This window comes from Mixophyes fleayi, chromosome 1, assembly GCF_038048845.1.
Source record: "Mixophyes fleayi isolate aMixFle1 chromosome 1, aMixFle1.hap1, whole genome shotgun sequence".
NCBI classification, from domain to species: domain Eukaryota; kingdom Metazoa; phylum Chordata; class Amphibia; order Anura; family Limnodynastidae; genus Mixophyes; species Mixophyes fleayi.
The window spans coordinates 220,470,552-220,592,447 of NC_134402.1; the positions used below are offsets into that span (position 1 = coordinate 220,470,552).

Below are 121,896 nucleotides of genomic sequence, written 5' to 3' on the forward strand. Positions count from 1 at the left end.
AGGTTCAGGTATGTGCTGCATCTGGTGCTGGGTGCCTTGAATGTGGTTCCTTGAACATGGTATCATGATATCTGGAGATAACTAGACCTTTTAAGAACACAATGTTGAACTCAGTGTCAGAAAGCTGCTTTTTTGTCAAAGGTCCAGCAAGTCAATGAACCCAAACACACTTCAAAAAACATAAAGGGAAGGTTCCAGTTAAGACGCTGGACTATTCTGAAGTGACCAACAATGAATCCAAATCAAAATCCCATAGAACACCTGTGGTGAGATCAGAAAAAAAAAGTTGGGAGTAGACACTATTTCTATCTGGGAGAACTAGAGCAGTTTGCAGAGGAAAAGTCTGCAAATAGAGAGGTACTGGGAGCTCATCTATGGCTATAGAAGTGGATGCTTGCAATTATTTTGAGCAAAGGCTGTGTTAACAAATATTAAGTCTAGGATGTCAATAATTCTGCCAATGCCATTTCTTTTTATTCTCTGATATGAAAGGGTATATAGTATTACAATTAGAGAAAAAAGGATCTGTTATAGTAACAGAGGAAGAATTGTGGAGACCAAATACTGTTAATTTTAACTTATATTAAGAGGAAATTTTAAATTATTTTAAAAAAGTGCAAGAATGTCAATATTCGTTGGCCAATACTTAGCAATTTTTCCCTAAAATTGTGTTTCTAAAAAATGTCTTACAATGAGAACTGAATCATGTTATTAATGGAAACTTTGGAAATGAAATGTTAATTACTAATCCATTTGGGAGAAATTTGCAATATAATTTTGACAAGGTTTAGAATAATATGAGGAATTAATATTACTTGGCTGTCACATTAGATCGGAAAGTATAAAAAATGTTGGTCTATTTAAATTATATAGTCGACTTAAAATTTACTAATAATTGTATTTATTGTACAAAATTTCAATTAATTAATATTATATTAATACAATTATTGAGGGCTTATTCATTTCCATTTATTTGAGGAGACAGATAAAATTTATTATGAGGGCTTTACATTGATTAGGAGGTTCATATTATTTTGCATAATAAATAGTCGACAGGAGGGTGTTTTTGGCAAGAAGGAATGGGGTCCATAATGTGACTATTTTAGGTAATATTAATTTTCAACTTTGCTCTGTATAGAGAAAAGAATTCCTGATTCAACTCTTAAATATGCTCTGTCTCACCTTGTATTGCAACTCTATAGCATTATAAGAGTAATAGGCATGCACTGAAGTGCCAAGGAAAGCCCACAGTTTGCAGCCAAACTATGATTAGTGCTAGTGTGCTAATTTTAAATCTTTCACCACACCAGAGACCAGCGATATAAGAAGAGTCATTTTAAATATTTGCACTGTCTGATCCAGGTGCAGGTAGCGTGAGCTGTTTAATTTTGATTTAAATTACTCTTTATTGAAAAAAAAGGTGATTCTTTTAGGATGTGTCATATAGGAATTATAATTCCTAGCTTCATTGTACTAGTCAGTGCTTGAAATTAAGTAATTTTGCTCTCCTGTCTCAAATTTTTATCAAGATGTTCTGAAAATAGCTGATAAGAACATCTTAATCAGCCGAATCTGAAAACTGAAGAATTTCATGAAAAACTCATACTCTGATGTGTACTTTAAAGATAACATTGTTATTGTGTAATACATGTTCATGACATACATAGTCATATTGCTGAGATTACACTTTCATAGTAAGTATTTTATTAACACAGTTGTCATTGAACAAATAGGTCAGATCCAATATTTTTTTTAACCTAAATAAAGGTTATATTGTCCATCATAATTCAGAAGTGTTTTCAATGAATGCTAAAGTAATGTCAAAACGTATTGAGCATTGTTTTCTTGAATAAACATATTGTAGGATTACCATTGTAAAAACCCAAAACATCCATAGAAGTGCAATTTGGTAATTTACCATAGAAATGCCATTATTCATTAGGTTGTATAATTCTAAAATACTTTTCACTGGTTCCCTTACTATGATGTAAAACAGACTGTGCACATAAAACATTGTATCCATAGATACAGGTATTTATATACATTAATGTCACAAGTGTATTACATTGACATACCTTCCAGTCATCATTTTTTTAATCATTTGTTTTCATTCCATTTCAGGGAAGGGACACAGAATTGAAAAAGGAGGGGAAAGCAGGTGCAATAACAAAAACAGTTGCCATTCAAGACTTCATATAATTGTTTCATGAAATACAGGTTTAATCAGTTGTTTCATGTGTTACAGAATGAGAGTCGAGTCTAATCTAGTTGTGCATTTGGTCATTGAAAAGGTTTAATATATTTAAGTACCCAAACTGTGGAATTTCATGTCAGATTGTGCCAGCAGCAAGTCAAAGAGGGACAGGTGCACTAGAGTGTTGAGTAAAATCGGTTAAGTTAGGAGGAAACTGGCCTAAATCAATACATGCATTCAACCAGGAGAGCTTAGGAAAAAGGGAATAGTGGGCATTTAGGAGGAGAGATCCCATTTCCTTAAAGAAATGAAGTCTACCGATTTTGCCAAATGAGGTACAACAGGAAATTTCAAGGCCTGGGCTAATAATACTGTTGTGGACATAAGAATGTTATTTGCTATGTACCGCATGTCTCTACATCAGTGTGAAGGGAAATTGTAATAAGAAAACCAAGAAGGTTTCTGAAGGGACTAAGGTAGGAGTGGTAAAACTCTAGATAAGTTGAAACACAGCACACCATAACAGTTGTACCAATGGGATTTGCCAAAATACATGACTGAGGTCAACTTTCCCATCACACATTCTCCAACAGAGGGTTTAAGGGCTAGATTTACTAAACTGCGGATTTGGAAAAGTGGGGATGTTGCCTATAGCAACCAATCAGATTCTAGCTGTCATTTTGTAGAAAGCACTAAATAAATGAAAGCTAGAATCTGATTGGTTGCTATAGGCAACATCCCCACTTTTTCAAACCCGCAGCTTAGTAAATCTAGCTCTAAGTCTCTGGAAATATTACCAATGAAGTAAAGGCATCAGAAAATGTTTCATATGGATAGAGCAATTGGAGCCCGAGCAAGTCTTAAAGAAGGTATTGAATGAAGTAGCCTCAGATAGAAAGTAACCCAAGTACATTTCCCATGTGGACTGTTTTCACAAATTCTGAGGGTCAGTGAAGATTTTATATGAACCAGTACTTAAATATGCATCACTGCGATTTGCAGCGATGCATATGTACTGGTACCGCAGATTTTTAATGCATAGACCCCTAATTATTTCCCTGGAGTCCTCGTCAGGTAGGGGAACAAGGTCTCATTCTCGCTCATGCCTGCCTTGGGGGCCTAGGTTCAAATTTAGGAGAATCATCCCTCTTCTGAGTAGGGAGTTGAGTCCCTCAAAGTCAGTAAGGTCACAGAGGAGCCCGTCCAGTGGGAGAGAGCCCAAGAAATACCTAATATGGACACAGTTAAAGAACTTCAGAGAAGGTTCAGATTGCTTGGCACATAAGGCATTGAAAGTAAACGAGAAGCCCCTGTTGGTAAAATCAAATGCAAAGTGGATGCCCGTCGTCCTCCTAGACAGGTAGTAAGAACGAGAAAGGCCGAGATGGAAGTCAGGGTTGTCCTATAAAGGCAGAATTTGTAGAGCCTGTGATTGCGAGGTGACCCGAGTCTTACACCTGTCCCATATCATGGCTGAGAAACATAAAGTAGATAGCAGCTTAACAATACTCAATCTATGCGGCTTAGAGAGGCCATAGAGACTGGATAGCGAGCTGAGTCTGAGATAAGCAGTCTCTATATCAAGCCAAGAACAATTTGCAATTTTAAAGAACCAAAGTGAGGTTTAAATTATATGGTTTATAATTTCTTTGGAGATGGCATCATTGAAAGGCTATCTTTACTGGCAACAAAATTTAAAGTGGAAACCCTCTTCATTTACTGTAGTGCTTTTATTAATCCATGACTAATTGGTCAGTGTGATTAAATTATAAAGTACCTGAAATAACTGAACTGTTAATATGTGCACTAACAGCCATTCAAGGGTGATATACATATGGACTCTGTAAATATATTACAATAATATATATTTTATATTATAAGACTGTTGATTTCATATATAGTGTAATAGTATTAAAGTAACAGGTTCTAAAGGAGAATTATTAGTAGCATAACAATCAAACTTGTCATGTGTAAGTTTAGGGTTGACTAGCTATAAATTAGTAAGTTAGGGAGTAATATGATATGATCCAGAAGATTAGATAAATTATATAGATTACATGTTGATTTCTGTATACATTGAATGTATTATATTCTGGGATGTGCTTTATGATATTCACTGCTGTGGTTATTGGATAATCAATAATTTTCATTGCTATATTACTTTAATTTATAATGAGCATGTGCTTACGCTAATGTCCTCTCTGAAAGTTGAGAAATGGGCCTGAATTGAAGCTATCAGCATCTAGGACCTTCAGCGATCTTTTGGAGCATGGCTGGAAAAACTGCTGACCGTTCCCAACTCAATCTGTTTATGCTTCCTTAAATTTTATGCTTCCTTATAGTCACTACAGTGCCAGAGGGAAGCTTTCTGTGTTTGAATGGTATGGCTTGTAAATAACTTGTCTTTTTTGTGTTTATATACAGGAGCAAAATCACTGAATGTCCGTTGTGATCGACTGCAGACTCTGCCCCTCCAATCATCATTTAAACTAGAAGTTGTAACCAGTTAACCACTTATTTCTCTCCTCAAAGCAAGGTGTGACAGGATCACTGATAAATAACTAATTTGTGGCTGGATCATGTAGAAATAATTTATTGTAGAAATGTATTTCAATACGAGGTGCTGGCACCAATGTGTAATTTGAAATGCACTTATTGTGTTACATTGGGATGTGTTTTGTATGCAAATATCATTGTTTGGATTTGTATCTTTGCTAGAGGAAGTTTGTTTGCTGATAGCAGGAAATGTTAAGTAAGTCTTTAGGTGAAGGGACAAAAACCTGTTTAGCCTGCATACCCAGTAGGGGTCCGCTGCCTGGCTATCTGGATCTCAGATAATGCAAGCATCAGGTTTTAGCACATGAAAGAGAAGTGTAAATATTGTTAGCTTTGCATTGCATGTAAATCCATGTTTGGGTAAACAAACTGCATCCTGATTCTAAAAATAGCCCATGAGGCTGTGTTCAAATCGGTGTAAAAAGCCCTGTCTTGTATTGAAAATTGTTCTTTTTTGCTTAATCTGACCTGATCCTGGTACCTTCAACCAGTGTGAGCAAATAAAAATCACTTGCTTCAAAGACCTGCTTGGAAAACTTCTCTATCCCTGTGACCTACAGATTAGACCCAAAATCTAATCCGTTCCCGGCTGTTTCTGAGGTTGGACCCAGCTTTTCTGGTACCACCGCTCTGCCCGCTACCCAGTAGCTCTGGGCAGTGTGATAGGCCAGGGGGGATCCATCCACAGCAACCCTGATCAATCGGAAGAGGTCAGGAGTACCAGCCCAGGTAAACCAGCAAGGGGTACATTGGCAGCATCAGTTACCCAGAAGAAACCCGGTACTGGATGCCCAAAAGGAGTCCAGTGGTGGACACATTTGTAAGCCCCTCCTACTGCGGCAAGGGCACATTTGGGATAACGAAAGGGAACGGTGACAAAGTAAGCCCAGCCGGTTCCCAGCAACAGCAGGCAGTGGCTTAGGCGGTCCATCCTGTCACACAAGGTGTGATCTTTAGGCACTTAATGATAAGACTTGTAGATATGAAAAAAACTATTTCAAGTTAAAGGATATTTTTCCAAAAATAAATGGACTGTCTCAGCATCTACATACATGAATGAATATCAATGACACAGAGCGACTTACTGGAGACTCTGGTATGATTTTATCTAATGTCCTTTTATGATCATGGCTGCCAACAATAGTGATTATCCAGAGACAGACCTTATTTTCAGCATTCAAAATAGGTGTGATTTGATGTATATGGGATCTCCCCTGAGATGTGTGGGTTTTTTTTTTCCTAGCCATGATTAGGAATAATCTGGTAGTGGTTTAGGTGGATCGGGTGTGTGGTCTGTTTACCAATTCAAATTGGTAATGTTAGCAGATATGGTTTCTGTCTTTGTGTAATAACTTTTATTTAATGTTTACTTGAGGCTGAAAGTCAGCCAGGGACAGTGCACTTGCCTTTGACTGTAAATAGATGAAACATGAGAAAAAGAGCATTCATTTACACTAACATTTGTTTTGGTTTTTTCATTCTTTGTAATTTTAGAAACTTAAGCTCACAGTACAATAATGGAAGCAGGTTCTACAATTAAAAATAGATTTTGTATGTAAGCACTGTATTATGAGTTGTGTAACCAGAGCGTAAACAACAAAATGAGGTCAGGCAGAGTATCTGGAAGCTGTGCAATTTTCTGTACTGGGAAAACCAACGCAACTGCTCTTAAATCTCAAAAGGACAAGATCAGAAGACTAAATGGAGATCACTAAATGACTTATGCCTGCCAAGATGTTCATGTGACAGGAACGATTTAATTAATACATATTCAATGAAAATTATCATTAACGTGAGACTAAAGGTATAAGTAGCACAAATATAACACAAACTGTAATGTTTTAATGTGTGAGGTAATTATTCTTGTTTTGTTAAGATTTTGTAAGCTAATGCAAGAGAGAGACAAGTGAATGTTTGAATATAGACAGACAGACAAATAAGTGAATATTTGTAAATTTTTAGGCATATTGTTGTCTTGTACAACTATGGTAAAATCTCCTTTCATTTTTCCTCGTAAGTCTATGGGGTGCAAGGAAAAATCAGCGGCGATTCTGTAAATATCTCACGGCTAATTGAATTCCCCCCACCTATGTGTGTTTATTTTAGTATATATCTACAGGTGTATTAGAGATCCCAGCAGGCCCTAGAGGCCCATAGGGGCTATGCTGGCGCTTGTAGTTCTACAAGCTCCAGCATACCCATGCAGTTTAGGACTGCTAGGGCTTACTGTGACCAGTAGTGCGTCAGCAAAAAAAAAATTATATGATTTTCTCTATTTATTATCCCACACCCACTGACCTGCACTGCAGGTTTTATTTCCTCGCAGGCCGGATTCTTTTAGGGAATTCTGGCCCATGCTGAACGGGTTAGGGCTGGTTGACATTATGACAGGGGGACCCCATGCGATGGGTTTCCCTGTTAGAGTGTCACCAGCCCAGTCTCTCATGGCCTAGTGCTGTTTTTTTTACTATTAAATAATAAATAACTGGCATCGCTACTGCTTAATAAAATGCTTTAAATGTATCTTCAACTAGCAGACACATATAACATAGTATGCGATTTGCAATTATCTAAACTAGGGATAAGCGCGCTCGGATTTCTGAAATCCGAGCCCACCCGAACGTTGCGGATCCGAGTCAGATCCGAGACAGATCCGGGTATTGGCGCCAAATTCAAAAGTGAAACTGAGGCTCTGACTCATAATCCCGTTGTCGGATCTCGCGATACTCGGATCCTATAAATTCCCCGCTAGTCGCCGCCATCTTCACTCGGGCATTGATCAGGGTAGAGGGAGGGTGTGTTAGGTGGTCCTCTGTGCTGTTTAGTTCTGTGCTGTTTAGTTCTGTGCTGTTTAGTTCTGTGCTGTTTAGTGCTGTGCTGTGCTGTGCTGTGCTGTGCTGTGCTGTGCTGTGCTGTGTTCTGCAGTATCAGTCCAGTGGTGCTGTGTGCTGTGCTCTGTCCTTCTGAGGTCAGTGGTGCTGCTGGGTCCTGTGCTGTGTCCTGTTCAGTCCAGTGGTGCTGTGTCCTGTGCTCTGTGCTTCTAAGGGCATAGTTATTTCCCCAATATTCCCCTGTGTTTAAAAAAATAAAAAAAAGTTTTTTTTATAAAATACCAAAAACTACTTTAATATTTTTTAATTACCACAAAATTTTCACAACCAATCCTGCAGTATAAGCCCATTGGTACTGCAATATTACCAAGTTCACACATTCAGCAGTAAAAGTCCAGTGGTACTGCAATATTACAAAGTTTACACATTCTGCAGTATCAGTCCAGTGGTGCTGTGTCCTGTGCTCTGTCCTGCTGAGTTCCGTAGTGCTGCTGGGTCCTGTGCCGTGTCCTGTTCAGTCCAGTGGTGCTGTGTCCTGTGCTCTGTGCTTCTAAGGGCATAGTTATTTCCCCATTATTCCCAAGTTTGTAAAAAATAAAAAAAAAGTAAAAAAAAATAAAAAATTTAAAAAAAAAAAAAATATATAATAATTATAACCAAATTTGCAAAACCAATCCAGCATTATAAGTCCATTGGTACTGCAATATTACCAAGTTCACACATTCAGCAGTAAAAGTCCAGTGGTACTGCAATATTACAAAGTTTACACATTCTGCAGTATCAGTCCAGTGGTGCTGTGTCCTGTGCTCTGTCCTGCTGAGTTCCGTAGTGCTGCTGGGTCCTGTGCCGTGTCCTGTTCAGTCCAGTGGTGCTGTGTCCTGTGCTCTGTGCTTCTAAGGGCATAGTTATTTCCCCATTATTCCCAAGTTTGTAAAAAATAAAAAAAAAGTAAAAAAAAATAAAAAATTTTAAAAAAAAAAAATTATATAATAATTATAACCAAATTTGCAAAACCAATCCAGCATTATAAGTCCATTGGTACTGCAATATTACCAAGTTCACACATTCTGCAGTATCTTGTGCTACATATAATGGAGAGCAAAAATTTGGAGGATAAAGTAGGGAAAGATCAAGACCCACTTCCTCCTAATGCTGAAGCTGCTGCCACTAGTCATGACATAGACGATGAAATGCCATCAACGTCGTCTGGCAAGCACGATGCCCAATCTCCTAGTACAGGGCATGTAAAATCCAAAAAGCCCATGTTCTCAAAAAACAGCAAAAAAAGAAACTTAAAATCATCTGAGGAGAAACGTAAAGTTGGCAATATGCCAATTACGACAAGTAGTGGCAAGGAACGGCTTAGGCCCTGTCCCGTGTTCATGACTAGTGGTCCAACTTCACCCAAGGATCAAAGCCCTCCTCCCCCCCCCTACAAAAAATTTAAGAGAGTTATGCTGTCAGCAACAACAACAAAACAGCAAAGAACTCTGCCTTCTAAACAGATGACATCACAAATCCCCAAGGCGAGTCCAAGGGTGTTGTTGGTTGTGAACCCTGACCTTCCCATCACTGTACGGGAAGAGGTGACTCCATCCAGCATTTGCAGCACGCCCTCTGCATATGCTGGAAGGATCACCCACAGTCCAGTTACAGATTTGGCTAATGAAGGTGTGAATGTTGTGCACTGGGAGGAGGATATTGATGTAGCTGGCGCTGAGGAGGATGTTGATGATTATGATGCAGACAGATACCAAATTGCATTTCTCAATTTCTATTTATATTCTAGATTATATAACGGCTGAAAAGTTTTCTGTTTTACTCCTAGTGGAGAGGGGATCTGATGCAGACAGATACCAAACTGCCTTTGTCCATTTCTTTGTATATTTGAATTGCTAGTTCTACAGTCTATGCAGGCTGCTTTATTTATATTCAACTACAAGTGTAGGGCGGGGGGGGGGGCATAGATAGCCACCAAAGTAACGTGGTCCATTTAATTTCACTTTCTAGCTCCACAGTCTGTGCAGCCTGCTTTTTTTTATCTTCAAAGTATTTATATTTACAAGCCTTGCAATCTAAATTAACTAGAGGTAGTGACGTGGTAGAACTCCAAAAGGCAGTTTGGAAGCCCCTGTACAAACTGGCTCTATTTTTTAACTGAGTTGTCCCCCCTCCAGTGTGTACTCGGAAAGAGTTTTTAGTGCAGCGGGGAACCTGGTCAGTGAGCGGCGAAGGAGGTTGCTTCCTCACAACGTTGAAAAAATGATGTTTATAAAAATGAATAATCAATTCCTCAATGAAGTACAGCACTGCCCTCCAGACAGTACAGAGGGACTGTGGTTGTGGAGTCCAGCGGGGACGAATTGATAATGTGTGAGGAGGAGGAAGTACACACTGTAGGGGGAGAGGAATCAGAGGTTGAGGATAAGGACGACATCTTTCCTCAGTAGAGCCTGTTTAGTTTGTACAGGGAGAGATGAATTGTTTTATTGGTGTGGGGGCCCAAACAAACCAATCATTTCAGCCACAGTTGTTTGGTAGGCCCTGTCGCTGAAATGATTGGTTTGTTAAAGTGTGCATGTCCTATTTCAACAACATAAGGGTGGGTGGGAGGGCCCAAGGACAATTCCATCTTGCACCTTTTTTTTTGGCATTATGTGACCATTCAACAGTCGTTTGCCATGTTCAAAAAGTAAAAGAAAATGCCAACAAATTCAATAAATTTAATCAAAAGTTAAATGCCCTGTCATTATTTAAAACAAGAGGTTTTGACGTGCTAGAATTAGTGTAGTGTTAAGATGTTATAAACACTACACTTGGAAATTGGAGGAGGTAATGTGGCCCCGGTATCAAATTGGGTACCGGGGCCACCCCACTATGCAGTCCAGATACTTGTTTGGTGGAATTCCGACACGTGGAGGGTTTTTAAATTATATTGTGGCCTCGGTACCAAATTGTGTACCGGGGCCACCACACTACGCAGTCAAGATACTTGTTTGGTGGAATTCAGACCAGTTGAGGGTTTTATTATTATATTGTGTGGACCACTCTATCTATACCACACTACAACTCTATACCACTCTATTTCCTACTTTAATTCTATTTAATTCTATTTCCTACTTTAATTCTATTACTAATTAATTACCATAAAGAGGAACAAAAAAAACCAATTTTACCAAAAGTATAATATGACTTAGACTTACAAACACTACACTTGAAAGATCGTGCCTTTAAATGAAAAAGTCAGTCTTCATTGCACGACTATGTGCAAGTGCAACAGGGACATTTTTTTGGGTTTACAAAGTCAAACAATAACACTACGACCCTGTCTGTCTGGGGTCTGTCAATGACGAATTGTCTGGAGCATGTTTTGAGGAGGTATTGTGGCCCCGGTATCAAATTGGGTACCGGGGCCACCCCACTATGCAGTCCAGATACTTGTTTGGTGGAATTCCGACACGTGGAGGGTTTTTTAATTATATTGTGGCCTCGGTACCAAATTGTGTACCGGGGCCACCCCACTACGCAGTCCAGATACTTGTTTGGTGGAATTCTGACACGTGGAGGGTGTATTTATTTTATTGTGGCCCCGGTATCAAGTTGGGTACCGGGGCCACCCCACTACGCAGTCCAGATACTTGTTTGGTGGAATTCTGACACGTGGAGGGTGTATTTATTTTATTGTGGCCCCGGTATCAAGTTGGGTACCGGGGCCACCCCACTACGCAGTCCAGATACTTGTTTGGTGGAATTCTGACACGTGGAGGGTTTTTTAATTATATTGTGGCCTCGGTACCAAATTGTGTACCGGGGCCACCACACTACGCAGTCAAGATAGATAGATGCGTATCATAGATAAAGTACATTCAGTGGTGTGGGGCAAATTGAAAAATATTCAAAATGCACTGACATTATCAAAAACAAGAGGTTGTCACACGCTAAAACTCCAACATGTATATGATGGAGAGGATGGAGGAGCAGCCGTATGTGTAGTGTAATGCAGACCTGTTGAAGGTTTTTTATATATTTTATTGTGGTGCCCAGTGCCCACTCCTCTACGCAGTCCAGGTACATTTATTGGTGCGATTCATAAAAGTTCAGGGTTTTTAATATATTGTGGTGACCCACTCCTCTACGCAGTCCAGGTACATTTATTGGTGCGAATCAAACAAGTTGATGGTTTTCTTATTATATATATTGTGGTGACCCACTCCTCTACGCAGTCCAGGTACATTTATTGGTGCGATTCATAAAAGTTCAGGGTTTTTAAGATATTGTGGTGACCCACTCCTCTACGCAGTCCAGGTACATTTATTGGTGCGATTCATAAAAGTTCAGGGTTTTTAATATATTGTGGTGACCCACTCCTCTACGCAGTCCAGGTACATTTATTGGTGCGATTCATAAAAGTTCAGGGTTTTTAATATATTGTGGTGACCCACTCCTCTACGCAGTCCAGGTACATTTATTGGTGCGATTCATAAAAGTTCAGGGTTTTTAATATATTGTGGTGACCCACTCCTCTACGCAGTCCAGGTACATTTATTGGTGCGATTCATAAAAGTTCAGGGTTTTTAATATATTGTGGTGACCCACTCCTCTACGCAGTCCAGGTACATTTATTGGTGCGAATCAAACAAGTTGATGGTTTTCTTATTATATATATTGTGGTGACCCACTCCTCTACGCAGTCCAGGTACATTTATTGGTGCGATTCATAAAAGTTCAGGGTTTTTAAGATATTGTGGTGACCCACTCCTCTACGCAGTCCAGGTACATTTATTGGTGCGATTCATAAAAGTTCAGGGTTTTTAATATATTGTGGTGACCCACTCCTCTACGCAGTCCAGGTACATTTATTGGTGCGATTCATAAAAGTTCAGGGTTTTTAATATATTGTGGTGACCCACTCCTCTACGCAGTCCAGGTACATTTATTGGTGCGATTCATAAAAGTTCAGGGTTTTTAATATATTGTGGTGACCCACTCCTCTACGCAGTCCAGGTACATTTATTGGTGCGATTCATAAAAGTTCAGGGTTTTTAAGATATTGTGGTGACCCACTCCTCTACGCAGTCCAGGTACAATTATTGGTGCGAATCATAAAAGTTCAGGGTTTTTAATATATATTGTGGTGACCCACTCCTCTACGCAGTCCAGAAAGATACCTTGTTGCAACGTTTTGGACTAATAACTATATTGTGAGGTGTTCAGAATACACTGTAAATTAGTGGAAATGCTTGTTATTGAATGTTATTGAGGTTAATAATAGCCTAGGAGTGAAAATAAGCCCAAAAACTTGATTTTTAAACTTTTTATGTTTTTTTCAAAAAAAATCCGAATCCAATACCTTAAATCCGAACCGAGACCTTTCGTCAAGTGTTTTGCGAGACAAATCCGAACCTCAAAAATAACGAAAATCCGGATCCAAAACACAAAACACGAGACCTCAAAAGTCGCCGGTGCACATCCCTAATCTAAACATATATGCAGCTCAGCATACTCCATACTTACATCTGCGTTTTTCAAGTAAAAAGCATCCAACTCTGCATGAGCCCCAGTGTGTATTATCTATCTAGCAATGAGAATACGGGAGGAAAAGGAAACAAAAAGAAGATAAATGCTGGAAATAGACAGTCATTTACACCAACAACTGCTTAACAGCTTTCTCTTCAAAAGGAAGTGTTAAATAGTAATGTTAACTGAACAAAGACTGCTAAACTTTTCTTGTCCAGTCTCAGATATAGGGATGTCTGTAATTAGGAATATGTTCATATAAACATAAAAAAGCGTATTTCCTCTAGATAAAGAGAAATAGATGCTTAAAAATTATGATAGTGTCAATTTGTAAGTCTATTATGCATCCTACCTTATAGGAAAAAATCAGACTACGTGGTTGCGAGATGCATAATTAAACAACTACAGCACTTTAATGCCACCTAGTGGTGTGAAACTGATTAAATTCTGTAAGATAGAGGTCACTGCGACTGGTTTATTTTCAGAAAAGTATAGACAAAGAAACATTTTAATGTATCAGAAAATGCAACTTGTGCTTTATTAGTTGCATGCAGTTCTCAATGTATTTATGAAGTCTGAGAAAATATATAATTTTCATAGATCATGTTAAAATAGGGAAAACATCTGCACAAAGCTGTTTAAGGTGTCATGTTAAAACACTTACACAAACTTTGATCAAAGAGAAGAGAAGTTATTGTCAACCATCCATTTTACTAGTAAGGTGCAAACAGTAGATACTAATTTATTAGAACTCAATGCTAAAAGATGGTTCTTCATAGGAGCATCAAGAAAAGTTGGGGCCATATTGCAATAACAGTCAGTACTGTTATTGCAATACTCCGCCCCCCCCCCTTCCCGAATACATGGCTATTTAACACAGTCACATGTGGGCAGACACTAGTGCAGTGGTGTGGTGCAGTGCACATGAAATATTGGGTGCCAGGCCATCTTAGTTCAAACAGAAACAACTTTATTTTTCTCCTCTTCTCCAGCACAAAGATCATAACAGTTGCAAATAAAGGTTGTATGACCACTTCAACTAGTCCAGCGCACACTTGCAGCAATTAAATATCTGTGGCAATTCACACATCCCATACCTCAGGGACCCTCTTTTTCAACTTTCAGCCACGCTGCCGCCACACAGTGACCCCCTCTCAAGGAAAGGGGGTACTTTCCAAGGGGGCTCCAACTGCTGTTGTATCGCATACTTCCCCACTATTTGGGGACCACCCATCATCTTTCTCACGGTAGCTGGGAAGAACTGTTAAGAGAAGACTTCCAGGTATTTAACAGTTGTTACTCATCCCATTGGTCGGGGATGCCTGCATCACATACTTGTACACATATATATACACATATAACAAAACATATAATAAGTTAGTGTTTGAATTTATACCACCGAAACAGTGACAATTCAAAGTAAACTCGTGTATAACATACACCATAAACATTTATAATCAACCATACAATTTTATGCAGCAGGCAGCTCCTTAGGTTTAGCACTTATTTGCAAGTGCCCAGGTATTTCTAAAAAAACAAAAATAGAGGCGCCACATATAGTGCATTACACATATAAAAGTAAATTCTCAGTGAGAGCAACATGTGAATTAGCCTCGTACCAAAGAGATAAAAATAAGCAGCTTATCTGTGATCAAATTCCAGACGTCCGTATAGTGGAAATTCTCTAGTGCACAATCCTCTGATATTGAAAAAACTAAAGGGCTCAGAAAGAAACCATTATGGTGCAGTATGCCCAATCAAGATCATATTGAAATTCTCATCATGATAGTGACATGGACTCATAAGCAAAAAGGATCCATATAAAAAGATTTATTAACATGAGTAAAAAATGCGCCCGTACATAAAATATGACATATATAGGCTTATCTGTAGCTTTCCCGGATGGTAGAACAGGATCCCTCCAATCCACCTGGCCACGGAAAATATGATGATCCACAGGAAAAGAACAGAGAACGCCTTATCCCCCTCAACGCGTTTCGTCAATCAACTTTTTCAAGAGGCTCCAGGATATGCAATATATGTTTTTTATATATGTTTTTATATATATATATATATATATATATATATATATATAAATAAGCCCCGATGCACTTTGCCCGGGAGCCCATAATGTTGTTAAGATGGCCCTGCCGGCCACGTCCTCACTGATGACGCAGACGCCCATGGCATCATGTGTGCGTGTCAATGGTGCCATCTTGGAAGAGGCACTAAACTCTTTAACATAGACGTTCCCCCCTAGTGACCTCGCCTGCTGTCACTAGGGACGGGACATAACATGGTAAAGCTCCATTCGTTACACATCATTGAATTGTGTCTAATAGGCATGACGGAGTTGCAGGTATTTAAAGAATGCAGATTTAGGGTTCCATACTTAACTGATCAAAAGATTTTAAGCAGTTTACAGTATAAAGAAATTTCTAATTTTAGTAGTTTAGAAAATTTCCTATTACACCAAAGTGGAAAGTCTTGTAATCATCATGTGGAAGTTGATGCTGTGTGAAAAAGTGTCTTACATTAGTAGGGGTTGTTTTACCTTGCATAAAGCCTATTAGGACTTAAAGCCCCAGTAGGAGGGGCTTAAGATGTTTTCAGCTTTTGGAATGAGTAAAGACATGGACGAAGAAAGCTTTTCTTCATCAAATAGTTCTTTCCAAAAGTTTAGGGACAAAAGAAAAAACAACTATGCTTTTTAAAGAATTCAAATGGTAGATGAACTAAACCTGAAGCGTTTTATGTATCCAATAAATAATCTATCCAAGACTTTTGAGCCAAAAATCCTCACGTGTTTTGTTTTTTGTTTTAATTAAAAATTGTGAATAGGTAAAATTAGGTTTTTCTTTCTACATTACTATTTATAGTATTGACATTCATTTACAGTCTATTTTATGATCTCTTCACAACTGTCAAAAGTTTCACCAATTTTGGCCAAATGCTACACCGAGCTGGCTGGCTAAAATTAATGACAGTGCAGCAGCACAAAAACTTGGCAGTTTAAAAAAAGATTAAATCCCTATGAAATATAGTGGCACAGCAGTGTGCATAATGTATGGCATTCCACCTCGTTACTACCTCTTGACCCCGGTATGTTCTCTGTGAAACCAGCAAAACAAAAAATAGCTTGCCTGTTAATGATCTGCCATTTTGTGCTAGCTCTATTATGCTGAAAGGATGAGGAAGATGATGATTAAGTCATGTGTATATGTTTGTGTATATGGAATGATTATTTGTGCTTAGGTTTACATATTACTGTATTTATAATAAGACTGAAAATATTAGATTTCATTCCCTAATTGAGGTTTGGAATGCTGTAACTTCTTTTGATAGTATGTTATAATAGCGTATCCTAGCGGTATGTCACTTCCGGGTATGACATTTCAGAGATTTCATTCTATTATAATGAATTGGAATGCTGTAGTTCCTTTTGATAGTATGATACAATAGCGTATCCTAGCGATACGTCATATCCGGGTATTGCATTTCAGAGATCTTATCCGATTATAATTACGCTTTTTGTCTCGTGAGAATACTATATTGTGGTGAATGTTTATTATAAAGGATGTGAACTGCAATTATATTTCTTTCCAAAATCTACTGTCAAGTTTTCAATATTATGTTTATGATGTGTTTAACTATATGCAAATACCGGAACTCTGATTGGAGACATCCGGTTTAAATAGGACTTCTTTATGTATCAATCTAATCTCCTTGATAAAGACCGTTTAACGGTTGAAACGCGTCAGGGGTTTTAGATTGATTTACAAACAGACTTGGAATACTTTCCTGCGTTCTATTACATCTTCAAAATAAAACCTATGGACATGAAGTGAGATTGAGATCCCGGGAGCATTTTACAGCTATCAGATCCACGACATGCGCCTTTAGTTTTGATTTCCGGTATGAGCATTCTCATATATTTTTGTTCTTTATCATATCTGCTGGAATATGTCCCTTTTATATGTGTCATATGTTTTCTGAATGGGATGAATTAAACTTTTATATCGTGACTATATTACGCTAGATTTGTTTATTTTTTTGCTTTCATGGTCCTAACGTCAAGTGAGGAAGGAAACAAAGAATCATTTGAATACCTACGATCTTACATCCTCTGATAGGAATCCAATTCTCACTATAACACGGAAGTGATCGTGAGGTGTATGTCACTTACAGAGATCGTATCCGTTTCGCAATCACATATGAAAGCTTGATATAGCTGAACATAAAGAGGACTGCAGAATGATGATCTTTTTCCTTTGCTAGATGTTTTATGCAATTTTGCATTTTTGTTTAATGTTACATGTTTGGTGATATATTTATCTTTGAAGATACATGTTATACCTTCGATTATCAGATATGTTCGTATTGGCCTCATATAATGTTCTTTAGACCTTTGGGTACAATTTAGCGCTGAATATCTTGAATTCTTTTTTATCTGTATTATATGTATTAGGTTTGTATACCCTAATTTTCAAGTAATTTGGCAGCCATTTTGTTCATAGAGCGCTGACAGTTTTTGTGATTCTTTATTACATAGTAATATTAGGCTGACAATTCAAATGTAGACAGTATTATTAGTTTGACAATAATATCCCTCACAGTGTCCCTAGCCCTATACCTAACCCTATCCCTAACTCTATCCCAAACACTAACCATATATGTTGACATTTGAATTGTTGACCTAATAAACCTGGACACCATTTGAATTACTGACCTAATAACACTCTTGACATCAGAATTGTCACCCTAATGTTGTCGACTTTCTGAATGTCGATCAAATGACTGTCTAGCTGTTTACCGCATAGCATTTTACACAAGATGATAGACCAAGGCCATAATGTAAAATAGTCAGGGGCTGGCTGGCAGACTTTAGCCTGGGGGGCAAGCACACAGCAATGACCGAGAAGTTGCAGCCCAACCCTAAAGGGTGGTATTAAAATAATTTTATCGTTTTCCAATAAGCATTGTCTAAGCGATTTGTTTGGTGCCGAACACAAGCAATTTATTTAGCAAAAGCAATTTGTTTAGCAGTAAAATAAATAAGTACAATACAGTACAATATAGCCGATACATGATACCTATTAAAGATGTTACATTAAAGCAGGAAAGTATAAAACACTGAATACATTACATTTTCCTTATAGAGCTTCACCGAGGTCCATGGAACACAGCCATGCTCACATGTAGCAGATTCAGAGAGAGAGAGAGAACAAAAGCCAGCATGCTTGTATATACTTGTCCAGCTAACACTTAGTAAGTGTTATGGTTCTCAGGAGTTTTCTATCAGTCAGTATTAGCGCTGGCTTTCCTAAGGCGCGGAGTCTAACGAAACCCCCCGGTCTTCACCAAGAACCGCCGCAAGGCAGGATGAACTTTGCTGCCGGGGGTCCGCAGGTCGCGGTCCCTAGGTTAGCCCACTGACGTGATAGGAGACAGACGTTTGGTAGGAGGTCTGGCAGGAAAGGGGAATATACTCTGTAGAGGTAGTGTAGCAATGCACGGAGGAGCAGGATCTGTTAGCTGAAGGAACACAGCACATGCAGAAGAATCCTAGCCGGATGCAGTGGAACTCCGGGTCGGATACACAGGGAAGCAGGCAGAAGCGTAGTCGATAAGGATAGCCGGGTCAGATACACAGGTTCACAGGCAGCAGAGTAGTCAAAGGAGAGCCGGGTCGGATACACAGGAAAACACCCAATGCAGCACAGGATACACAGGGAGAGCCAGATGCTAAATGGTAACTTGTTGCTCTGACAAAGCTGCAGTGTCCAGGTGAGCTTAATTTTGTCTGTAGATAGTAAAAGCCGCCTCCCAGCCACGATCATGTGACCACCCAAACCAGGAAGTGCTGCTGTACACAGAGGCAGGAAAATCAGCAGCATGAAAGCAAGTAAGTTTGTGACAGTAAGGTCTTCATTGGTCCTGGCTTAATGGCATTCCAGTTCCTTGCAAGTTATAGGTCAGTTCATTTGATCCTTACAAAGGGTGAGGGGAACATCCCCCACCCTATTGTTCCCATGATTTGACGCTGAATGACCAGTTCAAACTGACCCACACAAGTATTTTTTTAGCATTAATTTCATATTGCTTGTATCTTGCGATCGCTAGATGCGATCGCTATTCCATCCACACCGGGTTAATGCTGGTGAAATAAGCTTTAATATGAGACCAAACTCTTTATCTTTTAAAACACCTGAACCATAAAAACCTTTACTACAGTATTATATATGAATAAATATACAATCTAATACATGTTACGAACAAATGAATGTGGATTGGAACCTTAATAAATATGAAATATATAAATAACTAAATGTTGTAGTGCGAGTGTGTGCTTGCGTATTTTACCGCGTGATAGTGCCATGCCCCGTGTAGTGTGGCATACTGAGTGAAAACGCCGATAAAACAATATTAACCAATATACTTTTGTTCATCCAATTATACGACTTCGACAGTTCCGCCCTTTGATAGTATAATAAACTATCACCTTAAAGATTTTATATGCAGGATCTCAGTACCACGTTTCATTGCTCTGTAATGTAAGTCCCCCTTGGTGTATGACCACGCTTTCTGTAGCTCTAAACAAGTTATCACAATAGAGAGTCTTAATCCTCAAAACATTTTTTTTTCTTTTACTATAGGCCGTATATCTCTGGAGCTTGGAGATAACCTTTTTGTCTGCCCTTCAAGGGTATATTAAAACATGTAATACATTATTTGGAAGGGTACAGAGTACAATAGAACATGTATAAGTTATACAGAATACTCTACTACAGGTCTTCATGTCTAACAGGTTGATTTGTCCAAAGCATGTCTTTTAGCTCAGACAACATTTAGATAGTACATGTTCATCAATAACATCATCCTATGTCTATCAATCATGTTATAAACAATCTCCGTCAGCTTGCGTTAGTATATACACAATAATGTCATCAGTTCTTTTCATCAACACTTGTGGGGCGGGCTATTGTCCGTTCGTTCTTCCCAGTCTCCCGATGCTCAAGTTGCTTTGTACGTGAAACAGTGATCAGCTTGCCAAATATTGGGAGACTCCAGACTAAGGGACCTAGCAGACGTACTTTTCCCCTAGTGACCTCCCACGCATAATTTGGGTACCTCAGGAATATTTAGTGGAAACAGAACTAATCCTACTCGATATAACCACTGAGGCACATGAGAGCACACGCAGCACTTTTTGGTCTACAACCTTACCCACCCAAGAATGATAATCATTCTCAAGGATGCCTGCTCAAGTCCGAATATTACTGGACCGGCATCGCTGGATGTACCTCTCTTCAACTATGGGGTCAACATGCTTACGGACGTAATGCTACTGAGACAATAGCCCCTCGTACTTTCTCCAAGCTCCAAGGTTTCCAAATTTTCCTTTATCCCTGAATTGAATAGAGTAATTGGCTGCACCGATTGTGCTACCAACTTCTCCTTTATCCCCAACTCCTCAATATCACTACCTGAACCAGCCTCTGTCACCTGTCCACACTTAATAGAATCGACTGTACTGAAAAGAGAATGAAATGAGAGAAACACAGAACAGGAAAAACTACAACTTCATGCTGGACAACTGTCTTAATCTTTGGCTCAAGTGCTACTAACTGCATTCGAGGCCTCCCAGAACAGATTCATGAGTGCCCTTGGACCCTTCTCTGAGTGTTGGCTCCTCTGCAGTGGGTGGAATGGGTACCAGTGTCTCTGCTAACCTTGAGGTCGTGATGCTGGTAGCATACACTTGGTACCTGTCTGTCAAATAACCTGTTCCACAACTTACTCTCCCGGTCCAACATCCTGACAGTTAGTGTAACGTTTCAGGAGACAGTGTTTTGAACATTCTCGGTTGCTGTCTCACTGTTTACCTTTCCTCTCCAGGTCTAAACTAGTCTTTCAGTTACAAACTCATCACAAGTGAAGTCAAAACATTTCAAAAGTCAACAGGTTAAGAGGCAGCCTAGGAGTGATCTCGATAGTGAGGAGGACTAGTGCCCATAACTACCAGCCACTTCAATCAAGTTTCAATGCTCATTCTATTCAATTTGTTCTAACTAGTACCATTATTTTATGTTCACACTGGTTTGTGGCTAATCAAAAGTATGCAATTTGTTACCACTACTCATACATTATACATTTATTATCAATAACATGAATCCCCCTATCACCTATTATAACTCTAGGGCTATCACATTGAATAACAAAAGCTTTGAGTATGACACAGTAATACATTAGAAACATTTCAATAAACCTTTACCCAGATATATTTTATCGGTACACCAGTGTATACTTGAGAATCCTGCAAGGTAGTAATTGGATGACGTGGATTTGTTTTACCTGGAGAAAAACCCATCAGCAGGAGGGATATGGGATGACTCTATTGGTATCATCTTCCTGACATTCTCTTAATTAAGACAGGACGTTGCCGTCCTACTGGCTTGAGAAGAAACGTCTGGTGCACCCCAATATACTCTTACCAGCTTGCACATACCTTCTGTACCCAGCTGAGCCAGACCATGTGCTGCCTCCACTAGGTCTGGAAGATACACTCCGGGAGCTACTGGTCTACCTTGTCCATCTCTCCAGGATCCGCCAGATTCCTAGCCACATCTCTTCACCTTCCAGACAGTTTATTTTTCAGGTAACACAAATCTTCATATATTAACTAATATGTGTATGCATGTGCGTGTGTGTGTTCACATTTTAAAACAATACAACGAAAAACAAAACAATACATAAATTTGTCAGCTGTCACATAAAACCCTGCTGTCTATTTGACAGCTATGTTCGCCCTGGTGTGACAGCCATGTATGGTCGTATGTGTAAGTGTGGACTTTACTAGCAGCTACTTCAGTTGGTAACTGTGGCACTGCATAAAGTCCTCTGTGTAGTGTCCTACTCATGTGCTGGTATTGCTATAAAGGATTTCTCAGTCACCTCAACGTCGCCCCCTAGACTAGAAAAATGCTGAAGACCAATGTATATCAATCGATTTTCCCATTCAGCTACTTGGCTAAGTGAGAAGGGCAAAGGGGTCTATCTCTATAACACTTTCTTCAAATATAACAGTATCCAGTACATGTCTGTCTAACAGTGAAAAAAAAATATAAAACATGAACATTTTAAATTTTCTAGGGTTTCACATTATGTCATATCTTGTGGCAAAAATCCTACTCCAATGTTCTACACAGAGATGCATATCTGTATGTCTAACCTCCAGCAATCTCCTAACCACCCTTTGTGCATACATATAAAGGCACATTTTTGTACAGGAGGCACGAAACACAAAAAAAAACTAAAAAACAAAACAGATATGCAATCTATAAAACGTGAATCATATTTCCATAACAAAAACGTTCTGCTTAAAAACCAGCATACACATAACACCAAACCCCTAACTGTTTCTGTGACTTATGTCAATCTAGTGTGTATATCCCTGAGCCCGTCTTATGTCACAAATGTCTTAGCCCAGTGGTTCCCAAACTTTTGCAGTTCGCTGCACCCTTAGAGTCTCCAAATTTTTTCAAGGCACCCCTCCAAAATAATTACTGAGCAGTCCTGTTTTAGAAGTAGTTGGGTCAAAAAATTGTAATAAGTATTTAGGTCACGACAGAAATACTTATTTAGTTGTATGCCAAAATGCCCCTCTGCATCCAGGCACTCTGCCCCCTCTGCAACCAGGCACACTGCCCTCTCTCACGCTGTCCCCCTCCTCTGCCCTCTGTCACGCTGTCACCCTCCTCTGCCCTCTCTCACGCTGTCACCCTCCTCTGCCCTCTCTCACGCTGTCACCCTCCTCTGCCCGTTGTCCCCCTCCTCTGATCTCTGTCACGCTGTCCCCCTCCTCTGCCCTCTGTCCCCCTCCTCTGCCCTCTGTCCCCCTCCTGTGCCCCCCTCCTCTGCTCTCTGTCCCCCTCCTCTGCCATATGTCCCCCTCCTCTGCTCCCTGTCCCCCTCCTCTGCCCTCTGTCCCCCTCCTCTGCCCTCTGTCCCCCTCCTCTGCTACGATCCCTCTCACTCTGCCCTGCGCCAGGCGCCAGCCATAGAAAAAAGAAAGAAAACAGAAACTTTCCAATCCTAGCAGCGCTGGAACCAAGCAGCCTCCTCTCTCCCGCAGCTGTCACTGACGTCATTTAGTGACAGCTGCGTGAGAGAGGAGGCTGCTGGGTCCCGGTGCCGCGCGTATTGGCAAGTTTCTGTTTTCTTTCTTTTTTCTAGGTCTGGTCCGCGGCACCCCAGTGACAGCGCTGCGGCACCCCTGGGAGCCGCGGAGCACACTTTGGGAACCGCCGTCTTAGCCCCATGAATGAGACCATGTATACGTCTTTTTGTACCTCTATACAAGAGAAGAGGGTGAGATACTAACAAAGATGTAAAGAAATGAAGAATAGGAGAGCAATGAATAATAAGAATACAAAGAATTGAATACAAGGATTTGAAAACAAACAGAAATGCAGAAAAGGAGATTTTTACAGTAAACATGACAGCTGGATTGGACACCATGGGAAAATGTCTCTATTTTATTACACTAATCCCCTTAGCTATTCGCTAAACTATGACCCCTCCCCATATTTAACTAGGGGGTCTTACGTCAACCGTGCAATCCAGTGTCGTCCGTCGTTAGCTCATATGGAACTCAGTATGTCATGACTATAATGGAGAAGTGCAAAGTTTACCCATTGTGACACATACTTTATATCTCTCATGCGTGTCCTCCTGAAATACATAAAACAACATTAGAGCGAAGTATGTGCACACTTCATTTTAAATAATGAATCTCAACCAAATAAATTATTGTTATTTTGTCTTTCAAGGGAAAGCTTTGTAATTTTTCTGTAATCCCCATAATAACTAAGTATATATACTTCTTTCTTTGTCCTTACCCACAAAAAGAGAAACAAAATAAAGTCAGTTTCAAATAAAAAGAAAACCAAAACATGATATTTCTTTTTGCATTCAATCCTTATCATCGACCTGTGACAGGAACCTAAACTCAACACCACATAAAACAAACAAACCAAAAAACAAAACTCTGTCTCTTCATTCATTGCAGAATAACTCCTTAGCAACGCTATCTCCAGTCTTTTGTGTATTGTTCTAAGGCTATATAGCCTCATTACAGTCGGGGTTAATTAACTAAGACCATTTGTCTGGAGACAATGGATATCTCTCACCTACATGTGAAACCTGATTTTTTTTTATTTTCTAGGATTCCTGAATCTAAGCCATTTGCATAGACACAACAAATTTCTTTTGTTACACTTCTTTTCCCTGGCTGTACTTTATGCATGGAATAAAAAGAAAAGTTTCTTCAGACTGTTTGAAAAAACCTGGTCTCTTTTTTTCTATTGCAGGATTATTTTCCTAAATTCAATCACACCCACTATACACAAAAAATAAAAAAATAAAAATATACATTTAAGTTACTCAGCTTTTAAACCTGAATAGTTACACAGATTATCAGTTACATTTGCTATTTTTATAAGTTATACATTTTTTTTTTTTAAATTATATTGGATTTTATACCTTCCTGCTTTGCGCTCGCTTCTCTTCGCTTGGCAACGCTTAGGTTCGCTATGCACGCGCTTTTTTTTTCCACGCCTACTTCTGCTGTGTACTTGCTGCTTTGCCACATGTTCCCTTCTTGTTGCCACAATTTTTTTTCTAACATTATTTAATACCTCTGGCTCGAAACTACCTATATGTTTGGGAAAGGTTTCACACACTCCCGGGTCATCATGACCCATTTGTCACAATTCGCCGTTGCGTATGCACCATACTTTTTAAACATAAGGAACCTTGCCAAACCCAGCGGTCCTTCCTTAGGCAGTACAACATCAACCATCTCTAGCGTTTTCTTTGCACTCATTGTGAAAACAACCTATTTCTCAACGCTACGCAAACAGGGCCTTTTTAACTGTTCTCGTTTCAAACAGAGCCTACTAGATATTAACCATGGACGATTTAATCAGGCTACGCCACCCACCTCCTAACCGTGGATGATTTAATAAGGCTACGCCACCCACCTCCTAACACAGAAATATCACTGTGGACAACAGAAATATCAGCTCCTCGATATCCTGGCTCAACACACAAAATCTGTTGAGTATTTTACAACTGGTAGCATCGGAGTTTACCCGCCTTACCAGCGTAATTCCTCCCGCAGATCAACCCAATTCACAATCACGGTTGCACAATAAACCATGCGATCCAATCACACCGCTTAGCGATACTAGCTATCGCTAAACTTTGCGATTACTATTGGGGAGTACGTTTCAAAACCTCGGTTGTTCAGTCCGCCTCGTCAGACAGCAACCGATATCCCTGTATCTTTCAACAGTAAATCAACTTTCACTTCAAAATCATACAATTCACAAACACATACACCTTTTCTACGCAGAAAATAAATTTCCCAAATAATGGCACTATCTTTTCAGAGGTTTTACCAAGTGATTACACTATGCATATATAACAGACTATGAACACGACTGTTTAAACACGTGGGAACAATACCGGAAGTTCACATACGCAATGTAGGAACACATACGCTATGCAAACAAACCACATTTAAATCGCAAAATGACATGAAAAAGAAACAGGGTTTTTTTCTTTCTTGTCCCTAGATTCTCACTAGCACCCCATAGATTGCACAAAGCGGATATTTGATTTAGCAACACTGGATGATATAAAGGCATATGGTCTCATCCCACCCTTTGTTGTTAAACCAAAAACCGTCAGTTTTGTGAATCTGTGAGCAATGTAGTGCCTTTTCGAGCCCCCAAATTATTAAAGTAATTTTATCGTTTTCCAATAAGCATTGTCTAAGCGATTTGTGTGATTCCGAACACAAGCAATCTATTTAGCAAAAGCAATTTGTTTAGCAGTAAAATAAATAAGTACAATATAGGTGATACATGATACCTATTAAAGATGTTACATTAAAGCTGGAAAGTATAAAACACAGAATACATTACATTTTCCTTATAGAGCTTCACCGAGGTCCATGGAACACAGCCATACTCACATGTAGCAGGTTCAGAGAGAACAAAAGCCAGCATGCTTGTATATACTTGTCCAGCTAACACTTAGTAAGGTCTTCATTGGTCCTGGCTTAATGGCATTCCAGTTCCTTGCAAGTTATAGGTCAGTTCATTTGATCCTTACAAAGAGTGAGGGGAACATCCCCCATCATATTGTTCCCATGATTTGACTCTGAATGACCAGTTCAAACTGACCCACACAAGTGTTTTTTTTAGCATTAATCTCATATTGCTTGTATCTTGCGATCGATAGATGCGTTCGCTATTCCGTCCACACCGGGTTAATGCTGGTGAAATAAGCTTTAATATGAGACCAAACTCTTTATCTTTTAAAACACCTGAACCATAAAAACCTTTACTACAGTATTATATATGAATATATAATCTAATACATGTTACTAACTGAAATATATAAATATATAAATAGCTAAATGTTGTAGTGCGAGTTTGTGCATGCGTATTTTACCGCGTGATAGTGCCATGCCCCATGCAGCGTGGCATACTGAGTGCAATCGCACGATAAAACAATATTAACCAATATACTTTTGTTCATCCAATTATACGACTTCGACAGTGGTTTTCGGTACAATATATATTTATCAATATAAAAAGTGCCTATTTTAGTGTTGCTTAATCCAGCAATACTTTATCATTATAAATAATAAATCTTAAATAATAAAATTAAATAATGCAAGAAAAAAACAAAAAAACCTCACTTTATATTTCATTTTATTTTATATGTTCCTTCTACCTACACCACTTTTTTTTTTTTTTTTTTTAAACATACCTGGCTGACTATAATGGGATTTATCAAAATGTAAAAAGCCTGTTTGCTTTGAAAATCTGATGTTTTTACTTCACCCTATACACTAACAGGATTATTTGTTTTCGGGTTGACCTAAACCAAGTAATATTAGGGGTGATATTGGAAGGTATAGTAGAGCACTAGTTGTCAATCTGACACCCTGGCCCAGAGCTGGATTAAGGTGCTGGGGGGGCCCGGGACACTTTAGACAGCCGGCCCCTATGATGTAACATGGTTATCATTTTAGAAAAATACACAGGCAGTACTGTGTGCACTACTGTTAGGTGCACGCAGTTCTGCCTTCATAAGTAGTACACTGTGAAGTGGGGCATACCTCCCAACTGGACAGTCACCCATATTCGGGACTGTCTCACCAGATTCAGGACAGTTGGCAGACTGTCCTGTTCTCTCCTACCTGTTTCTTGTCATTTTCCCCACTTGTGACTGCTGGTTTCTTAACTCATTTGCTGCTTGTCTGGATCCTGGAATGTCGGATGCCCTATTTGGAAATAAAAATGGGTACATAAAATTTAGAAAACAGTCCCGGTGTTAAATTAATAGCACTCACGTTTTATAACATAATTATCCAGCCCCAACATTAAAAGAATATTCACATTTGCTAGATAGATCTATTTCCCTCCAACCAACCCTGACATTAGATAGCAAACACATTTAATATATAAACCTATTTCCCTCCCTCCAAACAGCCACACCAATATATTAAATTTCTTCCAACCACCCCCACAAACAAAACAGCAACCATTAAATACTAAATTAAGACTCCCCCTTCCCTCACACAATATATTGGCATGCTCCACACACATACTATACTGACATCTCACACACACCTTACAGACATCACACACACACTTTACTGACATCACACACACATACACAACACTTACCTTGTTCCATTCTTCCATCCGCGCCAATGATGGATTGTGGCTGGTCGCAGAGGAGGGGCCAGGTACAAAGTAATAGAGACTTGGGCCGATACAGGGACCGGCCCAAAATAGTCTTTCTCGTGTCCAACCCGGGGGTTGTCTGCCCCCCCCCCCCCCCCCGGCCCAGTCCACCTCTGGAAGAGATGAAATAGTCCTTGGGCCCACCACCTACTTACCCACCCATAAAGGTCATGCACATAGTTTAACAAACCAAGCACTTTAGCAACAGGGATTGCCACTTTTGTGGCTGAAGTGCTTAATTTGTTTGGGCCCTCAGAAAACAGAATATTTTGGTTGCTGGTTGATGACTTGGAGAATAGATGAGGATTTTTTGTAAAAAAAAATAATGGGATCTTGTCTGCAAGGCCGGGTAAACCCGAGGTCTAACTAAGCTACAGGCCAGGGGCATCTGGGGGGCCCGCTGGCATTTATCGAGTTGGGAGCCCTGGCTCAGACTGTCAGCTGGAGAATGGCAGGCAGCTAACAGCAAATGTTATGCTGTTAGCTGCCTGCTGTCACTGTAGTCCTTCCGCAGTGCGCAGTAATCTTCTTAGGAGATCTCCTCAGTAAGGAGCTTACTGCTCACTGCGGAAGGACTAGAGTGACGGAAGGAGGTAAGCGCTGGTGGGGGCCTCACTGGGGGGGTGCTCACAGTACCCTTATGATGGGGGCCTGCATTCTATTAATCCAGCCCTGCCTACCTGCCTTGCTGCTGGGCTGCCTGGCTGAAGATCAGATTACACAGGCTTCTCACTGGACAGCTGGACTGGTGAGGCTAACTCCTATTAACACCACAGCTGCTGAGGCTGCTGTCACAAGCTGTGTCAGACCTGCTTTACAGACTGTGAAACCTATTTTAGAGCTGCCTGACAGGTGAGACACTTAACCACCAACAGAATTACCACAGGCTACACTCACAGCACTCAATTTTTCATCAGGGCTGCAATCTACTCATTGGCACTCCTTATCTGTAAAAGCACATTAGTTACCCAGCATTGGAATTCCCATAGATAAATTGTGATCATTGTGCAACCCCCTGTCACCGCACATTTTCATTTTCACTTGCTGGATTGTCCTCAGCACGCATTTTTCACAGCATCATTTCAAGACTGTACATTCTGAACTCACTGCTGTCTGATGTCGAAGACATATACCGTGAGAAATTACCTGTCACAGTCTCATAACACTGCATCCTTTGACCTTATTGGCTCCCTGCCACTCACGAATCCCCCTCTTTTGAACATTTGTTAAGTGCCTCCTGGCACCCAGTGTACCAACTAAACACGAACAGGGGACCCACGATACACTCACAGGACTGTTCTGCCACTGGTTGGCATACAACCCCTGGCAACCCTCAACTGCTCATCATTCCGCATTGAAGTTGCCCAGTAACCACAACGGCCACAGCTAAATATCCAGCACAATAGTGTATCGGCCCACCTACTACCACACTGCGGGCCATAACACTTCATATTTCCAGTGGTGACTGGCATCTTATAGGCATATTAATGGACGTCTTTTGAATTAACTTGTATTAACTCCCACCCGGTGTAGCACCCTAAGCAACAGATTGCTAGACGTAGTCTACCTTCAAACCCTGCAGGTCCGACATATTGGGTAGTCAGTCATGGCTCCTAAAACGATTGAGGCTAATGTCTTGGCTCCTGCAATTAAATTCCAGCCAAAGCTCAAGTCTGCATCAAGCTCACCTTCTACGTCAAGAGGCTCTCTTCCATCGTTCCGGACCCAGGAACCGGAGGTACCCCTCCACATCCTCTCATCCCCGAATTGGGACTTAACGAAGCACTGGACACCCCATTAACAGCACACATTTTACACTCTACTTTACATCAGATGTTAACTGCCCTTCAGGCCGATCTGACTTCTGAGATGAGGGCAGGGATCGGAGGCCTGAAAACTGACATTGTTGAGATTGGAGATCGTACAGACCATCTGGAGAAAAAGATGGGGGAATTGGTTGCCTCCCATAATGACCTTTCGCCCTCACACCACTCTCTTCAGAGTGAAGTTGCATTTCTGAAAGATAAAGTTGCAGATCTAGAGGATCGCTCCCGTAGAAACAACATCAAAATCAGAGGTATTCTGGAATCTGTATCCAATACAGATCTACAAGACTATGCCGTTTCACTGTTCAAGAAACAACTACCTTCTGTGGACGTTAAGGACCTTCTTATTGACTGTATACACCGCCTCCCAAGTCCTCGATCTGCGCCGGGGATTGTCCTGAGAGACACTCATCTGGGTCCATTTCTTCCATATCAAGGAGGCCATACTCCTAGTGACACGTGATCCAAGCAACGCAGCGGTGCTTAGTGGTTTGCAGTTTTTTCAAAACCTCTCACTAAATACCATCAACCAAAGAAGAGCTCTTTATCCAATCACTACAGCCCTGCAAGCAAATGATATCTCTTACCGATGGGGCTTCCCGGTCAAGCTGCTGGTCCGACATGAAGATTCGACGTATGTCATCTTGTCCCTTGAAGCTGGAACTAAACTTCTGGAGGAATGGCACATGCCTCTTCCATCTAGAACCGCTGCTAGCAAGTCTCGGCTTCAACCAGAATAGACTCATGTTTCTAAAGACTGAGATTTACTGCTTTTGCTGAAGTCTTACAGCTTCAACCTCTGACTCGATAAGTATAACTATGAGCAATTTTACTGTCTAATGTTTGAAATGTTACATACTAAGTTTTTGATACACAAGTCATGATGTGTGATAATAGGTTTACTAAAGGGTAGTTTTATAGCCTTGCGGGGCCTGGGATGTCGCGGTGGGGATGTCAGGCGCCATCCCGCAATTTCTCCGGGATAGTCGCCTCTGCAGATTTACAGCTCCACTTCACTTCCGGCCGCCCAGCCTCTGGATACACGCGCGTCCCGTTGCTAGGCAGCGGGACCCTATTATTATTATTCCTGGTGCTAGCAATGACAGCGCCACAGGACTCTGCTCCCATTGGCCCACCATGCTATTTAAATCACTTCCTGGCCCTTCACCTGTGCCAGAGTGTCAGGTCTCTACCTGCCTGCAGCATTCCCAGTGTTCCAGTTCTTGCCTGTTCCTGAAATCTTCCTGCCTGCCTGTGACCCTTGTGACCCGGACCGTTTCACTACCCCTTGTGGATCTCCCTATTGTACTGCGCCTCTAGAACGTTACCAACCTGGGTTGTCTCACCATCCCTCCGGATATTCCTTTTGTACCTTCATTGCCAGCACAGTTACTGACCCGGCTTGTATGACAACTCTTCTCCCGTGCCTCGCTATCTGACTCGTGGAAGGACCGCGACCTGGGTGTCTCCTGCAGCGGAGTCTATACCTCCTTGCGGGGGTCCCTGGTGAATACCAGGGGCACGTTAGATTCCGCACCTTCTTACGAGTAGTGCCAACAGGTACCAACATATAGTCGTGACAGGAGAGCTTTGATGCCCCCGGCTTACGCACATCCCCTCTCGCATTGCTCACTTTGCACTGATATAATACTGTTACCTGCAATATACCAGATGTATCAGTTGATGTTATATTGTTGCTACATTGTGTCTGTCCTCCTTTTCCTTCTGTGGGTGCTACATGGGTGGGATTTATTTAGTTCCACCACCACTCCACATGATACCCAGTTTTCCACACACTTTTCTATGCAGCAAATGCTCTGACCCCATTCCTCGGGTCAGCTCAGTGTTTTTTTCTTTTTTCCCTTGAACCTCTCCCCCCTGGTTTCCCCCCCCCCCCCTCCCGGATCTCTCAAACAACATGTCTCGAGAACAGAACATGCACCTTAGCTAACTCTTTCAGGTTCCATAACTCATGGCTCGGTTTTACTTTCTGAATGTTAAGGGATTTAGCTCCCCAAATAAATGCCGATTGGTGCTTACTACATTCCACGCAAAGCAGATGTTATAGCCCTTCAAGAAACACATTTTTTTTGTCCCATGCACCCCCACCCAACTAAGAGACCCAAGATACCCAATGGGATACTTTGCTAATGGCCCATTCAAAGGGAATGGTGTAGCCATGCTGTTTAGTGCCCGTGTCTATTTCAGCCTACAATTAAAAGTAGAGGACAAACCTGGACGATTTATAATTCTGCTTGGACTTTTAGAAGACAAACCGGCGACTTTAGTCTCCCTATATGCCCCTAACTCCTGTCAAATTCCTTTCCTCAAGTCACTATGCGAAGAGGTACAGAAAGTCCGTAGAGCCCATTTAGTGCTGCTGGGAGTCTTTAACCTGACATTAGACCCCAAAATAGACAAGTCCAGACCATTAAGATCGGCAGGACCTGACCCAACCCTTGGACCTTCTACCGCTTTTCGTAAACTATTAGGGGAGCATGACCAATATGATATTTGGCTGGTTCAGTCTCCAAATGTATAAGAATATACCACTCCGGTGTTCATAACACATACTCCAGAATAGATATGGTCTTGACAGTTAAATGGACACTTCAACACACCAGTACTATTAACATGGTCAGCCCATGCCCCGATAGAGTGGTCCTGGAACCTACAACTTACTAAAAGACCTTGGCGGATGTCCGCCTACCTACCTACCTTTTTGGAACCCAGGGTTGCTCTTTCGGAAGCATTGTCACAATACATTCAGACTAACAGCCCAGATGATACATCTCCTTCCACTCACTGGTGTGCACTGAAAGCAGTCCTGCGAGGCTTAGCCATCCAAATAGACACTTGCTTAAAAAAGCAATACCTTTCTCATCAAAGAATTCTTGAGTCCACTCTAACCACTTTAGAATTACAAAACCAGACGCGCTCCTTCAAAGCTCTCCAAAGAGAAATAAATGATGTTAGTAAAAACAGCTCAATAAATTTTTCATATCCCGCATGAAATCAGCTCTCACTAAATTGTGTCAGAAATTCTACTCCATGGACAACAGAGCCAGCCGGCTCTTGGCCCATAAACTTAGGGGTAAAGAAGCCAGAAATCGAATAAAAACTCTTCATGACTTTAAGGACATTAAGATCTACAACTAAATTCATTCACTCAATATTACACCAGACTATATAACTTGCAGGATGACAAAGACATGGTGCAACCAACAGAACTCTCCATATCTACTTTCCTCCACCACCTTAACCTCCCTTCATCAGATGTAAATAGGTTGGAGCTACTTAATCTCCCTTGGTCCCAGCGGGAGGTTGAAGAGGTCATCAAATGCCTCCCGAAAGACAAAGCCCCTGGTCCAGATAGTTTAGTTAATGCCTTCTACACCACGTTTAGTTCAGAGCTGGCCCTGCTTCTCACCAATCTTTATAACAATGTTATGATGGGCGGTAGCTTCCCAGCTGAGATGTTGAAGGCACAAATAACAACTATCCCCAAACCTGATAAGGACTATTCCGATTGTAAGAACTACAGACCTACTCAACACTGACCTAAAAATTTATGCTAGGTTTATAACTGACCGTCTTAATCCTTTTTTACCACAGTTGACCCATCCATATCGGCTTGGCTTCATATTGGGTCGTCAGCCGTCAGATAATATGCGCCGCATTTTGAACGTGGTGGACCTCCTATCTGGGATCGGAGAGGAGCTTGTTATGCTTTCACTGGATGCAGAGAAAGCTTTTAATAGGCTCCACTTTATATGAAAGAAGTATTACTTAAATTTGGTATACAGGGAAACATACTACACTTCATATTGGCCCTGTATCAGGGAGTTTCTGCGAGGGTATTGTCAAAGTAATAATTAACAAAAACCCTATATTACCAATTAGTTCAATAAAATGAACTAATAAACTTGAATTTTATGTGTATGTGCTTTTAAGAGGGAAAAGTACTGACCTTTCTCTTACATATTGCACAATACAGAGAACAACAAGTTATATAATGGTCACATGTTCTTCCTTTCACAATATAAGACCAAAGGAAATATTTGCTCCAAATAAGGTCAAGAAGATCCTTCCAAAAGGCCCCTCCAAGAACATGTCACTTTAATGAAGATTAATGATAGAGACTTAGGGCTAGATTTACTAAGCTGCAGGTTTGAAAAAGTGGGGATGTTGCCTATAGCTACCAATCAGATTCTAGCTGTCATTTTGTAGAAAGTATTAAATAAATGAAAGCTAGAATATGATTGGTTGCTATAGGCAACATTCCCACTTTTTCAAACCCGCAACTTAGTAAATCTAGCCCATAGAGTGTTAGCAGTGATGTAAGCGGGAAAGGTGTGGTTTTGGCAATGATAAGTAACATTTTCTATAAAAGAATGACTTAATCAAATATAGATTGTCAATTTGCATTTGAGACCCTGGGCGTATGTCTGCTTCTTCCAGTAATGGCTGTATCTATACATAATATATTTTTAATAAAGAATAGAAATATTAAATTTTGGAAACCTACTCATCCCATTTATTATTTAAAGAGAAGCATAGAAAATTCTTATACAGTATTTAGTAACAGTTTCTTATCTTCCCCTTTCCCTATCACCAATGGAACAAGGCAGGGGTGCTCCCTCTCCCCTCTGATGTTTGTTTTGGCCATAGAACCTCTAGCACATACAATTAAACAGGCTTCAAACTTCCCCGGTATTACGGTACTCTTCACTCCAATACACACAAACTGTGTCTGTTCGCAGACGATGTATTCCTAATTCTTACCAGCTCGGAGACCTCCTTGTCAGCCTTGAAACACATCTTGGATGGTTATCGTGCGGCCTCGTCCTACAAATTGAACATCACTAAATCTGAGGCCCTCCCTATCAACATACCGCAATCCTCACTATCGACCCTGCAAAAGCAATTTCCTTTTGTTTGGGTAAGGGACTCCCTGCCTTATCTGGATACACACATTCCCCCTACCCGATCTACTATATTTGAAATTCATTTCTCCCCGATTTTTCTCCAGCTTTCCTCCTTAATAATTGTATTAACTTCAAGGTCTCCTGGCTGGGCACATAGGTGCCTTTAAAATTATTTTGTTACCCAAACTCATGTATATTTTCGTACTCTACCATATATTGTTCCTAAACTATTGGTGGCCTGCTCCCATACAATAATGATGACATACATGTGGAGACAGAAACACCCCCTTCTCAACCACAAATGTATGGTTATATCTAAGCTGTGTGGCGGTCTGATGCTTCCCAACTTAACTCACTACCAAGAAGCCTGTATATTGAGGCACCTGCGGGTTTGGGCACTTCCCCAAGCCTCTAAGCCATGGGTAGACATTGAAAGTGCCCTGTGCACTAGCTATCCTCTATCAGACCTTCTCTGGAGTACTAGGCCTGCCCGACCTTTAGCGGTCTATAGACTACTGTCCATGCAGGGGTGGGACAGGGTTATTGGTTTACATACAGATTTTGCACTTCCATCACGCAATCTTTCCCTACAAGCAGTATACAAACTCTTTCCAGATTTAAATCTCACCGCCTGAAAAGACAGGGGGATTGTCTTCCTATCAGATATTTTTGCCCAGAGCCTCTTTCTTCCTTTCTCTCTGCTCTAAGATCTTTACCTTACCTTCACCGGAGACATATAAGTACTTCCAAGTTAGACACTGGGTGATGACTGTCTCTAAGACCCATTTCTCTCTCTTCGCTCCCACCACCTGTTTTAGATAGACTGAGAAAGGGTGCCAAAGTAGGTGGAATAACGTTCTGGTATCAATACCTCCTCTCCTTGATTCCTTCCACTAAAGCCCCAGCCCAACCTCAGTGAGCTTAAGCTTCACCCTGCAACAATGGGAGAAAATCTATGTAACTTCCCATCGCATATCAAAATGCATCAATCACACAGAGATGCAAGTCAAACTCCTCAGACGGCTAAAAATTCTGCTGGTGCCACTGTGCTCAGGTAGCTGATGTCTTTCACGTCTTCTGGACATGCCCAGTGCTTCAGCCACTCTGGGGCGAGGTATTTGCCCTGATCTCCACTGTTTTAAAAACCACAGTTGCTCCAAACCCCACCTTAGCTCTTCTTCATGTATACCCAACTTGCATTCCTAAACAAGCCTAATATCGTTTGGAGCACATATTGATAGCTGCTTGAGCGACAATAGCCCAAAACTGGAAGTCCCCCGTCTCCCCTACTATTACCCAAATCATTTGCAAGATTCAGTACAGCTTTGAGATGGGAACAATAGACATGCCCTATTCCACATCTGCATGAGCTTTCATTATGAGATGGTTTAGGTTTAACAATGTTTGTTAACAATGTTAACGTTTCAGAGGCTTCAACAAGTGATTACTATATACATATATAACAGACTATCAAACGACTGTTTAAACACGTAGCAACAATACCGGAAGTACACATATGCAATGCAGGGTGTATGTGGTGGTCGAGTACTGATGGGAATCCTTCCCTTACCTTGTCCTCCAGACACGAGTCAGGTTCTTTTCTGTACGGATATCCGGTGGTCAGGAGATAAATACTTCAATGAAAGGGACAAGGATTGGTCAAACACCTTGGTTTTATTGAGAATGCGGTAAGGATAGTTTCGGTAAGACACCGCGCCACTGACCCCTTCAGCTCAATAGTATGACAAAATAATGCGTCTGATCAGCATAGAGCACAATAGCATTTAACATATAACATACACATTGTCTAATAAGGCACACTGGTAATCACAGTTACTACTTTCAAGTTATCAATATCTGACTGGGGATGATGCAAGAACCATCAGTAATAACCCATCAAGACTCTTACGGTCACTACCGCGCCCACTAGAGGGCTCCTTCTTATTCAGGTGTTTGGGGTACCGTGCTATTCCCTATGGGTCAGGCGCCCCACTTTTAGCATCTACTGCTGAGTTAACTTGAATTGCAGCGGTACCACTAACACTGAATGTCACACCTTCAATATTAATAAATCAATTCTTAGGTAAATCACATAACATTAACATCATCTAAAACATTTGGTGCACCAATATTATCCCCGATAACGTTACCATATTTTCCACTCAGTCCTGGGCTGACCTGTGCACAGGAATTTGGTAGTGTTCCAATGTCCTGCAGAGGTTTCCATCAAGGGTTAATTATTATAGTAGAAAGCAGGGCTGTTGCTCATTTCAGCCACAAGATGGCACTGTTCTCTCAACAGTCAATGAATCTCTATCAGCACATGTGCTTTGCAACAGGGTATAGTGTCCAGATATCAGCACACACACAGGATATAGCTGAAACGACCGTCTTAATTGTTCCCTGCAGCCTGTGTAAAGGTATGATCTGGGGGAAAAGCTCTCACAATCCTTCTTTGTACAAGAATGCAATGTCAGTTTTGGATAGATTCTCTCATCACTCTTCCCTCTGACACTGGGGTGTGTGCAGTACACTGCAGGCTAGGGTTTTACCTTGAGACGGTTCTGCAGTTAGTGGAGACTGTCTTTGGCGCCCCGCTGCGGGTCCCCAGCTGTTCTCCGTCCGCTTTGCTGGCAATGTCACAGTTCTGGCAGTAGCTTATCTTCTCTCTGCTCGGCTGCACGTCCTCCCCCTTGTTCCTTCTACCATGCTGCTCTCTCTCTCTCCTCCTTCCTGCACATCCTCTTCCTGTGTTCTCCCCCAGCCAATAAGGGCCTTCATCCTCCTCCTGTCAATCACTCCTGGGCACAAGTTTTCAGGAGCACAATTAACCCCTTGTAGCCCTGCGTTTTAAAAGCGTTTATGCACTCCTCTGTGCTGTTCAACAGGGCTTTGGGGTACCACAAGTACACATAAGCTATGCAATGCATTTAAAACGCAAAATGACAATAAAAATAAACAATTCTCTTTCTTGTCCCTAGATCCAAAGTTAGCGCTCCTTAGATTATGCAAAAACGGACATTCGGTTTCACAACACAGAATGATAAACAGGTTTTAAACACATTGCTTTTTTACCCGTATATGATGCGTCTTCACCCTTTGTTGAGGTACCGAAATCCAGGCTTTGCAAATCGTCTGTTAGCGTAACCTCCGCTGCAAGATCCAAAATTGTTATGCACATCTAGTTGCTATCCAATAACAATTGTCCAATTGCCGTGATGTGGTTCCAAAGCACAATGTGATTTAATAGCCAAAAGTAGCAGAATAACAAGTCAGAATAAAATAAGTACAGCCGTTACTTTTAGCAGGCGCTCTGGATCCAGTGTACAGTCATTCATGTCTGAAGGCTGTGGTCAAGTAGACTGAACACTGGTCCCAGTGCCCCCACTTATTTACAGTTGAAAACAATACAAATGATGTGGCTTGCTTCCATAAGGCAGGTCATTGGCCAGTTCAAACAATGCCATCCAGGGGTGGGGTCAGTTCTCCAGAAGATGCATACTTAATCTTCCCACCAAGAACTGGTTTAAACTGGTCTATTAGCATTACTCAGACAATACCATTCTAATCATTTATTCCCTATCATCCATAACTAGCATACGCAATGCGCGATCCTTTCGGCAAATGAACCGGACGACTGCGGATAAATAGGGGATTAGAATGATACCAGACATTATATGTTTCCTGTGACATAAACCTTAGATCTCATTAACGTGTATATAACATTATAATATTTCACCATAAACTACATTTCAGTACAAATAACTATGTGTTGCAACTACTTTTAATATGAGCTATTTATTAGTGTACGTGTCCATGTAAATGTTTGCAAAAGTGTTTGCCATGTGTTGCAGTTCCTCCACGCCGTAGTGTGCTATACGCATAATTTCAGACAAAGATAAGTTGTTAGACATTAATTGAAATGACCATATCCAATTATTAGACTTCGACACCTCCCTCCTAGAACAGAGTGCGGACCACACATGATTACTCACCAGTATCATCCCCACCTAGTGCACTGTAACCACAGCAACATGTCACATACAAAATATACAGCAATCATTCTGTGTTACAATACATAACATAAGTAAAACATACTGCAGATTATGTGCCTGATTCAGTCTGATAAGTCAGAAACATATCCATTTCCGTTACGTATCTTGCGTGATATTGCACTGTGTATGCCCAGAAATGGACGTTATGCCCATGAGTGCAAAGGCAGGTAATTCATATCCGCAAGCATCTGACACTTGCGACTCTTTACAACTTGAGAAGCAGAACGCAGAGGGAAGGGATGGACTAACGTAGCCCATAGACAGTAAGGGCATGTGAACGCAGATGTGGCTAATTCAAATACTGTGTTTATCATAAGTAACTAGTTTTCATGGGTATTTTTTTGCACCTGCTACAGGGCAGCTGTAAATTCTGGATTATAGTGATGACCAACACGGCATTGTCTTTTCTATATAAAAGTTTATGTATACATCTCAGTAACAATCACAGAACAGCTGTATGCATTGAAGTTTATGTATTTATATTGAAAAAATAATAGTTACCTTTTTTATTTATTATATTGTTTATAGCAATTGTTATTTTAATTAATGATCATATAAAGTTATGTGTGCTCTGATTAGAGATGCTCACTGACCCCCGTGTTTTGGTTTTGGTTTTGGTTTTGGATCTGGATTACCTTCATGTTTTGGTTTTAGTTTTGCCAAATACACCCTTGCATGTTTTGGTTTTGGTTTTGTTTTGCTATTTTTTACAAAATTAATTTTTTTGGGCTAAAATAACATAATTTAGGTATTATTTTGTACCTATATTATTATTATTAACCTCACTAACACTAAATTCCAGTCATTTCCAGTCAATTTATGTTTGCACAGAAAAAAAAGTTCAAATGTCATCAGTGAATCCTGCCATATGTCTTAGAAAGTCTATCCCACATGACTAAACTGGATGAGTAAAAACAGCTATGCTGTGTTAGAATTATTAGCACAACAAACTTTTTTCTTTTCATTTTGTGTAATGCTTATATATCAAATTTAAACAAAAGACGTTAGAGCAAAGTAATGCCGTCTTTGTGCAGTATCCCAATATAAAAAAAAGTCAAGAAAAAAAAAATCAAGATAACTGAGCTCCAAACACTGGGAGCCAAGCCCAAATGGTTGCGAGTCATGCACAATTACCTGCACTTCAAAAACAAATGGTTTAGAGTCCACAACATACCTTGGCAAGCTATTAATTGCAAACACGCTGCAATTTATAGCTGAGGAAATCCAAGTGCGACAAACAGACCTATCTCCACCACACATGATGAACCAGTTTTATATATATATACCGTCTTGCTGATCTAATATGATTGCCTTAGCACTGAGGCTTCTGATCAAAACCCATCTTTTATGGTTTCTGCTTAATAGCTGTATGCTACAATATTACACACGCTCTTTTTTGTATATATAAACATCTGAATAGCTTTGACCTGTGGAAAACATAGAACGATCTGTAGACAAAAGTTGACCATGGATCCTACAGGGAAGAAACATCTTCCAATCCAACCTGAAAATTGCAAAGGCATATCTTTAATCCACTAGTGTGTCACTGTCCTATGAGAAGTGGGAATTTTAAAACGAACACTGTGGGACCTATTTATTGAACATTATTTTCCCAAAAATCATATGTAAATGACTGTTTCTGCACGAATATCTCAAATTTAGGCAACATGGCTATTTAAGAAAGGTTTAACATAGAAGATATTGCAGATATCTTATGTATTAAACAAAGTACAGCTGAATACTACTGTCCTCTATGGGAGCAGTGCTCTGAAGAGGTTAGCTCTTCACTGCTTGTCTCTAATAGTTAATGCCATCTGAGGAGGCGGTTTGCAGCTCTTTCCTATGGAAAGAGCCATCGGAGAGCGTAGCGGGATCTCCTACCCTCTTTACTATTCAGCATTTGCACATGCACTGAATTATGGTTGCTCATGTCCCGCGGAAAGGACACGGAAGTGTAATCTTACAATGTTGTGATCAGCAGAAAAGTAGTTTTTATTATTTGCCAGGACAGCTGCTTATTGGAAAACTAGAAGTGCCAGCATAACTTGAATGAGAGATGAAAGGCAGCAGATGCAGTCTTGGTGTGGTGGAAACCATTACACTTTATGTTATGCTATGTTATGATAATCTCCTACAATAGTCCTACAGTACTTACCCTTCAGCCGGCCGCGCCGGTCCCAACGACGTCACAATGACGTTTTGCCTCGTTTTGAATTCCGAATCGGCGGGACTCGGCTCGGTACTCGGATACCTGAAGTTTGGGAGGGTTCGGTTCTCGGGGAACCGAGCCCGCCCATCTCTAGTTCTGATGTAAATACGCATGTAGTAAACATAGTGCAAATGTTCCTGAATAAGAGCCAGGACATTTCTTCCCCATGTTCATAGAACTTGTGGTGTCAGGCAGTGGAGATCAGCAAAGGAGGAACAGAGATGATATCAGTAATGACAGTTGAACTTTCTGGGTGCATCAGCTGAGTTGAAATGGTATCCAGTAGCTCTTCTAAACAACCCAATCCTTGGAGTGATGACACTCCACTATACCTCCTTTAATTTACCACCACCTTCACAAATGATTACCTGCTTAATATTTGTGAGAAAATAATTATGTTGGCGGAAGGACACAAAGCTGATCTAAAGTGCAGCCATCTCTAACTGCCGTCCGCATGCCACATTACAATACATAGCACCTCAAAGCAGATCCTGGACAACCTCACCCATAGAATCATATAATGTAGCTCCCATATGTACATGACCTGTCCTTATTATGACATCATAAAAAGATAGAGCTGGTATCTATGTTATAGATCTTTCCACCTGTCTAGGATTAGTCATCTCCTTCTGGTGGCAGTGCACTAGCAGAGTCAAAATTAAAAGACGAAACCGCAGGAACAGATGACTGCGGACAGGTAATTATTATGATTGTTATTTACTGATAACTATCAGTGTAAACCCGGGGTTTAACTAAACATTTACAGACCCTATACCAAGATTCCATGTAGCACCCATGGGTGGAAAAAAAAAAAAACACAATGGATTTGGGAGTGGAAGCACTCCTCTAGAAATCCTAGTAAGTGTGGTAATATTTCCCTGATACATGTGGAGATTTATATATTTAGGGCCTGATTTAGAGGTTGAAAGTACACGTAAAAATTTGTTTGCGAAAAATAAGGTGTATTGTCACACCCACGTTCATCTCAAAAACACAGCAGTACAAATGCGCAAATTTACGTTCAGTTATAGTGGAGACATGCAGCTTAACAGTTTAGCACTAAATATGAAAGTGGCATTACCCTATTTGCACACAATGTAAGGTCATGAAGTATACACACAAAAGAGAGTAGAGAATTAACAGTGCTATTAATCAATGTGTTCCATACAAAATGTAATTAAATGCAAACACACACCCATCTGTTGTTTACTCTTTTATAATTACAAAAGGAATCTTTTTCTCAGAAGTAGGCCAAATGGTAAAGACACATAAGAAATCCGAATAGACAGCCACAACTTAATATAATATAGCTGCAATGCTAATTATTGTAGTAATTTCAGCTGTAAGGGTCAATACACAAATCACCAATGAAAAGCAGATACATCATGTTGCTGGTGTTATCATTATGTATCTTTACACCAAGGTACCTGCAAAAGATACACTTCTGGAGATGCATCTCATAAGGTCGCATCTCTAGAGTGCATTGTAGACATAGGTGTATGCGCCCTCATTGTACTCAACTTACGCTTACCTCTCCAGGTGAAAGGCACCACAAGTCTAAGATACGCTTACATTTAAATATGGGCACATTTTGCTAAGGTTGTATAAGGTGATGTATATTTATGCCCCACAGATGTTCGACTCTAAATGTCCATAGATTACATATTACTATGGGTTTGCCTATGTAACGTGGCAATTCTGAGACACAGAGGAAAGTGGTGCAATAAATCCGTTATTCTCTCTGCACAAATAGAATTGCACTCCTCATTCTCTACTATAAATCTTGGGGTTACTCTGTCAGGCTCTTTAGGTGTCCATGTCAAGTGACATGCACACTAAACTTTTAACTCAGGACAACTGTGAAGTCACCTGTACGTCAAACTTTCTTTCAGACTAGTGTGAGGTCACCTAACTGAATGGGAACTTTTACATAAGACCATGGTCAGCTCCACCTCTTGGATCACACAATACTCCCAGCAACTCCTGACCTGTCCCAACTAGGACATTATACAATACATATCCTAGCAACACCCTTGACATCATGAAATGACAAAGCTAGCTCCTATGTCATAGATGAAACACAGGTATCAGCTCAGTCATTTTCCTCTGCTCAAGACCATGAACTCTGTCAGGGGCAACAGATCATCAACATCATCATCAACATTTATTTATATAGCACCAGCAAATTCCGTAGCGCTTTACAATTGGGAACAAACATTGATAAGACAATACTGGGTAATATATACAGACAGAGAGGTAAGAGAACCCTGCTCGCAAGCTTACAATCTAGAGGACAATGGGAGTTAGAGACACAAAGGCATGTGCTACATCATATTGCACAATGAACCAGCTAGAACACAAAGGTAAAAGTATTGAGTGGGCTGTGTGTGTTGCAATGTTGGTCAGAGGGTTGTTGTCTTGCGTTAGCAGTGTAGAGGATGGTAATAGGGTAATCTAGGGAAATTAAGATGGTGGTTGAGGAATATCATAACCTTGTCTGAAAAGCTAGGTTTTCAGTGAACGCTTGAAGGTTTGAAGACTAGAGGAAAGTCTATTGTGCATGGGAGGGAATTCCACAAAATGGGTACAGCCCGGAAAAAATCCTGTAACCGAGAATGGGAGGATGTGATGAGAGTGGAGGAGAGACGTAGATCTTGTGCAGAACGGAGGTGTCAAGTAGGGAGATATTTCGAGACAAGTGAGGAAATGTATGTCGGTGCAATTTTATTGATGGCCTTGTATGTTAGTAGAAGAATTTTATATTGGATTCGTTGATATACAGGCAGCCAATGTAGAGACTGACAGAGTGGCTCAACAGAGGAATAACGGTTAGTAAGGAAAATCAATCTAGCCGCTGCAAAATAGATTGTAGGGGTTCAAGTCTGACTTTGGGAAGACCAGTAAGGAGGGAATTGCAATAGTCGATGCGGGAGATGATGAGTGCATGAATTAATGTTTTTGCGGTGTCTTGTGTCAGATATGTGTGTATTCTGGAAATGTTCTTTAGGTGTATGTAACATGATTTAGATATAGAGTTGATGTGGGGAATAAACGACAGTTGTGAATCAAGGATTACACCAAGGCAACGAGCTTGCGGGATGGGATTTATGGTCATGTTATCAACAGAAATAGAAATGTCAGGCAGGAAGCTTCTGTTTTTGGGTGGGAAAATTATTAATTCAATTTTTGAAAGATTGAGTTTGAGTTTGAGTTGGCGAGAAGACATCCAAGATGAAATGGCAGAAAGACAGTCAGTAACGCGAGACAACACAGATGGTGAAAGATCAGGAGAGGATAGATAAATTTGTGTATCATCCGTATAGAGATGATACTGAAATCCAAAGGAGCTTATTAGTTTTCCAAGAGAAGTGGTGTAGATAGATAATAGCAGATGACCTAGGACTGAGCCTTGTGGTACTACAACTGTTAAAGGAAGCGGGGCAGAGGTGGATCCACAGATGAAGCACAGGACAGGTAATTAATATGAATATTAAATACTGAAAACTGTCAGGATACTCTCATGGTGCTATATATGAATCTAAACTCATATCAGGAACATATTATCACACCTCTGTCTGTTTCTAGCTGGGACATCTTCAAGAAATAAAAGATTCAGGACAGTTGGCAGACTGTCCTGCTCTCTCCCACCTGTTCTTTGTACTTTCACCATCTGCGGCTGCTAGTGCCCTAAGCTCAGTTGCTACTTGTGTAGATTCTGAAATTTTGGTCCCCTATTTGTAAAAAAGACAGGTTCATAAAATTTAGGAGTCCCCGAACAGTCCCAGGATTAAATCAATAACACCCCCTTTAATAATTAGGCCTCCTTCCCTGCAACCAGCCCCAAATATGAAATTAAATAAAATTAATAGTATTCACATTTGATAATATAACTATTTTCCCCAGCCAACCCAACAATAAATTTATAGAGTACACATTTAATAAATAAACGTAATTCTCTCACCACCAAATAGCCCGGCAATATATTAAAATCAGTTATTTGTAATAAATAAACCCATTTCCCAAAACCATTGCTGACATTAAATAATTCATATTCACATTTAATAGCTCTCCTTCTCCCCAAACTCAGCCCCATATTAAATAAAATACCTCACCATCACCCCACAAATAAATGAATAGCACCCATTAAATAATTAGCCCCACCCAAACTCCACCATTAAATTAATAGCCCACCTCCTACCCACATTACATTAAGAATCCTTTCCTGACACAACTGAGTTGTGTTGGGAGAGACAGACTCTTCTGTTGGCATCTCTTGCAGTCTTGAAGCCTGCACCTAGAGAGCTCGTCCTTCTTCATTTCAAGTGACATGTATGATTATCAAATTACCTTAGTATATGTTTGTATATATTGGTTATCGCTAACAGCCTAGTCCAGCTAAACACAAGCAGGCCTGGATTTGTGGCAAGGCAACACAGCAAGCATGGAGACATATTAAAATGATTGTTATGCATTTCCTTATAAAGTAAGTATGTCTAGAGGAGAAGAATTAATGGAACGAGTGGCAGTAATTTTTTTTTTTTTAATTTGTCCCACTTTTTAGAAATGCTATTTCTCTAGTCCACAATAAATAGAAAATCCAGGTCTGAGCATATCATACTTCTCAGTTCTCAATTCATATCCCCACATCCCGCTCCTCAATCCCCTTGTTCATTTTAATCCTCTATGCCCCTTAAACTCATTCTCTATCTTCCCTCCCACTACACAATCCCCACCTACTTAGCATCCTCAACCCCCCTTCTCATCAGCGTGGCTCCCCTTTCTGGGCTGTCACTCTGCAACCATCTTCATGTCCATAATCACCCCTTCCATGCCCATAATCGCCCCCCTCCATGTCCATAATCGCCCCCCTCCATGTCCATAATCGCCCCCCTCCATGTCCATAATCGCCCCTTCCATATCCATAATCACCCCCTCCATGTCCATAATCACCCACTCCTCTGTCTGACACACACTCCAACGCACACTCACATACACACACACACACGATCTTCTCATACCTTATGTCTGGGAGGCGGCGTGGCTCTTCTCTGCTCCTCTTCACACTGGATGGCTCAAAGAAAAATATCTAAAGCATTCACGAGCATATATTGCCCACTAAGTACTTAAACAAGGGACCCCATCTGCCTCCTGTATACCGGCATTCGGGGGAAGCAAAAAGAGCCATACAGAACCTGACTCAATCAGGTGACCTGAGAGAAAGGGGCCCGGGGCACATGCCCCTTGTGCCCCCCCATCCCATTAATCCAGCTCTGCATATGACACCTCTGCCTCCTTATGCCTGGAGTGACAAAACAGGGGATAGGGGAAGGTGGGTAGGTTCTTAATACTTATAAAAGACTACTGTAGTGGGTGCACAAATCGGGAAAGACATAATGGGATGCAGGAATCGGGAAATGCTGAAGAGAATACAATAACTGGGAAATACGAAAGGAAACTGAGGAATAGTGAAAGACAAAAGGGTGGTAAAAAAATCAGTCAGTGAGGGCAAAGCAGTATTTGGGAAAGACAGAAGGGGACCTAGAAACCAGGAAATACAGAAAGAGATGCAGTAATCAGGAAAGACAGGAGGGGACTCAGGAATTGGTAAAGGCAAAAGGGAGCACAGAAATCGGAAAAAAGAGGTACGAGGACACAGAAATTGGGAAAGATATAAGGGGACACAGAAGTCGGAAAATACAGAAAGGGACAGAGAGGGGTAGGTCCTCAACACTATTAACAGACTACAGTAGCAATTGCACAAATCAGGAAAGATATAAGGGGACATAAGGGGATGCAGGAATCGGGAAAGACAGAAAGATGCAGGAATCCGAAAAGAAAGAAGGGTAAGTAGGAATATAGAAAGACATAAGTGGACAGAGAAGCCAAGAAAGACATAAGGGGATACAGAAGTCAAAAAAGACATAAGGGGACACAGCAATCGGAAAAGAGATAAGATGAGGCAGGAAATTGGAAAGACAGAAGGGAATGCAGGAATCCGGAAAGACTGAAAGGGACACATAAATATGGAAAGACAGAAGATTTGGGAAATACAGAAGGCTGAACAATATTCGAGAAACACAGAATAAATCAGACTTTGGGAAAATCAGAAGGATAGGCAGAAATTGTGAATGAGAAAAAGAAATCCGGAGAAAGTGATGAACACACAGTATCGTGAAACACTGAAAGGGTTGCAGGAACTGGGAAAGACAGAGGGGGCACAGTAATCGGGAAAGAGATAAGATGAGGCAAGAAGTTTGAAAGACAGAAAGGGATGCAGGACCTAATAGAGTATCATCATGCTTTACTCATACATACACATTGTCACGGCAATAGGGTTTCTGGGATCTGTCTCGAGAGCCTAGCTGTGGCTGGAGTTGGAGAAACAGGAATAGATTGATGAGAGGAGGATCCACACAGCGTATAACAACTGAAATCTGTACACAAGCAAGTTCATATAACAGCCACAGGATGAAGCTGAATTCACACAAAGGGTTAATGGTAGAAATCCATAGAACAGCAAACAGAGTGAAGCTGAATTCACACAAAGGATGGATGGTTGAGATCTGTATACAGCAGACAGGATAACGCAGCAAACAAACAGCAACTGTGGAAGTTTGGAACCAGGAAGTAGGAACTATGTCTCACCCAAGATGGCAGCCTCCAGTAATACAGACAGAAGTCACGCTTGTCCCAGGATAGAATGCTGCATTCGACCAGGAGGGAGATGTACAGTGATATGGTACCGCTGATGGTGTAAACAGGACTAAGACCCCGATTTGTGGCAGTACTCCCCATCGAAGGGAGGCCACTGGACACCTAAGATGGGGCTTAGCAGGAAATTTCTGATGGAATTTTTTGACTAAGGCGGGAGCATGAACATCGGAAGCTTTGATCCAAGACCTCTCCTCAGGGCCATAGCTCTTCCAATCAACCAGATATTGCAGGTGATTATGTCAAAAGCGAGCGTCTACGACGGTCTTTATTTCTTGTTCAGTCAGAATGGGAGGTGAACCAGCTTTAGGGGAATAAAATCTGTTCAACACCAGTGGTTTTAGAAGGGAAATGTGAAAGGTGTTTAGTACCTTGAGATACTCTTCAGTATAAAAGATACCACTCTAATAAGCGCTAATTATGAAACACATAGAAATATCAAATCTGAAATATGAATAATGTAATGTCCATATAAATAATATTTCAATGAAGAAATGGGTGGGGACCCGAATTTGTGATTTTGACTGCTATATCCTTTGTGGAGTTGTTCTATCTTCCCAGAGGAGATACAGCTTTAAATACTTTATTATATACACAGATCATCAGTCTTTTCTGGTTCCGATGATATGAATATGGATGCTGAATGAGAGCATCCTCATGAGAAAAAAATCTATGAAAGTGTTATAAACTGAATCCAGCTGACATTTCTTCATTGATTATACTATTTATATGGACATTACATTAAAGAGTGGTATCTTTTATACTGAATCGTTACTTTTATGATGTAGTGGGTGACATCCAATTCCACTCGAGACAGCTTATTTAGAGCGCTCTATTAATGCTTTATTTATATTTCACCTTGAGATACTCTGGCATCTGAAGTTTGTAGGAAACAGGGTTGATTACTTTAGAGATTTTAAATGGACCGATGAAGCAAAGAGCGAACTTCATGAAAGGTACTCTGAAGCGGAGATTGCGGGTAGCCAAACTCTGTCTCCAATTTTCAGGTTAGGAATGGCTCTATGTTTTTTATCCGCTCGAATCTTATAGTTGTGAGAGGCTTCAATAAGGATTCACGGACCTGCTGCCAGTTGTCTGCAAATTTTCTCAGGGCTGTTTCACGGGCTAGAACAGAAATTGCAGGTAACGGGGTAAATACTGGCACTAGAGGATGAAGTCCATAAACCGTGAATAAAGGAGTAGAAGAAGATGACTCATGATAGTGAGAGTTGTGAGCAAATTATGTAAGCAGAGTTGACCAATCGTCCAGAGAGGAGGACACAGAGTCTGATAAAGGTTTCTAGATACTGACTGACTCTTTCAGTCTGACCATTGGACTGTGGATGGTATGAGGAAGAGAGGTTCAGTTTAACTTGGAGGGTCTTACACAGAGAATGCCAGAATTTAGCTACAAACTGAACTCTTTGGTCAGACACGATCTCCTCAGGACATCCATGTAAGCGAAGATCTTTTTGATGAAAAGCTGGGCAAGTGTAGGAGCAGCTGGAAGACCTTGGAGTGGGATGAAGTGTGCCATTTTTGAAAATCTATCAACCACTACCGATATAGTGTTAAAGTTGTTAGAACTCGGCAGATCAGAAATGAAATCCATGGATATGTGGGTTCATGGACAAGAAGGAATCGGCAGGGGTAGTAGCAAGCCAGCTGAAGCTTGCCTGGAAATCTTATGTTGGGCACACTTAGATCATGCTGCGATAAACAGTTCAACATCTTTAAGAAGAGTAGGCAACCAATAGCTACTTTGTATAAGAGCATGAGTTTTCCCACTCACCAGTATGTCCTGCAAATTTAGAACAATGCGCCCAGTGAAGAAGTTTCTTGCGTAGAGGTTCTGCCACATAAATTTTGCCATGAGGAGGAATTGGCTCAGGGTTGGTGGCTGCGATGCGCGTAGGACTGATGATAGGTCGTGGTTCAGAATAATTGGGATCCTCATTCTCTACTATTGACTAGAGATGCTCAGGCTTAGTTCTCCCGAGAACCGAATACACTCGATCCGAGTACCGAGTCGGGTCGGTACTTTCGCGCACCCTCGGAATTGAAAACAAGGCAAAACGTTGTCATTTTGTAGTCGGATGTCGAATCTCGCGCGTTTTGGATTCTATCAGTAACTCCTTCCAGATCAATCCAGTCCTATTTCACAGAGGGACAGAGAAAAGAGAAGGGGTAGCACAGTTCTTGGAAGTCTCTAGTGCAGTTGGGCAGCATGAAAGGTAGAAAAGAAAGAGGAGGGGTAGCAGTGTTCTTCAAAGTCTCCAGTGACATTCAGGAGAGCTCCATTGCTCATTGTCAAAGCTGAAATACAAATAATAGGTCTGGCAGGCTTGGTCTTCAAAATCTGCAGTCACATTGTACTGTGTTATATAGGTAAAACAAAGAAGAGAGCTCCATTGCTAATTGTCATTGCTGAAATTGAAATAATAGGGCTGGCAGTATTGTACTTAATCTGCAGTCACATTGTACTGTGTTATCAAAATGGATACACAGCAGTACACAGAAGACCAGGAGCACCAAGCAGTTGCTGGCACCAGTCATGATGATAGCAATCCCTTTACATCATCTGCTAAAGCCTATGTTAATGTGCTTAGTGTTTATTAGTCAGGGAAACAAAAATGTAAAAAAAAAACAAATTTTCCCTTGGTAAAAGAAAAAAAACCTGTAATCCAGACAAAGTTATCTGCAGAAAAAAATAAAATTGCCAACATGTCATTCTACACATGCAGTGGCAAGTAAAGAATGAGGCCTCTCTCTATGAGTGCTAGTTCTGCAAAAGTCACTGAGGCATCTTCTTGTAAGGTCAGTCATGACCAAGCAAGACCTTGTCATTCAGACTTCAAAAGTGGCGTCCAAATACTTTTAAGTGTAAAAGCCGAGCTGGAAGAAAACAGTAAGGCATTAGAGGAAAATGTATGTTTAGATTCAGAAATGACACAAATCCCTGAGGAGAGTCTATCCACGAGTGCTATGTCTTGTTGACTGTAAAATAATTGACTAGAATTAGTGACACCTCTGCTGTAACTCCACCTGATCCTACTATCAACTATCAACATCCAAAGAATGGTGGAGGATTATTTGTAATTTTTTTGAACGGTATAAAGACAACAGTTTTATTAACAAAGAACAACATTGCTTGCAGAAGTAATGTAAGCATGGATGTCTAAACAGACGTGTATATGTATTACCTTCCACTTTGCTTCTGATTCATCAATATTGCACAAAGTGTTTGTAATATGCACTTTACGTCAAAGGTATCTAACTATATTACAATTTTTGTGAATTGGGGCTGATTCGAAGCTCAGTGATGAACTTGCTTTTTGCTATGAATTACAATGGCTCTTTTTAGTGCATTGTCTGGCTTCCTGGATTGGTCTGGGTCTGATAAAAGCCCGCACCCAGGGGGGAAGGGAATCAGCTATCTCCCTATGTGTTAGCTGTAGAATTACCACAGCTATCCAAGGAACAGGTAGAGCAATCAAATGAACCATATCTGATTTCATGAAACAAGGACAATTCCATCTTGCACCACTTTTCTTTACTGACACTGCTGTGTGGCAATGCTCCATAAATGTGCTAGGAACTGCCGTTTGTTTGAGTCATTGCTCTGTCGCTTAGCATCCAGCCAGGTCAATGCAGTCTTTGTTTGAAAGTGTATGAAAATAATATTGTGACCTGTGAGATGGTCCAAATTAACTGCAAATGACTTGAAATTAGTGTTATTGAGGTTAATAATAATGTAGGGCGAAAAAAAAGCTAAATTATGTGATTTTAGCAAGAAAATAGGGATCCAAAACCAAAAAACACACAAGGGTGGTTTTGCCAAAACCAAAACACAAAGTTAATCCAGATCCAAAACTAAAACCAAAACCAGAACACTGGGGTCAGTGAACACCTCTACTATTGACCGTGACAGGGCATCTGCCTTACAGCTCTTAGAGCTCGGACGGTAGACAACATGAAGGTCGAACTGAGAAAATAACAGTGCCCAGCGAGACTGACACTGTGCAGTCTTCAGGTACAACAAGTTCTTATGATGTGTATAAACGGTCACTGGATAACGAGCCCCTTCCATCAAATTTCACCTTTCTTCTAGATCCAACTTCATAGCGAAGAATCCACACAAATGCCATTGTTCAATCAGGAAACTTCGGGGAAAGTACGCCCCCACACCAACTGAGGAAGAATCAACCTCCAGATAGAATGGAGGGCTGTTAAAGTCAGTTTGTGAGAGGATAGGAGCCAAAATAAATGCTTGTTTCAATTGCTGAAAAGATGTATGTACTTCAAGAGACCACTTATTAGGGTTGGAACTTTTTCGGGTTAAAGCGTTAATAGGCGCTACTACCATGGTGTAGCCTCGAATAAACTACCGGTAATAATTAGCGAACCCAAGGAAACTTTGTATTGCTCTCAAGGTGGTATGTTGAGGCCAATTTATAATGGCTTGTACCTTGTCTGGAGCCATGCGTAGACCGGTTCCTGAGATAATATAACCCAGGAAAGGAATGGAGTTAACCTCAAAAGGTGCATTTTTACAGCTTACAGTACAGCTTATTCTTAGGGATATGTTGAGGGACATGGGCTCCATGAGACTTGATATCTGGAGAGAAAATAATAATAACATCCACGTAAACTACTAGGGTGTTGTATAAGCGATCTCGGAAAATTTCATTCATGAAGCCTTGAAAGACCAGAGGAGCATTACTGAGGCTGAAGGACATAACGAGATACTCCTAATGTCCATCCCTGGTGTTAAATGCTGTCTTCCACTCATCACCTTATCTAATCCGGATCAAATTATAGGCGTCACATGGGTCAAGTTTGGTAAAGATGGTAGCTCCCTTGACCCGACCAAAGAGTTCTGTGATGAGAGGCAGCGAATATCTGTTTTATAAAGTGATGTCATTAAGTCACAGATAGTCTATACAGGACCGCCATCCTTGTTTTTAACAAAAATAAAATCCGGCCCCAGCAGGTGAAGAAGATGGGCAAATGAAACCCCTTTCTAAATTCTCCTTGATATATTCAGACATAGCCTGTGTCTCAGGAACAGAGAGAGGGCAAACCCGTCCATGGGGCGGAATCTTTCCTGGTATCAAGTCTTTGGGGTAGTCCCAGATCCGGTTAGATGAAAAAGTCTCTACAGCCTGTTTAGTAAACACATCTATGTAGTCTCGGCAGGGCATAGGAATAACAGGTGTTTCTATGTTGCAGGTATTACGATCAGGCAAAATCTTCTGAAGACAAGTTTTAGTGCATTCCGGGCGCCAGGAGAGCACTTGGGGAGAAGACCAATCGATACGGGGGTTGTGGTGTTGGATCCATGGGAAACTGAGAACAATGGAATTGGTGGCTTCGGGAATCAATAGGAATTGAATGATCTCAGAGTGCAGGTTACTGGGAATGATAGGCAGGAGATGGTGCCACCAGGGATACGACTCCCATCTACAGCTGTTAGAAAGATGGGTTGAGACAACTGGACCAGAGGAATGGCTAACTGCTTGGCTAACTGAGCTGAAATGAAGTTGCCTGCAAGAGTCCAAGAGAGCAGAGATCTACACAGAATTGTGAGAGTCACAACGTCACAGGGAGAACACAGTCTCTAGCTTGAGGAAGATGAAAAGTAACTCCTAACCAAACCTCCTCACTGTTTGTTAGGAGGTGGCGTTTCCCGACCTCTGGGATCAAGATTTCAGATAGTGGCTGGAACTGCAGTAGATGCAGAGTTTCTGCTTTGCCCAATTGCATGGGTTCTCCTTGAGGGGTGAGAAGGAGAATGGGTTTGAGGTGTCTGACGTGGTTTGACAGACTCTGAACCCCTTTTCTCTAAAAGTCTTTCTCGGAACCTCAGATCTATCCGATTGCACAATGTGATCATTTCATTCAGGTTGCTGGGCAAATCTTGTGTGACTAACTCATTCTTACTGCGGTCGGAGAGACCTTGCCAAAAGGCTGCCACTAGTGCGTCATTGTTCCATGAGAGTTCTGATGAAAGGGTTCTAAATTGGACCACGTTTTGTTCTACAGATAATGACCCTGTCGCAACCACAGGATGTCGGCAGCGGCAGATGATGATCTCCCAGGCTCGTCAAATATTCTTTGGAATAGGGTTAGGAACCCCTTGATGTTGGGCAGAATGGGATCAGACTTCTCCCAGAGGGACGATGCCCAGGCTAAGGCTTGCCCTAACAGAAGGGAGATATTATAAGCAGTCTTAGTTCTGTCTGTTGGAAAATTAGCCAGCTGTAACTCAAAGTGAATACTGCTTTAGTTCAGGAACTGTAACGGGCACTAGGAGTTCTGCCCAGGATTCACCAGGTGACTATGCTTACCAGAGGGGCGGAGTTTGCACAGCGGTCCTCTGGCAGCAGGGTGAATAGTGGAACGTATATAACAGCAGATGGAGAGAGGATGCCAATGGAATTGATGGTAGTCAGTGACTTGCAGCTATACTGGTAGATGAGTCAGTGACTTGCAGCTATACTGGTAGATGATTCAGCGACTTGCAGCTATAGTGGAAGGCAGGTTTCAACCACGGAGAGCCGGGTGGGCGTGAGCAAGTGAAGGAAGGTAATGGGAGAATTAGTGGTCTGCGTTCAGCAAGTTGTACCACTGCTGTGAAGGGAAGACTTGTCCGGGTGCAGGTAGGTAGCGGGAAGTCAGTGGTCTGCGTTCAGCAAGTTGTACCACTGCTGTGATGAGAAGACTTGTCCAGGTGCAGGTAGGGTAGCGGGAAGTCAGTGGTCTGCGTTCAGCAAGTTGTACCACTGCTGTGATGAGAAGACTTGTCCAGGTGCAGGTAGGTAGAGGAGGCGTCAGTGGTCTGCGGAAAGCAAGTTGTACCACTGCGAGGAGGTAAGGACTAGTGGAGGTATGAATAGAGTCAATAATTGTATGAATACAATGAGAACACAGAGGAACTTGCTCTAAACAGATATGCAGCATTATAGCTAATAGTCTATAGCGGTTATGGATACCGCTGCTGAGTAGGGAAGCTTGTCCTAATCGGATATGCAAGGTAACAGTTTACAGTCAATAGCAAGTAAGCATACCACTGATGAGTAGAGAAGCTTGTCCACGAGGATATGCAGGCACAGCAGGAGCGCTTAACGGCTGAAGCGGGTATGGGAACCGCTGATGAGCGGAGCAGGTAATCCAGCAGACAGCTGAGGAGACGAGCAAGATACAGAAGTCAGTAGAGGGTATGAGATCCACTGATGAGTAGAGCAGATAATCAGCAGGAAGCTGAAGACACGAGCAGGACATAGGAGTCAGTAGCGGGTATGGGAACCACCGATGAGTAGAGCAGGTAATCAGCAGGAAGCTGAAGACACGAGCAGGACACAGGAGACACCTTCAGAGACTCACAGGGAATGAGACTCAAGATCAGGCAACGAGGTAATGAGCACAGGTGCCTTAAATAGGGAGAGGTGCCTGATCCTCCAATTAGATTAAAAGCAGAGGTCATAAGTGTTCTTGGGTGCTGCGCATGCGCAGTCCATCAAGATGGTGGACAGCCGCGGCTCAGGACAGGCGCCGGCAGGAAGGCTAGAGAACCACGCACCAGCGCAGAGGCACTCACGTTCCGGTGAGTTACAGTACCCCCCCTTTTAAAGGTGGGCACAGAACACTTGGAGCCGGGTTTGCCCGGATACTTGGAATAAAATCTTTTTAGAAGAGCTGGAGCGTTGAGATCATCTGCGCGGATCCAAGAACGCTCCTCTGGACCAAAGCCCTTCCAATGCACAAGACAGCGAAGAACTCCTCGCAAAATTTTAGCATCTAAAATATGAGTAATTTTCAAACTCTTCCTCTTGATGAACTTGTACTGGCCGAGGTGCTGAAGGAGGAACAGAGAAACGATTGATGATAAGAGGCTTGATTAATGACACATGGAAGGCGTTGGAGATACGAAGGTTCTTAGGTAATAGTAGTTTGAAGCACACCAGATTTATCACCTGAGTGATCTTGTATGGACCAATGAAACGGGGAGCGTTCATGGACGGAACCTTCAGGCGAATATTTTTGGTAGAAAGCCATACGCGGTCTCCAATTTTCAGTGAAGGAATAGCTCGCCTCTTTTTATCAGCAAAACATTTGTATCTGGCAGATGTCTTCTTCAGGCAGGAATTAACTTGAGACCAGATATTTTTGAAATTCTGACATACACTCTCCACTGCAGGAACTTGTGTGGGAGGGAGGGCAGGAAATTCTGGGAAAGACGGATGGTGACCGTATACCACAAAGAATGGACTTTTTGAAGATAACTCGTGATACATATTGTTATGGGCGAATTCAGCCCATGGAAGTAAATCTACCCAGTTGTCTCGGTTGGCTGAGGAGAACATCCTTATGAAAGTCTCAAGATCTTGGTTGACTCTCTCGGTCTGTCCACTTGATTGAGGATGGTAGGAGGATGATAGTGACAATCGGATACCCAAGGTCTTGCAAAGGGCTCGCCAGAATCTGGAGACGAACTGTACTCCTCTATCTGAAACAATCTCAGATGGACATCCATGAATTCGGAAGATCTCCTTGATAAAATGGTCAGCCAGGGTAGACGAGGAAGGTAAACCGGTCAAAGGAACAAAGTGTGCCATTTTCGAAAATCTATCCACCACTAACCAGATGGTATTGCACTTTTTACTAGGAGGAAGATCGGTGATAAAGTCCATACTAATATGGGTCCAAGGCTTGGAAGTAATGGGTAGTGGTTGAAGTAATCCCGCCGGTGTTCTGCGGGGGGTTTTAGTGTTAGCTCCCTTCCGGGTCAGAGCCACTATGGGAGAAGCGATGGAGGAAAAACCTTGAATGAAATGTATGTAGTAGTTTGCAAAACCGAAAAAGCGTTGGATTGCTCTGAGAGTAGTTGGCTGGGGCCAACTTAGTACAGCGTTCACCTTTTCAGGATCCATCTTTAGACCAACTCCGGACACAATATATCCTAAGAATGGAATCTGGGATAGCTCAAAGGAACATTTTTCTAACTTGCAGAATAAAGAGTTTCTCCGGAGTCTGGAGAGGACCTCTGCCACATGTTGATGATGAGTGGCAGATCCTGAGAAAAGATTAATATGTCGTCCAGGTAGACGACGACACAGACATACAAGTAGTCCCGGAAGATCTCATTCATGAAACCCTGGAAGACAGCGGGGGTGTTACACAACCTGAAGGGCATAACTAGATATTTATAGTGCCCATCCCTGGTGTTAAAAGCTGTCTTCCATTCGTCTCCAGACTTGATCCGAATTAAATTATAGGCGCCTCGAAGATCAAGTTTGGTGAAAATCCGGGCTCCCTTAATGCGATCAAAGAGCTCGGTAATTAGTGGAATTGGGTACCGATTTTTGATAGTAATGGCATTGAGACCAAGATAATCTATACAGGGTCGTAATGATCCATCCTTCTTCACAAAAAAGAACCCCGCTCCAGCGGGAGAAGTGGAAGGTCGGATAAATCCTCGCTGGAGGTTCTCCTTGATATACTCAGAAGTTGCTTGGGTCTCTGGTAGTGAGAGTGGATATACACGACCGCTAGGAGGAGTCTTGACAGGTTGTAAGTCAATCGGACAATCCCACGCCCGATGAGGAGGAAAGCGTTCAGACTGGATCTTATCGAACACATCCGCAAAGGAAGCATACTGTGGAGGAAGGCCCGGTGGACAGGGTGTAATGGAAGACTGATTTATTTTGAATGGAACGACTTGAGACAAACATCTATGATGACAATCCGGACCCCAGGAAGTGACTTGAGGAGTGTTCCAGTCAATCTGAGGAGAATGAAGTTGAAGCCATGGAAGGCCAAGTACGATGGGACTGGTGGTAACAGGAAGGACCAACAAGGAAATTTTCTCTTGGTGTAAGACTCCAATTTGAAGGGTCAATGGAGCCGTACATTGAGTGACGAGTCCATTAATTATGCGTGAACCATCGATAGCGGTGACCGCTACAGGTGCTTTTAAAGGAATCACTGGTAGGGACCATTGATTCACTAGAGAACCTTATCTCTATTCACACTCCCTCCCGCCCACTGCGATCGTCCAATGATCGTCGCCTCTCTTCCCCTCTGATTACCTTCTCTCACGCACATATCCAAGACTTCTCCCGCGCCGCTCCCCTCCATTGAAACAAGCTCCCCCGCTCCATCAGAACTTCCCCTAATCTGCCCTCTTTCAAACGAACATTAAAAACCCACCTTTTCCTTAAAGCCTTCCAGTCTCATGCCTAAACTCCCACCGGTCGGCTACCTCTCTTTCTCATCCCTTCTTCCCTTCTCCCCCTTCCTCGACTCCGTCTCCGTTTCTCCAGTCTCTCCGTCTCATCCATGTGTCTGTCTGTCTTCCTCTCCCTTTAGATTGTTCGCTCCTTTGATCAGGGCTCTCCTACCTCCTGTTTCCATCACTTTTAACTGCGCTCTCCAGCTACTCTGCTCACCTCCTCTCGGTCCCTCTGCCCTCTGTCTCCTCTCGCTTCTCTCCGCTCCCCTCAGTGACTCTCAACCTGTCATCTGTGCCCACCCTCTTGGGCCATAGTTACCTGCCTATACTCACTTTTCCCCTCCCTCCCTCTCTTTCATGCTTGAATCAAGTGATTCCCCTAATTAGACTTTCGGAAAAGCAGCTAGTGAAATTGATGGAGGAAATGAAACAAAAGCAATTACGCTAACTATGTCGGACTTGTAGATCAAGTAGTTTATTCGCTTTGCCAGGATCCAAGAGTTATCAACATCTTGAAATCAGATCACTACATTTGGCAACTGTGCTTGATCCTAGGTTTAAGAGCAATGTCTTCTCTTTCTTTCCAACTGACCCAGATCTCAAGAGATGCAATGAGCTCCTGTTGAGCAAGCTTATAGCTCAGGTGGTAAATGACATGTTGCCAGAGAAACTGAAGGGGGCGACATCTGCTGCTAGGAGTAAACACCAAGTGGTGATTCAGATGAGTTAGCACAACATTTTGACATCTGGTCTGGTCTAAAAGATTTGCCCAAAGTCATGACAGCTCTGCTGTAAAATGAACTACAAATTCCACGAGGAAGGCCATTAGCGGCAATTACATCAAAGTACAGAAATTTCTGTAATGGTGGATTTCAGTGTGGATAAATTTTCAAAAAACCGAGTCTGAGCATCCCTAATAAGAAGGCTAAAGTGTCATATGTGAGCCATTGTGCATTATTGCATATGTGTGTGGCTTTTCTGTGGGAATTGGCAGAGTGAGTTCACACAATTTATGTTTGGCCGACCGGCGTATTATTCACTATTAGGACCTTTTATGTCTGTTGTTTTTGGTAGGACGATTGTTAACATGGACAGGGATCAAACCATCTTATCACAAAAGCCACATGTCTCCAACTCAACCCCCAGGCCCAGATAAAGGATTGAGGTTAGCTTCTCTCAAGGTTCAGGTATCAGCATTATCTATATTCTTCCAGAGAAAACTGCCCACTATACTGAATGTCCAGACCTTTCCTCAGGGGATGATTCATGTATAACCACCCTTTGTTCCACCTTAAGCCCTGTAGGTCTGAATTTGGTCCTCTCAGTACTACACAAGTCACCCTTTGCAAATCTGGAAGATGTTGATTTAAAATTTCTCATCTGGAAGGTATCTTTATTTGCTTGCCATTTCTTCTACAAGAAGAGTGTCATAGTTGACTGCCTTGTCATGGAGGCTTCTATTTATTATATTTCACAAGGACAAAGCTGTTCTGCAGACCAGGGCTTCGTTCTAGCCGAAGCTGGTTTAAAAATTTGATATCAACCAGAATATTGTTATACCGACAATAAGTCAGGACCTAGCATCCAAAGGGGAATAATCAATTCTCCTGTTGGATGTGGTTAGGGTGTTAAGGATATATGTAGAGTGATCTACTTCCTTGCAAAAAAACAATATACTTGTCCGCTATAATTCACACAAAAGAGGATGGCCAGCAACAAAGCAAACTGTTGCAAGGTGGATCAAATCTATCATCTGTCAGGCTTATAACTTTGAGGAAACTCCGGTTTCTGAAGATATTACAGCACAATCTACCAGGTTGGTGAGTGCCGCCTGGGCAGCGCGGCATGGAGCCTTATTTGAATAATTGTGACGGGCAGCAACATGGTCCTCCATACACACTTTCCTTAGATTTAACAGGGTCCACATATTTGTTTCAAAGGACAATAGTTTAGGCAGAAAGGTTTTGCGCAAAGCCTTGGCTGGGTGTACCTACTTCTAGGAGCAGCTTTGGAACATCCCCAAGGTGAACAGTGTCCCCCAAATGATATGAATGAGAAAAGATAATTTTTTCTACTCATAAAATTCATTTCTCCTAATCCATTTAGGGGACACTGCGCTCCCACATTTATGTTCTGTTGGTTTGAGATGTGTGGTTCTTATTTGTGTGTTACTTTAGTCATATCCTTAGGGCTTTGGTAGTTAAAAACTGAATAACCTCCACTTAAGGGGCATAGAGGACAGGGAGCAGGCCAGGCAAGTTATTTTTTTTTGCCTTACTTCCAGCACAGCACCCTCTAAACCCAAAATGAGCAGTGTCTCCAAAGGGATTCAGATACATGGAATGTACAGGTAGTACAAAAAAAGCCTCTTATTTTTAGAGATCTTCCTTAATTCCACCCATAAGGATATGTTTTGGTTGGCGTTATTCTTTTAAGGAAGCTTGGTTTAGACGATGCAGATAAGCCCGAATGGTAAAATACAACTTTCCATAGGAAAATTTGAGTAACTCACATAAATATAGCTACATAAAAGATTCAAGAGCTTTTCTGAACTGATATATAAGAGAAGGTTTTAATTGTGGGGAAAGGTTTGTTTTTCCTACAAACATCCTGTGTAACCCTACTGAAAGACTCAGTCTGAAATGGCAGATAACAGAACATTAGCTGGTACTAAGCTAAATTGCAAATAAAATTAAAATTCAAGTAGTCAGAGTATATGAACTTTTATATTAATATTTAAGAATATTACCAGTGTATTAAAGAAAATGTAAAGCTTGTTTTTTTGCATATTGACGGAGGTTTGTTTATTTGGCAATTATTCAAGTGCTACTCGCTGGTATTAATTTTGCCAAGATCAATGTGTAAAGATGATTAAAGCTGTCTGTTGTCAATCAGTAAGCCACCAGTTACAATATGTGTCAGATTTGAAAATAATGGACCTGGTTTATGGTTGGATGTATATCCATCTGAGTGTCTTATTAAGCTACTTTGTGGAGGGATTTTAATATAAGTTGCAGTTGCTGTCCCCTCTACACTTTGAGACGTGATCAAGAAGGGTGTGCATCTGTACAGAGTGGTAACGTGGGGCCCACCTGTCATAATGTGAAAGTGGCCCTATTCCAGGACCCCATTCCCTAGAGAAACTGGACCCACAAAAAAAACAACTGCTATTTGGGAAACCAGTCCATGTTGAATAGGACTGTGGCTCTATCTGGCACCTTTTGAGTGGTGCCATGGTAATAGTGTATAGTCTAAAAGAGGATTTTTGTACTTACGTTAAATCTCTTTCTCCAAGTCCATCTGGGGGATACTGCTACAATGGGGTTGTCTGAGGGCGCTTGGAGTTGGGACTTAAATAGTTAATAATAATTTGCTGCTGACTCTTCCCCTCAGCAAGCCCACAAACTTCAGTAACACTAAAGTCCCAAGAATGGGCACAACAATGTAACTAAACAAACCAACAGCTAAAGGGAGGGAACGCAGTGTCCCCCAGATGGACTCGGAGAAAGAGATTTAACGTAAGTACAAAAATCCTCTTTTCTCCATCATCCATTCTGGGGGACACTGCTACAATGGTAACCTTCTAAAGTAGCCCCTTAAGGGTGGGAATGACCCGGTCTACTGGCTTGCAAAACATTCCTGCCAAAATTGGCATCCGAAGACGCAAAATTGTTAAACTTGTAAAAACGAGTATGAAACATAAATATGAACAGAGGACCAGGTAGCTGCCCTATACAGTTGATCTGCAAAAGCTCCATGACGAGTAGCCTAGGATGCCCCCACCGCACGTGTTGAATGCGCTGTGAGAACCCTAGGCACAGAACAATTCATACTGATATAGGCATGTCTGATCACAGATTTAATCCAGCAAGCAATTGTTTGTTTGGTAGCTGGCCATCCTCGTTTCAAAGAATTGTAAAGTACAAAAAGGGAATCAGTTCTTCAACAGGTGGAAGTGCTTTCCACATATATCTTTAAAGCTTTAACTACATCCAGATCAGAAGATACAGGAGTAGAAGAACGACGACCTGAGGAAGACATTTTTTCACGAAAGGCTGGAACTACAATGTCTTGATTAATATAGAAACTAGAAACCACTTTAGGCAAAAAGGAAGGAACGGTCCTGAGGACAGCACTGTCCTCATCGAAAACCAAATAAGGATCCCTTCAGGACAAGGCTCCTAATTCCGATCCCCTTCTAGCCGAAGCGATGGCTAAAAGGAAGACCACCTTTCATGTTATAAATAGGATATCAGCCGATTGTAGAGGTTCAAAAGGGAGGACGCTGAAGAACATCAAGGACCAGATTTAAGTCCCACGGAGTCAACGGAGGGACATGGGGAGACTGGATATGCAGCACTCCCTGTAGAAAGGTAGGAACATCCGGTAAAGAGGCCAAACGTTGTTGTAAGAAACTAGAGAGGGCCGAGACCTGCACCTTTAAAGAATTTCACCCAAGACCTGCTTCCAGACCATCCTGGAGAAAGACAAGAAACCATGGCAGGCTGAAAAATGCTGGGTCACAACACCTCTTTTCACACCATTGTATGTAAATCTTCAACACCCTATGATATATCTTAGCAGATACCGGCTTACGAGCTTCCATTAAGGTATCCACCACTCTCAAGGAGAAACCTCTTCCTCTCCAGAGACTGGCCTCAGTAGCCATGCCATTAAAGCCAATCGAGTTAAGTCCTGATAATGAAAAGGACCTTGACTGAGAAGATCGTGTCTGAGAGGAAGAGGCCAACCTCCTCCTACCGCCATACGTAATATGCCTGCAAACCAAACTCGCCTTGGCCAGTTTGGGGGCACTAGAATTACCGGATGACGTCCTACTCTTACTCTTCGTAGCACCCGAGGAATCATTGGAATTGGGGGAAATAGGTATCCCAGTCCGAAATCCCACTTCATTGACATCACATCCACCGCTGCCGCTAGATGGACCCTGGTTCTTGCGCAAAACCTCGGTACCTGATGGTTGTATCTGGATGCCATTAAATCCAGGTCTGGAAGGCCCCATCTTTGAACCAGTTGTTGAAAAACCTGCGGATGTAGAGACCATTCCCCCGGAAGAATTGCATGCCTGCTTAGATAATCTGCCTCCCAGTTTTCTACTCCTGGAATGAAGACCGCGGATATCGCTGGAACCCAGGTCTCTGCCCAAGACAGAATCTGTTCCGCTATCTGCATTGCCCTTGCGCTTCTTGTTCCTCCCTGAAGATTCACTTATGCCACTGCCATGGCATTGTCCGACTGCAGACGAACCGGCTTTCCTTTTAGGAAGAATTGTGCTCCTTGAAGGCCTAGCAACATCGCTCGCAATTCTAGAATATTGATCGGCAAAAGAGTCTCCCTGTTGAACCAGAGTTCCTGCAGCCGAAGATGGAGGACCACTGCTCCCCAGCCTTGCAAACTGGCATCCGTAGTCACTACGATCCATTCCACTAGAGCTAAGGACTTGCATACTCGCTGATGGACCGGAATGAGCCACCAACCCAGAGAATTGCGAGACTTTCTGGAGAGGTGAATCACCTGAGACTCCAAATGCTTTGGAGACCCTGATCATTGATTCAGAAGATCCCACTGGAAGGCCCGTGAATGGAATTGACCGTAGGGAAGAGTCTCGAATGTTGATACCATCAGTCCTAAAACCCACATTCCCAACTTCATTGAGGGGCGAGGATTATTCCGAAGCAGGCGGACAGAGTTCTGAATGGAGCAATTCTTCTCTGGGAGAAAGACCTTCTGTAGGGTCGTGTCTATTAGAAGTCCTAAAAACACCATTCTTTGTGCCGGCTGTAGAAACGACTTTGGATAATTGACTATCCAGCCGTGCTGCTCCAGGAAACTCAGGGCGAGGGTCAGGTGTCAAGATAAGATGACCCGTGAGGGAGCTTTGATGAGTAAATTGTCCAGGTATGGAACAATATTCACTCCCTGGGCACGCAAATCTGCTTCCATCACCGCCATAACTTTCATGAACACTCTGGGAGCAGTTGAAAGACCGAAGGTAAGAGCCAGAAATTGAAAATGCGAATTCCCTATGGAGAAACGAAGGAGGGATTTATGTCCTTCCCAAATTGGAACATGTAGATATGCATCCCGAATGTCTATAGACGCTTGAAACTCCAAGGGTCCCAATCTATTGATCACCGAGCGAATTGACTCCATACGGAATTTTGTTACTCGAAGATGAATATTGAGGTTCTTGAGGTTCAAGATCGGTCGAAACGACCAGTCTTGTTTGGGCACCAAAAGCAGGTTTGAGTAAAACCCTTTTCCCTTCTGTTTTTCCGGAACTCTGCAAATGACCCCGGCGGAAAGAAGAGAGGCGACTGATTGAAGCATCAACCTTCTTTTGATGCAATCGTGAGGTAATTCGGTTTAGAATAAATTTTGAGGAGAAGGATCCATAATGTCCAAAAAATAACCTCTGGATATTATCCCCAATATCCAAACATCCTTGGTGGAGGCCACCCATTGGTCCCTGAACAAACGAAGGCGACCCCCCCACCCCTGCAGCCGCTAGGAGGGGGGGGAATCCCTTCATGCTGAAGATTTATCTGAGGATTTGGAAGATGGATGCCTCTTAGAAAAGGAGCCCCTTCCTTTCTGAGAAAATCCCCTGTTAGTGAGAGACCTTCTCCCACTGGAGGACTGCCCCCTTGCGACAGAGTTCCCATGAAAGGACTGATGAAAGGAACCAAAACGTGAAGTCCTGGGCTTAGATGCATTAACTGGCAGAAAATAACTTTTTCCTCCTGTAGTTTGAGTGATCATATTATCCAATCCACGAAGAGAACGGACCCTGAAAATGGAAGAGCCTCTAAAGATCTTTTAGACTCCAGGTCAGCATTTCACGAACGAAGCCACAGCGTTCTCCTGGCTGCAACTGCCAAAGCAGACACCGAGGAAGAAATGGAAGCAGAATTTTGAGCTGCCTCGTAGAGATAACCAAAAGCCTCCTTAAGGTGAAGAGCCAAGGGGAGCAATTCTGAATCTTGTAATCCAGAAGCTAATTCATCAGCCCAAGACTCCATAGCTTTGGCTATCCACGCGGATGCAAACAAAGGCCTAAAGGACGTGCCGGCCGCCAGGAAAATGTTTCTTAAAAAAAAAACCTATAACCTACGATCTGTAGGATCCTGAAGGACCACTGCGCCTGGAACCTGCAGAGTAGTATGACGGGCTAGTCTAGCAACCGGAGTATCAACCTTGGGTAGCTGTTCCCAATGAGATACTTCCTGTTCCTGTAGAGGATAAAGCATAGAATACAATCGAGGCACGGTAAATTTCTTATCTGGTTGTTTCCACGCTGATTCAGCAATGTCCGTTAGCTCAGCTGAAGAGAGGAAACAAGCAGTCTTAGGTCTGTTTCATTTAAACAATCCCTGAGCAGGAAGGGGTTGTTCCTCCTCCATTCAGTCAAGGGTCGCCGAACCGCTAAGACTAAATCCTGAATCCCCTGGTTCCTGGAATTATCTTCCAAGTCACCTAGTTGAACAGAATCTGAGTCTTCCCCTATTTCGCCTTCCAGATGAGCCCACTGATTCAGACAGCAACAGAGGATGAGAAAGACGAGCATGCTTTGCCCTAGGGTCTGAACGTGAGGAAGAATCTAAGAAACTGGTCAAACGGTCTAAACGCTTCCTCAGAGCGGAAGACCAAGCAGGTTCAGGTTGAGAACTCAGATGTAGAGGGCTGGGATTGAGATAAATCGCGTCCTGTATCATCCACAGCATTAACCACATGTGCAGAAGTAGCCCAACAGAACCAGCGTTTACACTTCCTGAAACGGAGCTAGACTCTGCTTGTTTATTAATAATTTGGGCGGGTAAAGAAACAGACTGTGCCAGAGAGGACACTCACACAGGCTCCTCCACTATGGCGGACGGACCAGCCATGGACTGCACGGCCTGGACTCCCGCTTCGCACTGCGCACAATGAGCCTTCTGGTCCAACTGTCCCCCTGGAAATGTAGCCAAACATTTAGAGCAGGTAAAATATTTAACACGGGCACTTTTTCCTTTATCCGACATTGTGACACAATCTTTCCAAAGGGATATTATTTTCTTAATTAAAACAATATCTCTTAATTTAGCACTTTTTTTAAATAGGAGAAAAACTGAAAATAGAGATGCCCAGTAAACTGTCATTCTTTCCCCTAACGTAGGAAATAATGTCAATTTACCAATTTTTCGTCATATTATCCAGCCCCTACTCTAACAATAGCTGAGGGAGGAAGGGGAATAAGTAGCCACTGAGGGAATTAACCGCTTAACTAGTAGATATTTGTAATTATTTTCACAAAATCTTTTTAGCAGTATAAAAGCAGTTAAAATACTTATATATCCATAAACAATTATACATATATGTCCCCTATGGGGTACTTAGCGTGAATAAAGTGGGAGAAGCCTGAGGATCCCGGGGGAAAAGCCAGGCTCCGAGATATCCAAAGGTCTCCCTCCGCCTCAGCGGGGAACTTGGTATCTCCGTACTGTAAGTCCCCGAATGGAGTGCGGCACTCTCTTTGCCCCTGTGGCAGCGCCGGACCCGTCTGGACTGAATAGTGACAGCCACTTAGCACTGTCACTATCAATGTAAATGAAACTTTGCTTTCTTTTTTTTTTTTTTTTAATAAAAAATGGAACCCTGTTCCATTAAAGATTTCCCTGAGGAATTTTTTTTTAACATTTATCCCCACCTACACTATCAATCAAAAACTATAGAAAATAAAAAAAAACATTCCACAGCAAGTACTGCTAAGCAGTATCAAACACAGCCCAACTCCTTGGGCACTTAAACATAACTGAAGTTTGTGGGCTTGCTGAGGGGAGGAGTCAGCAGCAAGTTTAGTTATTAACTATTTAAGTGCCAACTCCAAGCGCCCTCAGACAACACCATTGTAGCAGTGTCCCCCAGAATGGATGATGGAGTAAAAGGATTACGTACTGCAGTGGCTGCAAAACTGAGCTGGAACTTGTGGAACTATAGCCATGGCCCATTTTAACATGTACAACAAACCTCCCACAGATTGTAAAATTATGTAAAATTAAAATGAAATAATCCCCAAAAGCCCATGTTTACAATTTCATTATTCTCCTAAATCCATAAGGAATCTTATTTGTTTTTCCCTGAAATAGTCCGATTGGCATAAAAATGAAAAACCAGGAAGAGAACGACGCAGCTTACTCCTAGCTTAGTGATTGACGGGGTCAATTCAATTTCCACATGTTTAAGCCAGTACGAGTGGCTTGAGTCTGATTGGCTGAAGTGCATACAAAATACTCTGATAGCCTATGAAACCCTCAAGTTCAATTAAGTTCTTTAATTCAAGGCTTCACTAGGAGCAAGTAGCGTTGTACTGCTATATTATTATTATTATTTTTTTCCAATTTGACTATCTCATAAACGAAGAGAATAATAAAGAGGAATTTCGAGGAATGTTTATTTTTATTTTATTGTGGATTTTTTACTAAAAGTTAAAATTGTAGAACTACATGTCCTAGCTGGCCCTGCTTGCTTGTAGTTCCATTAGCTAAAGCATACTCTGGAAGCATAAGCGCTAACATGTCCAATCAATCAATGGCTATCAAGGCTTGCTGGGACTAGCAGTTCTAGAAAGTACTTAAAATTTAATTTATACATGTACCCTAGCACACACAGCCCAAGGATTGCCAAGAAGAGCCCCAGTGCTATTCAGCACAGTTGTACTGTAGAGGACACCATACTAACCAGTCTAGGTCTTTTTTTTTCCCCAATTAAAAATTACAGTAGATCCCAATTTGTTACAGTGTGACCAACCCAGTCTATGTACTCAAAATCTGCATGTAAGGCTGTAATTTTGAAGATTGGTTTATGCCAATGTTTGGACTGCAAATTTGCATCCTACACTAAAACAGGCCCAATGTGGCCACACTCAGAAACGTCCTCATTCCAATCAGGTCACATGACTCAATGTGTGTAATCCGACAGATTTTCCTTGTGCGCCAGGCTTTTTTGTGTAGATTTTCCATTCTGACCATTTTATTTGAATAGGTTTTTGATTAGATAGGATGGTCATGCGATTGTCCATACATGTCATGATATCCACCTTCTTTGAACAACAGCCATTTTGCATCTGACATGATATATCAATTTCCATGCTATTATGTGTGCAGAATCCAAACATACCTTCAGAAATTTAATATTATGTAAGGTTTGAGATATTTTGAAAAATTGAAATTCGAATAGTACTTAAATCACAGTAAGTGCTTAGCAAAACTCACTTAATGTGTGTGTACTGATGTTGACAGTTTACTGACTGAGTTTGGTCTTCGGCACAATACTAGTGAGTGGTAACTGTCTATTTATTCTTCAAAGAGTAGTCCGAAAGAAGTGTTACTCCATAATGGGAACAAACTCCCTTCAGTGTCTCTGGGCTCTGCAGTGGACATAAAAGAAACTTATGATGTATGGCTGCATTGTTGGAAGGAATCAAGCATGAGGATCATTGATGGAATCTTTGTTGCGACTTAAAGATCGTTGCACTGCTGTTAGTTTTCCAAAAAATCACAAAGTACTGCTGTTTTCTGTGTTTATGTAACAGCAGAGACACTAAAAATCACTATATCACAAATAAGTAGCCAGAGAGAGAAACCGATGTTGTTGGAGAGAAAGTACACTACATTGGTTGAGCAGCATAAAATCATTTTACCTCTGCTGCACATTAAATTGGGCCACCATGAAGAATTTTGCGAAAAATCTGGATACACAAGGCCAGGCTTTCAGTTATCTGAAGGAGCAGTTTCCAAAATAAAACAAAGCTAAAAGATGGCAAATTGTAGGCTCCCCCAAATAAGGAAACTGCTTACGAACAAAATCTTTAATGCTGAATTGATGGAAATTGAGTCTGCTGCTTGGTCCTCCTTCAAGGCTGTTGTGCATGGATTCTTAGGGAACAAAAGAGGCAAACTACGTGTCCATTGTGAATGAACTATTGGACAACTACAAAAATATGGGTTGTAGAATGTCACTTAAAATTCACTCTTTACACTCATGGGCAAGTTTTGAGATTGACACAAGTATTGATTGTCACAAAGGTTGCTGCTTCAGTATTTTTAGACCTTTTTGTCAGATGTTGCTATGGTATACGGAAGTAAAATTACAACCATTTCCTAAGTGTCAAAGGCTTTTTATTAACAATTATATTAAGTTTATGCAAAGAGTCAATATTTGCAGTGTTGACCCTTCTTTTTGAAGATCTCTGCAATTCACCCCGGCGTGCTGTCAATCAACTTCTGGGCCACATACAGATGGACGCCCATCTTTGCCTAATCAATGTATGGAGTTTGTCGCAAGTTCTCAATAGGATTAAGGTCTGGGGAGTTTCCTGGCCATGGACTCAAAATTTTGATGTTTTTATCCCCGAGGCACTTAGTTATCACTTTTGCCTTATGACAAGGTGCTCCATCATGCTGGAAAAGGCATTATTCATCACCAAACTGTTTTTTTGGATGTTTTGGTACCATTCTTTACGCATGGCTGTGTTCTTAGGCAAAATTGTGAGTGAGCCCACTCCTTTGGCTGAGAAGCAACCCCACACATGAATGGTCTCAGGATGCATTACTGTTGGCATGACACAGGACTGATGGTACCACACACCATTGCTTCTCCATTTTTTCTATATGCCTCATTTTTTCTATATGCCTCAAACAATTTGAAAAGGGATTCATCAGAGATAATGACATTACCCCAGTCCTCAGCAGTCCAAATCCCTGTACCTTTTGCAGAATATCAGTCTGTCCCTGATGTTTTTCTTGGAGCGAGAAGTGGCTTCTTTGCTGGACTTCTTGACACCAGGTCATCCTCCAAAAGTCTTCGCCTCACTGTGTGTGCGGTTGCACTCACACCTGCCTGTTGACATTCCTGAGCAAGCTCTGCACTGGTGGTGCCCTGATCCCACAGTTGAATCAACTTTAGGAGACAATCCTGGCACTTGCTGGACGTTCTTGGACGCCCTGAAGCCTTCTTCTCAACTATTGAACCTCTCTCCTTGAAGTTATTGATGACCCGATAAATGGTTGATTTAGGTGCAATATCCTTGACTGTGAAGCCAGTTTTGTGCAAAGCAATGATGACTGCATGTGTTTCCTTGCAGCTAACGAGAGAATCACTGACCTGATATCAGCTGGTCCTTTTGTGGCAGGGCTAAAGTGTAGTGGGAATGTTTTTTTGGATAAAGTTCATTGTCATGGCAACGAGGGACTTTGAAATTAATTGCAATTCATCTGATCACTCTTTATGACATTCTGGAGTATATGCAAATTGCCATCATAAAAACGGTGTCATTCTCAAAACTTTTGACCATGACTACATTCCCATCTCTTTGCCCTGTCAACCTGGGTAGTGTAAGTGATGAACAGGGAAAACGCTTTTCACTAAGACATTCTGACAATGTAGCATTGCTATGAAGGATGCTGGGACCCCGCAATGCTGGTTGAGACACTGTAAAGATGGAAAAATGACAACATCCTATTGCCCTAAAGCAAAATGACTTTCCATTTTATTTTTTATTAACAATTACATTGCGGCTAATTTGGATTGGTAGGAGTTTCTGAAGTTTAGTTTCTGCAGTTTTTAAGTGTTTCTTCTGTGGAAGAGGCAGATTCAGAGGGGTTGCAGTCTTGGGTGTTACAAGACGAAACACGTTGAGCGGTATCCAGCGTTAGTTCCATTACCTCATGTGAGTGCGTTTATACTTTTTATTAAAATATTTTTGCACACACATTGAATCATCTTCTTTTTTCAACCTTATGCATTTTCGCCACGTGTATGAGGCTGGGACTGTGAAGTCATTGATGTTGCATATGTCTCAAGTTCCTAGACGTGAGATCTACATGATTTTTGGTACGCAGATTTTATTACATATTTGTTGCACTCATTTGGGTGTCCTGTATATGATAATCTGAGACAATAATCTCAGACACTCCATAGGATTGTGGGGTATTTGGTGAACGGCCCTTACCAATTACATTTCAGTGTTACACTATGTTTGCTCTTTTTATATTGTATGACTGATTGGTGGAGATTTGGAGGACTATAAGAACAGCAGAGACTGCTCCATTTTTTCCTGGAAACCCATTGCTGCTTACCTTACGGTACGCATATTATTACGCATTTCCACCTTGTATATTTGATATTCCACTTAGAGGCGCCCTGCCTGTCTTTGTATTACAGCATTGCATCCGTCCGGACCAACCATCTGGTTTCAGGCTACTGAGGCTGCCACTCTTACGAGAGTAAAGTGATTTTTATGGATTTTATATGTGGGACTGATATTATATTATTTTAATTCAAAATTGTCACGCTGTGGTGATTAGCGCCAGATATATCTTTTATTTTGATTGTTTTATTAGTATTTTGTAAATGAATTTGATTGAACATATTTCAATTCTATAGAGATTAAAATTTTCACTTATCTTACTTTTTTTCAGATAGCCATTTGTTATTTGTGTGTATCTAATTAATGTGACGTTATAGTGATAATCAATGTTCCATTGAATTCAGCATCCCTAAATTAGACGCAGAGAATATTTTAAAATTAGTTGAGTAGTGAAATTGTCCAAACTGACATATATCTGCGCATGTCTAGCTACATGAAGATGCCAAGCAGTTGCTCCATGAACTCTTGCAGAAGAATATACACTTAGTTCATGAATAAGAGAGTAAACATTTTACACTTGCAGTGTAAATTTATCAAAATAAATATTTAACACAAAAAACACGTCTCCTTTTTTAAACATTTTAATCAAACTGTAGAATTAACAGTTGACTCACAAATGATAAATACATGAATTACAGCCCTTTAGTTATGGTAAACATTTGGCAATACAAGGCACTGCAAGCAAATATTGTGTTTGTTGTTTAATGATCACTAATGTACTTTATATGACGAATACCTGAGATTTCAAAACATTTCCACTCACAGAACTATAAAAGTCAACTCCGCAGCAAAGCAAGTCAATAAAGACAGACTTAATTACAATAACATCCACATCACATTTTAGAAAGAAATATGAATTCATAACACAAAGTTGTGCAAGGCCCTCAGAAGTTCTAAATTCAAGGCCATTTATTGAGATACAAAAACCCTTTTCTGTGGACCTCTCAAAAGGTGGTCATGCTCATTTACTGCTTGGGTATAGCAATATATTTGTCAAACCTAGACTCATTTGTCTGCTCCTATATTTACCATTGGCTGATTGAAAAAATTCTCTGCTTCTTTAATTGATGTAGAAGACAAGTTTTACACCAGTTAAATGAACACAGGTTTAAAATCAGTCAGAAAGCCAATGTATATCAATGTAAATATCTCCCAAATGAAACTTACCAGGTTGTGCCATAGGGATTACAAATCTTAAAACGGATATAAGTTTGCTGAAGCGCAAGGATCAGTCATTTCAATAAGTTAGTGCCAATACAAATCATATGTGCTCCACTGAGGCTTGGCATTTTTGGAAACCATGCAATTTTGACAAAAAAAAAATAATTGAAAACTTGATTCACTAAATTTATGTAAACAGCCAAGTAATTATGGATTTGTATACAGAAAACTAAGAACAAAATATAAGTAGTTTATTTAACACACACACATTTAGTAATTGAAGATAATTCATAACATTGTATATGTTGTGTTGGCAAGTAATGCTCTTGTGCTCCAATACCTCTACAACAGGACTTCCACGGAACATAAGAGGCTACTTCGTTAGAGCTTGGAAAGATGACTGCACAAAAAGGAAAATTGTACCCAGCTGGTAGCATAAAAGAAAACAAGTTACATTTGGAAAGAATTTTACAATATAGAAGCTCCATTAAACGCCTCAAAAATAAGAATAGAGAGTATGAAATTATTAGGAACTATTGACATCACTAAAACACTTCACAAACAGTTTTCAGGAAGCCCAACTAATGGTTATGAGACCTTGGTACCTATTGGATAGTGTCTGAATATTGTTTTTTCACACAAACTGGCTGTCACTGATGTTTGCTGACACTAAGTGGTTTGGATATCAGAGGCAGCACTAAATGCCAATATCTGTATCAAACAGTGATCAGCCTAATGAACGGTTATAAAAGGAATGGGGGGGGAGGGGGGAGAGATAGGGGACACTCTGGGCAGCATGTGATTGGCATGTGCTATACCTGACTGGCTAGCTATAGTCAATCACATCATCCCTCTGGGCTGAAGTCCTCCTGACCTGAAATGTTTACTGAGATGATGGCTGTCATAACATGACAACACACTGTGCTTCCTGCGGAATACAACCCATTTAAACTATGGGTGAGGTATGGAATGAATATATTACATAATAGAGTCTATGATCTCATAAAAGTGATTGTCAGTTCTCAAAGGAATGGTACTTTTGAAGTGCATTAGTGCATCTGCATTCCACTAGGTTTGTGTACATTTTGCTTACCATTAGAATTATATTGACATTTTCCATCTAATGGCAGGAACACAATTCCTAAATTAATGTTCTTTCACTGTTGATAGGATAGGATAGGATAGGATAGGATAGGAGAGAAGAGGTTTCATTTAGATACATATATGACAAGCTTTGTGGACTAATAAAGTAGACAGACAATCTTTGATGGTTTGCCATTCAATGGCATAAGAGTAAAACATTTCCACATGTACTCTGTTTCTCTGTTCACAGTAAATTATACTTCATATTTCAAATATCGAGATTCAAAGAGGAAGATCTGTATTTGGGTACATTATTTGTGTCCTCTCGTGAAACACCAACATAACATACAAAGTTATTATTGGAGTAATTTTTGCATACCTGGCAACAGACCAGATATGTGACAGCTAAAAGAAGCATTGCATGGGGCGCATCATCTCAAAAGGGACTTCTGCTTTGGGTGGATTAGGTGTGCAATTTTAAATAGTACTGTTCTAAATAGTATTGTTGGCAACTATGGAGTTTATTTATCAAGGATCAGATTTTCAAAATTGCTGATTTGCGGCAATTTTTACTCCATGATTAAAAACAGCAAGTTTCCCAATCCAACACCTCTGGTTCTTCATTTAATAAATTTGCCATTTTAAATCATGAGGCACAAAAAAATGTAATAAAAATAAATGGCTGAAAATCTGCAATTTTCAAAAAACAATCCTTTATAAATAAACCCCTATGTTCCGATAAATGATTTCAATGACATGCATTCTGACAAGCAGTAATAAAATACTCTACATAGCACACAATCCATAAACAGATTAAGCTGAAGTATACAAAAATCATATGAATAAACACATTTAATGACCAAATGGACATTGATCACAAGATATTTAGTTTGTACCAGAAACCTGAAGAAGATATTTTTGGGCAGCTAGGTAAGACCATGTGCACTGCAGAGGATATAGTTTATGATATATGGAGAGGTACACATGCTCACCAGGGTGGCTGAAAATTAAATGGACATAGCACAGCATTAAAAACCTGATTGTAGCAGACAAGTGTGACTGAAAGAGAGAGAGGTAAAATCTCAGTCATTGCGGTTTCTGCAAGTACATGTAAAATTAGTCTATGGCACATATGATAGGGGGGGAGAAGGGGTAAAATCTACAGAAGGCATTATTTATACAGCTCATTTTTATGAAAAGGCATTAAGTGTAGAGTTCTATGTAGCATCTTCACTGCCGTAAGGATTTGCTATGCTCTTTAAGGCATTGGCAGAGCAGAGTGATGATATTCCAGCTCTAGAGGTAGTTAAACATGAGTTTATATTTACTTTAAAAATATCAGTATAAAAAAAATAAATGTTTACTTTACCATATCATTATCATATTATAGTTTATCAGTAAAGCACATTTAATAAAAGATTGTGTGAATTTTTTTTAAACTAAATTGGTTAAGGATTGTTCATCAAAAAAAGGACTTTTGCTCCAAGGAGAGAGAAAAAAATCCCAAAATATGGAGCGAAGAGGTAATATTATACATGAACACCAAATAGAATTAAAAAACAAATGTAGACATCAGATAATCTCTTGACTGGAATCAATAATACATAACTTATATATTTGAAAGACATCAAGTGACAAGTCATAATTTCTTAGCAATCAATAGAGGAAGCCGATAACTATGGCTTGTTCTTTCCATTTTATTGGAGCCAAAAAAACATTAGTTTAAATGTGCTTAATACTTAAACAATGTATATGTGCTGTCTCATGAGTAAAATCAAATTTAAAGGTAGTGCTAAATCTCAGAAATAAATCACTTCTGCCCAAATATAGCACAAACAGCGAAGAAGGAGCTCCTGTCACTTTGTGCACTGTTCACCTAAAACTGTGCCACACAATGAAAGCAGGGTTAGCGTAGTGGGATCCAGCATCTCCTATTTCAGAAGATACTGCATTGCGCCAAGTGTCCAAGACTAAAAGTGCTCCATTTGCATACATTCTAGTAAAAATGGTGTTCTGACACACTACACTTATCTTATACAACACACAATGCATTCTGGAAAAAATAAAAAATCTACAATCTGAATGAATAAGATAAGAAGATCAGCTCATGTGATAAAATGCAATGCCACATTCCAAAGAAAAATAAAGCATAGAACGTGTATATACTAGTCTGTGGAATAACTACATAGAACGAGCCTGCATTTGTCTGTAATTAGAATATGTAATGGCAGTTGTGCTTTATAGTTTCCTGCATATAATCTCTGGGTTATCAACCAAGATTTTCCTCTTGGTGCAGCCTGATTGTCCTGTTACAGACAAAAGTACTAGCTGTGCATCGCAAGTTCCTGATTAAGGTATATAAACTTTAATAGCTAGAGATTGCAAAAGTAGACACACGGCGGATTAGCAAATGGCTAAACATTATTCATATTATACTTTTACATTTAAGATTCAGGAAGCCTGAAATGCAGAACAAATCAAACCCAAACAAAATAAATCCTTCCAATCCCTTTACTCTAAACATACACATACCTCATCATAATTTAGTTTGCCTTTATTATTTATTTTTTAATTTGTTTTCCCACAGTGAGAAGAAACCATTGACAATATTTCCACCCAAGTAATTCCTAGGTTGTTTTCTTTCCCTGAAAATATGAGCATTGTGACAGTAACATGTTTATATTGTTTTCATTGCCACGATATCAGGTTTTCATAGACTATAAGGCAGAACAGGAGGGCCAGTATTGGTAGCGTATACTAGCATCAACCAAACAAGCGCTGCCCACTTTCAAAACTTTGACTGGAGAATGAAATGTTTTGTGCCCATTCACTGGTAATGTCTAAGACCCAAGTGAAGGAATCCCACCATCACTGTAGCACGGTTGGATGTATCAACTTAACACAAACGGGAATCTTCTCTAGTACGTAAAAAGCTCATTTTCCCCATAATAAAACTTCATTGTTTTATTGAAGGGGAAAAACCAAGAACAAGTTGACTGATTTGTATGTTGCCCCATGATAAATTAATGTAATATTGTCAGAATAATTTCAATCTCTCGCTTACACTATATGAAGTATAGGCAGCATTAAGCACATTTGGCACGGAGAGAGGGTATCCCACACTGTCCCAAATAAACCACATTCCACAGAGAGAAAGATGATGAAGTAATCAGAATAGGAAAAGAAATACTGTGGCCTAAAGAGAACTGGCAGTGTGTTGTTCAGAGAGCATGATGCATTTTTACATACATAGAAAAGGTATGACAAAGAACAGCAAATCTTGCTCATCAATGTTTGTGATTACAGCTGATCTGGTCTTCCGATTGCTGCAGCATGTCCAGGATCACTTTTATAATGGCTTGCACAGCTTGTCCCAGTTGTGCTGCTGTATATGGCTTTCCCAGAGGAGGCACATGGACGAACACAGATTTGCCATGGCTCTTGTACAAAGAGGTGTAGTAAGTGAAGTCACAAAGGTACCTTCCAGAGAGAGATCGACAGTTACAAATACAGTACAATAATCCATCTCACTGTTAGTGACACATGGGCTCTTGGAGCACATGCTTATCTCAGCCCCTTCTACCTAGGCGTTTACACTCCGCTTTTAGGCATTGTCAAACGACTGTTAAACTAACAAGCTAATAGGCTCTTACACTGCCTTTTATAAGCATGAATGTACATAGTACACACCAGTGGGCTTAGATATGTGGGTACTCAACATACCTATAGCTCTCTAGCCAGTAGGTATACATAAGAAACGTTAATATATTAATTCCTGTTAAAAAAAATAATCTAAAACAAACAAACAAAAAAAAAAAAGTAGAAATTCAAAATTTGCAGCATCTTGCAGAGATTCCATTTGGGGTTAAAAATAACTTTCATATGAATATGGAAACATTTGATTTTATTTTTTCTTAGGACATTGAAAGTAAGGTGTTCTCAAATAGGACAAATATATTTTTGGTATTATTAATCTACTTAATGACCACCTAGTCACAAAGAACAGGTCTCTCTGAAACAGACTACAGATCCTCTTCCACCACCACTGCAGTGTTCTGCATGTTTAGCCAACTATCCAGCCCTCTCAATACTGCCTTACCACTTTTTCTGTAATATATAATACCAAAGCATTGTTATACAAGACATGGGCTTATTTTAAAAATTGCATTCTAAAAAAGTCATCTACACACATCCTCTTGTATATGTTGCACTGATGCACAATATTACTGCTCACATGGTGCATTTTTAATTTTTTTCAAAAGAGGCCTTATTTCTAATACTGTACTGCATACCTACCAACTGTCCTGATTCAAGGACTCTCAAAGGAGCAGGACTTACAAAATCCAGCAGAGTTGCATCCCAAAGTTGATGTTTCTGGCTGGGAAGTGGTCATTTTTGGGCTGGATTTGTATATGTGCAAGGCAGGGCTTATTTTGTCCCGACTCCATTTTGGGAGGTATGGAACGGACATATTTACAACTCCAATTGGGCTACTGCACATACACATTATCTCTTCACCTTAGAGAAGATAGGTCTATAGTTTATAATAAATTGCTTGGAATTTGGAAAAAGAACTGCTCACAACGGCTTTGTGGCCCACAACCACAATTACCATAGCTAAAGTGGTTCTGAAAATAAAATACTAAGAAGGTATTGTTTATGAAACATACCTGCCCGCATCCGTAGACACTGTAAATTGAATATCTGGTTTAGCTTCTACTACTCCCTTGCACACAGCATCCATGTCAATAGCAGAGTGCAAGCATTCTGGGCCTTCTTCCACACAGCACTGTGTACCTGGGCAGAACTGGCAGTTGTCCAGGCCTTGGTAACCTTTGTTGTGACCGCATTTCTCTAGCGTTACCATTGTAGCCATACCAGAAACTCCAACATGAACTATCAGCTGGGAAACAAAAACAAGTCTATATTTTATTTAAACTCTTTTAAGACGACCAGTACATTTATTACTGGCTTGCTTAAAAACAAGATAATCAAATCACACAGTTTTATGCCACATAAGATCACATATTGGACCATTGAATTATTTAACATGGTGCAATATGCTGTAACTAATAGCAACCACATGTTTGCTTTGATTTTCTAAACAGCAAAATAAATTAACAGTTATTATTTGATAAATTTCTGCACATTACAAATTGCCTTTTCTTGTGATTTTAAAGAGAACATTCATTTATATATATTTTTTATTTTACCCTATTTGATGTATACAGCCATTTTTGTTTTCTATACCACCGACTGGACAATTATATTTGTCAAGGGCTGTATATATAGTAATCCATATTATACTAAATACTTTTTCATAGTCTCAAGATGGATATACGTCTTTCTTACAGGCACCAAAAACATAGGTTTTTGTTGTATTTTTTAAAAAAAAATTTTTTTTTTTTAAATAAGTCTTTGTATAGCTGTCAAATGAAAATGCAAATTATGTACCTGCTCATTTATTTTCCTTGAAGAACTCCATGGCAGCCCTTACACATGGGTTTAATCCCTTAGTCAGTTGAGTATAGACAGGAAAACTGGTTGACATCCCCAGAGGGGTATATAGTCTGGTTCCTCCATTCCTCCCTCATCTTTTGAGTGCCTTCCAAAGCTATCTTTGACAAGTATCTACAAAAATCATGGGTCGGCCATGATGTTCTTCAATAAAAGAAATGATCAGGCACTCAATTGCATTTTTCCTTATTGGACTTCATGGCAGCCCTTACATATGGGATCATAAGTTAATATGAGGGAGAGGAGGAATAAAATCCCCTTTGTCTGAATGTATGTATATGAATAGTTCATTGTACCACAAAGCTTGAATTTCTCTTACCCTTCTGGCATATGTGATGGCTATCATAATGTTACTTTGAGAGTGAGCATTTTGAGTGACACTTTCTGCAATCACTCAAAGGGTTCTACTGTTAGAACTTCTAAAATAAGATTAAGGTCACAAGGTGACCCAATTGATTTTACAGAAGGTCAAATTCTCTTTGCAGCTCGAGTCTTTTGATTAGTTAATCCGATATAAATCTTGTGTTTAAGAACACACTTAATAAAGACATGCGTACCAAGTACAAGTTCTTTCTGTACACCTTCTTGAAGAAAGCCCAGTATTTGAGGTATGTTGACTTTTAGTGTATTGATTACTTTAGATTAGCACTATTCAATAAAGGTTTTCCATACTCTGTAATATGCTACAGACGATTGCTCCTTGTTTTTGGCAATACAAACAATGACTTCCACCACTTCCCTTTTTCATTTTCTTTAATCTGCATGCAATTAGAGGAACCGTTTGTCATATCGTTTGTCATATCAGCAAGTTTTGCGATCTGGTGGTCAAAAATTTATTATCATACTTCTTATCTGTATATAACTCAACCAACAGTATAGCACAGAGTTTCTCTTACTTATAGCTGTTTCTTTGCTTTTGTCTTTCCAACAGCCTTCACATCCTAGCAATCACTAACAAACTAAGTAGCTATCCCAAATTATAGAAGTGCAATTTACTGAGCATCCACCCATAGCGGCACGGATCTAACCATGCAGCAAAGTCATTACTAAAAACATCATTGTATGTTCTCCAGGCTCTATTAAATTCTTGGAACTCAATTCATTATACTAGCAAGCTTCTCTGTATTTTACATTATGTTATCTAAAAGATCCAAGGTTATTGCATTGCCTCCCTCAAAACAATTCCTTCTACGTGCACTGATCAGAGACGACAATCCATACAATTCTATTGGTGTGGAAAAAAACAGAAGATGCATCTTTCTCTAGTCAGAGCCAAAGGGAACCAAAGCCCCATACAGATTTAGGCATAAACCCGGACTCTGATGCACCTTGCACTGTGAGAACCATACACCAGATACTCACTGCTTTTAAAGCAGATCTTACTTCTCAGATGAGGGAGTCAGACAGAGAATTGCTAATAAAAAGGATAGACTGTCTTTCCAAACCGAGAAAGCAGTCAGGGATACCCTCCTATGAATCCATTTCTTTCATATGAAGGAAAATTTCATAAAAGGAGCAAGAGCATTGAAGAACAATTTAGGAGGACTAGAACTTTTCCGCCGATTTTCCGGTGACCACTATAAACGTAGACTTTTCCACCCTATCACTTCAACTTTGAGAGCTAGTGACATTACAAACAGATGGGGTTTTTCAGCTAAACTGCTGGCACAGTATGAAGGCTAAATGTTATTGCCTCACTGGAAGCAGGCATTAAACTTTTAGCGGAGTCGAACGTCTCAGTCAACCCGAACTTCACCACACCATGAAGCTCTCTGCAACCAAAATGGCCCGTGTCTAAATGAAAGTAACCACTGATATTTGGCATGTGCTTAAATATATATATATTTTTTTTTTTAAACATTTTATTAGGAAGATTTTCAATTTTTAAACAGTATCAAGATTAAGTTACATTGATCAAACAACAGATATAGTGTGAATGAGAAAAACAATATGAACTTCACCAATAAAAGTAAGAACAGAGAACGAAAAAGAAAAGAGAAAAAAAAAAAAAGAAGAAGAGGAAAAAAAGGCAGGGGACAGGGGGGGGGTGAAAGGGAAAGGGAAAAATGTTAGTGTGGTGAGAGGGGGAAGGAGAAGGGGCATCTGGCCTGGCTTCTAAATGTATAACAGGTAAAACCGCATATGGTAAGTCTTCTGATCCTATATTCATCGGTTTCCACGGTAAACGGGTTTTGGTTGTTCTGCTCCACAGGAGGCGAGCCAAGGGTCGCAGATCACTCGAAATGTATTCGGGCAGTCATTGATAATGCTTGTAATGTGTTCACAGCTATAGGTCTGCCATACTCTATTGGTAATTTCAGGCAGTGAAGGGGATTCCAGATGTTTCCAATTTGCTGCTATTGCCCATTTGGCTACATTGAGTATATGGCCCACAAGCGCCATTGTATATTTGCTAACGTCTGGTATGGGTCTATGTAGTAGTGAGTATGAGGGGCAAAGGGGAAGTTTTATTGAGGCGATAATTGATTAGATTGTGAATTTTCCGCCAGAATTCCACAAGTCCAGGGCAGGACCACCAAATATGTTGGAATGAGCCTTCCGGTCCACATAATCTCCAGCATAGGCTAGAGGAATCCGGATATATGGCTTTCAAGTGGGTTGGAACTAAATACCATCTATATAAGAGGTTATACGAGTTCCCTTTGGTACGTACACAGGTAGAGCTCTTAGCGACTCGTGACCTGATCTTAGCCCACTCCTCTACCTCTAGTTCCACGTCAAGGTCTTCTTCCCATTTCAGCTCATAGTGGTCTTTGACAGGTTAACAAAATGCCACCATGATGCTGTAAAAAGTAGAGATTAAACCAGTAGGGAGGGATTTACCTATGCAAAAAGTTTCTAAAGGTGTAAATTGGTGTATAAGCTTAGTGCGCAAGTTGAAAGTGCGTTTCTTGCAACATTACAATCTGAGGAGAATGACGTTTCAAGTACTGGAACAATATAGTACGCTTTTGTGGTGCATTAAGACCATTAGCATTTATGGTTAGAACCGAGAGGGTTATGGTTGATACCAATGGAAGTTAGGCCAAGATAGTTTTAGGTAATATAAAAGGAGCAGCACGATGCCAGGCTGAGGTGCAAAGGATTGGGAGGGGAAGGGAAGGGTTAGTAGGGGGATGAAAGTAAAGTGAGGGGAAAGAAGACAGCTTGAATGGCAAGTCATGTCTTCCAAAAGTTGAAACCAGTACATCCTGTGTACTTGGGGAGTATGGGAGGGTGGTTGTGTAGCCGTGGGTACACTTGCTCAGGGGGAGGGGGGGGGAACCCAGGCATTGCAAATAAAACGGGAGAAACATACATGCGTGCATTTTAGAAACATTTAAGTGGGAGAGATCAGTAGAAAAGCAATACCATGAAATGCACTTAAAGAACATCAGTTTATCTAAACAAGTGAGGCCATTAGCCAACAGTAAATAAGATCCTTAAAATGATATCAACATCAAAACTAGATAACATAATCTTAACCCTAATAATGAACTTGAGTAACTAGCATGCAACTAAGCTGAAAAACAGTCTGCATCGCAACCCGAGGGGCAATCCAGAAAGTATTAAAAGCTATAGGTTATAGAATATCCCTCAGGCTGCGAGGCAGCGGATGATCAGTGATGCGAAGTACAGCATTGCTGCCAGAACTACTAACAGCGTTAACATCGGACAACAATTGAGGGACATCAGTCAGAAAGCAAACAAAAAATAACAACATTACTGTATCGTGAATGCAATCTAAGACTACTTGTTTGCCGGCAAGACCTCAAGAACTATTCGGGGCAGGAGTTCCTTCACTCATGTCTCTGTAGAGGTTTCTTCTGGTACAATACTCATAGCTGCCGATAACCTTTTCAAGGTATCACAAACAGATTATCTGAGCCCTCCAACGGCAAAATTGGAAATGTTTGTGTCCATGAAGACGTGGGAGCTGCTGGTCTCACAGCCTCGGTTGTGCTTGATGTCAGTGACGGAGGTATCGGTATTCCTAGAGTCCGTAGCAGAGTGATTCCTTGGTCTGGCGTCTTAACCTTGGGACTGACCTTTGTGGCCGACCAATAGGTGGAACGGAAACCCCATCGATATCGAATTTTGTGATCTCAAAAGTTTAGCGATTGGGGCGAGATCTTGCCATCTCTGTAGTGTAGAGGGAGCAAGATCCTGGTAAACTTGAAGGTCAGATCCATCAAACTGAAGTGAGGTTGTTGCTCGAGTGGCAAAAACAAATTGTTCTTTATATTTATAGCAATGGAACCGAACAATGACGTCTCTAGGAGGTTGATTTAGGGGAGGTTTCGGTCGTAATGCTCTGTTAGCTTGGTCTGTCCAATGCGGAGGCGTCTGGTAGGAAATTGAGGAATAATTTCTCAAGATATTTGGGTAGGAGGTCTCCATCTATTGTTCCAAATGCGGAGATTATTCCTGTGATCAACTATATTTGTTTTAAGTCTTTGCTCCTTGCAGGTTGAGAACCGACAGACTGTTTCACTTAACATGCCGTGGATGACCATTTTGGAAAGTTGATTTTAAGAAAATGTTCAATCAATGGGAGTATATTTACACCACCTTCCTTCAATACTCCAAATGTCTCAACTACTTAGATATGCACATCAAACTATTATATAAACTTTATCTTAACCCTGAAAGATTACATAAAATGTGACCAAGCCAATCAAAACTTTGTTAGCATAATTGCAAAACTATTTTGCATATCTTCTGAAACTCCCCAGTGATTCGATCCTTGTGACAGGCAGTTTTCAACCTGCCAAATACTGTTCTCAATACCAATGTGGCTCCCTCACCAGAGGCTGCACTTCTACATTTTTACTCTTAGCACATGTTTACTATGTTTAAGTGTTTGATAAGCCCTATTTTCATTGCAGCTAAAACAGCTGCAGCCTAAAATTGTAAAAATCCATTGCCTCCAGCCATAAACAATATCATATGTAGAATCCAGTTCAGTTTTCATATGGAAACTGCCAAAATAGCCTATTCAACTTCAGTTTCTTCATCTATTATCAAATGGTCACAATAGCATAAATATGCTACTGATTGAGAGGGCTCAACCTCACCTGACCCCAAGACTATTTCTGACCATCTTCCCTTTAGCCTAAATGAACACCCACAAAAGAATGTTTAAAATGTAAAGTTTGTCTCCCCTATTGTTCCTTTTTATTTTATCCTCAATGTTTGTCAATTTTTCTAAACAAAAATAAAAAAAATGAATATGGGAAGTGCAGTAAAGTGGCTTTTAGGCTTCTTATCTATTGTCCATGGACATAGCCAGAAGGCTCTTCTAGCCGATACAGTAGAGGATGAAAAAATGTAATAGTATCTAGGGATGCTTGTCATAGAAAGTCAATATCCTTCCTTCATATATTTTTTAGCAAGCGTTACCCACTTACCTTTTCTTGAGTATCAGCATAGCAATCATCCATTCAGATTCTGATGGCTCCAGAAACTGAAACTATAACTACTCCAGCTTTAACGGTGGTGCCTGCAGAAATATGCCAACATTTTTTCCATTACCCTTTCCACTGTATTTCTAAATGAGGCTCCATATTCTAATTGTGTAGCAGTCTTTGAAGATACACCAGATATAGCAGAATTAGATACTGTATTAGTCTCCTACTCCTTGAAGTGATACATGAAATATTTTGTTGTTAATCTGCTGGTTTTCAAGATACTCCCATTCTTTGTCGAGTGATTTCTTATTTACTCTGTGTGCTATAAAACAGCATGCTTTTCTGCTTTCACCAAAAAAAAAAAAATCCTCCAGAATGGCTCACGACAAAATGTTTCTTGTATACCCATAATTTTACATTAAAACATCTACTAATTCAGGATTATAAATTCCATATTATTCTTTAGTTTCTACCTCTTCAGTAGATGATAGCTTCACATAATTCTATTGATTCCACCGAGAGAATGCCTGTAGGTGCTCCCAATCTAGTTCTGTAGGGAATCTTGTTTTTTTAACCCATTGAGTTGTCTGACGGACATAAATTAATACAAAGTTATTTCTTATCCAGTCTATTAATTATTTAAACTGCTCTGGGGTTTGTGGTGAATTTTCTTCTTTAGGGATACATTCCACACACAATGTTTCCATATAGTCATTTGCTAGTTGCCCATCATATGCTCCACATACTCTGCTAATGCATTTCACTTCTATTACACAGTTGTAAAGGAAGCAGTTCCAGGGAAGTCACCCCTTGTCCCAATGGGCAGATACCCAAAGGAAGCAACATCTCTGGATCCTTTACAGGAACAGGGCAAGCCTAACTATAAAGTAAACAAGAAAACCTCCCTACTCTAACTCTGCCTAACTCAGCTTTGAAGAGACAGAAAAAAAGGATAAGAAAAGGATGAGTCACATCAGACACTTTCCATTGGCGGCAACCTTTTTTTCCTGTCTATACTCAGCTGATAAAGGGAATAATCCATATGTAAGGGCTGCCATAGTCTGGTAAGGAAAATACAATTTTCAGATATTTAAAATATTAAACAGCGTAGGAACACCCAGCATGAAAGTTTATACAAAATGTGGAACGATCTCAAAAGTAAAAGAATTTTATTAACTATCCAGTTTGCTTTAGCGTAACCATTTCATTGCCAGAAGTACCATGACGTCTCTCTTACATCTTATTTTCCTGCGGCTGCAAAATCCTTGTGCACTAAAAAACACCATTACGCAATAACTCCCCAACCACCCATTGGTTTCCTAAATTCCCTTGGTGGGAAGCATGGTCATTAATATATAACAGTGATATGCAGCTCTCACACGTGTCTTAGGGTCTTTGTTTGCTCACAGGGATACCCTTCATTCCTCCCTGTGCAGAATCCTTCCTCTTATTCTTCTTATGTATTGGCTGCTAACTGCTTATATGTTTTGGTGGTTACTGCTGTTTATGTTTGCACACTAAACAGTCGTGATGGCTGGTACATGTAATCGGCTGACTCAATGTGCAGTGTAGCCACTTTTCTTACAGAGAAGAAATATTGTCGTTGGAGCATTTTACTCTATATCAAGGATCTTTCACCGACTAAAAGCAGAGGGAGGAGTGTTTTGCAGAGGCGAAGAAAGTTTAACATTCCATAATAACACAAATCCTCATATGGAACTTGTAGGGATTGTTAGGACTTATTTATATATTTTGGTTCTTGCAGTACCTCAATTCCACTAGAGATCCTGCTCTAGTGATCTACTGGGTCCGTCAGGATGAAGTATATTTTTGCTCATCGACAGATCATCTCCTCCTATAATCATGCACAAGCGAGTTAATCTATCCGGTTGGGTCAGTAATTATCCCACCTGTTTCTACAGACAAAAATCCTGAAAATACAACCTGCTGGTAGCTCTTGAGGACGTTGTTTGTGCACCTCTGACCTAGACTCTGCATCATTGTTTGTTACCTAGAACTTTCTGAATAGCGTCTGCTAGTTTCCTATATTGCCTCTTGCCTCTTGGTCCAAATGTATCTTTTTGCAAGTTCAAGCTTATTTGATATCCTTCCAAGAACCAGTATTATTTTAAATCCTGTGTCTTACTCCTTTCTTTTGGGAGCCTAAAAACCTACAACTTACGCTTCTGAAATATTCTGCCATTGACTGTTCATCCTGCATTTCTGTGTATAATTTATATATGTACTTGTGGCTTTCATAGCTGCCAGAGACTGTTTACAAGTCTGCAAACCTGCATTTCTATTACTTCTTGTATACTCTTTTTGCCTGTGCTCCGGATACTTTGCCTGCACAATTCCAAGAGTAACTCCAGATTGCCTCTGCAGCACCATGGCGGTTACATTTAGAGACTGTACTTTATCTGCAAATTCAAGCTTGTGAGTCTGCCTTTATACTGTTGAACTGCGTACTAAATAAATATTATCATCATTTATCATTCAAACACCATGTGATCTTGTCTTTTCCATTAAGAAACATACAGTGTTCATAACAGGGATTTGTTGCTCCACACAATACTACATTGGGTTTTATAAGAGCCACTTTTTACCTACTTTTCAGTGACTGAAAAAATAATTAATGAACAATCCATTGGGTGAATAATTCCACAAATTTACCTGAGGCTTGTGCTTTATCCATATGTCTGGGATTAACCTTTGCACAGTTTGGTATTCAACTGGAATTTCATAAACACATAGCTCAACCTCATCTCCAAGTCCTAATTTTTCCAGTTCCTGCAAGAGAGGCAAAAAAGTTTTGAGAAACATATGCAAATACATTCCATCAGGTTTTCTGCACAGAAAGCTTTCATGGAGAAAAGCAATAGTATATCTTGAAGTGGACCCCATTTATTCAGTACACAAAAACAAAACAAGTTTGCAGTGTGCTTATGTATTTACATGAATATAGAAACTGTACAAGTAACATTGTAACCCACAAAATTCAAGGGACAAAGCAAATAGACATTTTATATTATTTATTTATTTATAAGGCGCCACAAGGTTTCCGCAGCGCTGAACACAGTACAAACAATGGACAGTACAGGAAACAGTACAGAACAATAAACGAGTAATACAAAGACTTCAGAGACTCCAGGCAAAGCAAATATAATGGAGTTGGAGCAGAAGAGAAGGTAGAGAGACAGGAGGGAGAAGGGCCCTGCTTATAAGAGCTTACATCCTAAAGGGAGGGGAAACAGACAGCCGGCACAAAGGGAGTCAGAGGAGGGGAGCAAGCGCTCAACTCTACAGAGGAGGAGCCAGGAGTGGAGATCGAGCATAGAGAGAGGGTTAGGTGGAAGGCTGGTAGGCTTTAAGGAAGAGATGGGTTTTGAGTGCCCGTTTGAAGGAGCACAGGTTAGGGGACAAACGGATGGAGCGTGGGAGGTCATTCCAATGCAGGGGGGCAGCTCGGGAGAAGTCTTGAATTGTGGAGTGGGATGAGGTGATCAGAGTGGACGAGAGGCGACGGTCATTGGCCGAACGCAGGGACCGGGCGGGAGTGTGGATGGAGAGGAGATTGGAGATATAGGGGGCAGTAGAGTGGGAGAGGGCCTTGTAGGTGAGGGTAAGAAGTTTGAAAAGGATACGGTAGGGGAAGGGGAGCCAGTGAAGTGCAAGGCAGAGAGGTGAGGCAGAAGAGGAGCGGCGGGAAAGGAAGATGAGCCTCGCAGCTGCATTGAGTAACGAACGAAGGGGGGGTGAAGCGAGAGCGGGGGAGGCCAGTGAGAAGAAGGTTGCAGTAGTCCAGCCGGGAGATGATAAGCGTGTGGACAATGGTTTTGGTTGCTTCATGAGAAAGGAAGGGCCGGATGCGGGCGATATTACGAAGTTGGAAGCGACAGGATTGGGCAAGGGATTGAATGTGGGGGGCAAAAGAGAGGGAGTAGTCGAGGGTGACGCCCAGGCAGTGGAGATGGGGAACAGAGGAGATGGTGCGGTTGTTAACAGTAATGGAGAGATCCAGATGGGATGAGGATTTAGACGGAGGGAAAACAATGAGTTCGGTTTTAGCAATGTTAATTTTGAGAAACCGTGAGGACATCCAAGAGGAGATGGCAGAGAGGCAGTCAGATACATGAGAGAGGAGTGGGGGAGGAAAGATCAGGAGAAGAGATGTAAAGTTGAATATCCTCGGCGTATAGGTGATACTGAAGGCCGAATGAGGTGATGGTGATAAAGGTGATAATAAAGACAAAATAAAAATAAAAATAAAAAAAAAAAAAGATACTATACCCTGGTTGCAAAGGTGTGCAAATATTTGTGGAAGCACTTCACATCATCATCACCATTTATTTAGATAGCGCCACTGATTCCGCAGCGCTGTACAGAGAACTCATTCACATCAGTCCCTGCCCCATTGGAGCTTACAGTCTAAATTCCCTAACATATACACACATACAAGCACTTCTTCCTTTTGTTATAGTAGTGACTATTTTTTTATTGGAGTAACCAAGCAAAACAAATTGCAGGACATGGAATACAATACAAAGCAAACAAGGAGATCGAGACATGAACATATGTTACAGTCCAAAAAAAAAAAACCTGCAACAAAACATGCTAATCAAGCATCACCCAGAGCATAAACAAAGAGTAGAGTCTCCAGTCAACCCATATAATACAATAGCACTTACAAAGTCAAACAATTAATAAATGTGCAGGTAAAGAGGAAGCGAGGGCATAATATGGGTGAATTGCAAATCAGGCTGGGGTGTCCAATAGTATCGGGGGAATGTCCTAAGAACAAACATGTTCATATCAAGCAGTATGCTTGAAGCAGTGGTAAATTAATTAATGACATTTACAATATATCCTGATCTGTAGACATCTGTTCCAAACCTGCTCCATGAAATCGAGCTCTATGGCTCTCTTTCTAAAATAAATGCTGTCAAAAAAGAGCTTAAAAATCTGCAAGTCGCTATTACTCAACAGTATCACCAACTCTATCAAGCTAAGTATCCCTTCTTGTTATCCAAAATTAAAAACAGACCTCAACACATGGGATTATTCATCTTCTTAGGAATTCACTCAAAACAAACATATTACAGAGGCTTCTTTATGCCAAACTCTCCCCATCCGAGTCTCCCACCACCACATTTTCAAATGATTTTATTTGGACTAATTGACAGTGGGGGCACTGAGCATTTCAAATTTCAACAGATATTTAACAACGCAGCTCACAAAGTATACACGTGGAGCACCCCTGCCATTTCAAAGATATGACCCAGTCCAGAAGCAGAATGTATTAAAGTCCCAGACCTTTTCTCTCTCTTGTGGCTTCCAGGGTGTCGATGACCAATGTCTGCCAAACATCATCCACTCATCTCACCATCTCTATTAGGAACTATTCCCACAAATATTATCTGAAACGTGAAACCTATTGGCCCCTGGCTGGTGGGTCAGACATTCAAGAAAAATTAAATATACCCTCTAGAAATTTTTACCAGTCTCAAATAAGGCATATCCACAATACTGTAAAGAACATCTTAGTCTGCAAACCCCCCTCTGCCTCCTCTAAGAATCTAAATGTAATGGTGCATATAGAGTTCTGCAGCCAAAGATCCTCATGTACTAAAGTGGAAGGTAGACCTGGTTAGCACTAGATAGCGAGGAGTGGGCAAAAATAAGGGAACAGTACCACGGGTTCCATATACAAAATAAAAGAAAATGCAACTCCTGTACAGGTGGAATTACATTTCCACCAAAATACACAACCTGCAAGCAAACACCTCAGACTTCTGCTCGAGCGGTTGCACAAGAAAATGTTATTGATACTTCTATAACGAATACTCCTCTCCCCCTTCTTCGCCTAAACCCATATTAGGTAAGTTTCCCCCTCCAAACTTTATTCTTCTTGTCTTCACCCTTTCCTTTCTTCTCCCCTCCTCCCTACTTTATGGAAAACCTGGATCAGAAGAGTCCTTCTGAAAACAATGTGAACCACAGCTATTAAGTTCTCATTGGTAACAGAGTAAGCTATCTTTCAGTCACTTATTGTCCCCTCCTGCATAATTTCATTTTATGTTTTATGTTATTGCAAACTCTGATGATCCTCTAATAACATTTTTTGGGGAAAAAAAAAATGTTCTCAATGTAAAAAAGTACTATCCACCGGTCTTTCCCCCATAATATTATATAGTGTATCTTTTGAGCCACCCTGCTGCTCACGACGCAGAAAGCTGCTTACTTTCTTGTCCAAGCAGGAGTTAGTTGCTAGGCACCTTGGATATTCTTTGCTGTGTCATTGGCGGTCACAAAACTGCAATTGCTCAGTAGGCTGCAATGGGGGGTGAGGTTGAGGCTCTTAATGGAGCACTCTGTAGTTTAAAATGCAGGGAGTGCACAGGCTTCCTGCATGCGATAGCATCCTTGTGGTGAGCATTTTCATGAAACATTCAGCTTCTATTGTCCTCTTGCCTGTTTCTGGAAATCCCTGTTTCATCCCTTTGCTATGTTCCTTGATCTCGTTGCTCATTGCCTGCCCACACCTTTTTCTTCTCTTACTGGATCTACTTGGCTCAACTATTGGTGTCTCCCTTTTTATTCTTTCCTGTAACCAAGTCGCCATCCCCTTTCGCTACGTGGCACTCAAATGTCTACTACCTTGAGCTTAACTCCTGGGGGCAACAGAGTATCTGAGAGTATTTCAGGTATGGCAGGAAACATTACCAGCGAATTGGGAAGAGTTCCCATGGAGACTGGGCCGCCTAGCAATGTTCAATTTCTGGTGAACTAAATCCAGACGCAATCACAAATGGTTCAGGAAAGTTCTGTCAGATTATCTGGCCAGGAGGAGGCCTCCAGAATTTCCCAGGCTAATAGAGAACCCATGGTGGAACACAAACTAAATCTACCAGACTGCTTTTCTTGGGGATCAGATGTTATTCCGCAATGTTAAAGAAAGCTGCAAGTTGAATTTCTCTTCCAGTTCAGAACAAAAAGTGGAAATCATCATTTCATAACTAAAAGGTGATCCTCAGACACAGGCTTTTGGCCTCCTTCCTAATAAACCTGCTTTATTGATGCATTCTTTAATGCGCTTGCTTTTTATACAATGATCCACTTTTCCAGTTCCCAACAGCCAGAACTCATATCTAAATACTTCCCAATGTCTTACCATGCAATTCCATATACGTAATAAAGGGATAGCAATCTTGTTATCTGAGCACCTCACTTTCAATGCCTCCAACATTATTAGGATACCTCAGGGAAAGCTACATTATCTTAATTGGGGATCTAAATAAAATCCCATACACCTTTGTTAATGTTTGTGCTCCCTACTCTGTTCTTCCACACCTTAAGTGGTCTGCTATCAGAACAAAGTTGGGGTAGGGTAGCTTAGACACCTGGACAGATCCAACCCCCCACCTAGGTCCATTGAAGTAATTTCTAAGAATTCCAAATCCTTCCTTACTCAGCATTTCCTGTTTGACACATGGAGTGAAGGAATTCATAACTAGTGAGTACACTCTACTCCTCCACCCACAATGTCCATAATCAATTTTTTGCAGCATACAGTCAGATCACAGGCTAGTTACGGTAGACATAGAGGGTCTTCATTCTTGCATGCAACAATACACCTGGTTAATAAAGGAGAGAGTCCTCCTTAACCCACAGTTGACATACAGAGATTCAGAATTATTGTGACATGAGCATTGACCTCACAATCTCATCCATACTACTCTGCAACACCCTTAATGCCGTGATCTGGGGTAGCTTGATTAGAGTGGCAACCTATGGTTAAATTGCAGAAATTGCTTGAAGGCTATGAGAAGGTTGCACAGTTAGATAGGATCCATAAATCCACAAGCCTTGCATAGGACTACAATAGACTGATGGCAGCTAAGATAGAGCTAGACCTTCTGTTTCCTGCCAAGGCTGAAAACTACCTTAAATGGTTAAATCAGACCTTTTATGAAAAAGGGGACATGGTAGATAGGCTATGGTATCTAGATGGAGGTCAAAACTCTCACAAACTAACATTCTCGCTATTAAGTCTAACTCAGGCAAAACTACTCAGGACACTATCCAAATTACAGAAGGTTCAGACAATTCTACAGCAAACTCTAGAATATTATGCAGGTCACAAATTCCTCCTCCCTTCTGAAGAAACATTTGAGAACTTCCTCTCTCAATGCAATCTACCTTGACTATCCCCTGGTACACTTGTGGAGCTGGGTGGGAAAATCACGGTTTAAGAAATCTCAGGTGTCAAAAATTTGAAAAGGAAATAAGCCACTTTACAACCACTTATTACAAGACGTTCAACACATTACTCTAGCGTCATCTTACAGTGGAAGCAAAGATACTTCTAACTATGCTCAGTATTGGCTGCTGAACACTGATAAAGATCTATGCAAAGTTTTTCGCAGAACATTTAAACGCAATCTTGCCTCAGCTGATTTATAATGACCAGGGTGGTCAAACGTGATCAAGCCCAATAGGTGAAACGTTCGTTTGTATCAGGACTTCATGATCCATTGAGAAAATGACCAGTAAAGCAGCCAGATCTATCCATTGCTAAAATACTGCATACATTTTATTTGTATAAAATACAAATTTCCTGTTCAATACTAATCTAAGACTTTGTTAATACCAAAGGGATTGCTGTAAATTATTAACATCTGAATTTGCCTATATAAGAACATTAGCTTTTTAAGTGTTTCAATAATCGATGTTTTCAAAATTTATGCGATCCTTCCCTTATAAGATAATATCCAGTTGTCCATTACAATTTCCCTGCAATAAATATACTTAACCCTTGTTCAATATACCTTATAATCAAATACACTTTATAATGATTAGGCTGTAAAACATTCAAATCCCATCTTTATTATGGCGAGACTCGTATCTGCCTAAATGACTCTTTACTATGAGATGCATATCTGCTTAAAATGATCTGCTTGTGATACTTTAGTTGCCGTTTGATAAGCGAATAAGTGATAAGCACAATGGGGAATAATTAAATGCATGAATTTGCATACAATACAATCTGAGCGGATGTGATTTTTCATTACTGATCTGAATTCCCACATGGGCTTTTATTAACTATGTATATCGCAGGCAGAATACGACATTGTGTATGGGAAACATATAAGAATCAAATTAATGAAAGAACGAACACTCAGCTATCTATTACAAATTGCCTGCAGCTTAATACATCTAATCCCTTTAACAAAGACACTTAAAGCTATAAGATAACTGTGAATCAGACACCATAACACAATTCTAAGAGAATTTTTTACAGCACTTTGAGTCCTATATAAAATTAAGTCTAACTTCATAAACCTTAATGCAGAACCATCTTTGTTAAAAAGAGAATATGTATCTGTCTGAACATTCTATGCAAGTTGTCTCAGTTGCTTTTGGAAGGTGTTTCAATATGATGGGAACTCAAATATATATGTCATGTCGAATTTACATACAATATAATTTGAGCTGATGGGATTCTACAACATCGGCCAAACTTCTTAGATGAGACATATTGCAAGCTGAATATGACACTTTGGGGGGTATTCAATTGTTAGCATTAACGCTCTCAAACGAGCGCTCAAAAAATCTTAGCGTTAATACGGTAATTACTTGCGGAATTTCAGCTCGCAGCCCTCTGAGCGGCGAGCTTTTCGAGCGCAATATTACCGTATAAACGGTAATATTTTTTGAGCGCTCGTTTTTTAGCATTAACGCTAACAATTGAATACCCCCCTTTATATGTGAAATATGCAAAGAACTAAAATATTGCTTATTCTCATGTCACACACACTAAATTATATTATATACACATACATTTATTTAGTGGATGTGAATAATTAACTTTAAACAAATTATACTATGAACAAGATAAATCTAATTCAAACAGAATTTATTTTGAACTTCATCTTTGCGTTACATAGAATTGAACATAAATAATATTTCGGTCAATCTTATGGATATGAAGTTTATTTTTACTTTAACTCTTAATATTAATCTTATCACACTAATCTAAGACATTTTTATATATAACTAAAAAAAGTACAAAAAAAAAAAAATAACTAATGGAATCTGTTTGTGAATACCTGTTTTTTAAAAGGATATAATAAAAAATTATTTTAAATTAATTGTATTCATATTAGTGGATTAGAAGTGTTTTTGTCTTCTAATAATCTAATCCTATAGTAAATTATTAGCCTAGAGCTAATGTTTAAGAGCAAACCCTCTAACCATAACCACAAATAAACCTAGATGAAATAAATAAATACCTATATGATACAATAACAAATAACTGGTTAACTATTGATTATAGATGTTAATCTGTTTCTAGTAAGGATAAATTCAATATATTAGAATATCACTAATGGCACAAGACAAGGGTGCCCTTTGTCACCCCCTGATTCACGCTGGTTATCAAGCTCCTGATGGCAAGAATAAAATTATCCCCAGACAACAGAGGCATATTAGATGGAAAGGAGGAATATAAACTGTGCTTATTCACTGATGACATAATGCCTACACTAACCTTTCCCCACATGTTCCTCCCAAACCTCTTGCACATTCTCATCCATTATGGGGTCATTTCAGCCGATCAAATTACTCCAAAACAGAGTCTTTTGCTCTCCACTTGCAACCTCCCCCCTAGAGCTCCAGAAGTGTAATTATAACTCCTCTTGTAAACACCAAAATTAAATACCAGGTGATTTACAACACCCACTGATATGATTCTCTGTAAAAACATTTCCCAGATCATTAAATTAATAAAGTTATATCACTTGCTCTATCCGTTTCAGACCCTCCCTATTAAAGTGTCTAGACCGGCAGTTCCCAAAGTGTGCGCCGCGGCTCCCAGGGGTACCGCGGCGCTGTCACTGGGGTGCCGCGGGCCAGCCATAGATAAAAGAAAGCAAACAGAGACTTACCAATCCGCGCGGCACCGGGACCCAGCAGCCTCCTCTCTCCCGCAGCTGTCACTGAATATCGACGTCAGTGACAGCTGCGGGAGAGAGGAGGCTGCTGGGTCCCGGCGCCGCGCGGATTGGTAAGTCTCTGTTTGCTTTCTTTTATCTATAGCTGGCGCCTGGAGCAGGGCAGAGTGAGAGGGATCGTAGCAGAGGAGGGCGACCGCGTGAGAGAGGGCAGAGGAGGGCGACCGCGTGAGAGAGGGCAGAGGAGGGCGACCGCGTGAGAGAGGGCAGAGGAGGGCGACCGCGTGAGAGAGGGCAGAGGAGGGCGACCGCGTGGGAGAGGGCAGAGGAGGGCGACCGCGTGGGAGAGGGCAGAGGAGGGCGACCGCGTGGGAGAGGGCAGAGGAGGGCGACCGCGTGGGAGAGGGCAGAGGAGGGTGACAGCATGAGAGAGGGCAGAGGAGGGTGACAGCGTGAGAGAGGGCAGTGTGTTTGGATGCAGAGGGGGCAGTGTGCCTGGATGCAGAGGGGGCAGTGTGCCTGGATGCAGAGGGGGCAGTGTGCCTGGATGCAGAGGGGGCAGTGTGCCTGGATGCAGAGGGGCATTTTTGCATACAACTAAATAAGTATTTCTGTTGTGACCTAAATACTTATTAGAATTTGTTGACCCAACTACTTCTAAAACAGGACTGCTCAGTAATTATTTTGGAGGGGTGCCTTGAAAAAATTTGGAGACTCTAAGGGTGCCGCGAACTGCAAAAGTTTGGGAACCACTGGTCTAGACCCATGCTGACGCAACTACATAGATGCCTTATACCACTTTCACATTGCCCCCTCGGCAATATCCCGGACAGAGCCTCCCACCCCTGCAAATTCACAGGTTGACCGGGTTCACACTGAACCTCGTTCTGCCCGGGACTCCATGGCAACATCACAACAGGAGCTTTAAATGGCTCCTCTTGTGATGCAAGTGTCACTCACCGGACTGTGAGTGCCATTTCTCCTGTGTTCAGGAACCGTGGCCGTCCGCCATCCTGAGGGTCTGCGCACGTGCAGCCCTTATGAAACCTTCAGTACCTGTTGCTTTTAATTAATTGGATGATCAGGCAACCCTCCCTATTTAAACCACCTGTGCTCATTACCTAGTTGCCTGATCTTGAAGTCTCATTCCCCATGAGCCTCTGAAGGTGGTTCTGTGTTTCCTTGTGTATTCAGCTCCAGCTGATTCCTGTCTACTACGATTGTAGTTTCCTGACCACTTCAACTCTCCTGTGTTCATCGTGCATGCACTTAGCTGATTCCTATCTGCTACTGCTGTCGGATCTCAGACCGTCTCTACTCTCCTGTGTTCATCGTGTCAGCTCTCCGCTGCCTCCGCTACTACTGCCGGATACCAAACAGCCTCAACTCTCCCGTGTTCATCATGTTTCCAGTTTTACTTACTACTGCTTCCTGATTATTGCTCCTTTGATTACCGGTTACCTTTCGTGCGCTGCACCAACCTCATTACCGCTTCCATCCTCCAGTGGTCTCTCCTCCTGCCGGCGTTCAGCCGTTCAGGTATCCCTGCACTTCTCCTTGACAGCCTGCTCTCCTGAACCGCGGTATGCATACTTTCCATTGACTTTGCTGTTGTGTTGCATATCCGTCTGGACTGTGTTGTGTTCATCTCCGGAGTCTTCCATCTACTGAAGCTATTGTTACTATTGACTTTGTTTCCTATTACCTGGATCTCTATAGTGACTTTGTATACTTCAAGCAGCGCTTGTCAGTTATTATTGTATTGTGGTTATCATCGTGGGATCAAGTTCCGTGTGCCGCCCGTGTATCCTCTGTATTCCATTCATCTCCTCGTGCCCCTCTTCACATATATATAGCAGTGGTACAACTTGCTGAACGCAGACCACTGACTCCTGTTTCCCATTGGCACCAGTTTCAAGTATCCTCTCACATAAGCAGTGGTACAACTTGCTGTACGCAGACCACTGACTTCCCCGTTACCTACTTGCACCTGGAACCCATTCCTTCACTATAGACAGTGGTACAACTTGCTATACGCAGACCACTGACTCTCCTCACGTTACCTTGTCCATCTGGTTCCTCGTGTTCATACATCTAAGTCATTACCAGATGCTGCTAGTCATAGACTTTCCTTGAGCATTCTCTCACCATCTGCTGATTCTCCTGTTCCGTTGTCACCCTGCTACCAGAAGACCATAGTACCATAGTACCATCCTGCCACGCCTTGGCGTGGCAGGATGGCTTAAACATACATTTGCAAATGTGTGCAACAAAGACTTTTGCATTTTTATCTACAGTAGAAATGGCAGATCTGTTGCTGGCTATAGCAGTGTGCTGGGGGAAAAAATGTTGTGTGTATGTTCCTTGCAGTATAACCCCACCCTTTCAGCACCTGTTATGGCCTATAAATTGATTTGAGCAGCTTCCACTTTTGTATTTGTCTGAGAGGCATGTTGGTGTCAGTAGCTGAGGGGGAGTGCTGACATTGGATTGCTATTTGGAGGCTTCTGGGGTACCTCTTTGGTAAGTTCGCTCTCAATTTAAAAACACATATGTATGGCCCAAATATAGGGACTCTCATTGTTTAGAGTAGGACCATCCTATATGCAAAAGCGCCTTGGCGTGGCAGGATGGCTTAAACATACATTTGCAAATGTGTGCAACAAAGACTTTTGCATTTTTATCTACAGTAGAAATGGCAGATCTGTTGCTGGCTATAGCAGTGTTCTGGGCGAAAAAATGTTGTGTGTATGTTCCTACCAGCTATATTACTCTGGTAAGAACATCATCTGGTGATATCCTGGGCAAAGACTCCTAGTGCCCATGACAGTAAGTTTTTCTTTTGATTTTCAATAGCTTTCGTTGAGACCCAGGATGAAAAACCAGGGTCTCACCGTTCATACTGGAGGCTACCCGGGTCGGAGTGCGGAATAACTCTTCGAAAGACTCACATCTAATCCCCAGGTCATCCGACCCAGGAATTAGCAGGAGACTTGTTCACACAGCCTCGTCCCGGTCGATGGGGCTTGCCCCGGCAGTAACATGGGTTTTAAAGGCATCGTGAATGAGGTATTATTCACTTTGTGTGGAAGAAAAACCCATATGTATGAGTTTATCTAACCTTTGTAGGGCTACCCCCAGTGGTGGAAGGGGCTTTCAAAATGTTTGTCTATATTACTTATTGACTTACCTGAGCCAAGTTTTGGCTTGGTCTGCAAATAAGCATGGCTCTTCATTCTATGGGGAGACGTATGTGGGGTTAGACGTGTGTGATTTCTGCACTAAGTGGGATTTTCTCACAAAGGTGACGAAAATGCACAGTTAGACAACACAGCAACTAATCCTCATCTTTCTCTTCTCTTTTCATCTTCAGGTATGTTCATCCATGCTGCTACTACTACTCTGATCATTATTCTGTGAATTTCATCCCTGCAATCTGTGTTTAAGTATGTTCATCCATGCTGCTACTACTACTCTGATCATTATTCTGTGAATTTCATCCCTGCAATCTGTGTTTAAGTATGTTATAGGAAGCTGTTATCTGTTTAAACTTAGGTTGGCACAGTCTTTTATTGCTGCCTAATTTATGATAGGTATCTGGCCTCCTCTATCCTTTCCCACAAATGTTTTCTTTTCCTTTGATTAGCTGACCAATTAGCACATCTGTAGTGTATTCCTAAATTAGACTGACTACATCTTAGTTTCATTCTATGGGGAGACGTATGTGGGGTTAGACGTGTGTGATTTCTGCACTAAGTGGGATTTTCTCACAAAGTGGACGAAAATGCACAGTTAGACAACACAGCTGGACAAACATTGGACTACATTTGACTTGCTTTAACTCCCAGCAATAAGCAACATCTGCCACAGTCTATTTCTGCACTACTTGTCTATTTATATGGAATACTGCTAAGGGGTAATTCTTAAAATATCCTTGCTTTTTGCTTTTACCCCTTTTTTCACAATGTTTCACAAATTGCTTTTCTTAGTCTCATTTCATGGCATGATCTTTAGGACTGTGTCATCTTTCACCCCTCCACCAACACACAAATTTGTTCATATTGCACCTGCATTACTCCACTCACCTCTATTTAACACCCATGAACTGTTGTCCTATTTATTATCTCTAACAAGTACAGCCTCCACCTGTCGCCAGAAAATAAAAGGCCACACATCTTACAATCCCCTTGCCTATCTTTCGCTCACTCTGCTTCTATTAGCTGGTGATATATCACCTAATCCAGGTCCCCCACACTCCTCACACACACATACATCAGAACACTACCGCTCTATAGCAAACCTCAAACACATCACCTGTCTACCCTCTCTTCCCAAGTCCTTTAAATGTGCCCTTTGGAATGCACGATCTGTTTGTAACAAACTTACCTCCGTTCATGATCTCTTCCTCTCAAAAAACCTCAACCTTCTGGCAATAACAGAAACATGGCTCATGCAATCAGACACTGCCTCACCTGCAGCACTTTCACATGGTGGCCTCCATCTCACCCACACCTCCAGACCTGAAGGCAGACAAGGAGGTGGGGTTGGACTACTTCTCTCCCCACAGTGCACATACACAGTTCTACCAAATGTCCCATCACTCACGTTCACATCTTTTGAAGTACATGCTATTCGCATTTTTAATCCATTCTCCCTACGTGTTGCGGTGATCTATCGTCCCCCTGGAGCACACCAACAATTTATTGAGGATTTCTCTGCATGGCTCCCTCACTTCTTATCTTCAGACATCCCCACCATCATCATGGGTGACTTCAACATCCCCATTGATAACCCACCTTCCAAAGCTGCTTCCAAACTACTCTCTCTAACATCCTCACTTGACCTCTCCCAGTGGATTGAATCATCTACTCATAAGGATGGCCACTGCCTTGATCTTCTTTTCTCTAGACTATGCTCAGTTTCTAACTTTATTAATACACCCTTCCCCCTCTCGGATCATCACCTTATCAGCTACACTCTCACCCCCACTGCTCTAACCTCTCTACTGTCTAACTCAACCAAGCCTCCTCATACTCGTAGAAATCTGAATTCTATTAATCTTCAACAGTTTTCCACCTCTCTCCAACACCTTCTCTCCCCTATCTCTACATTCTCATCCCCTGAGATGGCAGTACCTCATTTTCACCTAACCTTAGCAACGGCCCTTGATCAAGTGGCTCCAGCGACACTTCATACTACACGTCGACTTCGATGTCAACCGTGGCACACCAAAGCAACACGAAATCTTCAAAAACTCTCCCGTAAAGCAGAACGTCACTGGCGTAAATCTCGAAGCTCTAATGACTTCTTCACATATACTTCTGTCTACCACTCCTATCGAAATGCTCTGGACACTGCAAAACAAACATACTTTCAATCTCTTATCTATGCTCAGGCTTCTAACCCCAAACGCCTTTTCAATACATTTAATCATCTTCTCAATCCTCCCACCCCGAACCCTCCATCTACTATCAGTGCTCAGGATCTTGCTACCTACTTCAAGGACAAGATTGATAAGATCAGACTAGAAATGGTATCCTCTTCCTCAACAAGCCATCAGCTCATTTCCTTCCCACTACCCTCTGACACCCTCTCTTCATTTGACCCCACAAATGAAGAGGAAATTTCTACGCTCTTCTTATCTTCCTACTCTACCTCCTGTCCTCTTGATCCTATTCCCTCGCAAATTGGTAGATCCCTGTCTTCTGTGCTCATTTCACCTCTAACTCAAATCTGTAATCTCTCACTCTCTACTGGCATCTTTCCATCACTATACAAGCATGCAGTGATTACTCCTATTCTAAAAAAACAAAAAACTCCGACCCAAACTCTCTCTCAAATTACCGTCCCATCTCTCAGCTCCCTTGCCCCTCCAAGCTTCTAGAGAGACTTGCCTACACTCGCCTCACACGCTTTCTTTCCGCAAACAACCTGTTGGATCCTCTTCAGTCAGGCTTTCGTTCTCAACACTCCACAGAGACTGCGCTGACCAAGGTTGTTAATGATCTGATCACTGCTAAGACTGAACGCCATTACTCTCTCCTAATTCTCCTTGATCTCTCGGCTGCATTTGACACAGTTGACCACTCTCTTCTCATACAAACGCTGCAATCCCTAGGTCTTCAAGACACAGTTCTATCCTGGTTCTCATCTTACCTCTCTAATCGCTCTTTCACTGTTAATTTCTCTGGAGCCACATCTGCTCCGCTTCCCCTATCAGTTGGAGTACCACAAGGCTCGGTGCTAGGTCCTCTGCTGTTCTCTATCTATACCGCTTCTCTTGGAAATCTAATAAGTTCCTTTGGCTTTCAGTATCATCTCTATGCGGATGATACACAAATCTATCTATCCTCTCCTGATATCTCGACATCTGTGTTGTCCCGTGTAACTGACTGTCTTTCTGCCATTTCATCTTGGATGTCCTCTCGTCAACTCAAACTTAATCTTTCTAAAACAGAGTTAATAATATTCCCACCCGCCAACAAGAGCATACCTGACATTTCTATCTCTGTTGATAACATGACCATAAATCCCACCCCACAAGCTTGCTGCCTAGGTGTAATCCTTGATTCACGCCTATCCTTTGTTCCCCACATTGACTCTATATCTAAATCATGTTACATACATCTAAAGAACATTTCCAGAATCCGCACATATCTCACACAAGACACTGCTAAAACCTTAATTCATGCACTAATCATCTCCCGCATTGACTATTGCAATTCCCTCCTTACTGGTCTTCCCAAAAACAGACTCAAACCCCTAAAATCTATTTTGCATGCTTCGGCAAGACTGATTTTTCTTGCAAATAGCTATTCCTCTGTTGAATCACTCTGTATGTCTCTACACTGGCTGCCTGTCTTCTACCGAATCCAATATAAAATACTTTTACTAACCTACAAGGCCATCAACAAGGCTGCACCAACATACATCTCCTCTCTTGTCTCAAAATATCTCCCAACTCGGCAACTCCGTTCTGCAAAAGATCTGCGTCTCTCATCCACCCTCATTACATCCTCCCATTCCCGGTTACAGGACTTTTTTCGGGCTGCACCCACTCTATGGAACTCTCTCCCTCGCACAATAAGACTCTCCTCTGTTCTACAAACTTTCAAGCGTTCTCTGAAAACCTACCTATTCAGACAAGCGTATAATATTCCTCAACCACCATCTTAACCTCACTACCTTTAGCCTGTTACACAATTTCACACAAGACAACTACCCCCGGACCAACATTATTGTGTGACAGGATCATTTAGCTTATGAGTCACCCTACCTTTGCAGTCTGGCTGGGCCAAGATGCAAAATGTATACTTAACCTCATGTGTCAATCTCCCATTGTCCCATAGATTGTAAGCTTGCGAGCAGGGCCTTCTCACCTCTTTGTCTGTTTTACCCAGTTTGTTTATTAGTTTATTACGTTTGTCCCCAATTGTAAAGCGCTACGGAATATGTTGGCGCTATATAAATAACTGATGATGATGATGATGATGATGGCTCGAGATGGGTAGATCTGGAAGTCTCTTTCTGTACAATCATCTCCATGGAGTCATCCATGGCTATTACAGCTAAAACTAGGCCTTCCCAAATGAGAAATACAGAATCACTGTAAACTCCAGTTTAGGACTACCTCCCTCTTCTCCACTATTACACAACAGATGGTTTTGGACACTCTTGAACATGATCAGTGCGCCCCTCTGACTTCCATACAGGAAAAATTTGATTCTCTGAATTCACTCAAGTCTCTATTTGTACACAATCTTGTTCTAAAGTGTATCATCTTCATACTTTATAATTTACTAGTAACATTATAAAACCCCTAAGCTAGAAGGATATGTCTCAATCCAGACATCACATGTATACAACTATCCACCAACACCCATAAGATTGCCCTTTATGTAGATGATATCCTACTCACCGTCCCTAATCCTCTAACTTCTCTACCTAACCTATTTCAGGAGCTCGACACCTTCTCAGCCATCTCAAATTTTATAATTAATACAGCTAATACAGACATTTTAGATTTCCACATTCCCCTTAAACAAAAACAGCTGTTGGAGTTAAATTTTCCATTTCACTGGAACTCAACACACATCAGGTATCTAGGCAAAACAATCACCAGAAAGGTAGAACTATTCCCCCTCACCCTTATAACCTGAATGAATAAATGACTTGGCATCATGGAATAAACTCATGATATTGTGGGTGTGTCAGTCAGATCACTTCAGTAAAAATAAATCTGCTCCCCTATGACAGGTGGTCTTGCATTCCCAACCTCTGACATTATTATGTGGCCTGCCTAGCCCAATGTGTGCAATGGCACTCTCCACCTGGGACCAGGGTTTTGGTCGACATAGAATCAGATCTACTAGAAGGGTCACCGATCTGCTCTGCTCTCTAGCTACCTACCACACAACGTCCAGCTGCTGTCCACACTCACCCGGTAATGGCCTTCTCCCTTTCTATATCATCTGTAACAAAATGCCACCCCCCCCTCTCCTCTCAAAGTGCCCAATATCAACTTTGTACAATACCCTGCTTCCTCTGACTACAGAAGTTAAAGACCATTACCAGACACAGTGGACCACGAGGTGTGGTTCGATATCTACTGTCGAAGTTGAATAATAGGATGAAGTAATTTTAAATGAAAAAATATCGGTTATTATAGAATTCTGGGCGAATGCCATTTATACGCAAGGTACAAATATTAAATACACAATCACATAGTAAAACATAGCAAATACACTTACATTCACATGTACATTTGTAAATATTTCACTTTTAAAAAACGTACAACTCACATCATTTTATTAGTAAGACAAAGTTTATTACACAAAAAATAAATTTACATTAAAGATATTTATGGTTCAGGTCCTAAGAAATGTATGGCGTTTGGTCTTATATTAAACCACTATTTGCCAGCAGGAATCCGGTACAATCGGAGAAGCGATTGCATAGAGCAATCACTAGTTATGATTAGTAGAAGATTCATACTCAAAAATACTTTGTTAAAAGGGTTAGTTCAAACCTGTTTGAGTCAGTTCTCTCAGGCAAGACATGTGCACAGCTGTTGGAATGTGTTGCCCCCAACTTTGGGGAGAAATCCTATGAACTGACCTATTACCTACATTGTACTAGACTATCTTACACCCGGAACCAATGAAGAAAAACCTTAGTTTATCTTTGTGTACACTGTGAAATCATCACTGTTTTTTGTTAACTGAAACTGCATAAAAAGCCACTGGACAGTATCATTCAGTATTTTTGCAAATATATTTCAGCTTTGAGAAATGTCCCTGGATCCATGATTCGCAACATAATATAAGGTATGTCTATTAGATAACGAGACTGTGATTCCACCTAGTAAACAAAGCAGTCAGAACCGGTTATAACTGCTTACATAGTAACCTTGAACCAGAATGAACCTGCATGACAAGCTGCAATACTCTATGACGTTCAGTGAGTCGCCATTTCGTTTGGTTGTGTTTTCTGTGTGCCGAAAAAATGCTAAGTTTATAAGTTGAACAACGTGTCAATTTGAAATTTTTAGTAAAATTGCACAAAACACCAACAGAATGTTTTCAAATGCTTACCGACTGCCTGTCTCCCGCGCGTGTGTTTAAGTGGCACAAAAGATTTAGCGAGGGACGTGAGAATGTCGAAGATGATGAACGCCCTGGACAACCTTGCACTTCAAGGATCAAAGAAAATGTAGAAAAAAATCAGTCAGATTATTTGAATAGACCGCCGACTTAGTGTTCAAATAATAGCTGAATTGACAAAGACACCGTATGGAAAATTTTGCTTTAGTATCTTAACATGATGAAAGTTTGTGCAAAGATGGTCCCAAGGGTTCTCAGACAAGAGCAAAAAGTACGTTGTAAGGAATGTTTTGTTGACATTCTGCAGCAACTTGACACAGATCCAAACCTGTTTCATAAAGTAATCACTTGTGATGAGACCTGGATCTTCCAGTACGATCCTGAAACCAAAAGACAGTCAATGCACTGGAAAACACAGTCCTCACCAAGAATGAAAAAAGCTTGTCAAAGCAAGTCAAAATTCAAAGCAATGCTCATTGTTTTTTCCGATATCAAGGGTGTAATTTTGGAAGAATGGGTTCCAGAAGGCACAGTTAATCAGCATTATTATAAGGAAGATTTTCAAAAGCTGAGCGAGAGTCAGAAAGAAACGGCCGCTACTGTGGAAAAATGGTTTCTTTCTTAACCAGAACAATGCAACACTTTCTGTGAAGCAGTTTTTGACCGACAAACACATTACTACACTTGAACATCCTCCATATTCGCCCGATTTAGCACCTTGCGATTTTTATCTTTTTCCTAACGTTAAATCAGTGCTTAAAGGGACAGAAGAAAACGGCAGATATGTTGAAACAAGTGACAGAAACTGATTTGCTCCATGCCTTCGACCAGTGGAAAACAAGACTACAGCGATTTATTAGTGCAAATAGAATATATTGTGGAGTATATTGAAGAGGACAAACATTACATTTGTAATGGTAATAAATAAAGGTTAGTTATTTAATAGACATACCTCGTATATTGTTATACTTGCTTTTATTTTGATATACTTTCTTATACTTTATCATAGTTTGCTGTAATTATGCTATATTTTCCTATTAAATATATTTGTGTGTTGGAACCACATTAATCGCATCGGACAATCTCTATATGTGAGATAGTAACGAACATAACGCTATGAATGGACAGCTCGTTCTATCAATGTCCGAATCAAAGAAAACGCAAATAAACTATTACACAGGTGGTACTACGTCCCCTCCAGGCTTTATACCATACATCCACAGGTGAGCGACGCTTGCTAGAGGAACTGTGGCCACACTGGTGCTTTCATGCATATATGGTGGGACTGTCCCAAACTACGCCTGTTCTGGACCACTGTCCTCTTCTTTGCCACAACAATCCTCTGTGTCCCCCTACCCTCTAACTCCAAAACACATACTTCTGTCCTAACCTCCCTATTCATGCCCACAAGTTGTTCAGATACATTTTTAGTGCAGCGACCTGCCAAATCGCAGCTTCCTGGAAGGATCCCCCACAAACGGCGCTCCAAATGGTCGGCAACCAAGTATGGCACACCACCAGCATCCTAAGGGGCTCCTCCGTATCTTTCATAAAATCTGGTCCCCATGGACTTCATACCATAATCAACCTTTACTCTGATTCTGACACAATTCTCCATTAGTAACTGACTGACCAGCTAAACTACCACCGACTCCCTATTATATCTCCCATTGCATGAATCTCTTTCTTTACCTCTCTCTTATTACCTCCCTCCTCCCCTCCTATACTGCCCCCACTCTCCCTATCACCCCTTCTACAACTCCCTGCCCTTATTGTTCCAAATGTTATTGCTGAACTTAACTGCTGTTTAGATCCAGCACACATACTTCACAATGCAAGGACACCATGGAAACATGGTCATGGATGACTTTGTGTCACAGTTTAAAAAATAATAAAAAATCTATGACCCACACCTAAGTATTATTATGACTAGATTTCCTGTTGAATTCATCTGTACATTTGTAAGCAATGTTGTTAATAAACAGTATTTAAAATTTACTAATAACAGCTAAACAGGCTGCTGTCCCGAAACACAAGGCCAGTTGGAAAACAGATTTGGGTGGACCATTGGAGGAGGACACTTTGTCCACCGGGAGGGAAAGGGTCTACCAAATTTTCAATATCCTCTTTGATCAAGGAGATATATATACACACTATAAAGTGTATTATAGGTAGTACGTGATCCCCATAAGGTTAAAAAGGAACAATGAAATGCTTTCCAACTAATGTTGGAGGGGATGTGGTGAAACTGGATATTTTGTCCACATCTGGTGATCCTGCATGACTACCCAGTGTTGGGATGATGTTGCCAGGCTCATCTGCGGCACTACTAAAGTCTCAATCTCCAAGAGCCTCATGTCCTTTCTCCTAATACTCCCACTGGTGGAGTTGGATAAGAACACTGATATTTGGTCCCAACTCATTGGAAACACCCATATCATCACCTTTCCCAGCAGCAGGTTCTCAATAAAAACTGGCAACCATGGAGAATATCTGAGCATGTTTAAGTATTATATCCCACAAATACACCAACATTTGCTGCAAATGCTTCATTTATAATAGCTCATTCACTCAAAGGGACCCTTTCCCTTTACAGATCTCGTTCTGTAGCTATACATAAACATTAATCTCTGCAGTTGCACGTTAGATTGAAATAGGTGTCCATTACTTGTGAATAATTCTACTCTTGACTTAGCGGACTTGTGGGTATCGGGGGTCCCAGCTTTGGCCTCAACTCCCTGTAGTATTACCATACCTTCCACACTCTCTATTGTTCCTCTTATCAGTGCCACTTGCATTCACAAGCCCTCTAGATACCTCTATATTCTCTATTCTAAATTCTCATAACACCATTTGGTACTTGAACTGTGTAATGTGTTTACCTGCTTGTATAACTGCTATAATTGTGGCCACTGACATTATAATGTTTTTTAAAAAAAACAAAGTTGTTTAAAAAAATACAAACACCTTTTTACATCATCCTAAATAGCCTATATCAACCCATTTTTTTGCAGGACAAAATGCTATTTGAAATGGAAAATGATCCGATTCTTCATTAGTTTTAAGAAGTTCCTAAAAAATAAAAACACAAACATCACTTACCTGTACAGCCACCCAACTTGCATTTACAGCATGTTCCCCAAATGGCCCAAACCCTGCAAAGACAATGACAAACTATTATAACAAGTTATTGTATTATGGTTTCCTTAAGGTCTATGGGTTCTGTGCATAAAACCAGTATGTGGGTTGAAGAATGTAAAGATCACCAAAACTTCTGTTGTATTGACTACCTTGTAAACATACATATCCAGAACTTAAACAAGATTAATATCACATTTTAAGAAGTTTTTATTTTACAACTTTATATATAGGTTTTGGATAGAAACGCTCTAACTTTATGCATCTTGGGTGTTTTGAACTTATTATCATTATTCATTTAAGTACTCTAGTCCACATACAATTTACAACACTAAGTATACATCTATACTTGGGAAATTAGAGAAATTAATGTCAATTTCAATTCCCTAAGATCTCCATGGCAGCCATAAATGAATGGGTTAACTCCCTAAGTCAAATGAGCAGAAAGGAAAATGAACCACCACCAGACTCCTCCATCCCCAGGGGTATTTGAGAAACTGTTCTGGAAATATACAAACAGACAATACAGGAGGGAATATGGGGTTGGCCTGGAGTATATCAAGGACATCACTTCTCTCATTTTCGCATCAACTCCATGGCTGCCATAACTAATGGGATGTACTCAAGGTATACATTGAAAAAGAGGGTGGGCTCAAACCTAACAAATATTGGACTATGGAAAATAAAAATGAATAACTTCTTGAAGATATTTTCTTCCAAACGGAGTATCAGCAGAGGAGGTCATGTCTAAAAGATAATTTCTGGTAAAAGGTGTGAATTGCTGACCACTCTGCCGCATCGTCCGCTGAGGCCGAGCACTTTCTTAGAATTTGTGGCATTTCACATTCATGCAATGATCTCTCTGATCTATCTTCAACAATGTTTTGATAAAGCATGTCCTTGTCAAGGTCCTATGGGAAGGACAAATAATTGATCATTTTTTCTGAATTTCCTTCATTGTGGAGTACAATACCATAGGAAATATGAAGTGTCTTGAAAAAGCTTTACATTTATCCCATCAATAGAATCTTTCATCTGGCCTCCAACCTCTAATGGAATAGCAGTCCTGACAAAGACAGGCTATGGCCCCTTCAATTTTAGGCACCAACCACTACCTTGAAGCCTCTTTATCCTGTAAAAGATACATGCATTCAAGTATCTTGTGATTAAGATGATGTGTCCAGAAGTTCCCAGTGCTTATTAATGAGATCCTTAACAACAACAACCACCACCCTGTGCAATTGGAACACTGCCTTTACGCAGAGGATCCGCAAAAATGGAATCCTTAATACATATGAGGATGACATTCACAGCTTCATGGTTAAATGACCCGGCATCTTCTCAAAGTTCCTTTAGGATCGCTAAGAGAACCCAATGACCAATTCTAAAAACAGGAGGCTAAGCAGTGGTCATTTTGGCTGAGGAATACAGTCTGCACATAAAGCCTTCAAAATTAAGACACAGGAGGATTCACTAGGCAGTAAAATCATTTGTTATGGTTATGGCCATGGATAGGAAATAGGACTATGACTAAGAACTAGCATTGTGAAGAGGGCAGAGGAAAAGGTCTATAAGACACCTCGAGATACAACATTCTGAAACATCCGAACTGTAGAATGTTTTCCTTACCATTATTGTTTTTGAAAAGTTGACAAAAAAATTCAGAAGTCTCCTCTAAAGAAGTTTATATTCTGCTATTTATTTTTTAGCTCAATGAGCATTAGTAACAATAACATTTCTATTGTTGCTTGCATTGGAGCACTGCTTAGCCAACTATTGAAATGCAGTTGACCGAGAGAACCGTTGATCCCCATGACAACGGCTCTTGCTCTTCTCATCTCAGTGAGTGTTTAACTCCAACTTGTCTGAAAAACTTCACCGAGTAACCTAGAAGAGTTAAAGTTAAAAATGTGCAAGTTGTGAGTGACCAAGCGCAGGTTACGTGGGTCAGTGACCCTTCAGAGGAGCATTTTACAAGCCCTCTTGTAAAATGCAGGTAAAGACCATTATTGCCGGCAGTTGAATTGGAGGGGAAGATGTAGAGCAGTACAATAATGAGTGTCTGCAGGCAACAGTGAAACATGGCGATGGTTCCTTGCCAATTTGGGGCTGTATTTCAACAAATGGAGCTGGGGATTTGGTCTGGATTGATGGTGTCCTCAATGCTGAGAAATACAGGCAGGTACATATCCATCAAGTTATCATGTAAACAAAGTGAGGGCTTGGAATATCATATATGGATCTAAAGCATCTAAAGACATAGGGTTTCCAAGGGGACCAAACAATTTTTTTTACATGTTCAATGAGTATTACTGAAGGCTGTTAAATGTACATCATTGGATAATTTATATAACTTTCTGATAAGCATTTTCTTCACAATAATTTTGACATTGTCTGCAATGTCCACAAGTGTCAACGTTATGTACAATTTAGTATTATGGAAACGGTTATTAAATACATAGTACACTCTGTGCTGCAAGGATGCATTGAAAACAAGTTTCTAATATTGTCAAAAGCAAGAGCAACAAGGTAATGTCTATGCTTTTTAACAGGCCTGAAAGGAAAAAATGCTTTAAAAAGAAAACTCACCTCAATTATATGAACAAAAGAAAAGAAAATGTATCTATATGTTGTAAGTAATCAATTAAGGATCTATATTCAACCTAGTTAGACAATGTTCTATCAATAAATGACTTATTTGGAATAGAATATGATCAAATGTAAAAATCAGGCTTTTCCCCTTAAGGCTACGCAGCTGTTCACTTGATTCTCAATTCAGTATGCATTATTATATGTAGGTAGGAACAGTAATTCATGTGCTGTCTGTGCAACTTTGTTTACAAAATTGTAGTCATGCAATATTATCATATAACATATTACTTTAAAAGCAGGGAACAAGTTGTGTTTGGTTTTAGGTCTGACACGAGACAGACCTACAACCAGACAGCGTGTCATGATTCATTTTCAGAATTTAAATCTTTTTGGGTAAAGGGCAGCCTGAGCATTTAGATTTTTGTTGGCTTTTTTAAAATATGCCTTTTCCTCTCCATTATTGCCTATGTTGAGCTGGAAATAGTCTCCTGAGGCCAATCTACAATTTACATTGATTATAATTGGAGGTAAATGCAACAATTAAAACTCTATAGCACAACTCTTTACCTGTCATTTTATAGCCCTGTGTGACATTACCCTTAGTTAACACAATTAATAGCAAAGCAATCAGCCATATGTAAGACTTCTGCACTATCTCCTTTTTCGGACTATTGCAATTACGCAAGACTGAGTAGTGCAACTGCACAAAATAAACATGGTTGCTTTCTTTCACACAAACAAAAAAAAAAAGATTGCATACTGTACAAAGAATATATTGCTGTTTTTTTCTACTTTGAACAAGTGGAAATATGTATCTTTGTATTACATAATTACATACACAACATGGAGATTACTTTGTTTAAAAAAATAATACATGAACAACAAAATCATCAGTGAAATATTTTGTTCCACACATTCTCATGTTAGGAGATACCAACAAACCTATACAGCTGTTGGAATGAACTACAAAAATGTAAAAATTGCACTTATAGAAAACACTTTGCTCCGATTGGCTGTTTCTTTAAAGATGATGTGTAAATTAAAAAGAAGGAGGTAGAATGAAGTCTACTATAGACATTACTGACAACAGGGCAGTTTATTTATTGATCTAGCAAGCGACAAATAATGTGGGGCATACATTCACAGAAATATCCCATTTTGCAACCTGCATTGTATTAACAGAAAGACAGTATCATCCTCTCCATATATCATTAACACTTAGTTTCACTTCACCAACACTGCTATGTTCTGAATAACTGTCGCCTATCATGAACAGCGCAATTTTTAAGAGGTTTCAAAACAGACTAAAAATCAGGCCACTAGTAATAATAATCTACCATGCAGAAAAATGAAAGGCAATCCAGGAGTGCAACTCAACTAAAAGGGGTATTTTAATGATTATTACTGCTGCTCAATAATAATGCAACACTGCATACATAATGCAGTAGTATTGCTATTTATCATGCCAGGGCTGGTGACTAACCAGGTCAAAACGCATAACATCATTTGTTTTTACATGTATGGAACAGTTGACTTAATGTAAAATATAAACCAAAGGTTAGAAGCAGTTGAGCACCAAAAAAATACAAAGCGCAATATGAAAAGTAAATCTAATAAACATTGCTATATCTGGTACAAAAAAAAATATTTTTGCCTATTTGAAAAAAAAAAAAAAAAATATGCATCTACTGCAACAACATGCTTTCTTTCAGATTTGTATCTACTCTAAGTCCATTTTTGGAACAAGGCATTTGCCTACATTTTACAGATAATGCTGGCTAAGACTTGCTCTATTAATTAAAAACAAAAACCTATCAACAGTTTTTTATTCCCACAATTAAAATAGGTATATTATGCAAATATTTCCTTTTGCTGTTAGCACATTCTTAGTGCTTAAAGTGTGCTCATGTACTTTGGTTTGTATTTTACATAGATCTTATTACTCCGTCATCAAGTGATTAAAAATAAATACAAACTTTGATCTTTTTATTTATCTGAATTGCGTTGTGCAGTTTGACCTTGTTGACCACATACATACTGCACAGCAATCTGAACAGGAACTAGGAACATGGATTCCTATGCCAGTGTATAACATACATAGCAAAGTTATAGGAAAACGATGAACCCGATGCCTACTCCATAATCAATGCATTAGGAATGTGACTAAACGGCATATTCTTCCCTGACCACCTTCTCATAGACACCTGCACTGCTGGCTAGCAGGTGGGAGAAGTTACTAAGCACTGGCAATTAGCGGTCCTGTGCATTCTATATGTATTCCACTTGGAATGCGAAGTAGCGACAGTAAGTGTTTTAAGTGGTGTTCATAGTGGACTAAGACTAAACAAAGATGAACAGCTGTGTGGGGTACAGGAAGGTACCAACACTACAAAGATCTGATGATCTTAACTGGACTCCATCTGTGGTAACAAGGTTAAAAATACAGTGGCCTGTATTAGAAACCAAGACTTGCATTTTGACAACTCAAACGCTTTTCTATGGGACTGTTCTATATAAAGATACTAAACACAATATTTCTTTCAGGCAAAAAGGAAACAATATCAAAATATCTAAATATACATAAAACAGACAACAATAGATATAAACAGACTAAGGGTGCTGTAAAAACTAATAAAAAAAAAAAAAAAAAAAGACTGCCAATGTCACTAAAACAACTACAAAAAGTAATACAGCGCTCTAAAGTTTAATCATATGACAAATACAGAGGTCAGAAGAAAAGGAAGCTGCAAAAAATATAGCAGGTCAAAAGGCATTAATGCTAAATATCATGAAAAATAAGTAATCATTTGCATAAACCACAAAAATTTGAACATATACATATATAAAATATGCGCAACCTAAAAATCTCACTCAAAAATGTCTAAATTCTACAATAGTTAATAAAACGCCCAAACAATTTACAAAAATTCCTATCATAAATATTTGCCATTCTATTAAGATGTGGCTTAAATAATAAAAATTTAACGCATGAAGCGTTACCATATTAGGCCTCCCTCCCCCGATGAGGGCAGGCGAAGAGGGGGAATGTCTGTGCTAATGAGGCTAGTTCCTCCTCCAATATGGCGCTGGTGACGCACCCTCGTGATGATGCGGAAGGGAGCAGTTGGTCCAGGTGCCCGGCCAGATATGGGTGCGGTGCGGCGGGTGTTGTAAGCCAGCAGTAAAAGCGCCAAGGGTAATAGCAGACATCCCTCTATTTTCCATTCTCTTATCCGCCTCAATGTCCTGTCCATCCCCTTGCTATGTTTCTACTAGTACCTCCCATCTTACTCACCTACTCCTCGCTTCACCAAGAAGAGAAACAGCTTCGCTGTGGTACACAAACTCACTCCAAATAATCTATGGCTAGCAGGGTCTGACTTGCCCGCCGAGGAGCTGGCAAAAAAAAAACAAAACCCCATACTCACGTGCTTCTCTCTGCTCCGTCCACACGGAATGTCGGGCGTGACATCAACACGCCCGACGTTCTGTGAAGAGCAGCACAGAGAGGAGTCACAAGAAGAAAGAAGACAGAAGTAGAGAAGAAAAGAGAAGAAAGAAGCCGATAGAAAAGGTAAGTGAAGGAAGGGAAGCATGGGGGGGAGCAAAGGCAGCATAGTCGGCATGGCAGCGAGTGAAGGGGGCAGCATAGGCAGCATGGCAGCGAGTGAAGGGGGCAGCAAAGGCGGGTATGGCAGCGAGTGAAGGGGGCAGCAAAGGCGGCATGGCAGCGAGTGAAGGGGGCAGCAAAGGCGGCATGGCAGCGAGTGAAGGGGGCAGCAAAGGCGGCATGGCAGCGAGTGAAGGGGGCAGCAAAGGCGGCATGGCAGCGAGTGAAGGGGGCAGCAAAGGCGGCATGGCAGCGAGTGAAGAGGGCAGCAAAGGCGGCATGGCAGCGAGTGAAGGGGGCAGCAAAGGCGGCATGGCAGCGAGTGAAGGGGGCAGCAAAGGCGGCATGGCAGCGAGTGAAGGGGGCAGCAAAGGCGGCATGGCAGCGAGTGAAGGGGGCAGCAAAGGCGGCATGGCAGCGAGTGAAGGGGGCAGCAAAGGCGGCATGGCAGCGAGTGAAGGGGCAGCAAAGGCGGCATGGCAGCGAGTGAAGGGGGCAGCAAAGGCGGCATGGCAGCGGGTGAAAGAAGGAGCAAAGGCAGCATGGTAGCGAGTGAAAGGGGGAGCAAAGGCAGCATGGCAGCGAGTGAAGGGGGCAGCAAAGGCGGCATGGCAGCGAGTGAAGGGGGCAGCAAAGGCGGCATGGCAGCGAGTGAAGGGGGCAGCAAAGGCGGCATGGCAGCGAGTGAAGGGGGCAGCAAAGGCGGCATGGCAGCGAGTGAAGGGGCAGCAAAGGCGGCATGGCAGCGAGTGAAGGGGCAGCAAAGGCGGCATGGCAGCGAGTGAAGGGGGCAGCAAAGGCGGCATGGCAGCGGGTGAAAGAAGGAGCAAAGGCAGCATGGTAGCGAGTGAAAGGGGGAGCAAAGGCAGCATGGCAGCGAGTGAAGGGGGCAGCAAAGGCGGCATGGCAGCGGGTGAAAGGGGGAGCAAAGGCAGCATGGTAGCGAGTGAAAGGGGGAGCAAAGGCAGCATGGCAGCGAGTGAAAGGGGGAGCAAAGGCAGCATGGCAGCGAGTGAAAGGGGGAGCAAAGGCGGCATGGAGGGTGCACTGTGATCATAAGGAGGCACAGCATGGTGATGAAGGGGCACAATAATGTGTGTGTGGTAGGTGGTGGCTAACTAATGGGTGCTATTTTGTTTGTGGGGTGATGGTGAGGCAATTTAATTTTATATTGGGAACTTAATTTAAGATGGGGTGGTTTGGGGACTATTAATTGAATGTGGGGCTGAGTTTGAGGAGCATGAGGTCTATTTATTAAATGTGAATATGAATTATTTAATGGCAGTGACGGTTGCGGGAAATAGGTATATTTATTATATGTAAATGCTATTAATCTATTGCTGGGGCTGTTTGGAGGCAGGGAAATAGTATTCCTAGTTAATAAATAAACCTATTACTTTAATGTTGGGACTGGAGGAAGGCCTAAGTATTAATCGTGGGTCCTATTGATTTAACGCCGGGGCTGGAATTTTCTAAATGTATCCATTTTTTTCCCCAAATAGGGCCCCCTACATTCCAGGATCCAGACAAGCTGCTACTAAAGAAACCAGCAGCCACAGGTGGTAAAAATTACAAGAACAGGTAGGGCAGTCTGTCAAATGTTCTGATTCTAGTGGGATAATCCAGATTTTTGGTGACTGTTCTGCCCAATCTAAGGGGCAGGTCAAGACTGTGTACTCTATATATACACACTGCATTCTTTGTGTCATACTTGTCGACTTTCTAAAGTTGGCTTCCGGGAACCTGCCGGGGGAGGTGGGCGTGATGGGGGGGCGGGGCTCCAAAATCATGTCATTTTAGACCTGCCCCCCTGTGACATGACGCAAACGCGTCATTTTACAGCAGGGGGCGGGGCCAAACGCCGCAATTCCCGGTGGCTCGCAGCATTTTGGACCTAATTCTGCTCACTTCACTAGGAAGTGGGCAGATCTGGGAGATTGCCACACTCTCCCGGGAGTCCGTGAGACTCTGGCGAAATGATGACTGGCCACACCCCCTCTGGTGGGCCCCTAGCATTACAGTCCCCCGGAGGGCCCTTCATGCCCCAGTTCGACACTGATGGCTAGGACCCCAAGAAGTTTCTGTACCAGTGCCCCAAAATCCGCTTGGCACACCTATAACTGGCATACATGGCAAGACACAATAGGCAGCATCAATGAGCTCCAGAGACTACATACACAAACCTGTGGCTAAATGAAGCCCTTTTCCCTTGTGCCAACTACTATAAATATTTGCATGCACTTTAATATAATATAATATATATATTCATATTTGAGTATTATCACATTTACTAAAAGTATATATCACTAATTTTTGTAGTTTGCATCAATAAAATCTGCATGTTCTTAATTCATTTTTTTGCCTCTAAAACATGCTGCCTGAGACTACTCCATCAGATTGCCAGAATTACCATAAATAATAATAATGCAGATGTACGGGCCGGCATCATTCATTTGATATTCTGTTCATTTTGTGCATGTTTTAATAAAGCACTAAGAGGCCCCGCCCTAATAGGCTACGAAGTCATGGGAAGAAATTTTTTCGCTACTTGGACAGATTCACCAGAAACCAAGCAGATAAACATCAATTCAACATTGCATATAAACTCCCCGAGGAAGCCACAATGTTCCAGCAAATGTGATAACTATACTTAAGCTAGTGGTGACAAATATATAGCAGAACTCATGTAAATTAAATGATTGACCAGCATGTATCACTGAACATGTGCCATCAACAAGTGGGTATTGAACGATCATGTTCAGACGACATATAAAACACAAGAGACAAACATGTCAGAGGAAGAAAGATTCTTACACAGTTCTCGCTTGACTTGCTGTCCCCTCTTCATATTAACATTGGAATGTCACACCATGATTCTTTACTTACCGGTTACCACAACACATTTCCTCTGTTCTTCCATGTCAGTCACTTGTGTTTACACCTGAAAGCACTCCTCTATCACCCCTTCCAGGAACCTACCGCCCGCAACCTTATATTAACTCTTCTCAGCTGAGAGCTGCCGGTACTCTCACGTCATGTGACCTCCACGGACTGCGGTTCAAGCCTCTATCTGATAACTTGGCGACATGTGATCATTTCAGGAGCTCATGTAATAGGAGGCGTCTGTATTTCTGAATCGTCTGTCTGATTTATATGTCATCAGTATTGCTGTATTTGTGCAGCACTACTGTGGATTGCGTGAACAATGCAAAAGTAGTTTACAGCTCCAATGGAGGAGAAACAGTGAATAGACAGCTTTTCTCTTCCTGATCCCTGCTTGGTCCTCCCCTTCTTCCTGTGATCGGCGTTAGCTTCTTTAACCATACTTACCTACTTTCTTCAGCTCCCTTCCGGGAGCCAGCCAGTGGAGGGGGGCGTGAAGGGGCGGGGTGGCCGAAATCGCGTCATTTCGGCCCCGCCCCCTGTGACGTCATGACGCAAATTGCGTCATTTGACAGCGGGGGCGGGGCCAAACGCCGCGATTCACCGGGAATCGCGGCGTTTGGGATCTAATTCTGCCCACTTCACTAGGAAGTGGGGCACTTCCTAGTGAAGTGGGCAGAATTCGGGAGATTGCCACACTCGCCCGGGAGTCCGGGAGACTCTCACAAAATGCGGGAGTCTCCCGGACATTCCGGGAGAGTTGGCAAGTATGTCTTTAACCCTTTCACGGCATGGAGAAAACTGCTTGAAATATAAAACTGTGTGATTTTAAAGGTTGAAGAGGTTAAAGCTGTTCTCAGATTAGATGAATCCTCGATTTCACCGGTTTCCTCCCACACTCCAAAAAAATACTAGTAGATGAATTGGCTGCTATCAAAATTTGACCCAAGTCTCTCTCTGTCTATGTGTGTATGGTAGGGACTTTAGACTGTAAGCTCCAATGGGGCAGGGACTGATGTGAGTGAGTTCTTTGCAGTGGCGGATTCGGGGGGGGGGGGACGACGATCGGTTCCCCTAGCAGGGGCTTGCTGCCGGCGGCTGCACACTATGTGCAGGTCCGTTTGCAGGGACAGTGTGCTGCCCGGCTGCTCTGATTGTGTTTTAAACACTATCCGAGCATCCGGGCAGCACACTGTCCCTGCCTGTCACTGCTGAACGGACCTGCACATAGTGTGCAGCCGCCGGCAGCCTCAGATGTCAAAAAGGGGGCAGGGCCTACATCGCCCGGGTACAAATATTCTCTAGATCCGCCCCTGATTCTTTGTACATCGCTGCGGAATCAGTGGTGCTATATAAATAAATGATGATGATGACTCCCTCCTCTCGCTCATATATGCTTGTTCTCCTTAATTTTGTCTGCTTTGTAATTAGCTCATACTTGCCAACCTTTTAAAATTTAATTCTGGAAGATCCCGGCAGGGGGCGTGGTTGGAGGGCGGGGCGGGGTGAATTGCATCATTTTGGCCCCGTCCCTGTGACAAAATGCCGTTGTGGTGGGGGGGGGCGGGGAACCAAAAGGACGCGATTCACAGCGAATTGCGTCTAGTGATGGGAAATCTAGTTCATTTTGAAGATTAGTTCATTCTGATCTAGTTCACACAAAAGATTAGTTCAAAAGATGAGTTCATTTGACTCATTTAGGGGCACATTTATCATTAATCGGCAAAAGTGAGAAATAGTTATCAATCCTTATCGCAAGGATAAGGATTGAACTATTTCTCACATTTATTAAAAAGGGAACACAGAAACTTACCTCCCTCTTCGGACGCGCTGTCTCGGGATCTCCTCTTCGTTCCTCTTCCTTCAATTGCGCATGTGCAGTGCACATGCGCACAAAGTCCCCACTCTGTCTCTGCAACTATCGTTGCAGAGTGAGCGCGCTGAGTGACAGGGAGGGATCATGTGATCCCTCCACACATGCGCTGTCCAGCCCTGCTCTGCGGAGCAGAGCTGACAGCAGTGGATGTCTTCAATTCGGATGATGTACGCCAGCTCCAGCTGGCGTACATTATCAAGACAAGTTCCCGAAAAAAAAATAATTCTGGGACTTGTTAGATTGCGGCCAGAGCAGTCACCATTCTGTTGAATGGTGACTGCTCGCAAAAACGATCAGGAGTGCAAAGCAGCAGATATCCATGATATCTGCTGCGATGCACCTTTAATAAATTTGCGGAGGGCACATCGGGACTTTAATTCCACGGTAAGTGCACAATAGTGCACTACCGTGATTTGTTAAATATGCCCCTAAGTTCATTTAGCTCATTTGACTCAGTAGTTCATTAGACTCAGTAGTTCATTTGACTCATTTAGCTCAGTTAGTTCAGTTCATACTTCCCGGAGCCTCCCAGGGGAGGTGGGCGTGATGCGGGGCGGGGCACCAAAATTTGCGTCATTTTGGACCCACCCCCCGTGATGGATCCAAATATATATATTTATTAGTGCTATTCAGTTTATATAGGCTACGTTTGCTCTCAACTCCATGTGTGCATACGCTAATGATATACACCGTCCACTGTACAGCAAAACCATGGGCTAAATGTATTGAGGTCATATTTAAAACGGCAAAACATCCCCAGTACAGCAGCCTTCAGTTGGGTTGAGGCCTGTTCGCACACTGGCAATCATATAAGCTGCCTGGTGTTGCTTTTAGACATCATATCCGGCAGGGGTTTAGCAATGCAATTATACCGGGACACAAAGTTGTGGTAGTACTTACCCGTTCCTACGAAGGCTTGGATTTGCTTTTGTAAGAAGGATGAAGCCATGTCAGGAAAGTCTCGAGTTTGGCCTGTTTTGGCTGAATCTTGCCTTCTCCAACCTGGTATCAGAGGGATAGCACCTTTGTTATGCACATCTGACATTTGTAGGGTGGATAGTCACGCCTGCCTCACTAATCCATCTGCAGTTTTGGGTGACGTGCCCAAGGCGTTAATTCCTATTGTCACAAAAAAAAAGCAAAGTCATCTAGATGGGCTTCAGCAAACTCCTGACACCATTCTAAGAGGTGATACCCCTTACTAACATGACACATAGCGAGGGCCCTCATGATGTCTATCTAGAAACTAGTCAACATGGGTAGGCATCAGTCACTGTCATCTCAATTAGCCAGCGTTATTTCATTGAAAACTGGGTGGTCCAGTCCTTCTTTGGCACCAGTACTTGTTGGCCGCAGGCAACGCCGCGACTCTTACTTTCCCTCTGCGGGCGTCCTGGCCGTCGCTATGACGATCAGGACTTCACTTCCAGCGTCTTCATCTCGGTTGCCTTGGCAACAACTGGGACGCTGGAGATCTCCTGCCGCCGCGCCCGGCCAGTTGTCAAACAGCCGGGCACGCGCACGCAGGTCCGTGCAGGGCCAGCCACTCATGGCTGTTAGGTGATTAGGCAGCTGCACTCTTTTGTCTCATTGGCCAGGAGCGCCATGTATTAATTAAGCTACCCCTGGGTATTCTGTCAGGGCTCTTCCCTGATTGGCTCTTAGGACTATTTAAGGCAGTGAGGACTGAGCCTCACTGCCGGTTATAGCGTTCCGTCCCAGTACTACTGCCTTCTCCTGTTCTTGTTTGGTATTGAAACCTTAGATTGATTTACCCATGTATGACCTCTGCCTGTCCCTGGACCCTGAACCATTGCTGTGACCCCGACCTTTTGCCTTTACCCGGACTCTGAACCATTGCCTGTGACCCAGACATTTTGCCTGTCCCCGGATTCCGAACCATTGCATGTGACCTTGGCACTGTTGGTACCTGTCCAGTCTGCAGATCTCTGGCCTGACTCTGCTCCATGTACTAGCTCCTGTGCCTGTGCGCTGCCGCGTGAGCATAAACTTATACTACTCTGAGCATAAGTCCTGGGGGCATCAGAGTACCTGTGAGCATAACCAGTCTCTACGGGAAAGGCGGCTGCTAAAGGTGAAGACCTCTTCTACTCTATGAGTTTATGTCACACTGGTTGCCGTAACAGTATTACAGTACATTCACTGCATACGGGCTGCATGAAGGCACAATAACCCCCATTTACAGAATCTCATCCAGCTCCTTCTTCACCACATTATGGGCCTCGGGACTCATTCAATATAAGATCTGCTGGATGGGTTGAATCTCCCCAGTGTCAACATGGTGGGCAAGTACATGAATGTGCTCAGATTTTCTGGTAAATTGGGGCCTTGTTTCTTCAACAACTCCTGCATCGCTCTGCATCTCAGTGGTCTGCATCCCTCTCTGCACTGCCTCTAGCCCATATCTCACTTAGCATTGTCTAGTAAGTCGGGAAATGATCAGTTTCAGGGCAGGCAGCAAACTGCCAGTGTCCCAACAACTTGTTTTCCAGATACGCTTTGAACTGGTTGATATGAAACATCCAGAACTGGGTGTGTGAGATATCCGTCTTGTTGTGTCTCTATACCACGATATAATGGTTGGTTCAATTACTCTTTAACTTATTCTTTTTAGCCAGGACTAATACCAACACTCCCTGTCCTAAGACTAGTTCATGGTCCCATGTTTGCCTAGCAGAGTTCTGCTTCTGACGACCCTGGAATTCCTGCAGGCTGTTACAAACCGCGACGGTGCCCAGCCGCCGCGACTCTCTCTTCCGCGTCCCGGCCTCCGCTATGACGACCGGGACGTCATTTTCGGGTCACGTCCCGGCCGTTGCCTAGGCAACGGTCGGGACTCTAAGACTCTGTATTGACTTCCGTGGGTTGAATAAGATCACCATCAGGAACACCTACCCACTTCCACTCATATCAGTCTTATTTGATCAACTCAGAAGTGCTTCAGTGTACACCAA

The 121,896-nt window shown here is 41.3% G+C and overlaps 1 protein-coding gene across 1 annotated transcript; it reads right to left on the reverse strand.

Annotated features, from left to right (window-relative positions):
• Positions 1–75,635: 75,635 nt before the first annotated feature.
• On the reverse strand, positions 75,636–117,466 carry PGPEP1 (pyroglutamyl-peptidase I). The gene is made up of 5 exons (XM_075205349.1): positions 117,049–117,466; positions 107,925–107,977; positions 86,942–87,058; positions 78,011–78,243; positions 75,636–76,820 (listed from the first exon to the last, which is right to left on the reverse strand). Exons 1-5 carry the CDS (start codon positions 117,080–117,082, stop codon positions 76,628–76,630), a joined length of 630 nt encoding a protein of 209 aa, XP_075061450.1. The 5' UTR covers positions 117,083–117,466; the 3' UTR covers positions 75,636–76,627.
• Positions 117,467–121,896: the final 4,430 nt, after the last annotated feature.

Coding starts and splice junctions, on each gene's coding strand:
- PGPEP1 (XM_075205349.1), bottom strand. CDS start 117,082: ATGGAAGAACAGAGGAAATGTGTTGTGGTAACCG. Junction 107,978..117,048: donor GAAATGTGTTGTGGTAACCG/GTAAGTAAAGAA, acceptor TTGTCTTTGCAG/GGTTTGGGCCATTTGGGGAA. Junction 78,244..86,941: donor GGATAAAGCACAAGCCTCAG/GTAAATTTGTGG, acceptor TTTGTTTCCCAG/CTGATAGTTCATGTTGGAGT.